At 40.1% G+C, this 126969-nt stretch overlaps 23 protein-coding genes across 23 annotated transcripts in view; 12 read left to right on the top strand and 11 right to left on the bottom strand.

Annotated features, from left to right (window-relative positions):
• K441DRAFT_697749 (uncharacterized protein) overlaps window positions 1–2455 on the bottom strand; it is a gene marked incomplete at its 5' end in the record, with an annotated part of 3561 nt that extends 1106 nt beyond the window's left edge. Inside the window, 3 exons of the mRNA XM_067653006.1 lie at window positions 1–644; window positions 1418–1560; window positions 2044–2455. The exon at window positions 1–644 is cut by the window's left edge and continues 1106 nt beyond it. Of these exons, the coding sequence (XP_067502211.1) occupies window positions 1–644; window positions 1418–1560; window positions 2044–2455 (1199 nt within the window). The remainder of the gene's footprint in view (window positions 645–1417; window positions 1561–2043) is intronic.
• A 465-nt stretch (window positions 2456–2920) lies between these two features.
• On the bottom strand, window positions 2921–5269 carry K441DRAFT_678858 (uncharacterized protein; the record flags this gene model as incomplete). Its single annotated transcript, XM_067651197.1, has 3 exons — window positions 2921–3570; window positions 3653–4754; window positions 4805–5269. 3 exons carry the CDS (start codon window positions 5267–5269, stop codon window positions 2921–2923), a joined length of 2217 nt encoding a protein of 738 aa, XP_067502212.1.
• Window positions 5270–26018: 20749 nt separating this feature from the next.
• Window positions 26019–27171, top strand: K441DRAFT_726547 (uncharacterized protein; the record flags this gene model as incomplete). The annotated part of the gene is made up of 5 exons (XM_067654145.1): window positions 26019–26079; window positions 26331–26635; window positions 26705–26747; window positions 26795–27043; window positions 27083–27171. 5 exons carry the CDS (start codon window positions 26019–26021, stop codon window positions 27169–27171), a joined length of 747 nt encoding a protein of 248 aa, XP_067502213.1.
• Window positions 27172–28137: 966 nt separating this feature from the next.
• Window positions 28138–29117, top strand: K441DRAFT_178347 (uncharacterized protein). Its single transcript, XM_067640356.1, has 4 exons — window positions 28138–28482; window positions 28640–28764; window positions 28822–28887; window positions 28940–29117. The coding sequence occupies exons 1-4, from the start codon at window positions 28341–28343 to the stop codon at window positions 28973–28975; spliced, it is 369 nt and encodes a 122-aa protein (XP_067502214.1). The 5' UTR covers window positions 28138–28340; the 3' UTR covers window positions 28976–29117.
• Window positions 29118–29746: 629 nt separating this feature from the next.
• Window positions 29747–31612, top strand: K441DRAFT_726555 (uncharacterized protein; the record flags this gene model as incomplete). Its single annotated transcript, XM_067654146.1, has 6 exons — window positions 29747–29963; window positions 30046–30419; window positions 30491–30817; window positions 30887–30979; window positions 31028–31108; window positions 31168–31612. Coding segments are annotated over 6 exons (1404 nt in total), but the record flags the coding sequence as incomplete, so codon positions are not given.
• A 532-nt stretch (window positions 31613–32144) lies between these two features.
• Window positions 32145–33851, top strand: K441DRAFT_569925 (kinase-like protein; the record flags this gene model as incomplete). The annotated part of the gene is made up of 2 exons (XM_067643886.1): window positions 32145–32789; window positions 32850–33851. Coding segments are annotated over 2 exons (1647 nt in total), but the record flags the coding sequence as incomplete, so codon positions are not given.
• Window positions 33852–35346: 1495 nt separating this feature from the next.
• K441DRAFT_662882 (uncharacterized protein) lies at window positions 35347–36907 on the bottom strand. The gene is made up of 2 exons (XM_067649109.1): window positions 36428–36907; window positions 35347–36378 (listed from the first exon to the last, which is right to left on the bottom strand). Exons 1-2 carry the CDS (start codon window positions 36502–36504, stop codon window positions 35565–35567), a joined length of 891 nt encoding a protein of 296 aa, XP_067502217.1. The 5' UTR covers window positions 36505–36907; the 3' UTR covers window positions 35347–35564.
• A 1257-nt stretch (window positions 36908–38164) lies between these two features.
• On the top strand, window positions 38165–40868 carry K441DRAFT_662884 (putative MFS transporter). Its single transcript, XM_067649110.1, has 5 exons — window positions 38165–38557; window positions 38743–39108; window positions 39159–39212; window positions 39264–39703; window positions 39765–40868. Exons 1-5 carry the CDS (start codon window positions 38488–38490, stop codon window positions 40461–40463), a joined length of 1629 nt encoding a protein of 542 aa, XP_067502218.1. The 5' UTR covers window positions 38165–38487; the 3' UTR covers window positions 40464–40868.
• An 879-nt stretch (window positions 40869–41747) lies between these two features.
• K441DRAFT_697754 (uncharacterized protein) lies at window positions 41748–43846 on the bottom strand. The gene is made up of 2 exons (XM_067653007.1): window positions 43091–43846; window positions 41748–43033 (listed from the first exon to the last, which is right to left on the bottom strand). The coding sequence occupies exons 1-2, from the start codon at window positions 43532–43534 to the stop codon at window positions 41963–41965; spliced, it is 1515 nt and encodes a 504-aa protein (XP_067502219.1). The 5' UTR covers window positions 43535–43846; the 3' UTR covers window positions 41748–41962.
• A 546-nt stretch (window positions 43847–44392) lies between these two features.
• On the top strand, window positions 44393–45453 carry K441DRAFT_569301 (GTP-binding protein yptV5; the record flags this gene model as incomplete). The annotated part of the gene is made up of 2 exons (XM_067643856.1): window positions 44393–44633; window positions 44747–45453. 2 exons carry the CDS (start codon window positions 44393–44395, stop codon window positions 45451–45453), a joined length of 948 nt encoding a protein of 315 aa, XP_067502220.1.
• Window positions 45454–45963: 510 nt separating this feature from the next.
• K441DRAFT_688287 (uncharacterized protein) lies at window positions 45964–46805 on the bottom strand (the record flags this gene model as incomplete). The annotated part of the gene is made up of 3 exons (XM_067652171.1): window positions 45964–46030; window positions 46116–46667; window positions 46768–46805. 3 exons carry the CDS (start codon window positions 46803–46805, stop codon window positions 45964–45966), a joined length of 657 nt encoding a protein of 218 aa, XP_067502221.1.
• Window positions 46806–46848: 43 nt separating this feature from the next.
• On the top strand, window positions 46849–49248 carry K441DRAFT_662888 (Pentulose kinase). The gene is made up of 3 exons (XM_067649111.1): window positions 46849–47357; window positions 47427–47999; window positions 48056–49248. The coding sequence occupies exons 1-3, from the start codon at window positions 47136–47138 to the stop codon at window positions 49112–49114; spliced, it is 1854 nt and encodes a 617-aa protein (XP_067502222.1). The 5' UTR covers window positions 46849–47135; the 3' UTR covers window positions 49115–49248.
• Window positions 49249–49376: 128 nt separating this feature from the next.
• On the top strand, window positions 49377–51464 carry K441DRAFT_639803 (uncharacterized protein). The gene is made up of 3 exons (XM_067646590.1): window positions 49377–49818; window positions 49871–50434; window positions 50485–51464. Exons 1-3 carry the CDS (start codon window positions 49502–49504, stop codon window positions 51239–51241), a joined length of 1638 nt encoding a protein of 545 aa, XP_067502223.1. The 5' UTR covers window positions 49377–49501; the 3' UTR covers window positions 51242–51464.
• Window positions 51465–53861: 2397 nt separating this feature from the next.
• K441DRAFT_614468 (uncharacterized protein) lies at window positions 53862–55581 on the top strand (the record flags this gene model as incomplete). Its single annotated transcript, XM_067645681.1, has 2 exons — window positions 53862–54432; window positions 54512–55581. 2 exons carry the CDS (start codon window positions 53862–53864, stop codon window positions 55579–55581), a joined length of 1641 nt encoding a protein of 546 aa, XP_067502224.1.
• Window positions 55582–55768: 187 nt separating this feature from the next.
• Window positions 55769–57739, bottom strand: K441DRAFT_662890 (AAR2 domain-containing protein). The gene has a single exon (XM_067649112.1). It carries the CDS (start codon window positions 57460–57462, stop codon window positions 56158–56160), a length of 1305 nt encoding a protein of 434 aa, XP_067502225.1. The 5' UTR covers window positions 57463–57739; the 3' UTR covers window positions 55769–56157.
• A 67-nt stretch (window positions 57740–57806) lies between these two features.
• Window positions 57807–58716, bottom strand: K441DRAFT_614474 (40S ribosomal protein uS11). The gene is made up of 4 exons (XM_067645682.1): window positions 58598–58716; window positions 58469–58541; window positions 58245–58405; window positions 57807–58188 (listed from the first exon to the last, which is right to left on the bottom strand). The coding sequence occupies exons 1-4, from the start codon at window positions 58665–58667 to the stop codon at window positions 58037–58039; spliced, it is 456 nt and encodes a 151-aa protein (XP_067502226.1). The 5' UTR covers window positions 58668–58716; the 3' UTR covers window positions 57807–58036.
• Window positions 58717–59445: 729 nt separating this feature from the next.
• Window positions 59446–60829, top strand: K441DRAFT_678871 (prephenate dehydrogenase; the record flags this gene model as incomplete). The annotated part of the gene is made up of 6 exons (XM_067651198.1): window positions 59446–59542; window positions 59595–59743; window positions 59800–59951; window positions 60002–60443; window positions 60497–60628; window positions 60677–60829. 6 exons carry the CDS (start codon window positions 59446–59448, stop codon window positions 60827–60829), a joined length of 1125 nt encoding a protein of 374 aa, XP_067502227.1.
• A 595-nt stretch (window positions 60830–61424) lies between these two features.
• K441DRAFT_678872 (Metallo-hydrolase/oxidoreductase) lies at window positions 61425–62799 on the top strand (the record flags this gene model as incomplete). Its single annotated transcript, XM_067651199.1, has 3 exons — window positions 61425–61609; window positions 61662–62327; window positions 62415–62799. 3 exons carry the CDS (start codon window positions 61425–61427, stop codon window positions 62797–62799), a joined length of 1236 nt encoding a protein of 411 aa, XP_067502228.1.
• A 202-nt stretch (window positions 62800–63001) lies between these two features.
• On the bottom strand, window positions 63002–64447 carry K441DRAFT_178532 (uncharacterized protein). Its single transcript, XM_067640357.1, has 3 exons — window positions 63983–64447; window positions 63755–63890; window positions 63002–63662 (listed from the first exon to the last, which is right to left on the bottom strand). Exons 1-3 carry the CDS (start codon window positions 64109–64111, stop codon window positions 63232–63234), a joined length of 696 nt encoding a protein of 231 aa, XP_067502229.1. The 5' UTR covers window positions 64112–64447; the 3' UTR covers window positions 63002–63231.
• Window positions 64448–64783: 336 nt separating this feature from the next.
• Window positions 64784–65791, bottom strand: K441DRAFT_678874 (Metallo-dependent phosphatase; the record flags this gene model as incomplete). Its single annotated transcript, XM_067651200.1, has 1 exon — window positions 64784–65791. The coding sequence occupies one exon, from the start codon at window positions 65789–65791 to the stop codon at window positions 64784–64786; it is 1008 nt and encodes a 335-aa protein (XP_067502230.1).
• Window positions 65792–97946: 32155 nt separating this feature from the next.
• K441DRAFT_528099 (uncharacterized protein) lies at window positions 97947–98684 on the bottom strand (the record flags this gene model as incomplete). Its single annotated transcript, XM_067642165.1, has 1 exon — window positions 97947–98684. A coding segment is annotated over one exon (738 nt), but the record flags the coding sequence as incomplete, so codon positions are not given.
• Window positions 98685–98760: 76 nt separating this feature from the next.
• On the bottom strand, window positions 98761–99939 carry K441DRAFT_569550 (uncharacterized protein; the record flags this gene model as incomplete). Its single annotated transcript, XM_067643870.1, has 2 exons — window positions 98761–98985; window positions 99091–99939. The coding sequence occupies 2 exons, from the start codon at window positions 99937–99939 to the stop codon at window positions 98761–98763; spliced, it is 1074 nt and encodes a 357-aa protein (XP_067502232.1).
• A 2374-nt stretch (window positions 99940–102313) lies between these two features.
• Window positions 102314–103285, top strand: K441DRAFT_420869 (ankyrin; the record flags this gene model as incomplete). The annotated part of the gene is made up of 2 exons (XM_067641540.1): window positions 102314–102521; window positions 103170–103285. Coding segments are annotated over 2 exons (324 nt in total), but the record flags the coding sequence as incomplete, so codon positions are not given.
• Between the last annotated feature and the right edge of the window lie 23684 nt (window positions 103286–126969).

The raw sequence follows: 126969 nt of genomic DNA on the forward strand, positions 1-126969 counted from the left end.
TCTGAGTCCAGGTTATCGGGTAATATGTCTAGATCAAGTTTGCTTCGAGGAGCCGTTCGTGCTTCATTTAATTCCTCGACGTTAGTTCCTTGCAGTGTGTTCTGCTCCTTAAGATTATTAACACTTTGCTTGCCACGAGTCCCCCCAGTGTGTGCACCAGCTGAGCCACCACGTCCCGTACTCCGCAGACCGTCTCTTCCACGCTTTGCTTGTGTATTCCCTACCGCGCCATTGCCTTTTTCATCATTCTTACGTTTCGGCGGCATCGTTGATGAGTTTGCGGCTCGAACAATCTCCCACAAGGCTGCTGTTCGATCTGGATCTGTCGCAAGGAGTGGTCTGAATACGGACGTTGGAGGGGCAGCTTGAGGCAGGCTTGAACCACGTGTGAGTGGTTGTTTATTTGTCTCGTGCTCTAATGCCGAGAAGGGTTCTTTCGCGAAGAAAGCACCGGACGACGGTCCGGGTGCAATTGAATGGTTGATTGTCGATCTTGCTGGTCGACTGCGGTTGTATCTCCGATTCCAACTGGTCGCATGCGATTTTATCCCAGCATCGTCTTGAGGGAACTTGTTATGCTGTTTTCGCAATCTTGATGAGCCTTGGACGCGTTTATTGAGGCCTGTCCGGTCACCCTGATGGGTCTTTAAGGTTGTCATATGCGTGCTAAGAGTGACGGAGCAAAGACATTTGCGTGTTGTGCAAACGGTGAAGGAGGAAGGTGCGCAAGCGGTTGGAATAACATATCACACCAGTAAGCTGCGCACCCCATCCCCCACCAAAAATCACGAAAACCATAGTATAATATCTTAACAACCACTTAATAAAAACTTCTAAAATTTTATATTTAAGCTTATATATATACTTTACTTGTTTTATTTTAATTTTAAATAAATTTATAAACTGGGTATAAAGATATATAGGTTTGGCCCCTAATTGTATTTTAATCTCTATATTTTTATAATTACTTTATAAATTACTTTAAAATTAAAAAAGAAGAAATGGAGTATATATATAAGCTAAATATAAAATTTTAGAAGTTTTAATTAAGTGGTTGCTAAGATATTATACTATGGTTTTCGTGATTTTTGGTGGGGGATATGTTGGCGGTTGGGTGGTTTTATATAAGCAACGCGTCGTGAACAGGACCGCGCCGGACGCACGGTCCCACCTGACGCACGAAAATCGCAAAATCACCAAAATTTCAACATTGGTTAAGGGATAGGAGTCACAGCAAGAAACGTGGCTAAGACTGGCGGGAATGTAATCTATTCCAGCTATGGAGATTATAGAGGTAGCCTATAGACTAGGAAGAAAGGACATAATGTCCGAGCACCAGCAAGAGGACACAGCAAGCTTAAGACCTAGGAAGACAAGGAAGAAACTCAATCGGCAGCCCCAGCTTAACCTCATCCACCATATCTTCATCGCCATCATCATCAGCCGCCTTCTCTGATGGAAAGACACACTCGCTTGGGATCCATATTCCATCATCGGCGTAGTTCTCTTGGTTGACATCCAGGAGACCCTCCAGGTCGAACTTGGCCAACAGCCAAGTATCTTCTTTGTTGGTATCTAACTACCGAGCCCGCACCATACGAAACCAGAGAAAGAAGACAAGAATTAGAAAATGGAAGGAAAGATGGACATGAGGCCGCCTAAGAGTTATCATCACTATCGCCTCCAAGGGGCTTAGCTTTCGGCAGCTCGCGCTCCAGTGGAATCCAACAACCCTGTTCGCCGATGTCCTCTGTGGTGATATTAAGAGAGCCAGATTTGTCCAGTTCGTCCAAGAGCGACTTAAGTGCTGCAAAGATCCTGGGGTTGTTGTTGCGCTGGGCGGTGCGTTCATGTTTGGCGCAGTTAGAAGCCATAGACAATGTCTGAAACATGAATAATAGAAGTTGGGCCCACCTCCATGCGGGCTTGACAGCTTGCTTATTACCAAGTCTGCGTTGATCACAGGGCACCGAACTTTGGAAATAACGCTTTTGTTAAAGCTAGCGTTGTTCGTGAATAGAAAGTAGAACCTATCCTTCCTACCAGCTCTTCCCGCCAGTTCTGTAAGCTTAAAGCTAGCCCCAAAAGATAAGCTAGCACTTTGAAAGAACTCCCTGCTGCCAGCACCCTCCAGGAAGACTTCCCCGTCGATTTTGGCGTTTAAGAACTTCTCTGCATCGTCAGGTTTGAGCGGTGTAGACAACGTCTGCTGAATCCACTCGAGCAGTTCGATCTCATCCCTACTTCTGATCTTTTGGATGGTGGGTTCATTTATGATGGGCGCTGCCTTGCTGACTTGAGAACTTCTAGGGGTTCCTCCTGGGCGCTGGTCCTCGTTTCCTAGGAGCGGTCCTTTCCTGGGGCAATTGGCCGTCCTAGGCAAATAACAAAAGCGATACTCCCAAAGCTTAGTTGTCCTGAGGTCGACGCAATCACGAGAAACGCCAAATACCATATTATAGGGGTCACGGCTGCTAGTGAGTGAAGTTCGTCGCGTTTCACGCACTCGTACTAACTGCTTTCTGCCATGGATTTCAGAAGAGTTTATATGCTGCAACGAAACGGCTGCGAACGAGCGAACCGATGCGTATAGTCAATATGAGCTGGGGCTGAATTTCAACGCCATGAGCATGCTTGCGCTCAACGCCATCACGACGTCGCTAGGACGCTTCGTTGTCACATGCTTTGAATATTGTGTAGATACATGTATAGTACACGTAAGCGACAAGAATCATTGAACTCAGCTTCTCAGCTTTCTTTGGCGCTATGACGATACCATCATTGATATCGAATAGCTGTCGTTTTGACTGCTTTGACATCCTTGCCGCCTTTCTTGACGCCTCCACCGCTTTGTCTGCCTTTCGTTTCTTCCACTGAGGATCATCAGCACGCAGCTGTTGGAAACAACGCGCCAGTCCAATCAGACCTCCTTCGCCGCCTTCGCTTCATTGATCCACTCTATCTCACGACTGCCCTTTTCATCCTCGAGATAATCATCGATCTCCTTCATGCACCTCAAGAACAGACCCTCTTTCGCTGGATCAACATCTTCCGTCTCTTCGCGGTTGTTTTGGTCAAGCTGTTTATCCCAGTATGCGTCTATGCCTAAATCGTCTCGCGGGTATAGGATTTGGCGTAGCATATCTAAGCATCTGAGAAACCTTCTGTCTCCGAGATAGGGCGGTTCAAAGTAATCTGTTATCTCCTCCACGAAGTCCTCTACGTTATTAAACCAAGATTTCTTAGCATTAGCAATGTCTTCGGAAGATTTCTCCCCGTTGAGCAAAGCTTTAGCCAAAGGCTTGGCTTGAAAGATGGCTTCACGTTCATAATCGAGTGATGCTATCCAAATTATGACAGCGAAGTATGATTCCATATCATGAGCTAAGGTCCTCCGACCAATTGGCTGGTGTTTAAGGAGGGCTGGCGCCATAAAGGCAGGAGTACCACTTCTGAAATTTCTGTTAGATGCTGTTCCGTCAGCGGTAAAGCATAGATTCCAGTCAACTAGTGTGCCGCGCCGATCTTCATACGTAAGGCCTCCGGTAAGCTTGCTACCTGCTACAGGAACTAATATATTCTCAATGGAGATGTCTGAAGAAAAAAAAATTTCATCAGCGCCCAGCATATAAAACACCCATAAAGAACTTACCGCCATGGATGAAACCAGATTCTGGGAGTTTGTACGCCTCATAATAAACGATCATAGAGTCCCGTATAGTTTGCATGAGTGATTCTGGGCCCGCATCGCGCATGGCGTCCTTTAGCGGTTTGCAATAGGACATTATAATGCGGACAAGCCGCCGGTGGACCTCAATGGGGTTTTTGAAAAATTTTCTCTCAACTTCTTCCTCAAATCTGAGTCGGCGAAGGGGGGGATCTCCCGCGAGGCCTTCAGCCGCACCGGGGGCTAAGAATTTGGAAGTGTGTCCTGAAACATAGCCTGACTGCATCTTCGACATGCGGTCCGCAGTTGATGCCGGGAGAGCGACCTTACAACTTTTAGAGAAGCTGCGGGTCTCCACCTCTAACTCGTCATTGTCTCTTACTATCGCACTCTCCAAGCCATAGATCTGTGGAAGGCCTCGGACCCCCGCATTGAGAAGAATATTGAGAATTTCCGCCTCAGGCGGCGGTGATGGTTTTTGGGGGGGCTTCTCTTCCCAGGTACTCTTCATAACCACCCTCCTCTCTGGAAACTTGGAACCTTCTTGTTCGACCCGTGTGACCCTTATGTTTCTCCCAACAAGAGAAGGACGGTAGCAGAGCAGACCGTTGGGCAATTCAAGCCATCTTTCTCCCGCATGCCGAATGTATACTAGGCTGTCTTCTTTTTCGACTGTCGGATCCTTTCCGCGGTGCTCTGGTTCCGCTATGAAACCCGAGAGAAATTCTATTAGAAATCGAGTATGCTTAGTATCCTTCACGAAATCGAGAGGCTCGGAGTATGCGGCGCAGCCGTGATCAGTATAGCAGATGTAGGCATGAGGATTTATAAACAGGATCCCATAGAGGTGGCGGCGGAAGGGTTGATGATGGAACACACTCCAAGCACCACGCAACCACTGCAAGAATTTCTGAGTGACCACTTCTTTAAAGCGCGTATGCTCAATCAGAAGCTCCACATTTGCCCATGTAGGAGACTCTCCGTCGACGTGGAAAGAGAAATCTGGTTTGGAAGGCATCTCCTTGCCCTTATCAGTATCGGATAATGTCTTGGTGCCAGAGTAGGATAATTTTAGGTCACGAAGAACCTGTTCGGTAAGTCAGTAGAGGGCTAAGATACACAACCTGGACAACAGACCTCGTCGGAGAGTACCTGGCACAATCGATCCCCGAACAGTGTCTCTTCCCAGTTACCCTTACCAATTTTCTTCACAGGTTTGACGTCGAGCTTCGGTCGAGCTCCTGTATTTTTGAAGTCGCAAAGATATATGGAACGGAAAGTGTTCAATGGGATGTTCTTCCGCATTACTCCGCGAGCTTCGGCCGCAATCTGTGTTTCCGTGTCCGTGGCGTAAATTATATGCTCTCGCTCAATCATGCCGGAATGAGAGTGCATGCGCTTAGTGGCGGGTGTCTTGTTGAGTAGTGCGCTAACATCTTCGGCTCCCTCATTCGATGGTGGGGGTGTGTTATAAGAGGCGAGTTTAGGGGTTTTCGGTGCGCGGCCGGACTGTCCATGAGTTGATACGCCCCGCCTTTTGGCGCTCGGTGGGGTGGTGCTACCAGGGTCAGGTTTACGGGCTTTCGCTTTCTTTTTTGCCATCGAAAGAGCGGACTTCTTCTAAGGCGGATAAGCATTAGAGTTGCTCGAAATTTCAACAACAAGAGACGTATCTGCAATGAAGATGCTTACGGGTTTGAGGGACTGAGGCCGCTATTATGGCGATCAAAGAGTCCTTTATCCGCAGTTGCGAGATAAGAAAACTCGTGTTGAAGGAATATACTATGCAAATCTACGAGTATTCCTGTGGTAAAGTTGCGTTTGGAAGTCCAGCAGCTATTGTTGGCGGAAGAAAGCTTGCTTGGAATGCTACTGGTGCGTTAGAAGAAAAGGACGGGAGCTATGACTCATCCGCACGGTGGCTATGCGGTCTTGGCGTGATGAGTGCAGGGGTAAAGCCTGGCGTCCCGCTTAAAGTTTAAGCTCAGTCAAACGTCCCGGAATCTAGAATTGACCATTGACATGAGTGCAAGATTAATAGAGGGCGGCCTTCACTCGGAAAGGGAGGAAGAGCGGAAAGTAAAATGAGGCTAGGCTGAGCCCGAGCCTGAACTTGTTAAGGAATTGTAGTTAGGGAAGAGAAAGTGGTTGGAAAAAAAAATGATGGAGGTGATGAGGCTGCAGAAGTTATCCTGCCGTCAGAATTTTTAGGCGGTCAGTGGGCGGTGCGCCAAACTTCCTAATTAGGAAGGTGCAAGAACTTTTGAACCTCCGTACTCTAAACCTTATTTTTCTTAGTCCCACTTACCAAAAAAGGTTTACCCGAGTATTACCCGTTGTTTTATACTGTCACATCGTCGCCAGAGTCTTGGCAGATAAGAAGAGTTTTTACTACTAGATTTGCCCACCGATAATATTAATTCTATTACCACCATGGCTTCTAACGCGTTAGATGATGGCCAAACGAATACCTTAATACTCTCTATAACTCGTTTTAATCCTACCGTCTCTACCGACCTCCAGTACGCCTCTGATTACAGCTTAGATGGTAATACCGACGCGTCTACCACCGATCACTCCTAATTGCGCAAGACTACTGTTGGCCACTGAGGTAGCCCTACTACAGAGGTGCGACGGGTGCTGTTCGACGTCAGTTTTCAACGTGTATCATCACTCTCTAGGGACCCCTGTAAGGGGTCAATTCTCTTATGTATATTAGGGCTCTTGGAGCCACCTTGAATAAAACAGATCACTCGTACAATTCTGTGTCTCTACCTACCAGCTAGCTTATGTCATTCGTGATACCTGCCTAGCTGAAAACTACAATCTGATATAATTAGAGCTTTAATGGCGGTAGGATTGTGGGACAAGGAAGGCGTAATTAAGATAGTAGATGGGTAGTTAAGGCGGCCGTGGAAGGAAGGAACAGAAAATACACCGTAGAATGGTAACTCAACACCATGCCAAGACTCGCGATAGGCCTATATTGACGGCAGGAGCGACAGAAACGACGTTAGAAAGTGATCTGGGCGTCACCAGGTAGGTCCCCTGCATCAACGCCATGCCAAGACTCGTGATAATTACTGACTACTATGTAGTTACAATTAGTTGCAATTGTTTCAATATTGAATCAATCAATTCAATCAACTGAGCCTTCTGCTTACAAAGTTTTCAATTCAATCGATTCAAGGCCTCAATTGAATTGAATTGATTGATTAACAACCCTGACGGTGAAGATGCGCGCTTGATATACGACCCGCAAGATCAAGGAGGCGAAGCTTGTTCATTACGTTTCGACCTCACAGTTCCCTTTGTGCGTTGGCTTGCAATGAACAATGTCGCCCAAGTGAAGCGCTACCAGATTGCCCGTGTTTATCGGAGAGACCAGCCAGCTAGCGCGTGGCCGTCTACGCGAATCCCATCTAATGTGAGTCTGAAAGCAAGGCTGGACTTTGTTAAGGACCGGAACTCCAGAACCGATGTCAAGCCCTTGCAAGCCATACCTTCTCCTATACTAAAGTAAATGCTGTCTGCTAACTTGGGTAGTGATTTCGATATTGCTGGCATTTACGACCCTATGATTAGGGATGCACATAATACTTTGATTAGTTACATAAGTTATAATTACTATATAATCTAATTAATTATAATCAAAATTAATCTTTTGATTATGATTACATGTTTATAATCAATATAATCACCCGTGGTAAGAACAGGTAGGAATAGAATGTAGTAATAAAACTTTAGTGTTAAGAAAGTTGTTTATTAATTTTCCTACTATGTGGTCGGCATTAACTAAAAAGCGCTAAGTCTGCTGTTTTATATACAAAAAACGCCTGTGCGGGCTTTTAAGAAAAGTTATTGTATATGCGTCGACGCGTATTTTATCTAGAGCTCCTTTTTAATTACCACCTACTAACTATGTCTTCCTTACAATGTATACCTGCGCAAGCCTCCACCCAAAAGCGACTACGAGAAGAAGAAACCGACACTATTTCCCTCCTTAGCGATCACGATTCGCGTAAGTTTAATGATGTAACACTTACCTGTGAGGATCCTTACCACTAAATTAACACACCTGAAACTAAAAGGAAGAAGTTATAAGAGGATAAGGAGCTTTAGTCTTACGCCTTATTAAAGCCTTTACCTAGTAAACCTAACCGGGGTAATTCTAATTAAGAGATCTTCTACTGTAAGCGGTGCTTAAAGGATAATACTAGCGCTACTACTTTCTGGCGTTACCTAAAAACTAAGTATAGAATCTTCTATGTAGCAAGGAAGGCCAAAGCTAATGTTAATACTGAAGCTATATTAGCTGCCTTATTCGTAAAATAACAGGAACTAGATAATACTAGAAGGGATCTAAAGGTAATAAAAATCCTTAAGGAAGCTATGAGCGAGAAGGACTTCCTAGATTCTCTCTGCTACCTTATTATTACTTATAACCTTCCTTATTTAATCGTTAAATAGCCTAAGTTCCGGACCTTTTTATATGTCTATAATTATACACTAGTTAGTAAAGGCGGCTTGCTTATAAAGTTATAAAACTCTATACCTCTACTACTTAGTAAAACGTTTGTTGTAACGGAACCTTATAGTAGGTACTACAGTGGGTTCGTTATTAGGCTAGGTATATAGGTGAAGCAAATTAAGTTAACAACGTAATAATAACTGGTGGAGTAGTTGCCTAACAGATTAACTCTAATTGTATTTTAAGAATTACTACGAGGAAGGAACTATCTAGGTAGGGACTAAGGGTCCTTAAATATATAACCGTACTCTTAAGAAAGTCGTTGCTCTATCTGCTCTGTCTGCTCTGTTTACTCTATTATAGATCTCGCAGATTATATAGATTATATAGATTACATTACGTGACCTTACTTATTATTCCTTATTATATAGTTTTATAGGTTCTATCCTAGACCGTGCCTATATTAACTAACTAGCTTCTTCTAACTCTTCTCTAAGTAGTTGTAATATTGTACTTAAAGCGTCCGTAATACTATCTCCCTCCTCTCTATCTTCGTCCTTAAAGATACCTAGCATCTCCAAGTCGTTTACTAGAGGTGTAATATCCGTCTAATTAATTTGGTTAATATTATTACTTATAATGCCTAAAGCAATTTCTTCTTCTTTAACTCTCCGTTATGCGCATATAGTTTCGTCTATATTATTACTTAGTAAGATAATACTGTCTCTATATTCTCGTTATGCGAAAGAGGGGTTAGTTTATGTTACGTTAGTAAGTCCTTTGTCTTAGCAACCGTTCTCTTATTTAGAGTGCACTAAAGTAAACGTTTAATTGCTCTGCGACGTTTGTTTTATTTCTGACGCTAAATATACGCATCCTATTACTCTTAATAGTTGTTAAGTTCCCTAAGTAATTTGTTATAAGGTCTTATATTTAATCTGCTGCTGCGAAGCTTAATAATAAACTATCTATTGCTTTAGCGGAACTTCGTTATTCTCGTAACGCTAAAAAGGAGGCTGCTAATACTTAATAACGTGCCCTTAATTCTCGTCTTGCTGCGTCCGCTTGGTTAATTTGTCTTAAAAAGGTGCGTAAGAAGGTTTGTTTTAAGGAGTGGAAGCTTATAAAATAAGGTCTTTAGGAACTTAGTAATAAGAGAACTAACTCTCTTCCTATAGTAAAGGAAACAACTCCAAGTAGTTTAGCAGTCGCTCTTCCTAGGTCCCCTTAGGTGGCTCGTTTTTTAGTAATCCTTTTTTATTAATATTACCTAACCTATTTTCTTCTGATATTCCTATACCTTTCCCATAGCATTCTTTAGGTTCTCTAGTAGCTCCTAGGTAGTCTTATTATAGCCTATCCACTTAACTTTATACTATATCTTATTGTTAATGTCCTTATAACTAACGATTTTTAAAACTTACTATTTATCTTCTTCCTATCCTCTATACGTGTCTGCTTTGTAAACTAGTAGCTTAATATTCCTATATACTAGCTCTAGTATTGCAATATACTATATAGGGTAGATCTTTATTTTGGCTAGTAGGTTTAACTTAAATATAACTAATAAAATTCTCTGCGTAATTTCGAAAGGTCCTAGTCTGACGTAGTTTAACTTTTTGCTTAGTTGTTAACTTTTAAAATTTTTATATAGTAGCTATACTTTATCTCCCTCCTTAAGATCTGGTCCCTTAGATCTCTTAGCATTATAGTACCTTTTTATTCTTTGCTATACCACCTTAGCTGTTTCCGTGAGGTCTATATAAATATTTATTAAATTCTCCATTCTCTACTTAGCTATACTACTCGTTTTCTTTACTTAACGTGGCAATAATAAGGTCCTTAGCTTATATCCATAATTCGCTTTAAATAGTAACGTACCTATTCTTTTTTATGGTATTGTATTATATGCAAACTGTGTAACTAGTAATAGCAATACCTAATTATTTTATGCGTGATTAATATAGTGTCTTAGATACTGCTCTAGTGTCTAATTTAATCTTTCTGTTTAACCGTCTGTCTGTGGATAATATGCGGTAAAAGTTGCTGCTTAAACTCCTTACTCTGCTAAGAATACTTTCTAGAATGCTACTATAAATCTTAGATCTCTATCCGATATAATTTTGCTTAATACTCTATATCTTATAAACACTTCTTTAATATAGATTCTAGTAATATCTTCCGCTAATATTTCTTCTGTGCATACTATAAAGTATCCCTACTTTATAAGCTTATCCACTATTACTAAGATTACGTCGTAATCTTATCCGGTAATAGGATCTCTTAATTTTAGTAACTTAATAATAAAGTCCTATAATATAACCTCCTATAGTCTCTCTAGTATTTTAATAGGTTGTAGCCCTCTATATGGCTTATGCCTTGTTAGTTTATTTCTCTAGTAATTTAGATATTCCTTTGTGACTTATCTTACTAGTTTTTAGATTCCGTTAATAATATACTCCTCTTAAAGTCTTAATACTAAGCCTGTAGCTCCGTTGTGTTTTTAAGTTGGTCCTTTATAAAACGATTTAATAAACTTCTTTGCGATAGATCTTAGCATATACGTTACTTCTTAATTTTTATACTGCTCTGCGTCTAGATCCTTTGCCTATATATTTTAGATCTTCTATATCTAATTACTCTCTAGTAATTTGTAGATCTTTTCCTCTTATATTGCTGTAATTTTCGGATAATTGTACCTAATTAATCCGTCTATATCCTTTTGCAATAAAGCCCCTAATAGCTTTTCGTTATTTTATAGTTTAGCCTTTCTGCTTAAAGCATCTACTCGTGTATTCTCCGTACCCTTAGTATACTAAATCTCGAAATAGTATTCTGCAAGCATCTCTACCTATTTAACCTATCTTTAGTTAAGTTCCTTCGTTATTAGGAATCTTATTAGGTTCTTATAGTCCGTTCTAACTATAAATGGTTTCTTTATACCTTATAAGAATGCTCTCTATTTCTTTAGTGCTGTAACTATACCTAATAACTCCTTATTGTAGATGTTATAGTTTAGTTCTAGTGGTGTTATCTTCCAACTATAGTATGCCACTAGATGCTATCTATCTGGATACTTTTATATAAAGTATGCTCCTAGTGTAAAGTCTAATACGTCTGTTTCTACAACCGTTTTTAGTCCTGGTTAATAGATCTTAAGAACTAGCTTTTGGGTAAATAACCTTTTAACTTCCTTAAACAGTTCTTATTGTTCCTTTTCCTATACTTATAGTTTTTCTTTCTTTGTTAATTGCGTAAATAGCTTAATATCTTTTAACTATTATGCTATAAACCTTTTATAATAATTACAAAACCCTAGAAACAATCTTAACTGCATAACGTTCTCTAGTTCCTACCAATTTACTATAGCCTTAATCTTTTTTAGATCTATACTAAGTTAGCCTAGTTTAATAATAAATCTAATAAAATCGGTCTTTCTAGTGAAGAACTCGCATTTCTTAATTGCTACTAGCATCTGTTTTTCTTATAGTCTCTCTAAAACCTATTTGACGTGTTTTCCATATTCTTCCTTAGTTATTAAATAGATGATAATATCGTCGAGATATACCATAATAAATTTATTTAAGTGTTCCCTTAATATATTATTAATTTACTTTTAAAATATTACTAGTACGTTTATAAGCCTAAATTGCATAACTAATGGTTTATATAGTCCTTCCTTTGACCTAAAGGCTGCCTTTTATTTATCGCCTTCCTTAATCCTAATCTAATAGTACGCCTATCTTAGATCTATCTTTATAAAGATTTACGCATTACCTATCCTGTCTTAGATTTCGCTAATTAAAGGTAAAGGATACCTATCCTTTCTGGTAATGCTATTTAACTATCTATAGTTAATATACAGCCTTAGTTTGCCATTTTTCTTTAATATAAACAGTACTGGATAACCCGCTAATAACTGCGATAGTCTAATATATCCCTTTTATAAGTTCTTCTAGATAAACTCTTTAAGTGCTCTGCCTTTCTCTTTAGTAAGCTTATAGATTAGAAAGAACCTTAGACTTGTTCCTAGTTCCAATTCTATCTTATAGTCCCATACTATATACTTTAATAGCTTTTTACTTTTTAGTAACCATAGTTTTTTACCGTACTTATAGTATCTCTTTAGTATATAACTTAATCCCTAATTAGTCTCTTTATATATCGCTCCAACTTAGTACCATACTAACTTGGTTTGTTGTTATATCTTATGGCATTAAGTATCTCTAATATCGACCTAACCTATAATCTAATTGATTTTTAGATTGTATTTCTATAACTAAGGCATTCCTAATACTGCCTTATTATTTCCTAATAGTAATATATTAAAAGACATCTTAACTAGTCTTTCTTTAATGGTTAGCTGAATAGGTCCTATTTTAAGATTAATAATACCTCCTCTATAGGCTATTAGATCTCCTAAAATCGTCACTAATAGGTAAGGGTGTTCCTTCTGTCTGTGTGGTAACCCTATTCTTTTGACTGCTATTAGCGAGATATGGTTCCTTATTGCTCTACTATTTATTAATGCCTCAAACTGTTAATCTTGCCACTTAACTCGTAAATTTAGGTGTTGTCCTTAAATTTCTTTAAGGGTCTAAGGCTCTACTACTAGCTCCCTCTGGTTCCGTGGGCCTCTACTTTTCCTAACTATTGGCTGCTTAATCTTATTTATACTTAGTCCAACTTAGGCTAATACTTAGTTCGCTTTTTGTCTTTAATATACTATAGATAAGTATTTTCTAGATATTCCCACTACTATCGTCTATTTAGGCATTCTTCCGTAAGGAATCTTCCTAGTTAAAGTATTAAGTCCCCTTATTCTTAAACTTCTACTAGGTGCCAACTATGCATATACTTAGCGTTTTAATATTTTGCCTTATCCGTCATCTAATACATCCTTATTAGATACTTCCGATTTTTATTTTTTAGTGCTCTATATATATTGCATATATTATCCACGCATGCTATCCACAATAGTATATAATGTGCTTAATGTCTTAGGTTAACTCTTGGCTTGTCTTTATCCTTAAGTTTAAACCTTTCTTATATTAATCTAAGCGTCGTGACTTTGTTTACTGGTACTAAGATTCGCCTTTTACTTCTTTAGTCCTCTAATTACTTCTCTAAATCCTTTAATGTTATAATTAAGGCTCCCTTAATATAAGTTATAGCCTTCTCTGTAATTAGGTGGTTTTAGATAACCTTTTCGTCTAACTATATATAGAAATCTTCCTACTCGTTATTGTGCCTTTGCCTATACCACTTTTAGTATAGCTGCTTAAGTATATACGGTCTGTCCGTAAAGAAGTATCTCTTTATTACTGCGTTATAATAACCTTTAGTATATTATTTCTTAAACCTAGTTAAAATCCCTAAATCCTCTTCTTATTTTAGTTTAGTAAGCCACTTAGCTCTTAGTGTGCCTACTTTCGGCCTATTAGTAATCCTTTATACTAGCGCTCTATCCCTTATACGTCCTAATATACTAGATCTCTTTTTTAGTTTCTATTCTTACTATAAGGTAATTCTTGCTCTAAATTCCTTTATAATTTCTTTTCTTTCGTATTTTGTAAGTGGATTCTTAAAGTCTTTATGCTTTTTAATCTCGGTATTAAACTTTTAATCTTTAGGCTAAATACTACGTTCCCCTAGTAAGTCCTCTAGGTCTATATATCGGTCTCTTAATTTAACTGCTATTTATATCGTAGATTCTCTAATCTATAAAGAAGCCTCTTACCTCTTGCCTATGGGTATCCTTATTTATACTCTAAATTCTTAGTCCCTTAGATTCTTTAATCCTAAGCTTATTTCTAGCTTAAGCTTAGCTCCCACCTTAGTTTAACTAGGCGTCTATAGTGTTCTTATCTTATTTTAAGAATCTTAAATCTTACTTATCTTATCTTAAGAATCTTATGCTGTAGGAAACTCTTGTCCCGAGCTTATTTATATATTCTTGAACTGAGCTACTACCCTACTCCATCGGTTTTTATCCGTTGTGGGTCCTTAGGTATGCCTTATCTCGTCTTAAGAATCTTAATTATCTCTTATCTCGTTTTAAGAATCTTAAGCCTATAGCCTTTTGCCTTTATTAAGTGGTAAGCTAGTACTAGCAGTTGTCTGCTTACTTAATCGTTTTTAGATATTACTTCTTCCGTCTTATAAAGCGATGGATGCCGTATCTAATGGTGTTATAATACCCGTTACTAAACCTTGCTCTATAGCGGTCTCAGTCTCTACTTCTATTGCGTTATTAAGGTTTAGATACCCCTAGTTAGTTCCTTTACTGTCCTTATCGCTATTAATTAATAAGTATTCTAACTTTATTATTATTGTTACTAATCTCTATCTATACGTTGCTGTAATATCTTAATCTAGCTTATAGAGTTAATCTTATTCTTTATCTAACTCTTAAGTCCCTTTAAGTCCTCTTAACTCTAGTTCTTATAGCTAATAGCTTGCGCTATACTTAGCGTCTTTATAAATTTAGTATGCGTTGTTATAATAAAACGCGAAACTTTTAATTAAACACTCTTTTGTTCCTTGTAGTATACTATTATCCCTCTATACATATATGTCTTCTGCTATTAGTCTAGTTCCCTTTATTATATAGTAACTCTAACTATCTTTATAATCCTTTGTAAAATAACCTTATTTCCTACAATTTATATAAGCTCTATCTTTAAACTATTAACTCTGTTATAGAGTCCGCCTAAATATCTTCTACTAATAAGATTCCTGGTTTAGCCTATGCTCCTTAGTCCTATAATTACTAGATCCTTAACCTCTAGGTTTTTATAGTTTCTTACTCTATCTCTTATAGGCTTCTTTAGTACCGCTTAGGTTTATTAGCTTTGCGCCATACTATAGTTTCTAACTTAGCTTTTATTGTTACGTACTCTGCGCCTTATATAACTATAGAACTCTATCCTAACCTCTCTTAGTCTATTCCCTTTAAAAGATCCTATTATTAATCTTAATCGCTTAATCTATTAATTCCCTTAGGGTATCCGCATCTTCTATTAGAATAATTACGTCCTAGACTTTAGCCTTAAGTCTTTATTTATACTGTGCTATAAGCGCCTTATTATTCTACTTAACTTATATCGCTAACGTTTGGAACTACGTTGTGTATTTAATAGCTAAGGTTTATTACGTAATATCTTAGAGTTTTCTTTCTGCCGTAGTTATTGCCTTTAGGTCTCTAAATATCTGTATAAGTTGCTCCACGAATTTATTCTAGCTTAAGAATATAAACTATACTTCCTAGTTCGTTGTTATTATTCTATTTGCTTATATCTCTATAAGGTAAGGCTTAAACTATTTAAGTGCTCTTCCTAATAAGAATAATCCTGCATACGCTATTTAATCCATAGGTGTTGCTAGCTTTGCTCCCTCTTGCGTAACCTTAAAATGCATTTATATAAGGAATCCTTTAAGCTTTAACCTCTCTCCTAAGAATCTCTTAATTAATAGTAACTTAACCTTTACTGCTCTTATCCCGTTAATCCTTTGTTGTAACGGAATTCCCCAGAAGGTACATATTAGATAAGACAGAAGGAGGTCTCATCTATGTTCCAGAAGGAGGTCTTATCTATGTTCCAGAAGGAGGTCTCACCTATATTCCATCTACGTCCCAGAAGACACGGTCAGACAGATAAGGGGTAAAGGGTTTTACTGGCGTCTTAGAAAGATCATATAGGGAGCTGGTTCTCCTCTAGAGAAGAACTAGCGATTAGTCTCTAAATAGAAGTGGTTAGAAGCATTTGTCCTTTAATACGTAAAACTCATTCTACCTTTAACTTACCTTCTATTTACCTTTGACTTACCTTCTACTTACTAGTGATACTGTTGATTAGATAATTATACGTTCCGGTTAGGCTGGCCTCTTATAATTCTAATTGCTCACAATCCGTTAGGAACGTACGGCTATTAATTAATAATAACGAACTATACTCCTATACCCTACAAAGCAACGCCCTCACCGCAAGAGGCTTAAAGAGTCTCCCTAAAGGAGCGCATTCCCTCTTCCTATGAAGAAGCTATGGCTGGTCCGTCTAACCTTATAAGACCCTTAGGAACGATTACTGCTGGGGAGTTATTAGAGTGGTCGCTATATAAGACCCTATAAAAAATAAAGGAGTTGGAGATACGATTAAGATAAGTATATTAAGACTACTAAGAACAATTGTAAGGATAATTAGGGGAAGCATAGATACCCTAGACACGAAGCGGACTTAAAGGGGTAACGCTATACTATACTGTGATATTAGAAAAACCTAAATTCCGTATAAAGGAACCTAATAAGTACTATAGTAATAGTCTTTAGAACTGCAATTATTTTATCCAACAATGTGAAACTAAGTTTCGGCTGGATCCGAAACGTTACTCTAACAAGTATAATTAGACACTAATTACTTCTACCTTCCTACGTAGCACCGTTAAGAGTTTATAGACACGCTATAAGAAGAAACTTACTATACCCCTTAAATTTAGCAAACTTAGGACCTAGTTGGTTAATTAGGTCTAAAACCCTACTAATTAAGGGATAGACTATAACTAGCAATACCACAACGCTAAATAGCGGGATAGTTAGACTGTGGTCTAGTTTGTAAACTACTTAGAAGAACTAAAAGATAATATACCCTACTCAGATCTATAGGATGACGCTATATAACTTCACTAGTTACTTACTAAGCTATAACCTAAGATTCAATAGGCTATATAAGAGAAGGGCGAAATTCCTACCTCTTAAGAAAAGCTTATCTCTAAAGCTACTTGGATTAAGAGTGCTAAAAGAGACTATCTAGGTAAGCAAAAGGAATAAGACGCTAATAATAAAGAGTGTAGGACTAGACCTAGCTTTAATAATAGGGGTAGATTCCAACCTAACCGCTCTACGGAAGGATAACGCGAGTAGGCCTTGTAGCCCTAGAGCAACGCTAGTTAACCCTAAAATAATAATAGGCAGAGATCTAATTCGTAGAAGGGGAACCGGGAGACACGTACCTATTATAACTGCGGTAAGAAGGGCTATATAAGCCGCTTCTGCTAGTAGAAGAAGTAAGAGTCGGCCTAATTAGGAAAAGAGACAGCCTAGTAGATCTTTACTCCCTTATACTAGGCTAGCAAGAGAAGAAGGGAGTAAACTACCGCATAGTTATTCCTGTCTCTATTTAAGTCAATAATAAATAGGTAACGTGAGACTGCCTTATAAATAGCGGCGCGAGTATAGGGTTCATTTCTTAATTACTAGTAAAAGAATTAGATTTGGACCTTAGCGGCTTATAGGTGCGCACCGTTTGAAGTATCGGAGGCCACCGGATTCTATACTACGGGGAATAGGCTTTTTCCGTGGCTAGCTAGGACTGTGATAGTCTATAGGACACGCAGGAGATGCGCTTCTATGCCGCAGAAATCAAGGGGTATAACCTTATTTTAGGATACCCATAACTTCGCTAAGTTAATCCGGATATTAATTAGCCTTTAGCCTTATATTAACATCGGAAGTCTTAACCACGCATTATAGTTAAAGATTAAGAGACTTTCTTAAACCATGTGCAAGAAGAAGGGTAGGTATATACTATATATGCTACTCTTAATACTAAGAACGGGGATACGGGATATTTATTTTCGGATGTCCGGCTATATATAATTGAGGAACCAGAGATTCTATAGGAATATACGGACTTAGAGGATATTTCTAGTAAAGAGGCTATACAAACCTTACCCGACCCTATATTAGTTAAGTATAAGATAGATATAGGGGATAAACAACCTCCTTTTAGACTGCTATATAACCTATCAGAAAATAAGCTGGCGGTACTATATTAATATATAGTGGATAATCTTTAGAGAGAATAGATTCGGCCCTCTACAAGCCCGGCAGGGGCGCCGATTATATTTATACCTAAAAAGGACGGGACCCTTCGCCTCTATATTAACTATCGGGCGCTAAATAAGATTACTATAAAAAATCGCTACCTATTACCCTTAATAGGGGAGCTTATTAACAGGCTATTAGGCGTAAAGATATTTACAAAATTGGATCTAAAAGATATATACCATCGAATTTGGATTAAAGCCGGCGATGAGTGGAAAACGGCGTTCTAAATATGGTACGGCCACTTCAAGTACCTAGTAATGCCATTTAGACTCACTAACGTACTAGCGACATTTCAGGCCTATATTAATAAGGCATTATTAGGCTTGTTGGACACGATATATATAGTCTACCTTAATGACATTATAGTCTACTCTAATAACTATGAAGCACATACGCACTACGTGTAAATGGTACTAGAAAGACTACGGGAATACGAGCTCTATATAAACCTAAAAAAGTGCACATTCTATACTACTAGCATTAATTTTTTAGGCTTTATTATTAGCGTTAACGGAGTATTAATAGAGAAAAGTCAGGTAGACGCTATTAGGGAATGGCCCTACCCCACGATATTTAGAGAAGTACAGGTTTTCTTAGGCACGGCGAACTTCTACTAAACGTTCATTATTTACTACTTATAAGTAATACTCCCAATTACCGATCTACTAAAAGGATTTAAGAATGGCAGGAAGTTAGAACCCTTTATATTTAGGGAAGCTGCTAAGCAGGCTATAGACCGGTTAAAGGATTTATTTATATCGGCGCCTATCCTAATACACTTCTACTAGGAGCTACGTATACACCTCAAAACGGATACATCCGGCTTTACCCTAGGGGCAATTATATCTTAATTAAAAGATGGAAAATGGCATCCTATGGCGTTTTAGTTAAGGAAAATAACCCCTATAGAGCAGCGTTATATAACGCACGACCAGGAGCTGCTTATAATAATTGCAGTAATAAAGCACTGGTGATATTATTATATAGGAAGCAATTATCCTATTAAAATCCTTACAGACTATAATAACCTGGAATACTTTATAACTATAAAGGTGTTAAGCGGTTAACAAGCTAGGTAGGCAGAGGCACTATTATAATATAATTTTAAGATTACGTACTGCCTAGGAAAGATAAATCCTGCTAATGGGTTATTAAGACGTCTAGATTATAAGATAGGGAGGATCTAAGACAGTACAGGGGAAATAATCCCTATATTACAAAATTTGCTTAGGAAGAAAGAAGACTCTTTCCCTAGAACTACAGAATTTTATAGTAGGGTAGAGGTCCCGGCGATGCAGCTACAAAGTAATATAATTATAGAGCCGTAGGATATAGTCACAAACCAGGTTATAGACCAAGTAGACATTATAAAGTTGGTATACCCTAGAATTAGCAAGAATTCTATAGGATATGCTAGAGGTATCGCGGCACCTTTAACTTAACGGCGTATTAGCTGCAAGTTCTTAAATCTAAGGGGGATAGGCGAGATGCCTATCCGCAGCGTAGTATACTGTATAACGGCAGGAGAATCTACTAGTACTAATGGTTTAAAACGTCTCGTGCTACGCCTTAAGTCCGTAATAGCGGCAGGTAAAACGGAAGCAAGTGATCTATACGAAACCTTTCCGGATTTTCTTTTTTAAGCTTAACAAAGGAACGCCTTCGCCTCTAGGGAGAGGTAGAAAGATATAGTAGAGACCAACTTGGCCGGAGTCACTAAGAAGCTATAGTAGTAAGACTAAAAGGGTCTATTGCGCTTTAAGGGTGCTACATATATCCCAAAGGACCAAGCGATTTAAGACGAAATTCTAAAGGTCTTTTATAATAACCCTCTTAGGGGTCACTATGGTGCCAACAGAACCCTTAAGGCTGTTTAAAGGAAATACTTTTAAGACGGAATGTCTGAAGAGGTTAAGGACTATATATTAAGGTATAATATATGCTAAAGGATACAGATATCCAGGCATCGCCTATATAGCGAGTTATTAGTGCTTCCTATTCCGCAGGGACCCATATTAGAATTAATAATAGATTTTATTATAGGCTTACCCCCTACCAAGACAAAAACTAGAGAGGTTGCTAACACTATCCTAGTAATCATTAATAGGTATATAAAGTTTTCAGGATACTTTGCTATTATAACAACAATTATAGTAGCAGAACTAGCAGACCTGTTTTTAAAACGGTGGCTCTTATTTAGTATACTAAGGGGAATTATATCTAATAGAGGCACCGTATTTAATAGTGCATTTTGGTCTTTATTCTATCTTTTATTAAAAATACAGCAAAGGATAAGCACTGCCTTCTACCTATAAACAGACGGGCAAATAGAGCGTCTAAATGCGTTGTTAGAACACTACCTCCGCTGCTATATTAATTATTAATAGGATAATTGGACATTATAGTTAGCTCTAACGCAGTACGTGTATAACATAAGTATCTATAGTAGCACAAAAATAACCCCTTATAAAGTATTATTTGGGGTAAAAGCAAATAACCCCTAGAACGTTAAGGATATTATTCCTAAAAGAGAGGCACCAGCAGCGTCCGAAAGAATTAAGCAAATAAGAATTCGTAGAGAGGAACTTAAAAAGCACTTACTAGACGCCCAGGCTGTGCAAAAAAGGTACTATAATAAAAAACATATACTAAAAGAATTCGAGATAGGAGACGAAGTCTTACTATTTATAAAAAATATCCAAACAAAACGTATTAAGAAGAAGCTAGATTACCAGTAGCTTAGACCCTTTAAAATAGTTAAGAAAACTAAAGGAAACTAAGCCTACAAATTGGAATTACTGAAATCTTATCTAATACATCCCACATTTCATGTTTCCTTACTAGAGCTATACTAGAGAAGAGATAGTACGGAACCGCCCCTACTTAGCAAAATTAATAGGGAACTGAAATGGAATATAGAAGACATTCTAGACTAAAGATAGCGCTAGAAGAAGCGCGAATTTTTAGTTCATTAGGAAGGATACTCCTAGGCGTATAATAGTTAGGAACCTAAGGAGTACCTTTGGCCGGGATATAATACCACAATTAAAACCTTCCTAAGAACTAAAGGTAAAGACTTAGAAATGGTTCCGGATATACTATAGGTAAAGCAATAGGGAAGACCCCGCAAATTAAAACTATAGGATTAAGTATAGGCATTAAGAACGGAAACGTTTCGCCATTATAATAGGGATCCTAGAATCCTATAAAAGGAAGCCTATAGGGATCTACAGAAGAACCACTAGGGATACTGTTTAAAGAAGACGCTATACAAGAAGGAGTAGTAGCACTATAAGAAGTGGCCTTAGGGATTTAGCAAGATCCCCTAGGGATAAAAGGAGAGTATCCGGCCTAGCACCGGAGATACGCAGTAGAGTTAATAGTATAAAGAGGAGCAAAAGGACAGCCTATGAAGAATTAGAAATTTTAAGGAATTATAAGGCACCTATAGGAACACCACCCGTTTATTATATATGGGGATTATAGTAGTGCACTGCGTTTATATAGATTATTACTAAAGCTTAGAATAAAGGCATCCCCAAAGTATAAAGTTAATTCCTAATAATAGGGCATCCTAGAGGCACCTAAGAGGCACTATATAAAGCTATTTTATAAGAAGGAAAGAGCTAGGTAACAACTTAAACACCAGTAGTAGTAATAGGAGCCTCCTCTTCCATCTTAACGTCATTATTAACGGTATTATTAGCTCCTCCATCCCTAGAAGCATTAGCACTTCCACTAACATTCTTCTTAGAACGATAGGTACTAAAAGGACTAGCACAGGCGGGAGATTAGCAAGGAGAATGTTTATCTTAACCTTCGTTGCTATCCTTAGTATCCCCAGGTTCCAAATCGGCGTCTAAGTAGGGATTAGAGAGATATTGGCTAAAGGAGTTAGCATAGTTCCTAAGCAAGTCACTAGAGAAACTTACCTAGCTAGAGTAGCCCGCGTAAGAGTACGAATGTTATTATTAATAAGGACGAGCTATTCGCATATACGCTCCTAAACACTATATATCCGAGAACGTTGCGTCTCTATAGCAGTAGAAACCCTTATGGAATTAAAGAGTCTATAAGTAAGGGAAGATACCTTCTGTCCCCGCCTATTACTATTAGGATATTAGCGGAAATCTTAGATAGCGCGTTAGAGCCTATAAGTCTCATACGCATAGACAGCGGGGATCTAGCATAATTAGCGAAATCTAGAATAGGACGGAATAGGAAATATCGGGACGTAGGTCTTTCTCCTACTACAATAATAGGAGTACTTAGATTTATTTTTGCTAAAGCAAGGCATCTTATAAATATAGGAAGGATCCTGCGTAAAAGCATAAACGCAGCAACAACAGTATTTTAGGGAAACTACTATAGGAGCAACAGACGCTATCTAAGGCGTCACTAGGAGATTAATAATACTGCCGCCGGTCTAGGGACCATAAGCCATTGTAAGAGAATACTCTAAGAAGTCAGCATTATTATAAGAAGATGAGGTAGGGATCCTATTACTTATAGACGTGTTACGAGAAGAGAATAAAGCAGCTATAAAAGAACAGCTAAAAATATAGAAGCTAAAAGCGGAGATATAGAGGAAACAGTCTGCTAAAAGATAAGACAAATAGTGTTATTAATAAAAAGACGCGTAAAAGGCAACAGCTTATAAACTAGAAGAAAATTAAAATAAAGACGTTATTATTAGAATCTATTTTAGGTAAATGGGGATAGTGGCTTATAGACGCGTTGCATAGGACAACCTCTAGATTAACTTATAACAAACTCTTATAATAAGAAAGGTAAATCCCATCTAATTTTTATTATTATTATTTTAGTTCTATTATAAAGGCATTATAGGGAACTATAGTAGGAAAAGAGCAGAGGAACTAAGGACAAAGTAAGGTTCTACGCTAGTAAAGAACTAGCTATAAGCCGCATTATAAAGTATCTTTCCACTAAGAATTTCCCTAGTAGTTTTAGCCGGAACTTTATAAAAGCTTAGTAGAGGCGAAGTCTTAGAGGACCAAGACCCTTAAAGGGGAGGCAATTATAACGGAATTCCCCAAAAGGTATATATTAGATAAGACAGAAGAAGGTCTTATCTATGTTCTAGAAGGAGGTCTTATCTATATTTTAGAAGGAGGTCTTACCTATATTCCATCTACGTCCTAGAAGATATGGTTAGATAGATAAGGGGTAAAGGGTTTTACTAGCGTCTTAGAAAGATTATATAGGGAGCTAGTTCTCCTCTAGAGAAGAACTAGCGATTAGTCTCTAAATAGAAGTAGTTAGAAGCATTTGTCCTTTAATACATAAAACTTATTCTACCTTTAACTTACCTTCTATTTACCTTCGACTTACCTTCTACTTACCGGTGATACTGTTAATTAGATAATCATACGTTCCGGTCAGGCTGGCCTCTTACATTTGTTTAAGTGCCGCATTATTTTCCATTAGTTAGTTAACTATTTCTTATAATTGCCCTACTGTTATAGGCTGTTATAAGTTAGTGTCTGCTATACTAGTGTTGTTACCTAATCTTGAAGTAGTTGCCGCCGTCGATGGCGTTATGGTGGCTGCTTTTAGTGGTATGTTATTTAACTTCTATATTTGTTATTATAACTAGGTAGTAATTGTGTAACGGAACCTTATAGTAGGTACTACGGTAGGTTTATTATTGGGCTAGGTATATAGGTAAAGTAAATTAAGTTAATAACGTAATAATAACTAGTGAAGTGGTTGCCTAATAGATTAACTCTAATTATATTCTAAGAATTACTACGAGGAAGAAACTATTTAGGTAGGGACTAAGGGTCCTTAAATATATAACCGTACTCCTAAGAAAGTCGTTGCTCTATCTGCTCTGTCTGCTCTATTCGCTCTATTATAGATCTTGCAGATTATATAGATTACACAGATCACATTATGTGACCTTACTTACTATTTTTCGTCACATGGTTCTACGGGTTCTATTCTGGACCGTGCCTATATTAACCAACTAGCTTCTTCCGACTCTTCTCCAAGTAGTCGTAACATCGTACTTAAAGCGTCCGTAACATTTGTAGTTTACAAAGATCTTATTAGGAAGAAGCTCTCTATAGCTCTCTTAAAGCTTTACTTTATAATTAACTATTAGATAGCGCTAAATAAAACAGCTTTTTAAGTAGTAATAGTTTACTTTATTAACGAAGCTGGGCAACTCTTAAAGGTAATACTTACTCTGCGAGAGTATAAGGAAAGCCACAGTAGTAAGCAATAGGCAGAGGTACTTATTAAGGTGCTTAAGGAGTATAAGATTAACGTAAAGCAGATTAGCTATATTACTAGTAGATTTCTATTCTCTATCTCTACTACTATTAAGCTCTCTACTAACTATACTAAATATAGGTGATAACCACGGCAGCAATAATAAGCTCTGTCGAATTCTATAAAAGCGCTTCCCTTCCTGGATTACCGTTTACCACCGAATTCGCTGCATTAGCTATATTATCAATCTCGCAGTATAAGCCTTCCTTTTTACCAAAGATAAAGAGGCTGTGGAGCTCGCAGTATAAGCCATAGAGGAACTCTAGGCTAAAGAGCAGAGGCTTTATATTAAGTCGGAATATAAATATAATTAAGATAAAGCCACGTAGGCTAAGTGGCAAAAAATGGGAGCTTTGGGCAAGATCTATAATATAGCCGTTTAGCTTAGAGCTTCGCCGGAATAATATTAAGCCTTCCTAAAGCTCGCCTATAAGATAATATCGCGCGACAATAATATAAGGTGGAACTCGTGGCTTACCATGCTAGAGTTAGCAATGGAGCTTAAGAGCTCAATTCAAGTCTTTATTAATAAGAACTTCAGTAATCTATATAAGAATGAGCTCAGTCGCGATAAGTGGGACACTATCCACAAGACGATCGCAATCTTAAAGCCTTTTAAAGACGCCATAAAGTCTATGGAAGGCGATTAAACTACATTTAATAAGGTTCTACAGAGCATGGATTTCCTTATAGATTACATCAAAAGTAAGCAGGAAGAGCACGCCTTTAATCAGAATCTCTTAGCGTCTCTTCTTACTATATGGCTTGCTTTTAATAAGTACTATAGCTTAACAGATTAGACTCCTGCGTACGCCGCTGCCTTACTCCTTAACCCAACGCTTCGAAAATAGTATCTAAATAATTACTAGAGGCTACTAGAACTTTGCAATAAAGGTACAATTAACTAAGTAATTAAAGCCGCATAAAAGCTTTGGCAGAAGGAATATAAGTATAGGCTAATTGATGGCAATAAGTGTTAGCTAATTAATCCTAATCTTATTACAAACACCTACCTCCGATAGAAGTATTTAGATTAACTTAAACGAACCTCTAAAGAAGATAAATTTAAACGGTTTATTGTTGTGAGTACACCTTCTCTTTATAATGTTATCTATTCTAACTCTATAGTAGGCAAAGCCTCTATAAACGATTACCACATCCTCCCTTAGCTAGTGGCTTAAATTAACTTAACGCGCAGAGTACCCACGCCTCTTATAAATGGCTATTAATATCCTCTCTATACCGGCTATATCAGCTAAAGCAGAACGCGTCTTCTTAGGCGCTCGGCGAATAATATTATGGGAGCGATTAAGGCTTAGAGCAACGGTGGTAGAGCAATCTAAGTGTTTAAAAAGCTGGCTTCAACAGATCGTTAAGTCGGGAGGCTTCGCGACAGTAGATGTAGCCGTCAAAGCTATCAACCTCAAGGAATCTATTGATAAAACGACGAGCGGCAATGCGGGAAGAAACGCGGTAAGCAATAAGTAAGCAAATAAGGCAGTAGGTGGATGAGAGAATTAAGTAGTAAGTACAACTCGTAGAGCCTCTCTCAAGCCAGGATCAATCTAATCCTAATTAGGAAATTAGTATGTAATCAATATAATCAATATAATCAATTAGAATCAGGTGCGGTGATTTTATAAGAATTAAAATCTATAGCCTGATTATGATTACGGTGATTATGTGCATCCCTGCCTATGATACCCGACTCCAAAGTCCTCCGCATCACTACAGAAGTCTTTAAGGCCCCTAAGCTGGGTATCACAATTAAGCTGAATCAAGCGAATTCTTGACGGAATATTTATTGTAGCCGGTGTGCCGCAGGACAAAATCCTGTCGATTGGAGGTCCGTGCGCAGGTCAAGAATGAGAAGTCTGTCTATTGAATGTGGCTCTAGGGCCTCTATATATATACATGGGAAGGGTAGCTGAGTCGGTGACCGAGTCAAGGTGGCAAGGTAGTGGCAAGGATATCCGTTTCAGATCGACAAATCCGTACCATCAGCTGAGCTGTCGACAAGCTCGACAAACTGTCTTGGCTTGACATTAAGAAAGAAATGACCGAGGAAAAGGCTCTACCTAACGAGGTGGCTGATCAAATCGGCGAATACGTTAAACACAACGGTGCTGTTCGCGACATATTGGATTTTCTAAAGTCTAATCCATCACTCGTTGCAGACCAGGACGTCAAGGCAGGCATCGAGGACATTGAGCTGTTGCTGTCTTACTTAGAGGCCTTTGGCATTTCAAATAGCATCTCCTTTGATCTTTCGTTGGCTCAAGGACTTGACTATTATACCTCGTTGATCTTTGAAGTTCTCCACACACCTAGGGAGACACAAGCTCCTGGAAAGCAAGCCAGCGGCAATGGTCAGGCTACCCAGGTGGGAAGCATCGGTGCAGGCGGACGTTATGACAATTTGGTGGGTATTTTTGGCAAACGCCCATTCCATGTGTCGGTATTTCGTTTGGAGCGGATCGCATCTTTACAATTCTGAAGGCACAACGCGAGCGAGAAGCGACCCTGCCAATACAGGAGATTGACGTGTATGTGATGGCTTTTGGAGCAGGCAAAGACTTCGATGGTCTTCCTCCCGATCGACTTCATATATGCGGTCAGTTGTGGGACGCTGGCATACGGGCTGGCTTTTCTGCTAAAGCAAGGCCAAAGCTTGCCCAACAGTTCAAGTCGGCTGAGGATGTGCCGCTTGCTGTTATTCTGGGTTAAGATGAGTTGGCGGCCGGTAAACTCAAGATCAAAGTCTTTGGGCTCCCTGACGGTCACCCGGAGAAGGAAGGTGTTTTGATTGAGAAGGCTGATCTGGTGGCAGAGGTACAAAAACGGCTCTAGCGGTAGGACAGCCGTGGTCCGTTTCGGTTTTCTTAGAAGACCTAGATATGTAGGCTATCACTGTACCTCATTTCCTTGGTTTCTCCGGCACAATCGTATGCTAGAAAAGCATATGAGAGCAGAGCCGGAGCAGCCAGAAAACCCAATTGATCGATGTAATACAAAAGCCTACAGTCTGTTTACAACCCGAGGATCAATCCAAACAATTCGCGGAGCTCCAGCCTGCCGAGAAGCGTGGCTCTTATTCTTTCGTCCAGATTGTCAAGCAAAAGTGATAGCCACGAATACGAGAGATTAGGCGCCAAAGGCGCTCTGGCTGGCCATCGGAGCTTTACAGCCAATTGATCAGAGTAATACAATTCTCTGGATTTAGAAAGTTCTATCAAACTTCAAGGCAAAAGAAGGCAAGAATGAGTAAGAACGCAAAAGAGAGAAAATGGAAAATTGGACAACACATTTCTGCATCCAACAAAAGGGACGTCCACTCACGAGGCAGTGATAAATTCAACTTCTCTAGACCCTGGCGTGCTTTTCATACAGTCATTTAATTCACAAATGCGGCTCTTCGAGGTCTATATAATGTGTAGTAATAAATCAGTCGCCTTGCCGCCCAAGGCAACTACCCGGAATAATTGTTAAATCTTTCAAGCTCAGACTTGTAAAATGGCTAAAGAATATGTCGACCCCCGATACATTGACAAAGCGAAGCTCTATGCACTTCTCGCGCGCTTATTCGCTGGACAGCCCTGGCAAGCTGAGGTGAGTCCGATATAATGGATTGAGACATCTAATTTTCGCCGTGTAAGGCATCAAGGCTCTAAGGCAGATTTTGTCCTAGGTTCGAAGGGGGAAGTGGGTGATCGAGACGCCCACCGCTTTATCAAAGGTAGGAGGTTATCATACACCATTGTCTTTCACCAACCATACCACTCACCCCAGATGTTGCAGGAAGAACTGGATTCCGTCGCTCCGTAACAAAACGGATGCAGAGCGACGTGTATACACAGCCTGCTCAACCTCCCTTTGCTCGATTGCCTTCTTCTTCCTTTCCGCCTTCATTCACAGCCTTGCAGGCGCCCCCGTAGCCTACTCCAGTCAGCGGTGAGGACGGCCTGCTCAGGCATATTTTGAGCCCATAAGGTGCTCGTGTCGGCTTACTGTCATATTTAATGGGTCGGAAAGTCCGATGTTGGTTCTGCTGCGGCGTTTTCAATTGGAGGTTTTTCGCTATGGCTCTTGATACGGATTCGGGTTTCGGTGTAGCATCTCAGGTGCAAGGCTCATGCCTTTCTGTTATAAGTAGGTCTAATGGTATCTTCCATCAAAGTAGCATTCAATCTCAGCGATCAATCTCTTCCTTACATTACTTCGAACGATTACCTTCATTAAAACCCCGTACTTTCTTGATACAGATCTTCATCGCCTCTGTGACAACAGCCACGTAAACTGATACAACCGCCCATGTCAGCTGGATATAGCCCAACCCCTTCCCAAGTTATCGATGGGCATTTCCTTGATCAGGGGCGTCTCCTGAAGGTCTTGCGAGATATTTTCGGGGCTTCAGACGCCGGGGAGAGCAAATTTCGAGTCGAGGTAAGGCAGTTGGCAGGAACTCCTCTTTGCGACATGCTAATCAGCAAGTTGCAATAGCTGAGACTCAATCGGTACAAGATATATCCATCTACAACATACACACAACCCCCAGAGCTCACTCAGGTAACGCAACACTCAACAACATGTTTATCTTATCGACGTTAACTATTGATAGGAGCAAATACTTGGTTGTCGGACTATATTTTGCTAGAGGCAATGGCCGACTGTATTGTAGTGGCGTGTTATGTTTCTATCCATTTAGTTTCAGTGTCGGGATTCCAGAGTCTTTGGATGAGAAAGAGCGTTGCCTGCCTGCCTGCCCATACCATCAGCCGATCGTGGATGTTGATGCCTTGGTGCCTCGCTCTGCCTCATTTAGGTTCACCGGTCTCGGGTGATGCGAGCCGGAAACAGCCTTACCCCACTTACTTGAACCAATTATTTCAGCCAGCTACTTAGATCCGAAACATCTTCCGTATAAATGAATAGTTTAATTATCCTTTATCTAAGCCATCCATTCGATGCCTGAAGACCGAGGCAGCCCACTTGTGCATAGCTCGCTTATGTAATACATATCGGCTCATTAAACGACCATGGAGCGAGGCAGCCCACTTGTGCATAGCTCGCTTATGTAATACATATCGGCTCATTAAACGACCATGCTTTCGTATCTTAACATTCACGACTCCGAAGCTTTGCAGCGGCGAACCGATAGGAGAAGTCCCGATCTTTTTAAAGTTTATCCGCAGAGACCTCAGCTACAAGTCAATTATCTCTCCGCGTTGAGACTACCCGAGCGCAATGATACTCTCATTTATAAGCAAAACCAAACGATACACGATGTGGAGCAGATTGAGGCTTTCAGCAATGTACGGTTCGGAATATAGCCCTTTTATATTCAAATTCAAATCCATTCATTCCAGTGTCCCTTTTGCAAATGAAAGACTGATGTCTAAGTGCTTCGCTCTCGTAGAAAACCAACGACATACTACAAGTGTTCACCATCCGACAACAACGCTCTTGGACGACACTAGATATTTCCCAAGGCCTTTTCAAAGGATTTTTAGAAAAATATGGCGTATTTCACGAGTTTTGGAACTGTGCATTTGCATTTGGACGAAAATGCGAGGAAAACGAATTCGAATTTCCATGTTTTAGGATGCGACGGACTCCTACGGCCAATGGCAGTAATATTTTTGGTTCGCTAACTTAAATTCATTTCTTCCATTGCAGTACTCGGTCCTGTACCAGAGGTGAATTAAGTGACTAACTAAAAGCTAGAGTCGAGCTGCGTTCTGCGGCGTACCGAACTCAACAATCGCAAATTGACAGAAGGGCAATCACCATGGTCCATTCGGCAGACCGCTGTGTATCACCGGCGTATTCCCATTATTCGTTCCGAGCATGATTCTGGCTCAATGCTTGATGCGCCGCAGTATAGATCTGTCTTCCTCCTTATTTCTCCATCGGAATCTTTTGAAAGGCAGTTGACACTCTGTGCTGATACCCTGGCGACAGAAGAGCATGCAATGTCATGGCAAAATATTGTAAGGTTGCTTATTTTAGATGCCATGAAGGGGTGGCAAGAATATATGGCTTGGATGGAAGTGGAAATAAAGGAGCAGGTGCATGGTACCCTTAAGCTCTTCCTGGTCGTGTTGCCGAGTGCATATCGTTGTGAACTCTATATTCGCATTACAATTATTCACTAATCTCTGATATTTAGTCCAACCGCCTGGTGTTTGCGAAGGTCGAATCCGAGAGGGCTAGTTTTGATCCTCTTACGGACTTCCAAATTAGTTTCATAGATCGACAGACGCTAAAGCAACTTGAGGATAAGATAACCGAGCTAGGAATAATTCTCTCGACAATGCAACACACTGCCCTAAGGATGTGCGACTACACACGCAAAATCAGCCCCGACGAGTACTCCGCCGGTGGAAGCATTATTAATGCGATTATTGAAGAGCTCGAGGAGCATGCCAAGGAAATAGAGGTGAACTGGAGGCGAGGAGAAGCTCTTAAAATGAGGGTAAAGTCTGTAACAAAGCTTGTACGTGCATATTGTTTTACTCTAAGTCAAGATGATTACCGGATAGAGTAAATGCTGATCCGAGTCCAGCTTTCTGATCTCCTGAGTTACGAAGATGCAGTGGCATTGAAAGGCATTGGGCGTGAAGCGCAGGTTGAAAACCAATCAATGCATGAGCTTACGGTATGATAAAACTGAAAACGCTTAGCTCATAAGTTAATAAGCTTGCAGGAAAAAAGTACCAAAGATGCGGCAGCAGTTAAAGTTTTGACCGTGATTAGCCTTGTGTATCTTCCTACCACAATCGTTACGGTAAGGTAGCCTTCTTACTAGCAGCTGGGCTAAAAGTGTTAAGGCTGAATTCGTACCAGAATTTTTTCTCTACTCAATTCGTGCACACCACGGATAGTGGGAACATGCAAGTCTCCACAAGTGCCTGGCTACTGGCGGCAATCGCCATACCTCTGACGGTTCTAACGATCGCCAGTTGGTGGTCCTGGGTTGTGTTCGGTGACAGGCTCCAGTCTCTGAGCTTGCGGCTGCAGAAAAGAAGATCACATGATTTAGAAAGCGGGCCCAATATGCACTCCTTAGGAGGCTGTGCTCCATCTCCGTCATCACCATCATGCCAACTGCACGCCAGAAGCTGGTCGGCAGAGGCTGAGTCGACGAAGGTTGGCTAAGGGAGAAGGTTCGTTGCCTGTGGCGGCAGACCGGACCGAATACTTCATGTACGTAGAGAACAGATGTCTCGGCGCGCACCAGAGAAGGTAGCCGGGGATACGAACGTTTTCTCCACTTTTGGACGCTGTCTACACCCGCAAGGCATGGCTGAGCCCCGTGAGCGAATAATGTGATTTCGGTCTGTGGCTGGTGCTATTCCTCAGGCATATTTCTTAGGAACGATGTATATCTTCACTTCCCCCTCTCTAATTCCTGTAAGGATTTCCCTTCCTGCTTCATTTGTTCTTGCTCTTCTGGACAGCCTAGTCACTCACCGCTCGGTTATCAGTGCCGTGCGCCATGCATCTCTGGCGGCTCGTTTGCTGGCCAATCAGGGCTACCTCCCGCAACAACGGAAAATCGATGCAGGAGGTAAAAAGAAACGAAAGCCGCATTACGGGGCCGCTGCTAACCTTTCTGCTTGCAGGATGTCACTGCCCGTCCTATTCCGTCACATCACGCTACGTCCCCAATCCAGAATCCAGCTCCAGAGCTGCCGTCGATTCGAACTCCTCAAGAGAATGTTGCTTCGTCCCGTACCCGGGTTTCTCTGCATCCTGCATCGTCACTCTCGGTTCAGAATGGCGACAGCCTTTCCGTCTCAACGCATAGCCTCGAACCTCCCGACGACATATCATGTCTGAGTACCAGCCCTAGTACACCTCAGGACGGTTCAGCATCAGACTCGTTGCATAATAGCCTACGTCAAGCGCGCATACGGTGTGCTAAGAAGAACAATCACAAGTTTTTTGTTCCGAACTGCGAGCTCAAAAAACAGATCACAATCGAAGCGGTAACAGCTATACTTCAGGCCGTTCTTCCAAGCACGCCTGACGCTTGCGTCAAGGCTTTGGCTAAAACGATATGCGAATCCGCTCCACGTCTGTTCGCTACCCTCGGATATATCAAGAAGGTACATGAAATCGCCCCGTTGCTAGACGAACAAATCTCCGACAAAGACTTTCCTTTCGAACTACGACATCCACAACCGCCTGGGAACCGCTACGCTCTACAAGGAAAAGGTGGTAAAGAGATTAAATCTATCACACAATGGACAGACGAAGACTCTGAGGAGTTTCATAAGTGCCAATGGTGGATGAATGCTCCCGTATTCAAGGAAGGGGCCCATTACAACCTTGATGACAACGCTATGCTGCCTTTCACCAACCGTACCCCTGTAATCTCGAGAGGAGGATCTAGCAAAGTCTACTTAGCTGAAATCCATCCCTCACATCACAATTTCTCGGGTGTGAAGCGGTCCGACGGAGAAGTAAGTTAGCCAGTATGTTCCTTAGTCATGTAATATAATATTGAGGTAGTGCAAATCTAGGGATGTTATGTCGCCATTAAGGAACTCGACACGAATAACCCAGAAGAGGACTTCAAGAAGGAAAACGAATTTTTCAAGACTCTCGCATCAAAACAACACCGACCTCATCGTCATCTAATCAATCTTCTGGCCACCTACCGATGGAAAGGGAAATACCACCTGGTCCTCCCTCGCGCCGGTGTGAACCTGGAAACCTACTGGCTGAAAACGGAGCCAGACTTTAATGAAGAGACCGTGCGCTGGTCTCTCAATCAAATGGCTGGTCTAGTCAATGGCCTTTTAGACATTCATGAATGCATGATTCGTACTGCGGCCGGCACCATCCAGGATAGAAAGGGGTCCGGCTCTAGCATTAGACTCAAACAAGGTGAAGAGAAGTATGGTCGTCATGGCGATATAAAGCCGGAAAACATTCTATGGTTTCCCCCCTCCGCATCGGACGATCTAAACGGAATCCTGAAGATTGCAGACTTTGGGTTAGGCAGATTTCATGGAAGAGACACCCGTTCGAACGTGGATTGGAGCAAGATCAAGTCTTCGCCCACGTACGAGCCACCAGAGTTGAAACTTCACAAACCTGTTTCACGCGCCTACGATATGTGGAGTCTTGCTTGCATCCTTCTGGAATTTGCTACTTGGATGTTGGAAGGTCCGAGAGGCCATGAAAACTTCTCCAACTATCGAGGATGCCCCGACAGCAACCCGGACTTTCGGGAACTCAGTAATGATGAATTCTTCACTATGGTCGACAGATCCCATACAAAGGCTGTAGTCCGTGAAAGTGTGGTCGAATGGGTAGTCCAGCTCCATCGACACAAGAGCTGTTCTGCTTTTATTCATGACCTGCTGGATTTGATAATGGGGCATCTACTTGTCATAAACCCGGCGGATCGCTACGGTGCTGTCCGATTAGATCAAGAATTCCAATCCTTTCAGGAAAAGGCGAAGGACTCGGAGTACCTCGTTAAGCCAGTACCATCACCAGCACCAGCACTACACTAGACAACGGCGTCAAGGTCCAAGGAATGTCTTCGGACAATCGAGAAACAAGACCTATTGCCCATCCTACAGCTAACATCTCAAGTCCAAGAGCACGACTTGGAACAGGAAAGAGCAACTTCGGATATCGACGTGCAGGTGTCGGAGAATACCATGTAAAGTCAAAGACGCAGCCAGATCCACAAGCTCCACAAGAAATTTCAGTGTAGGAGTAATGCTGGACTCGCTGCGGTTGGTCTCAAGTGATGGAATTCATGTCATGAAAGTACGGACGGGGCCCAGCTCCGCTTAGGGTGTTGGATCTTCAATGTGGATAATAGGGATAGGGTAACTGTATTTAGCGAAGGCGTTGGAGGACTGCTGTATACCCCATTGTATTTTGGAAAGGGGAGTTTTACTGGAGCATGAGCGCAAGGGGAAGATGAAGTGTCCTTTTCGAGCTGTAGACTAGAGGGTATCTCCTCCTTGCTCTATAATCTACTCCAGGAATGCATTGTCTCAATCAATACCTATATTGCCCGTAAGGGAAGCTGATCCATAACTGCTGTAGCGGCAACAACCAAAACCAGCTCCTTTGCCATTTTAAGTCTTACATATTTAATCAACTAAGTCTTACGAATGTGCTTCAATACCAAGGTACTCCAGTATTTTGGCTAGACCTTGCAAGTCTTATACTGTTCCAGCTATCTCTGTTCTCCATCCAGAATTCTGTACATCCTCCTCCAAAATCAACAATCCACGCATCTTCATTAACGTCAATTAGAACGTTTTCTGCTCATCTATGCATTCTTTGATCGCTTGAGATAGTTTGCTGAGACGTGTAAGTGAGATTTTGTGTTGGCAGCAAGTCTATGATTCTGCTTGTGAATATTATACTAACATGCTGCCGGAAATTTGAACTTTGATGACTCAGTTAACGCTAGTCGCTCTCGAATTGGCGGGCGGCATCGCTAGAGAGCGGAAAGTACAGGCTCTGTTCAGGCGACGTCGGTGTGGCTCATCACGAGGAGGCAGACTGAGGGGAGCGGGGCATCGCGGGTGGTTGATGGCCTTCCACCGCATTTAAGTGGCTACTTCTTATCGATAAGCTTAGGACCAATTTCAACATGCTAAGGGATATCTCACCTCACATGAATAGTAGTAGCCTTTAATTATATGGTAGTTGTATAACTATAATCTATTTTATACTTTATTAGGGAGCGGCCTAGGTACCTCCTAAATATTAACAGCTTAAAGAAAGTCCCGTTAGTGGAAATGCCCTAGAGGAAGAGGCAGTTGAGACCTGAGGACTTAAGCGATCCGAGGCGTAGTAACGGGAAGTTCTAAAGGAGAGATCCCGGAAGCTTTAAAGATCATAGGATTTGTAGCGGGGGAGATAAATACTAACAAAGAAGCAGTGGGATTGGTAAAATGATGTCACATCGCAATAGAGCAGTCCCCTTCAAAGCGTGTGTCGCTTGAGTTAATATTCTTCTAGTCTTAAGAAAAGATATTGGAATTATCAAAGCGACAGCACAGCCAACAGTCGAATGCCTTAAGTTCGTTGTAGGCTACAGAAATAACTAGAGTATCCACCTACACCATCCCATCGTTATTGCTAAGAGACCCTTAGACTATCCTACCTAAACTGAACCCCCCACTCCTAACGTATTAGCTCAAAGCCCCCTAAACATACAACTAGCGAGTAACCGAAATAGGTTCACCCGCTCAACCCGTTTAAACAGAAGTCGAAGCTGCAGTCTTTTCGCCAGGGACCTCATCTGCGTTCCTCGCGCAGCTGCTGCACGCACATTTTCCTGGCGGGCACGGACACTTCTCAGCCACCGCGCCGCAGTTACATGTGGTCCTGTCAGTGCCAGGCAATTGCTCGACACCTGCCTCCTCAACGCTCGGCATCTTTTCTCCCGATGCAGGGCCAGCTGCCGTGCCGGTTGCTGTTGGTGACTTGCCACCCTTCAAATTCGCCAGGTGCCTTGCCTCATTATGCACATCAATTACCTGTTTATTCCCGGTCTGGTAGAACTGTCTGACCTTCTGGCCAGTGGGTGTACCAAGAGCCTTCTCAAAGTACGAATTCATGCCACGCCATCCAGCGACCGCTTTATTAGACACGCCAAACTTTGTGTCAACAGCCTGGGCTTTTTGGGTGGCGTTGAAACGGTCATCAAAGCTCTTTAGCGCATTAGTGAACTTAGTACTAATGCCGTGCTGTTGGTCAAGCGCTATGGCTCGCTCGATTGCTTTGTCTGAGATGACGTAGCCATGTGCAAGGTACTCTGCGACGATACGGCTGCGCGGTTTGTCTTCTTGCTCGACATCATGGCCGGAGGCGTCTTTAGTATCGTCGGTGGTGTGGCCAGCGGCGAGCTCGTCGATGGACTTGGTGGGGGAGACATGCACCTGAGCAGAGCCAAGTTGCGTGTTGTCGAGTAGGAGTGCCGTTTTGGCGGCGGTCTCTTTCTCAAAGGTTACGGTTGCAGATTGCGAGTTATTGCCCGTTGGGGTAACGGACAGTGACGAAATTTTGCCGCTAAAGAGGTTAGAATAGCACTTTGAGAATTGAGATGTCAGGGAGCTACCAGAAACTGAAGAACTCTTGTATATCTGTCTTACTCGTCTGAATGGAGATGTTCTCAACGTGCACTGTGTTTGCCATGATTGAGGGGTAGTATGGAATAGGCGATGATATTTTCGTATGTGAACGTAAGTAGGATAGGAAACTTGGCGTTATGAACAGGTTGAGAAGCAAGGTGTTTTAATGCGACTAGGTTAAGCAAAATTTGTAAGATTGAAGGTATTGTTTATAGAGGACGTCGATAATATAGAGAATGTCAAAGCCCCAAGAGTACGACGACAAGTCTTGGTGATGACGTTGAGACGCTCGGGCCAACATCAAGTTCCCGCCACAGACGCATGTGATAGCAACAGAAAGCCGGTATACAGGTGTTTACGTAGACCAGTTGGAATGTCAACGTCGACTACAGCCCAATTCGTGACGTATTGCGTATACTATGTTTCGAGCATAGGAATTTTCCTGTCAGTGTAAGAAGGCAAACAACAACTCTTCTAAATTTTCAAAACAGTCAATGACCCCCTGACGTACGCAAAAACATGCGGCTCGACGGTTAGCATCGGTGATACGCAGGCGACTCCACCTGTTCATCTCCACCAAAAATGCGGATCTTCATATTACACCTCATAGTGGAGTGCAGGTGGTACGATTGAGGACGCAGGTCAGTCAGATCACGTTAAAAGGTCAGTCCATTCTGGTTATTAGGTCCGTAACATAGTAGGCGGAGGTTTCGCCTATTAGGCCCGACCTTTCAGCATAGTCTAGCTGACCTGCAGGCACGGTGTGATACCTAATTCTACTATGCGCCTGCTCGCCGCATGGTAATTATAAAGACCTATGTATCCCTTCCAACGGTGGAATCCTTTAAGATTTGGACCGTGCGCAAACACCAGAATCGCGTATGATCACGGGGCTTTGATCCTATTGATTCTATTGGCTGGCTCTTACCGATAACCGTAGGACCGTTGGAAGGGGTAGATGAAAAATTTTAGGACTATAGTGGAATTTGTTGCGAGGGAGTATTTATTATTGGACAAGTCTACAGTGTGGAGCAAGACTATCAAGCAGATGTCGGACTTGCAGCGAGCATCACAATCTGCAGACTGGCCACATCGATTTCCATTGAAAACGGCGATCGTCGCGAGCACGGACTGTATCACCGCCCTGCGGATGTGCTTCAGGCTGGACAGAGGGGAAGGCACAATGCGCCTTTCCGACAAGTCCTTATTCTCAGCCTCACTCTTCATGCTCCTAGAAAATCAATTAATTGAGCAATTGATTAGCTAGTTGGTCTAGCTGCAGACATCTAGATTCGCCACAATAAAACAGAGCGGGGTTGGAGCATGGACCTGGCGTGCACATTGCTTCCGACATCGGTGCGAGCCTATGAGCAGGGCGGCGCATCTGCAGAACAGTAGTAGTTCGAGAGCCTAGCGGGACGGTGCATACTTCTAACCCTTTTGAAAGACTTGGTCAGCCACTCAGCGTTGCTGATGCTAATGGAAATCGGCGTGCTAGGTAAGCGATCACTGCTCACTTAGAGTGAAATGAAGATAGTCCTGGGCTGCCTGACTGATTTACGTCGTTTCCGGGTATCCCTTCCGCTGGTGAGAGGTGGACCTAGTGCGAACATGTATGATCACGGAGCCTTGATCCTATTGACACTATTGGCCGGCTCTTATCGATAGCACCAGCGGAAGGCGGTTGCAGCAGGCCGACAGGCCACCGCAAGCGTACCATAATGGAAGGAATGAATGAAGTGGGGATGTTAACCGACCACTTTCGAAAAGCTTCGACAATATGGTCTGTGCAAGCCCTCTTCAAGACCTTGGCGGCGAGGTATCGGAATTGGGCTGCCGTCCTTGATAAAACTTCCTCCTCCCACCTCTCACTTCCAATTTGTTTTGGTTCATTGAGTTCCTACCACTCTTTCTCCCGCTTTCATAATTATTCTCATACCTGGGCCTTCTTTCAGGCCAAACGCAGACATAAGCTCAATCGTCCATAGAGACGACCTGCTTATTGCGTGTTGGCATATCCGTAAGATCAATACCAGGCTGAAGGATCATGTTTCTCACACAAGCAAGAACTCCTCGAGATACAACAAAATTTCCAACTGCTCAGCTCTTCGTCCTTGGTATGTTTCTCATCGGAAGCAACCCTCTTCTCCCCTTCTGCTGTAGAGCTCAGGCCATTGCCGGACTTGATCTCAAAACCACCCTTTCACCTGCCAGTTGGCCTCGACAGCTGTGCCCTAGCAAGAAACTCACTTGCTCTGGAACAGCAATATCCGAACACCTGCTAACGTTCACCTACCGACAGCCCTAGTTAGGGTCGCAGAACCTATAGCTCTAACTTCCCTTTTTCCATACGCCTGGAAACTCGTTCTACATTACAATGTCACCAATGAGGCTAACGCCGCCTTCTACGCGGGTATCCTCATCTCTGCATTTGCTCTCGCCGAAGCATGCACGAGTATGTACTGGGGTGGTCTCTCAGACCGAATTGGAAGAAAGCCAGTGCTTCTACTTGGCTGCGCCGGCACTCTCCTCTCCCTCCTTGTAGTCGGATTCGCCCCCAACTTTTGGATTGCTCTTCTCGGCCGAGCTCTTGGAGGTGTTCTAAATGGCAACATTGGCGTTATTCAGACTATGGTCGGAGAACTGGTTACCAAACCCGAACATGAGCGTGAGCGAATTGACATGGTACACCTTTGGTAGTTTTACTAACCGTTTTAGCTCGAGCGTATGCAGTGATGCCATTTGCGTGGTCCGTAGGGACTATAGTCGGACGTAAGCATGACAAAAATTCTTATTGTTGTCCACCGTGCTAAGGTGCTCTAGCTTCTATCGGCGGCTACTTTGCGGATCCATCTAAGAATTTTCCTTCTCTCTTTCCTCCATCTGGCATTTTTTCGGTATTTCCATACCTTTTACCAAATCTTATCTGCGCACTCATGCTCTTTGGTTCCATTATTGCCGGCTATCTCTTTCTCGAGGAAACCCACCCGGATATGCAACCATGGAGTACTCCAGCGGATCTTGATCACACCACGGCCGAAACACCTTTACTGCCAACTGCCGGGGCAACAGCTCATGCCGCAGCAAACTTAGCCACCGAGTCCTATGGGACCTTCGATGCTATCGACGTTCAGAAAGAAGAGACTTGGCATATCAAATCTGATGGGCGTTCTTTATCCGTTTCTTCTGACCCAAATAAGATAATCTTTACCAAATCAGTAGTTATGTTAGTCACTGCGCTTGGTATTTTTACTTACCACTCTGTAAGTTCCAACTTCAATGAATTTACCCAGATTATACCTCAGCTGCTGACATGGTTATAAGATGACTTATGACCACCTCCTTCCGATTTTCTTCCAGGACACACGGGTGGATTATATGTCTGCCTTTCGAACATTTCCGTGTTCTTTAGCTGGGGGCCTTGGATTAACCACCCAGCAGGTTGGCATTATCATGAGCTTCAATGGCATCATTGCTCTTTTCATCCAGGCCGTTGTGTTTCCCATCATGGCAGCTTGGCTAGGCGTCTGGAGACTTTTCATCCTTGTTATCGTTGGTCATCCGGTCGTTTACTTCGTCGTCCCGTACCTTGCCATGTTGCCGCAGAGTTTGCTTTATTCTGGCATTTATACATGTCTCACCATTCGTAACTTCTTCTCCATCCTTGCGTATCCTCTTTTCCTCATTCTCATAAAGGAAGCTTCTCCATCTCCGGCCCAACTAGGGAAGATTAATGGCCTTGCTGCGAGTACTGGTGCCGCTTGCCGTACGATTGCTAGCCCTATTGCCGGTCTACTTTATGGAATTGGAGTCCAGATGAACCTCACCGCTCTCGCGTGGTGGGCTAGCACTCTCGTCGCCATCATTGGGGCTCTTCAAATAGCCTTCCTCAAGCGGCAAAACAAGAATACCACCCTGGTTCGGACCCCAGCTACTTGTCGCCTTATACCAACTGAAGAGCCTTCCAGGTCAGTGGTTGTTCGTATCTCGATCAAAGAAGCCGATGACCATCTGGACGTTTAGATGCGAAGACGCTAACAACAGCATTCTTTTATTTTCGTTCCCAGAGAAAAATGAACAGAGTCTATGTTTAGACGTAGGGCCGTGGGAAAAAAATTTGGCGTCAACGTATATTATATTGCAATGAGTTCTTGACGTCCGCAAACGTGAGTATTCTGTGTTTCAGCGTGGTGTTCCAGGCGTTCCCCTGTTTCTATTCTGGTTTTGGTTATTGACATTTCCGCTGTTTCCGTTCAGCGTTCAAGCATATTGTTTTCATTTCCATAGGTTTGCTTATTGCCGTTTTGATTGCGTTTCAGCATTATCCCGTTCAATTGCTGACGTCAAAAAAAGAGGGTTTTTAGAAATGAAAGCATGTAGCATTCTAATAAATATCTCTTGGCTAATTTTATCTTTATGAGTGTGTCTAGTTTGCTTCGTTGCCATATTGTGAAGCAAATCCCTATTCATAAGCCAGGCTGGCTTGCTAGAGCATAAAAAAGTTGGCTTATTGCGTTATCCGCTGCAAGCACCTACTCTCGCGGCCAGCAATTTTTCGTGTCTCACTACAACGGCATCACTAAATAGCCCATCGTATATTCAGCCGCTGGAAGCACGACTAGTAGTGTTCCAAGTGGATGGAGTTACTTTCGACCGAGTGGCGATCACGAGCTTCGTCGTCAGCCTTTCGCCACCTACCTCGTGTATATATAGAGGTTCTATGTAGATCTTATTAACTAGTAACTCACACAAAAGGTGTTAAATGACGTCTTTTTGACGTTTTTTTGACCATAGTATGAATGTTAATGCTTGGCAATACGTACGGCAAATATTAAAGCTATGGTAATTGGATTATGCTTTCCTCACTTTAATCTCACTAGGTCCAGACTCTGGAGCTCTAGAGCCTCTATAGAACTATATGCGGAGACTCCACGTGGAGTTGATATATGGAGGCTCCATTATCTCCATCCACTTAGAGCACTAAGCACGACATTGTAGATTATTCCTAACACGGCTCTCGAAAGAGTTGGTCAAAAATTCCTTTGATCTTAGGTTTGAGAAGTTATTATACGTACCTTTGGTTCTATTATTTCGCTTATTAAGCATGCCTTTGCACGATGAATATGTATTTTGTAAGTCGGTGATGACAGGTACTTGGCCCTTAAGCCTTGTTTAGCACAATACATTAGAATACCAACGTCTCTAAAAAGTATAAAGTGATATTAATGTTTCGGATTTCCTCTTTTGAATATTTTTAGAGAAACTCCTAGTAGAACACAGCCATTTAAAGTCAAATCGTAGTGAGCTATCTAGATAGGCTTCGCAATATTCAGAACATTGTACGTCTCTTCAACCTCGAAACTCGGCGCATGACTCGGTAAGCCAAAATACATATAATCGTTACGTGGCAAAACAACCCAGTGCAAATATTACTAAAAACAGATCTTAATCAACATATTCGCACCTTATACAAATAATGGCGGAGTGCCTGCAAGACTGAAATCTACTAATTTAATTACTCTTTATAGTTTCGCTTTTTCTCTTGGTCCGACTAATGGGTCGTAGACCCCTAAACCTAAAGTATCTACTGGCACGGTTGTGTTATGTATGCTCAACCCCCTCGTATCCACCAAAGTTGGATTGAGCTCCTCCACGCTCGAACACCCGATCAACCGCATATCCATCTCCATCTCTTGTTGCAATAGACTCATTGCTCTATCAACGCCTGGCAAGCCGTACGCTGACATTGCGTATAAGAACGGTCGTCCAATACCGACTCCTTTAGCACCAAGACACAAAGCCTTAATAATGTCAGTGGCACGCCTTACTCCTCCATCGACATATATCTCGATTTTCTTTTCCCAGCCGCGTTCACGGAGTGCGGGCATCACTTCAGCTAGAACTTCGATGCCTGAGCGAGCGAAGTCGAGTTGGCGACCACCGTGATTGGATAAGACAACGCCATGAACACCAACTTCAATTGCACGGATGACATCTTCAACTCTTTGTACGCCCTTGAGAATGATGGGCATCTTGGTAATGCTAAGAAACCATGGAATGTCCTTCCAGCTGAGAGAAGGGTCGATGAACGACGAGATTGCGCGAGCGGCGCCTTGACTCCTGTCAACATCTTCACCGGACGTTGATTGCACGTTGGAGCCAACGTCTGAAAATTTGGAACGCATGTCCTTTTCCCGGCGACCGAGCTGAGGTGCGTCAACCGTGATGAAGAGACCTCTGCAGCCGCGGCGCTCGGCGTGCTGCACAATGCTTTTGGTAATATCACGGTTCTTGTTGACGTAGAGTTGCAGCCATTGAACCTGCCCTGGTTCTGCAGCATCTATTATCTCATCAAAAGAACAGGAGGCGAGCGTCGGAATCATCTGGATTACGTTATGCTTTCTTGCACCGCGTGTGAGAATTACTTCGCCCTCTGGGTTCCCCAGCTTTCCGAGAGCGGTGGCTGTAACGTAAAAGGGAATATCAACTTTTGTACCAAGCATGGTAGTAGAGAGATCGATGTGTTCGACGTCTTGGAGGATCCGTGGCCGAAACCAGATTTTGTGGAACGCGGAGTGGTTTTCTCGCATTGTCTATAGCATACATCAGTATAAACATCTGCAGAATCCTCGGGTAAATGAAAAGCTTACTATCTCATCATCCGCACCACTCGAATAGTAAGCCCACGCAGTCTTCTTCATGACTTTCTTGGCAACCGCCTCGAAATCCATCAAGTTATAGCATTGTTCCAAGATTGGCATTCTCTTTATTCTTTCCTGCCGCTCCTCTTCATCTGGGTCTTCCTTCTTTACCTCTTTTTTAACCGTTTTCATGTCCACTTCTCCTAGATGCTTCGACTTGTCGAGGTACTTGTCTAGCGTGTCCGGGGGGTGGATTGGCTCATATTCGTCAGTGGCATCTTTGCCAGCGTATTTGAGAATGATCCTAGGCCCACCAGGATGCTCAGGTAGGAACTCGGTTACATTGTAGGCACGCCCATGGATGATGACCCAACATGATTCGCGTGAGTTGTGCTTTGCGACTTCGGCCCCCGTGAGCTTACGTGGTTGCGTGTTGTTGCTGTCGTGATTCATGGTGGCAAGCTGACGGTAGATGTGAAGGCGGAGAGCCTCAAGAGCGACAGCTGGCCGTGTAGAAAGACTGATTAAAAGTGATCGTAGTGTCAACTGATGCTGGAGAGAGGCAGGAAAGTGTCGCGGAATGGTTGTGGTTTTTTTTATTTCATCCGGGCAATGATCCTTATTCCCAGGAGAGGATGTGTGATGACGGCAGGCCTATGCATGCAAAAGTTCCCCACTGGGCAATTGTTCCCCACATTGAATCATGCAAGGCGCGGGGAGGAAGACCAACCAGCAGCGAAGAGGCTAAGGACTAGAAGAACCAGCTACATAATTTTTACGACGCTCTGAACAGCATTTGGCTTGGATATACCAATTAATATACTAACACACTAACACACTGACTAGCACGCACCAGGCTACGCTACTTCTCTGTGTCGGCTTGGGGATAGGATCCAAGAAGTCGTCACATGGTCATTCATCGGCCGGGGCGGCTAGGATCACGGCCGTCACTCCCGTTAACCCAGAATATCACCAACCCGAATGCACGGACTTCGGGCCTGTTGACAGAGGCTCGCACCCTTCACTACGTCCCGCGGAAACACTACCCCACCAAGTCTGGCTACACAGACAACATCCCACCTACTACAAGCCATGCAAGTGGTAACTTATGTGCCCAGCATCGCACCTTCGTTTCTCCCCTCTTGCGAAACGGACCTGTCGGCCCCATCGTGGCGCTGCCGCTCTGCGCTCAGCCTCTCTTAGGGCCACCAATTCCTAGTGTGGACGTACACACCCCTTAGATTCAGGTATACAAAAGCCGCCCGACACTGCAAACCCTACAGAATAATTAACTCTGAAGTCACAGCCACTATGTCTAACAGCCTCGAAGCTAAAATCGTCGTCTTGGGTTCGCAGGGCGTAGGGAAAACATCCCTAGTGCATCGCTATGTGAAGAATGCATTTACGCCTCCTACAACTACTTCAACGATAGGCGCATCATTTCTTACTAAAAGAGTGGTGGACATCGACACGTCTACGGTAGTACGGCTGCAAATATGGGATACCGCGGGGCAGGAGAGATTCAGATCGATATCAAAGCTATATTATAGAGGTACGCTTCAAGTTCAACTCATGCGGCCAGTGTTGTTCACGGATGGACGGAAAACATATTTGTGCAAAACTTTCCATAAAAGCCCCCGAAGCTCATACTTTTCTTATACACAGGCGCAAATGCGGGCGTACTCTGCTACGACATCACGGACCCCTATTCCTTCGAGGAAATGGGCCGCTGGCTATGCGAGCTCAAGCAAAACCTCGGCGATGACATAATACTCCATGTTGTCGGCACAAAATCTGACATAGTCGCCGAAGATCCTTCCAAGCGCAAAGTGCCTTTTGAGCGCTGCATTGCCTACGTGGCAGAAAACCTCTACCCGTCACAGAATCAGTCGCAAGCCACACCCCCTATATCCTCGTCGGTTTGGGGCAGCGCAGGAACTGGAAGCGGGAATGGAGGACAGAATGGTGGCGTAGCATCCCCACAGAGTAATCGATCGAGTGGGTTTTGGGGCCAAGATATTGGATGGGACTGTTGCCACGAGATCAGCGCCAAGGACGGTGAGGGCGTTGAGGAAGTCTTTAGAGTTATCACGCGAAAACTAGTCGAACAGCGGAACAAACGTTTGGAACAGGAACAGAAGTTTTTAGCTCAAGTTGGCACAACTCTAGGTATGAGCGGTGCTAATGGCTACTATGATTACCCCAGCGCAGATGGCAATGGAAGTTTTAAGGTTGGCACGGGAGATAAGAGGAGAAGCTGGCTAGGATTTCCAACTGCGCCGACCGTCGGCAGCGCAGGTATGGGGAGAGAAGAAGACTGGGATACTGAAGTCGACAGGATGCACAAAGGTAAGGGAGGGAAGTGCTGTTGACAGTCTTTGAGTTCGGGATATGCTTATCGTTCTCTTTGCATTTCAATTTACGTCTTACGTCACGATTCCCTACATAGGCAGAAACGGGGAACTTTTTATTATGTATTCTACATTAGGGCCATGGAGCATGCTCTCATTTCCTCATCGTTGTCTTTGTACTATTTCCTTATGTGGCATTGCGCATCTGGCTGGGATTGGGAGCATTTCACACAGCTGGGCCTTGTGGGAGTTTAGGTGATTTCTTCACTGCATTATTTTGGCTATTTTGAGATATCCCTGAGGCGCGCAAGCGCATGATTGGTCGAGTGTGTAGTGTATATTTCAAGTTCTCAATCAACTATCAAATCCCGATTAACTCATGCTACTGAGTTCACAGCTTCAACTGGTATTGGATACTTTGTGATCTTGACAAGCTTGCCGATGCTTACCAGTTGTTAGAATGTTGGTGTGTGGTTTGCTGACGTCTGACTGAAAATCCCAAGAACAAATTTGAATTTATCCCTTCCCCGCTTACTTGCTGTCTCCACCAGCACTGACAAATTGCACAAGCAGAAACAATCCTAGAACCCACCAGTACCTAAAGCAACATTACTATTAGCTCCCATCCTGATCAAAGCCAGAAGATCATATCTAGTCTCGTAGAGCAAAGACCCATAACTCACTTCTGTAGAAATGTCTTCTCAGGCTCCTTCCCCTCCAGCCTACCCTCCGCATCCAACACAACCGGCTTATTTAGCGTAGGCTGTGGTGCCTGCGTTCGCCGCATAACCTCGATATCAACTTCCTCTACCTTGCCCTCCGCTCCCTTTCCCTTGCTGTTGCTGTCACCATTGGTGTTCGTCTTACCCCACCCACTTGTTGCAAGCCCAACGTGATAGACGTCACCCCTCTCATCCACATGTAGGATTAACTTCTTCCGGTACTCATTCGTGAAGCTCGCAGCGGAAGTTACTACGCCTTTCCATTCTGAAGTGGCCGGGTCATAGAGCCCGATACGAAGGAAATGGGAAGGAGTGTAGGCACCCGTTGGAGGGGTATATGATTTCAGCGACGCGACTGAGGTGCTGGCATCGAAAGCAATTTGCGCTAGAGGGGTAGGGGTTGGGAGGGCTGATAGGGAGGAGCGGTCGGGTTGAGTGGAATGGATAGGATGGACGTATATTGTTATAGTTGAGGAATATGCTGTAAGCGCAAGGGGTAAGAAAAGAAGACTACTGAGCCACATTGTCAGAATAGATGGGTTGAAGCGACACAAGTATCAAATGTTGTGTAAAGTGACTGGTAGGGCTGACGGAATCTGGGAAAACCTTTTACCGGTTATTCTTGTCTCGGATTTCCTGTTTGGGGGCCATGGAGATTTGCAGGGCGGGTTGCCCGGAGCGTTCTTTCGCCAACCAATTATGACTGCTGCCACACCTGGACAGTCCTGATGCAAGTGCTTTTAAGTACGATCAGTTTTCTACCTTCATAGCTATGCTAAACTCGGTACTCATAACTCCACCCCACCTCCGATAGATCGGCATATGATCTCATCCCGCAGCTCGATTCGCTTTTACTCTCAACACTTTTGTGAGAGAATAAGATCAGGGAGCTTTAACTATCGTTTCCTTCTTCGCGCTTCCTCTTTCCTGTATTTCTCTAGGTTCATTCGAGGCTCAGAGAACTAGATATAACTGAACAAAATGGCCACCCATAATCAAATGCCTTTTCGCCAGCCAAACCAGCAGCCGTCACGGCAGCTTTCAACAGACCCGCGTAATGAGCTCCATCCGCATGTGGAGCACTATATTGGTGTTGATGTCGGCACTGGCAGTGCAAGAGCTTGCATCATGAATGATCAGGGCGATATTGTTGGTCTGGCTTCTGAAAATATTGGCTTGTGGCAACCTCAGACGGGTTACTATGTATGCATGCCGTAACTTTGAAGCCAGGCAGTTGGCAGACAATGACAGCAATGATAATGCTTCGAGCAGGAGCAATCCACTACCGACATTTGGCGATGCATTTGTTCCTCTATCCGCAGAGCAATGGACCAGCACAATATTGACAATAGCACGATTCGAGGTATTGGATTCGATGCTACCTGCTCTCTCGCCGTTTTCTCTCACGATAACGATGAACCTGTCTGCATCACTGGCCCAAACTTCGACAACAAAGATGGGAATGACCGTAATGTTATTCTCTGGCTGGACCACCGTCCCGTTGACGAGACCAATAAGATCAACGCCACAAACCACAATTTGCTCCGTTACGTGGGGGGTAAAATTTCAATTGAGATGGAAATCCCGAAAGTATTGTGGCTGAAAAACAACATGCCTAGGGAGTTATTCAACCGGTGCAAGTTCTACGACTTGACGGATGCTCTTACGCATATGGCTACTGGGAGTGAAACGAGGAGTTTTTGCAGTGTAGTCTGCAAGCAAGGCTTCGTGCCTGTTGGCGTTGATGGTAGTGTCAAGGGGTGGCAGGAAGACTTTCTCACCGAAATTGGTTTGAAGGATCTATGTGAGGACAACTTCAAGAGGATGGGCGGTGTGGATACAGTGGTGATACTCCGTAATTCTTTCGGTCAAGAATTATGTCGCTAATACTTGGCTTACAGAACGGTCGATACTTAACTGCTGGCGAGCTGGTTGGTACCCTTAGCGAGAAAGCTGCCCAAGAAATGGGGCTACCACCAGGCATTGCCGTTGGCAGTGGGGTAATCGACGCCTATGCTGGGTGGATTGGGACCGTGGGTGCGAAGGTGAAGTTGGACGGAGATACCTTGAACTCGGATGTTGCCAAAAACGACGTTGCTCAAGCATTTACACGGCTAGCCGCTGTTGCTGGAACTTCCACATGCCATCTTGCCATGTCTGAGAAGCCGGTGTTCGTAAATGGTGTCTGGGGACCGTATCGTGACGTCTTGATACCCGATTTTTGGATGGCTGAAGGCGGACAGAGCGCCACTGGAGAACTGCTTAAGCATATTATTGAAACTCACCCGGCGTTTCATGAGGCTCAGTCTGTCGCTGAGACTTTCAACACAAATATCTACGACTACCTTAACGAACATCTCCGTGGGATGGCCGAGAAAGAAAAGGCACCCAGTATTAGTTGGTTGGGGCGTCATTTCTTCTTCTACGGTGACCTCTTTGGCAACCGATCGCCTATTGCCGACCCTAACATGAAAGGCGCTGTCATTGGGCTAAGCTCTGACAAGAGTTTGGACGGTCTTGTCCTCTATTACTACGCCACTATGGAGTTTATTGCACTTCAGACACACCAGATTGTGGACGTCATGAATAAATCGGGCCACATCATCTCCTCAATCTTTATGTCCGGCTCTCAATGCCAAAATGATGTTCTCATGCAGTTAGTCGCTGCAGCCTGCGACATGCCAGTGCTCATCCCAAGATATGTCCACGCAGCCGTCGTGCATGGTGCTGCTATGTTGGGTGCAAAGGCTGCGAGCACGGATAAGGAAGGAAGGAGTGAGCCGCTATGGGATATCATGGATAGGTTCAGCAAGGCGGGCAAGATGGTGAAGCCAACAACTGACGATGGCTTAAAGAAGCTTCTTCGAACTAAGTATAATGTATTTTTGGAGCAGTGCGAGAGCCAGCAAAGGTATAGGAAAGAGGTTGACGAAGCAGTTGCTGGATGGATGAAGAAGTAATACAGGAAATCATTTTTACCAGTGGCCGGATCCTGTTTTGTCAAGCAAATATCCAAGATCGATGGGAACAGGTATAGAAGAGAACCCGAGAAAAAAACGTGTAGACAAAATTCCACCCACGGTAAATTCTAGCCATTATTTTGAATAGTAATTGGGCACCATTTATGGTTGCGACTTCGGTGACTTTTGCATGTGGCTACCAGGTCAAACTGCCGAGGTTGATAACACGTCTTATTGAAAGGAGGAATATACATCGGCTCCTGGACTCCTGGGCATCTTGGGCGCGACAGTATACTCGGAGGATGCTGAGCCCTTCCTCGCCCTTACAAATCCAGCTAGGATTTTCTTCTGGGTTATCGACGTCCTTCATACAAAGGCAATGCCATCATGTCGTCCACCACCCCCTCGTCGTCGTCATCCCCTAGTAAACCCGAAAACATTGACCCCATCCTCCGCAATGCGCTTAGGTACACGGTGAGCGCAAAGGAATACAGACTTCTGCATCAGTATTTGATCTCGCGCGCACCTGCCGTGCGGAAGAGAACGCCTCCTCCACCGCGGTATGACGCCATAATTAAAACCACCGATGATTATAATGCTGCAGCCATCCGTGTATCACTGCGGCTTGGTTTATCGACCTTTGCAAGCCTCAAAGCTTGGGAACTGCTCACGACAAAGATTCTGGCTCGTGGAAAGCCTCTACCGTAAGCCCTGTACACAATGGAGTCTGCGACTATGCTAACTGCCCCTGTCCAGTCCAAGAGCGAGAGCTCTTTGGAAATCACCAAACGTGCGTTTGCCATGCGCTTTATCCTTGATTCTCCTCTTTCACCGACTCCTCCACCGCTTCTTCACGCGTCTCCGCGAGAGCCTTCTCACGGATGAAGCGAGGCCCTTCCGCCGGCGCAATCCACGCGTCTCAAAGTCTTTGACCTCGAGACTTGCGCCTCCTATTGGTGCAAGTTTAGCAGGCTTCTTTCTCGCAATATACCCGGCCGATCAACTGCGCATTACTATTACCATATATATGCTTACTAGGGCGCTAGAGTTTCTGTACAATGGCTTGGAGGACGACGGATGGTTTCAAAACCGTCCATGGTGGTTTGGTTCATGGCTGTTAATGCCAGCGGCATGTGGACAGCTCCTGCACGCTTTCGTGTTTGATAGGGACTGCTTCCCGGAAAGTTATGGCAATTTCATCCTGGGAAACTCTCCTGAGTACATCCAGAAGAGACCGAAGAGCTACCCAAAGCATCTAAAGTGGCCAAACACATTCGAAATTGTGGATAGCTTGGCGGAGATATCCCGATTACGTTGGCCGTAAGTTCCCCAGAATAACGCCTTTTGCATCACATTATTAACTTTTGCAGGGTTTTCACTTCCCCAATTCTCTTCCCCGCCTCTGAGACACTCCCAAAGACCGTTACCTCTATCTCTCCCATAACCGCGCCTGCTCATCCAGCCATTAAGTCTCTCTCCTGTGCCCTCCTGCATCCAAAAGACCCTTCATGCCTCCGTACGTACATATCTTACTATGTTCGTGCATTCCCCGTTGTCGCCCGCTTCGTCACCATAATTTTCACCGCCTTGAGCTTCACCCAATACAAGTCCTTCCTAGCGTCCCCGGTTTCAAAGCTCAATCAGCTTGTGAAGAGTACTCTTCGCATGAGTCTATTTATTACGGGCGCTATTGGGACAAGCTGGGCCTCCATCTGCCTCTTCCAGCACACCCTCCCACGCACCTTTCTACCAACGCAACGCTGGTTTCTTGGCGGCTTCTTGGGTGGTATGTGGGCTTTCCTTGAGCGCAAGTCCGGTCGAAGTAACTTCATGGATTCAGCTCGCCTGAGCATAGACTCTCTATGGAAGGTCGGCGTCAAGCATGAGTGGTGGCGGGGCGTCAAAAACGGAGACGTCTTAGTTCTTGTGATGAGTCTAGCTCTAGTGAATACAATTTACGAACTCAATCCGAAGGCGGTTAGTGAAGGCATCATGAGGAAAGGATTGGGCATGTTAAGGGGGGAAGGTTGGGTTGATAGAGCTGTAAGTGCAGGAGGGACCAGGGACAAGAGACTAATTGAGAGAGACCAGAAACCAGAGGGTGCGCAGATCGAGGGGAAAGAATGATAATGGTGCATTTATACTTCAATCATTTCAACCAAGCAGCATTATTTAAGTAGCGTACGCAGTAATAGCTTTCCCCTAGTGTCTTCCTTGCCAGGATCTTTTCTCGGCTGAGGCTTCTGCTTTATGTAACTTATCATATTTGGTATGCCTAGAGGAACAAATATTAGCGCACCATCTTGGCGATCAAACGGTACAATTTTATATCTTTAAAGTAATAAGCACGACCATTTTGACGTATTTTAACGTATTTTTGGGTATAAATCCGCGCGATTTGATCTGCGCGATCAACACGCGCTTTCAACGGATGTGCCAAGGTGGTGTGGGATATGCATGAAGATAAAAATAGAATTTGTGCCTGGGCAAAGCTGTACTAACTTCCAATCAGTACCAATCATGACGATTCTCGCACCGCCAAGCCGACACAGTGTATCATTTAAGAACCCACGTCTTCAACGGCCTGCTCCGTCTCTCTCACAGCGCTCTAGAATAGAGGGGAAACTTAGTCTTCTGTCATAGCATTATTCAATCTCTCTAAGTAGTTTCCTTCGAGAAAGGCCAGACTCTGCTTAAGTAGGCAAAGTCATCTGACGATACGAGCTTTCCAAAGGCAGCCGAACCAAAGACTGGGCAGGCGGGCAGCCTCTTGGCTCGGTGACGTGCACGGGCCAGTCACGGGCCACCTTGTAGATATCTTCTCGAGCGATCGAGCCCCATAGATTCTTCCTTCCTTATAGAGCCTCTCCTATATATTCCGCGCCACGCGTAGTCAGTGATCCGGTACTTTTGATACGACGAAAAGCTCGTTTTCCCCTGTGGTTAAAGGGGGCAAGCTCAAATCTACCTGAACCAAGCCCAGGAGCTGGGGCTGAAGCGGCTTGGTTACAGCTTGCACGAGCTCAAGTGTCCCCTCCCCTCGTGTGTGCGCACAACACACACAGCAATTCCGCTTTGTATGCACTAGAGAATTTCAAGTTTAACTCTTATAATTAAGCTTAAAAAGTTAAAGGTTTGCCTTTCTTACGGGTGCACAGCTCTTTTGGCAAGCGCATAGTGTATATGTAGGACGGTGCACTTGACTAGTAGCATTCACTATTTTGATTCGATAATTTCGCACATGTGCATTGATTCGTTCTCTGGTTGGCGTTGAGAAATTCCCCGGCCCCGCATGTCTTTTAGGTTTTGATTTGCGTGTAAACCCATTTAATTCACTTCTTGGCTCATTTAACTTTCATATATTTGTGGTACGTCAGGTAAAAATTGCCGCCCAGTCCTACCAAGATTTCCGACCCTCCGTTTCTAGCATTGGGGAATTTCCTGTCTAGTTTGAGATGTCGATTGATATTACTGCTCCAAACGTGTTTCCCTTTCTTCCCGCCTTGATCGAAGATTTCCACTTGAATAAAAATGATCAGAAACATAATCTGAGGCGCGGCTAGTCTAGTCGTTGAATATACATACAAGCCTTTACAGCTTTCGCTAAATAAAAAAAAGGTTTTTCTAAACATTCCGCTAAGAGGCTTGAGGTCTAGTTAAAGGGTATAATTACGAAATGTTAGAAAGCACATTAGTAGATGTTAAACTCCACGCCTAGATCGCTTATAAATTTTGTTCCTACAGGCATTCGTATAAGCGTTTGTGCAGGTATTTGTAGAGACCTTTTAGCATATTAGTGCTGCGTATTAGTAGAGCTTCAGGGTTCCGTAGAGAGCTTTGTATAGAGCTCATAGAGCTTTCGTCAGCAAACTGTTCATGCCCCCTGGCAGTTGGCAGGCTCCTAATAGCTCCTATTAGGGCTGCTAGGAACTCCAGAAGACATTTACTGTCAGGTGTGAGACATTAAGACAGAATGCAGAAGTATATAGACACGAAGCCCTGCCTATCACGTGCTTCGCTTAAGGCTATGAATCCTCCTTTTCCCTCAAGGATTCGTCTGTATATAGAATCAAGCCCCTTTTGCCTTATATTTGAGCTCCCTACCGTTTACCATCACATTCTGTTGGTTAGGGGGGTTAGGGCATCCACAGGAGCTTCCTGAGATCACGTGATCATCGCTTGTATATATTCTCATCCTTTGTGACTACTCCACCTTATGGAGTCCTCACACACCATACACCTGTGTCCCCGCGTGACGCATTCGAATTCTTTCTAATTCCGCCAGGGAGGTAGCCAGCTTAAAATTAGCCCCTATTATTAACGCCCCCAACTGATGCAAATGATGGCGCCTAGGGCCTGCAAGGGGTTGGGTAGGTGTGGGTAACACCACCTTACTCCCTACCCAATCACGGAGTGGGTATATGAAAAATCGTGCACCTAAAATAATTTATAAGACACATGCCTTTAGGGTAGCGGCTTCAGTATGTAATTTTTCAGTATAAAGCATCCCATCCGTAGAACCTGTTAGTGCTCCGGAACTGGAGGATGACAACTGGGGGATCAGTCTGTTTCGAACGAATCAGACCCAGAGGCCAAGACTTGTTTGATGCGGGGTTCACAGACATGAGGTCTTAAATCGTCACCGGAAGCCTCCAAGGTGTTGAAACACTCGATTTAGAAATATCATTGTCATCCGAGCAACCAGCGTTGACTTACTATCTCTGGACTCTCTTGGGCACCTCCCATTATGCCTAAACGCAGAAAGAATCCTAAGAATTTAGTGAAAGCCAAAAGCGTATCCGCCAATACCAGTTCTGCGTCTCTTAAAAAGCCTCGCCTGGACCCGCGCGAGCGTCAACTAAGCCGCTTCTACGAGCCTCTCGTCTTACTGTACACGCTGGGAAGTACGAGAGGGGAGCATACAGCTACTACGCTTCCCCCCGACGAGAATATCTGCGAGCTGCCTCTTGAGGAACTCAGGCGCAGATTTCTCAGCGAGCTAGCGTATGTATGCGATTATGATAAAGGTGGCGATACTGTCACAGCCATCGGATTGGAGTCAACACCACAAAGATATGTCTTTTGGGTTGGCGCGAACACAAGCCCCCAGAAGAGAATTGTTCCATTTCTGGAAGCTCTTCTGGCCAAGCTGAGAGGTATTTCTAGTGCCGCAACTTCGAAAGTACAGGAGGAAGCGGACAATATCGCTATAGAATGCATAAAATTTGGAACCCCGAGGATTAAGAAGTACAGACAACTTCTAAACCCGTTGCTTAAAAGGTGTCAGGGGAATCTCGCGAAAAGTCAGTCAGAGGAGAGTAGGTTTAAGGGACCCATCTTACAGCTCCGCACCATCCCGAATATCATTAAGATTGCTGATATCTGTCTATTCTTCAGTGACCGGCCTGGCCGAGTGGCTGAAAAAACTGGAGGATCTCCAGCGGAAGCCGACCTCCCTATGCCGCTTTGCATATGACAGCCGGAAATCCGAGTTCATGCGTCTGCTTACAACGCTGAGTGTAGAACCCCCTTACAAATCTAGCAGAGACGCTATACACATCACCTTTGGGTTGGTGAGACACTATATCGGAAGACTTGGGCACCATATTCGAGCAGTCAAGGCCCTGGCTTCCTGCGCTTCAAGACTCGCCGACATCCTCTACAGCTTCAAAGTCTGCAGTATTTCCACCCCTGCGAAATCCACGTCACCTCCACCAGTGGACGGAAAGACGAGATTGGACAGCATCATTGTCCGCATGCTACCCGCGGGTTCTCTAGACCTTGAACGCTATCAGCAAGCGCTGGCGGAGATGGACGTAAAGTATCAACTGTCCCGCCGCTTCCTCGACAATTACACAAACCCCAACTTCTTGCCACGCGTCCATGCCGAGATCCAGGTGCTTGAGCACTTCCACAGGAACAAACTGCATTTCGCGGACGATGACCGGTACATCGCCTGCAGCAAATCGGCCTGCTTTTGCTGCCTGCTCTACTTCCGTCACCACCCTGAACAGTTCGTAGAGCCAGCCTCACATCGCAAAATATATCTGAACTGGCGGCCGCCTGATCTTGATGCCGTGTGCGATACCATCAGCCAGAATTTCCAAAGGGATATTCTCAACTCGATGACTCGGGATATTCGGAGGGAGGCGCTTCATCAGATAGGGCAGAAAATGGCGCCACCTGCCTGGCATCCGGATTCGGTCACTGGTATCACTGAGTCTGTGCGGCAGGAAAAAAAGATAGAATTGGGTGCAGACGTTGGGGAGGCATCGGCCTTAACAGGGGGCTCTGATATCTTTGATTACGGATCAGTAAGTGATGATTCGGGTGTGGACCACTTGCGTGTCGGAGATGACGGCGACTCTCCTCGCTGTAGCGGTCAGGTTAACTTGCAACTCGAGCCAGCATTCGTTTGGGCTGATTGCGAGAGTGACTCTGATCAGGAGGGTGGCGCGCCTTTGTGAGCAGGTGGTAGCGTGGTAAAGCTGTTATCTAACGGAGTGTTGAAACGGGTGGCATAGCTAGCCATCTCGGGCTGTTCGATATGTATACTTGAACTAATTTGAAATTAAGATGAACTTCTCAACAAGCGGGCTAGGTCTCGGTCCCCACTCCATAACACCTCACCAAATGTCGTACGCTAGTTAGGGTAGGTAAACGTAGGCAGGCTAGCTGCCAAGTAGTATTCCTGGGGTATAACCCATTACGGTAAACGCTATTAAAAAATAGTTAAACTAGAGTAAAAAGTCAAGTTTAGAAAAGGAGTAGTTTTAGCTCGAGCCAATAGAGTAAATTATACATTAGGAAAGCTAGGATTTTAATTTACTAAGAAGGGGTTTGCAAAAACCGTTCGTCTTAGTAAGAAACACCTGTTGGCTGAAATAGTCAAGCGAGACGTTACCTCGAGTGACAAGTTCTTGATCTGTTGCTACGCTTTAGCGCCACTGTGTCTTCCACCGTTGATCCGCATCCTGTTCGAGAGAGTCTGATGTAATTTGACCTTCTCACTTGAGGGGACTCATTGGCAGGGTTGTCTCGTCCTAATATCGCACATCCATCTCGTCCAGCTCAAAATCATCCTCGTTCACTGCGCTCTGTATCCTGTGATTTGACTCGTTTCCTTCCATGGAGTCAATCTGTGACGCCGTCAGCTCGACGATGATTGGAGCATATTCACCACTTTCATTCTCCTCTTCGAACCCGCCAACGTCCATCTCAACCCGTTCCCCATCCTCCAACTGCAGCATACCTTGCTTTACAAATGAGTCATCCAATTCCCATCCATGTTCCATTTTCAAATATTCCTCCAGGTCAATGAGCTCATCTATAATATCCACACTAGCCTTCATATCGTCCTCTTCTAACCCTCTCCTGAATCTTCTAAGTAAGCTTTTCAATATCCCGCCGCCGTCATCGCTCATGTCAAACAACCCACCTTCTGCATCTTGACAATGACTCAATTGTACCCTGAGGCTGCGGAGTACCTCCACAAACAACATTGGTCTCTCTTTGACGCCTTCGCGGCAAGTTAAGAGGAGTCCGAGTAGCCTCTTCCATTGTTCAAGACATGAGTGGTTGTTGAGCGTTAGAACCATCAAGAACGTGAACTGGAGCTCGCCTAGGACTTGAAATTCCCGTTCCTGTAATCCATTTCCAGTGCAGTGCTTGTCAATCAATTCCCCTAGAGCCCAAGATCGGTCTTGGGCTGCCTGCGTACGTTCCCGTCCCGTTGCCCCTTCCCGCCATGTTCGTTTTAAGTCGATTGGAAGGAAATACAGCTCCTTTTCATGTTGGAAGCCTGTTTCCGCTTTTGAAAGACCGGGAATCTCATCAAAATCCTGGACTGCGGAGGATGCGGATGTGAGATTCCAATGATCAGGGGTTGCGCCCGTGATTCTTGACAGCAGCTCAGGGGTGATTCGCGCAGTCAATTTCTTCCAGTCTTCAGACTCTTCTACAGTGTCCGAACTAGACGAAGAAAACTTACTCGGCCCGATATGTTGTCTGTACGGCGTTAGCCTCTCGCGCCATACGGAACCTAAATTGGCGCGCCAGCGCCGGTATTCGGCCTCAGAGCTCTCGGCCACAAAATCTTCTGCTGTAGGGTCCCATTTCTTGATGAAAATCTGCGGCGGCGCGTTGGTGTCGGAAACATAGAACCAGGCGCCGTGACGTACAGATAAAGACGCGCTGCTGGATGTGAAAGTGAAATGCCACCCAGGAGGTAAATTTTTGATGCCGCAGAAGCGAGGGGTCGTCGTAAACGACAGCAAATCAATGCCACCCAGGGAGGAGGGCGGGAGGTTAAGCATGAGAACACATGCAGTGTGGGTAAGCGGATCCATCACAGCATTGATAGTGAGAGACAAGAGTCGGTAAGCGTTTCTATAACTTTAAAGCCGCTGTAATAGATGGTGTGTGCGATAATTATAGAGACAGCACTCCAGTTTAGAGCGCTCAAGGTGATCTAGCCAAATAATCAAGGTTTGATGACTTGCCAACGTGTAGTGCTTTTCAAAGAAATTTTCAGTGCCCTAAAGCCACGAAGGATCAGAGCGCAATTCAAGTACGTCACTGTTACAGCGTTACCGTGTCGGAATTTCTGGTAGAGTCAAGTTTTCCGAGCACCTTGGATTGATAAGATATTGTAGTTTAAGATTGAGATCCGCAGAACAAGGCAACATTACCGCTCCGTATTGTTTCTCACGTGATCGGGAGTTAAGTGCACGTTTGCTATTATGGGCCATACAAATCAAGAAGCTGGCACAGTCACAGCATCTATGCTAATTGCTTAATTGGTTTGGCGTTTAATCCAGCTATGTGACAAGCATCGAATATGGAGACCAGGCCAAGGCCGTTCCCCGCGTATTTGTCATCAAACTCATGGTCCATGAACGAATTGACTCCACCAAGCAGCACTTATAGACGGCGACCACGGCGACCACCCTTCCTACGTGTAGAATCGGATGGAGTAGGTGTGACATCCTCAATTCGGCCGATTTTCATTCCTGCACGGGCCAAAGCACGGAGAGCAGACTGAGCTCCTGGACCGGGGGTCTTTGTGCCGTTGCCTGTAGACAGAATTGGTTACGATGGTATGGCTAGGACAGTGAGATAATTAGCATACCTCCAGTGGCACGGATCTTGACGTGCAGGGCAGTTATGCCCAGTTCTTTGCATCGCGCAGCGACGTCCTGCGCAGCAAGCATAGCTGCGTACGGTGAGGACTCATCACGATCAGCTTTAACTTTCATGCCTCCGGTGACACGGCTGATGGTTTCGCGGCCACTGGAATCACCCAGAATGTTAGCCTAACCTGCCATGTCGTTTCCTCCCCACAGAAGAATATACCTGAGATCGGTGACATGGACAAAGGTGTCATTGAACGATGCGAAAATTCTGGCGACGCCAAAAACGACCTCACCTATCGAAATGGTTAGCCGACGATGAGAAATTTGAGTGCATGCGAACGCAACTAACCCTCGCGAACCTGAGGACCGAGCTGAATATTCTCCTGCGCACCGCGCTCAACCTTCTTCTTTGGTGGCATGTTTGCTTGTAGGTGATTGTCGAGATGAGGTTGATGAGTATGGCTGGTTGAGTTTGGCGCGTTAATATTCGGTGTGCGTTTTCGCCAAGTTTTTTGGGACTCGCTTGCTCGTGGCACCTGGTCCATGCTGAGACGGGTATTTCAGCGCAACCTCCTTCACTTTTGCACCACCTCTCCTTCGACCTCACCACAGATTGGAAGGATTTCTCAGCTCCCTTACAAGCATGGTGGAGGGGAAGTCTGTCGGGATTATTGGTATGGGGGATATGGGGAAGATGTATGCAAGAAGGATCAGCGATGCTGGCTGGAGGTAGGTTTCTGAGTTGACGATTCTTAGAAGCAGTTCCTCATCCTCAGGTAAGTCAATACTTTCTCTTCCATATAGCGCACTTTTATGATGACTTGAGTGCATTTGGCTCGAGTATGGCCCATTCCTTGTCTTCACTGCCATTCTGGTTTTGAAGCCTAGGGATGAGTCGTCACTGATGTAAATTCTCAGCTACCTTAAATTTTTACTTTGTCTGAAAACTTTCTGTATACATATGCTTTATCCTGCCCGGTTGATGGATGAGGATCGTATGCTAATCATCTGATACAATAGAACGGCCGGTGGCCTTTCCTTTTCATACCGAACTGACGGTCCCTAGGGTCAATGCTTGTGATACACCGGATAAATATCTTCAGTTGGTGGAGGAGTTTGGTGGAAGAGTAGGATTGGAGTTGTATATATTTGATAGGATATTTCAGGCTGAGAATTTATTAGACGAGTGTTTACATTATGCCGAATGGTCATCTCGTCTCCCGATCTAGCGACTACATCATCTACAGTGTAGAAGCCAAAAATATTGACGAAGTCGTGGAAACTTTTGGACCTTGTATGAGGTCCCTGCCAGTCTTCCCGTTCTATTGCTGAAATACTCTTTCCAGCTACGAAACTCGGTGCTATTGTGGGCGGCCAAACTTCTTGCAAGGCTCCAGAAATTGCAGCCTTTGAGAAACATCTTCCAGGTGATGTTCACATTGTGTCGTGCCATTCTCTACATGGGCCTGGCGTCGATCCAAAAGGCCAGCCATTAGTACGCAGCCTGCCATTAACCAATTGCAGGCCTTACAGGCGCTGAATTCTCAGTAGGTTCTTATTAAGCATAGAGCATCTGACGAAAGTTTCACTCTGGTCGAAAAGATTCTCTCGTGTTTCGGCTCTAAGCACGTCTATCTTACCGCCGCCCAGCATGACCGTATTACCGCGGATACACAAGCCGTTACGCACGCGGCTTTCCTAAGGTGCGCCCTATCCTTCTAGTGTGGGTAGAAGCTGACTTATTTGCTCTCAGCATGGGAGCGGCATGGATGGCGAATCGCCAGTTCCCTTGGGAGATACCTCGCTATCTAGGTGGGATTGAGAACGTCAAGATCAACGTGACACTACGTATCTATGCTAACAAATGGCACGTATATGCTGGCTTGGCAATACTGAATCCATCCGCTCAGAAGCAGATCAAACAGTATGCCGAGTCTGTCACGGAACTTTTCAAACTGATGCTCGCAGGGCATCGTAAAGAGCTTTCGGATCGCATCCACGCTGCCGGAGTAGCCGTCTTCAAAGGGGATAATAAGGAGGACCTTTTACTGAAGGATGAAGTGTTGGACAGATTTTCATTGGGCGAAATACCGGAGCAGCGAGTGAAGAACAATCATCTCAGCCTTTTGGCGATGGTGGACTGTTGGTGGAAGTTGGGAATTGTGCCCTATGACCACATGATCTGCTCTACTCCGGTTAGTCTATCTATCTTGCCCCCATTGTACCTTGGCCCTTACTGCGACACTAGCTCTTTCGACTTTGGCTTGGCATTACAGAGTATTTATTCCGCAAGCCAGACCTCCTGGAAGAGGTCATTGATACGGCGATCGAAGATAATACCTTCAGAGCCGATGACCTCGAATTCACCTTTGCAGCGAGAGTGAGTACTGGGATTCTTCTCTAGCAATGCTAAGCTGACCTATTTTAGGACTGGAGTGAGCGTGTGAGTCTGGGCCACATGGACGGCTACCGAGAGAAATTTGAGCAGATTCAGAAGTATTTTGCGCCAAGGTTCCCAGAAGCTACGAGACTGGGCAACGAGATGATTAGGACAATTCTCGAAAAGACTCGAGATGATTGAATGGGGCGGTTTGCTAGTCATTAGGGTGCAGCATTTCATCTTTCCTTCTTTCGTATTCGTGGAAGTTCCCTGGAGGATTAATGACGTCGGGGGATAAAGTAGTTGTAGCCAGAACCTTTGGGGCACCTGAGAAGCGCGGGGTCTTGTTATCATTCCGTAAACTAGATGTGCATGATCCTGTGAGGCTATCGCATGTATCTTCTCTTTTAGACGGTCTGCCGCGCGGTACTAAGATTGCCTCAGCTTTTCTTTTTGGTCGCTTTTCAAGGCTGACGATATCGGCTTTATTACTTTCAAAGTCCTGCACGCCGGACGAAAAGTGGAAGCTCGGATTTAAGCAGCGGATCGGAGCACCTAACAGCGCCAACCGAGATCGTTGAAGGCGTAAGATTCGTCGACCAGAGCTCGTGTTGTCAAGGCATTGGAGGGTATCTCACCTGGCTGATTGGCTTAAATAATCATATATAGCTATTGATTGAAGCCCTAGTCATCCCACATGCATTGGGTGCTGCGATCTTTGTTGCCTAATCCTCTACGCCTGTACAAGAACCATCAGAGCATCTCCAAGTCTAATCCTTTCCACAACCCAGCCAAAATGGTCTCTGCATCCACCTCTGCGACACTTTATGCAGCCGTCACTTCCCCCGCACAGATTACTGGAGCAGAACCCGAAGATGCAAAGGAATTAAAGCACCATCTCAAGCACGGGAAAGGCTTCCAAAACCCTTGGGACTCATACAGGAACACAGTTGGGCCCAGAAATATTCTGACCATAGCATGGTATAGGCGGTTCTCGTTTAATATTAGCAGGCCAAGGCTTATTCTTTCACAGGCGATACTTCACTGGGCAAGGCCGATGGCCAGACACAACACCACCCACAGTTCCTGTTCACAAACCGACATTCCTCCCAACCCGTGAATCTTCTACGTTACGGGCGACCTGGCTAGGCCATGCCTGCTATTACGTCGAATTTCCAGGCGGCCTCCGTGTGCTATTTGACCCTGTTTTTACTCCGCGATGTTCACCCTTCACCTTCATGGGTCCTAAGAGATATACGGATATACCTTGTGAAATATTCGATATCCCCTCTATCGATGCGGTCATCATATCCCACAACCACTACGACCACCTATCTCACCCCACAATTATGAAAATTAAGGAGAAGCATCCAAATGTGCATTTCTTTGTTCCACTAGGGAATAAAAAATGGTTTCTTAAATGTGGGATCCACAACGTGACGGAGCTAGACTGGTGGGAGTCGCGGGATATCAAGCTGACAATCATGAAACCCGCTTCCAAGTCCATGGTCAGTGAGATCTCAGTTATGGAAGGTGGGGAAGCGAAGGCGAATGGAGCCGGGGGGCCGGGAACTATAACAGCAACGATTGGTTGTCTACCTTGCCAACACACAAGCGCGCGAGGGCCTTTTGACAGAAACCACACGTTGTGGGCATCGTGGAGTGTAGAAAGCTGTGGAAAGAAAGTCTGGTTTGCAGGGTAAGCGCTATGTGTTCTATGCGTTTAATCATCACTACCTCGGCGACGTCCCCCTTAGCTAAACCTATGATTCTAATTATTCTGTAGTGATACAGGCTACCGAACTGTCCCTAGGCTCCCGGCTGGCTCGGATGACTACGATCCAAAATTGCAATACCCACATTGTCCTGCCTTTGCACAAATCGGTGCTCTGAGGGGACCATTCGACCTAGGCCTCATCCCTATTGGAGCCTATGAGCCACGTTTCATCATGTCTTCAATGCATGCAAATCCCGTTGATAGCGTCAATATTTTTACTGACACGAAATGCCGTCGCGCGCTTGGCATGCATTGGGGCACATGGGCATTGACTGAAGAAGCTGTTCTTGAGCCACCTCGCATACTAAAAGCAGCATTAAAAGCAAAGAGCATCCCTGAAACTGGCGTGTTCGACATTTGTGATATTGGAGAGAGCAGAGAATTTGATGCGTAGGATCTGTTTTCAACATCATTAGTTTCGCGAGGCGCTAGACGGACCTAGTCGATGAAGGGTTCCCCCTGTAAATTAGATGTAGCATTTCTTGGTAATGGTAATCACGCAATGGGGTTACTATAGTACTAAAGAGATATGTGTGTAGTTTACGACGTCATGATACGTCCCACTAATGCGTCCTTAGACACTAAGTCTTTTCCCATTTAGTAATTTGCGTGATAACTACCTGCCTCAACTGAAGGCTTTTGTGAATGAATGTTTATGAGCCATTTTCTAGCCCAGACTTGATGTTTAACTAGAAATGATATTAAACATTACATTTATACCCCTCTACCCGAAATTCATCTTAGGGGGAAAACACCAAGAGCACCAAGTAAAATCTAGTCATTTAATCCGGTGATTCCTCTATGATTGGGTCAACCAACAAGCCAATCATAATTCAGCAAAGATAAATCCCATAGCCGCCATACCAGTAATAACAAAGCCTAACCTCACAGCGCCGAACGGAGGTGTATGAGTTACAGCAGCGCCGGTGAATATTGCCGAAGGGCTGGCAGTCGTGACCGTCGCGACTTCGCCATTTGGGTTTGTTGAAATGGTCACGATATTTGTATTAGTGGGGCTAGGGAGGGTAACCGTGCTGCTGTTGGCGAACGGAGGCGTGGTGAAGTTGGTAGAAGTAATGGTCGTTGCATTCAATGAGGGTGGGATAGTGGTAGTTAAATTCAGAGTGCTAGTAATGCTGATTTGAGTGGGGGCCACGGTGATGGAAGCGGAGGAACTGCTAGAGGTGTTTGTGGTAACAGTGGGGCGCACTACGGCCGCAATGTTGGGACAGAGGTTAGTGATAAAGGTGCTAGCTTCTATATAGCGCGGAAAAAGTTAGCGAATACTTGCAGGACAGGGTATGGGTAAGGGAGGGGGGGAACGTAGGACGTAACAAGGGGAAGCCTACGGATTTGGTCTGTGCTGGTGCAGCTTTGAACGATGATAGATGCAATGTTGGATTGCAAGACCGTATTTCTGCAGAGGCAATATCGATCAGCAGGGTTGCAGTTGCTATTCGCGATAGTATTTATGACACCTGTTTGCTGTTCCGTAGGTCAGTAAGGGTATATGGTTATGCCTCCTTCTAATACACAGTCGTCGCTGTAATTTAGAATGTTTAGACGAAACCACTTACTGCACATGACGGAAGGCCGCTTATTGCATCAGTAATCAGTGTTGATGGGTCATAGCTCGGACCAGCTGGGACAGATGTACAAGAGATTGTGGTGGTAATAATAGCAAAGACTCCGCTTGGATAATACATTTTGACCACACCTAGAGGGACGAAGATACACCTTTGACCTTTGATCTTTCTTTAAAAACAAGATGTAAGCTTTAGAAATCAGGAGTATCCTTAATACGAGCCCATATTATATGTTTTTTTAGCGCCTTTGCCTGTTTGGCCGTTTGCAACGCCAAACGGCAAGATAGATGAAAGCCGACCATAACAGCGTAGTCCTGAAACCATGATCTAGCCGCAGCCGGGTTTCGGCCTTGTTGTCAGAAATAAGTTGATCTTACTTCCGCATAGAGTTCGAGGAATGTAAAAGGACTGGAGGACCGATGTAGTGGAACTGTGCTTCATACCTTAGTCTCATTCCGGTACAATTACTTGGAGACTCGTTGGGCCAAATAAAACCCAGTGCCTTGGGTTGATGCGAAGTTAACTCGTAGGATTGATGAAGCTGAAAACAGCAGCTGTACTACTGCGGATGACCCGTAGTACAAACGCATAGCGGCTGAGCGTTCTGTATGGCCTTCGGAGCTAATGTTATTACGTCCTGGGCCGGTCTAGGAGTAGATCGCCTGCAAGTGATGAATCCAGACGTATTTCATACTGGCCGCTCTCTTGCTCAGTATATTTTAGCAACCTCTCCTGCTTCCTTTCATTCTAGGTTATTAATTCCTTTTATCAAATGACAGGCAGATAATTTCTCTATATCTCCACGATTTGAACTGGATTGCCTAGTTTCCCTGAATTTCCCACCATTTGAGCGGCGTTCACCAATCTTGTGTTTCGCCCTTGCCCACCCCACACTTTATCCCACACCAAACCCTTAAGGCCGTACACAACTACTCTCACAACCTCACGCCATAACCGCCAATCTAGGAATCCCCTACTCCAGCCCGGTTTCCTTTGCATCCCTCTCTCATATGCTTCTTGGCAGCCATCCCACCAACATATGTGCTGTCCGGCGCCCCAGTGGATATGTCCAAATACATGGAGGGCCGGTTTTACACGTTTGACTTCAGCTAGGAGGTGTTCACAGCCCATGCCCGACGGAAGGGGTAGATCAAGGTGGTATTTTGGTGGGGTGTGCGTGACGAGGATAGAAGTATCCTCAGGAACCGTCTCGGACCAAGCATCTAGGCCCCGAGGGTACTGAAAGGCGGATGTGGAACTCGGACCACAAGCGGGGATTTGGGGCGCGCCATAGATGCGTACATGACGGGTTCTAGAAGGGCTGGGAGGCTGAGAGGATGGAGAAGGCGGTGGCGGTAGGGAGATTGATAGGGTGATGGTGCTATGCTGTAAGTATCGAACATCTTTCCAATCTAGGTAGCCCGTTCTATCGGACTCCAGGAGGGATGGCCGTGTGCGAGGGTCAAGGAAGGTATCATGATTGCCAGCAATGGCAATCTTATGTGTGTGTGGCAATGAAGACAGCCAATTGAGTTGCTCCTGAATAGAGGCGATGCTGCCATTATTCGTAAGATCTCCAGCATGAATTAGAACATCACCGGGGGGTACATCGGAAGTTAATGAATGCGTGTCTGATATACAGACTATGCGGATTGACGGATCAAGTGGCGCGGGAGCTGTCCGGAGATAAGTGAGGAGGCGGTATGCGCGCTGGAGCAGCAGCTTGATAGGACAGGTTATAGTGAGATAAAGGAACGAGGGTGGCTCGAAGGGATCGGGTGACTGCAGAAGTAATAGCATGTTGGGGTGATAGCTGTAGGGAGTGAGCAAAAGTCGAGGTCTCTTGAACCGCCAACCCCCCAAATTCGATCAAAGCTTTACTTGAACCACGATTTAAAGCTTTAATTTAAAGATTTAATATATATTAGGCACAAATTTAGTTATATAATTACGATTATAAAAGGCTTAATAATCTCGGACCCCTAGAACTCGGCCACAAATTAAAATCAAACCACGAGGCGACAGTTGTCTCGTTCCCAGACCTTCTTGCCAAGGCTTACCTTGCCAAGCCGCTAGCCGCTTTTGGCAAGACCTTCGTTAGAAGGTCTGGTACACGGTTCGGATTTTTGTTAGTCCCGCGCGGGGTATTTAGGCCTATATACACCTACTTTGAGCCAAATTGTCTTAACTTCCATAGCTCCCTAAGCTATTCCTAATGGCTAGAATTACTAAATCAAACCTGGCGAAGAAGACTACGTTGCCCGATTTGCCCGATTCCAATTCATTATCTCGTCGTCGCGCCCGACGCCCCCGAGTCGTAGCAGCCGCACCTCTCCCATAACCACCGCCGCCCTCTTCCTAACGCAGCCAGAGTACCCAAATCGACGAGCCAGCTTTAAATAATAACTAAGGACTACTAGTAGGTATAGATTTGCTTTATAGAAGGGGGTAAGCTTTAGGTAGAGCCTCGCGCAGAGCTTTAATAAAGCCTTATGTAGAGCTTTAGTAGAGGCTTACGCAGAGCCCTACGCAGAGCTCCGCGTAGAGCTTCGTGCAGAGATTCTGCAGAGCTTCGTGCAGAGCTTCGTGCAGAGCTTCGTGCAGAGCCTCCGTACGCAGAGCTTCGTGCAGAGCTTCATGCAGAGCCTCCGTACGCAGAGCTTCGTGCAGAGCTTCATGCAGAGCCTCCGTACGCCTCCGTACGCAGAGCTTCGTGCAGAGCTTCATGCAGAGCCTCCGTACGCAGAGCTTCGTGCAGAGCTTTATGCAGAGCCTCCGTACGCAGAGCTTCGTGCAGAGCTTCGTGCAGAGCTTCGTGCAGAGCTTCGTGCAGAGCTTCGTGCAGAGCTTCGTGCAGAGCTTCGTGTAGAGCCTCGTATAGAGCTTCTACAGAGCTTCGTGTAGAGCTTTATATAAGCCTTAAGTAGAGCCTTATATAGAGCCTTAAGTAGAGCCTTATATAGAGCCTTATATAGAGCTTTATATAGATATATAGGTATATAGACATATATATTTATACTAGAAATTAATTATAGAGTTTATAAAGACAATTATATAGGAAATTATATAAATATTTATTTATTTATATAGGTATTTATATAGATATTTATATAAATAACTAACTAATTAATTATAATAGCTTATAGGCCAAGGAGTCCTCTAGCAATTCTAGATAGTATATAAGATTTAATAGGAGGATACTTATAGATACACCCCCTTTTAACCCCTTAGGGACTAGATACCCCCGCCTAGCTAAAGGCGGCTTATAAGCAAATTACTAAACCCTCCTACTACTACCCCCCTTCCCCCTCTAGATCTTTTAAAGATACCTTAAAAGTATAGTATATAAGATAGACTTATTATAAATATATATACGCTAGGCAAAGGCGGAGCGTATAAGACTAGCTAAAAGGATATACTTAGATTTTCCCCCTATTAGGGGTTTTTTCCTATATATAGAAGCTAGAAGCCTATATAGACCTAAAAGAGAGACTAAATTAGGCAATAAATAGAATTAATAATACTATACCTTAGGGGTATATAGGCTTAGTATATTAAACCTCTAATAGCTATAGTATAGTGTTTAAAAAGGTTGCCTTATACTTTAGTTATATTAGTATAGGTTATAAACCCTAGTTATAAGGACCCTAGTTATAGAAGATAGACCTAATATATTAACTAGTAAAGGCTATCCCTAAGTTAACTAAGTAAAATTAAGGATTAAATCTATAGGGCCTTAGGTATCTTACTAGTTACTATTATAAAATAATAAGCTTTGCACTATAGCTATAGATAAAACTTTAAAAGGTAAGTAAGTAACTAATAAGATACTAGGTATAGCTATATAGAATAATATATATAAGTAAGGTAACTCTATTACTTAATAGGTATATATAGCTATAGTGTAGTATACTTATTAGGTAATAGAGTTACCTTACTTATATATATTATTTTAAACAACTATACCTAGTATCTTATTAGTTACTTACATACCTTTTAAAGTTTTATCTATAGCTATAGTATAGAGCTAATTATTTTATAATACTATTAGTATAAATATTTAACTTCTACTTTATATAAATATAATGCAATTTCCTATTAATAACCCCTTTAGAATTAGCTAAATAGAGCTTCTATAAACTTTAAAGGACTATAAGAACCCTTTCTATTAATACTATACACCCTAATTTAGCGTTAGTAGCGGTATATATAGTATTTTCTAGTATACAGCTTTTAAAGCCGGATTATAATAATTAATAAGCCCTTAACCCTAACAACTCTAATTAGATAGCGCGCCCTTTAGAAACGCGGTTTATAGGCTATATAAGCCGTAGAATAAACCTAGTAAGTACTATAGAAATAATCTTTTAATATAGATAAGAAGTATACTACTATAATTACAACCCTTTAAATAGCCTGTACTATATTAGTGGAGCTTATTTAGACCTAAGGAACTTAGGAATAATACGCCTAGGATATAAAGGTAATTTAAATAGATATTAGCGCCTTCTAAAGGGCTATAATAATAGCTATATATATATATCGCCACTACTATACCTTTAATGCCCTAAGCTATAAGATAAGCTGCTAGTAAGCCTATAAAAGTAAATAAAATTATAATCTATATAAGTAATACTGCTAACTATAAAGTGGCCTTAAAGTAGAATAGCTAAGCCCTAGTATATAAGCTCTAGGCTATAAAACCTCTAAATACCTATAAAATATAGGCTGTAAAGAAGTTATAGAGTAGTAATATTAAGGCGTATATTATAGATATAGGTATAAAAGATAGGCTATTATAAGAAATAGGGTGGATAAAGGTCCTAGATTGCTCCGCTATATTAGCTATTCTACTAGTACTAGTAGAGATCTATATAGTACCTATAAGCCTCACCATCTAGGGTATAAAGGCTAAGTAGATAGTAGGGGATATAATAAAGCAGAATTATACTATAGTGGGGCTTATAGTATAGAGGCTAGCGTAGAAAGGGCTAGAAAGAGTCTAGATAGAAGAAAAGGTTAAATTATTACTTATTATAGGCATATAGTTAAAAGAGGTAGCAAATATACTATTTAATTAGGGCCTCTTCCTAGAAGGAGACTACTACCTAGTTATAAGGTATAAGACGACATTTCTAATAACGCAGTGCTTTAAATACTAGGGCTTTAACTATATAGCTAAGAGTTATAGGAGAGAGGCTAGATATAGATTCTATGCCAGATAGTATAATATTAGTAATTATATAGGAGATATGAGGTAAGGATGTGGATAGGGAGTCCAATAATAGAATAATAGGTGTATTGTATAGACAGAGACGAATCCTTAAGGGAAAAGGAGGAGTCTATGTGCGAGGTAGGAAGGGTTTTCCCTAGGCACGTATAGAGCACGTACCTTATAGGCGAGTCACCCCTAGGTTGCCCTAGGGTCGCCCATACCTTGCGGCTATATAACTATCTACTTAGGTTTTACCTAATAATGCCCCCCCTTTTAAAAAGGGTCGTCCCCAATCCTTTATATACTTAAGCCTTAATAAAACCCCATAAAAAACCTTAGTAAGGAAAAAATTTGAAGGGGAAAGAGCGTTTTAATTTTGTATATAGAGAGATAGGTATATATACACGGCGCGAAGATATTAAGGAACTTTAACCGGCGGTTAAAGTTATCTAATTAGTTAGATTTGCCTTGCTAAAACTCCCCTATATTTAACTAAGCTAGTAGTAATTTTATATACCCAGTATAGAAAATCCTAATTAGTCTATTTAATAGGTAGAGCTAGTAAAGCTTAATACTGTTACCTAAATTTGGTAAACTAGAAATATTCTAAAGCTCGCTTATGTAGGTAGGTTGCTAGTATCTCGCGGGTAGGTCGTAGGTTATTTATATATAGCTAGATTCGTAAATAGTAAGGCTATATACCTATTAAATCCGCCGCTAACCCTGCTTTGGCCTTACGCTATACCGGTATAACGCCGTATATACTTTACGGATAGGTTATAGGTTATTTATATATAGCCAGATTAGGACGGTAAAGCGATATACCTATTAGACCCGCCACTAACCTATATTTTAGCCTTATGCGTTATCTACGTAGTATATACGTAGAATAGTATATAAGTTATCGGTATAGGTTACTACTAATAGGTTACTAGTAGGTTGTGGACCCCAGTTAAATAGACCCTAGTTATAGATGGGCCTATTCTCTAATATATAAAAAATCTGCTTAGCTAGCATAGAGTAGCGAACTAGGTCTAGAAAGGGTGCTTTCTAAATTAAGGCTATAGTTCTTACAGCAATTATTGCTTATTCTTTAATCCCTTAGAACATCCTCTGCTCCGATTTAATATAGGTTATATTTTAATAGCGGCGCTTGCTTTTCGCCTATGCTTTAGCTATAAGGCTAGGGTGTCCTACTTACGGTACTTATCTAGCAATTATTAAAAAATTTTAAGTTCTATCTTATATTTCTATTTATTATACTTATTTAACTATCCTAGCTATTTAATAAGGTACTATGGTTATCTAGCACGATTCTAGTAGGCGACGATTACTTCTACTTCCTAGCTGCCTTTCTTAAGCTCTTTTACTACTAGGGGTTAAAACCTAGGGCGTAACCTATAAGGCTCTAGTAGGGAGATATAGAAGACTAGGTAGAGCTATACTATAGTAGGTAAAAGCTCTAGCTTATATACTTGCTGCCCTATACGCTTTAGGATCTAAAACGGTTTTATAAACTTATAGTTAAGCTTTTTATAGGGACGTTTTGTGCGGATATTCTTAGAGGAGAGCAGGACTTATTTACCGACGGCGAAGTGCTTGGCCAGGTAGTAACAATTATAATATTTTGCCTAAAGCTTTTAGGCGTATATTATTAACGCCGCTGCTACCTTATATATAAGGCGCAGGCGTTATAAATACGTCTTTGCGAGTTAGATATTTATTAACTTAGACCCCTCCCTACCTTACTAGGCGTCTTAAACGCTGTCCAGGACTCCGTCCGGGATATTTAGTAGCTAGCTATAGGCGAGCTTAATAGGGGAATGCTTTATTATAGTATAGACCTTAGAGTTATAGGTAAAGGCTACTTCTTTAAGTAGGGAGGCCTAATTAGACTATTCCCAGTTTATAAATATACGTAGGTATATCTTAAGCTCCTAGTTCTAACGCTCCATCTAACTATCTATCTATAGGTAGAATATAGTACTAAGTTTACGTTAAACGCGGAGATAGTAGTATATAGTACTCTAGTACTTACTTGTAAATACACTACCCCTATTAGAGATAATATTATTTAAAGGCCCTATTTACGCAAAAACTCTAAATAAGAGTTTTACGAGTTATGTAGTATTAATTGTCTTATATACTAGATAGTAGCGTACTAGCTTTATAAAATAGTCTATAAAAACAAGAATAGAGTTATACTCTATACTATTAGGAGTCTTAAACTCTAGGAGATCCGTAATAAAGTTAAGTAAATAATGCTATTAGGCTTAGGTAGGGACCTAAAAAGGCTGCAGCTTACTATAGGGTTTATAGCGGCGTGATTTAGAGCATTAGTAGGTATTGTAATTATCTAGGTATTTGTGGAGGTCCTAGGTAAGGCCATTCTAAGCGTACTTTCGCGCGATTACCTTAAAGGTATAGTTAAAACCATAATAGCCGCCTATAGGATTGTTATAATTCCGCTTAAGGATCTCCTGTTATAGTAGTATATAATTCGGCACCTAAACCTTATTATTTTGCCTTAAGAGTCCTTAATTATTAAGGGTATAGTTCTTATTATTAGTAGGAACTTATTTTTAGGTTAACTAATTATATATAGAGCGTATAAAGGCGTCCCTTTTTTATACTCCACAAATAAAATTAACTAGTGACTTAGGGGGGTGTTTTATAAACGCCGTTTTGGCTAAAGTAGCTACTACTACCTCTTACTATAGCACGAGACTCTACGTAAAGTTAGTGCTAGTAAAGTAATATATAATGCGTAGATAACTTACTAGGTTATTATAGGGGACCATAGCCTAGTGTTACGAACGCTTTAAGTACAATGTTATAACTACTTGGAGAAAAGACAAAAGAAGCTAGTTAGTTAATTTAGGCACGGTCCAGGATGGAGCCGGTAGAGCCATGTAACGAGGAATAGTAACTAAGGTTATATAACGTAATCTATATAATCTGTAGGATCTATATAATCTGTAATAAAGTAAACAGAGCATACGTACCTTACGTACTAAGGGGATTTCTTAGGAGTATGGTTGTGTATTTAAAGGACCACAGTCCCTACCTAGATAGTTCTCTCCTTTATAGTGAATCTTAGAATACAATTAGAGTTAATCTATTAGGCAACCACTCCACTAGTTATTATTACGTTGTTAACTTCTTATTTACCTATATACCTAGCCTATTAATAAGTTTACCGTAGTTCCTGCTATAAGGCTTTATTATATATTTACTACTAAGGTTATAGTATTAATAAAGTTAAACAACATGCCACTAAAAGCAGCCACTACGACGCTATTAATGGCGGCAACTACTTTAAGATTAGGTAACGACACTAGTATAGCAGATACTAACTTACAGCAACCTGTAACGGTTAGATAACTATAAGAGATAGTTAACTAGTTAACAGAAAATAATGCGATATTAGAAAATAGGATTAACGGGATAGGCGTAGTAAAGGTTAAGTTACTATCAATTAAAAGATACTTAGGAAAGAGATTAAAGCTTAAAGGATTCCTTACGCAAATGCACTTTAAGGTAGTATAGGAGGGAGCAAAGCTAGCAATACCTATGGATTAAATAGTATACGCAGGACTGTTCTTAATAGGAAGAGCACTTAAATAGTTTAAGCTTTACCTTATAGAGATATAAGTAAATAGCATAACAACTACTAACCAGGAGGTACGGTTTATATTCTTAAGCTGGAATAGATTTATAGAACAACTTATACAAATATTCGGAGACCCGGAGGTAATAACTATAGCAGAAAGAAAACTCCAAGATATTACGCAACGAACCTTAGTAATTAAGTATATAACGCAGTTCCAAACATTAGTAATATAAGTAGAGTAGAATAATAGGGCGCTTATAGCATAGTATAAGTAAGGACTTAAGGCTAAAGTCTAGGACGTAATTATCCTAATAGAAGATGCGAACACCCTAAGGGAACTAATAAATTAAGCGATTAAGATTAATAATTGGATCTACTAAAGGGAATAGGCTAAGAGAGGCTAGGATAGAGTTCTATAGTTATATAAGGCGTAAAGCACGCAATAACTAAAGCTAAGTTAAAAACTATAGTATAGCGTAGAGCTAATAGACCTAAGTGGTACTAAAGAAACTAGAAAATAGAATAAGAAATTATAGAAACCTAAAGGACAAGGATTGAGTGATTAAAGGTCTAAGGAGTAGAGGCTAAACTAGGGATCTTAGTAGCAGAAGACGTTTAGGCGGACTCTATAGTAAGAAAAATGGTTTAAAAAAGGAGCTTATATAAATTACGGAAAACAGGGTTATTATATTAGAGACTATAGAAGTAGGTAGAGTTACTATATAGTAAAGGGCACGAGACTAGCAGACGATATATACGTATAGAGGGATAATAATATACTATAAGGAACAAAAGAATATTTAATTAAAAGTTTTACGTTTTATTACAATAACGCATACCGAATTCATAAGGACGCTAAGTATAGCGCAAGCTATTAGCTATAAGAGCTATAACCTATAGAATATAGAGGAACTAATAAACTAGTTCGTAGATCGGATATTAAGGATAATAAATTTAATATAGGCGAAATATTCCGTAACAATAAGGCGATAAAGGCCGCTTACTAGGAGCGAGTAGACCTTAGAGATGTTATACTAGAGGCAAAGGATAATTCTATTATAGAATAGGGAATATTAGTAGGGATTAAGACCCCACTAAACACGATGTCTATCGCTTTATAAAACGCAAGAGAAAAAGGATAGCAAACTACTTTAGCATTTAATAAAGGCAAAAGGCCACAGGCTTAAAATTCTTAAGACGAGATATAAGACAACCAAAATTCTTAAGATAAGATGAGGTAAGCTTAAAAACCCATAACGGACGATAACCGATAGAGTAGAGTAATAGCTTAGTTTAGTAATATACGAATAAGCTTAGGACGAAGTTTCCTAAAGGCATAAGACTCTTAAGATAAGATAAGTAAGATTTAAGACTTTTAAGACGAGATAAGAATACTAAGTAAGCCTAGTTAGACTAAGGCTAAAGTAAGACTTAAGATAAAAGCAAGGTCAGGATTAAGAATCTAAAGGGGTTAAGAATTTAGGGAACGGATAAGGACACCCACGGATAAGAGGTAAGAGGCTTCTTTATAGATTAGAGAATTTATAGTATAAATAGTAATTAGACTAGGAGACAGATATATAGACCTAGAAGACTTACTAGGGGAATATAGTGTTCGGCTTAAAGATCGAAATGTTAATACCAAGATTAAGAAGTATAAAGACTTTAAGGATTTAAGCGCAAGATGCAAACCAAAAGAAACTATAGAAGAATTTAGATAAAGAATTATCGCATAGCAAGAATAGAAACTAGATAAAAGATCTAGTATATTAGGACGTATAAGGGATAGAGCGCTAGTATAGAGAATTATTAATAGGCCTAGGGCAGGCACACTAAGAGCTAAGTAGCTTACTAAACTAGAAAATAAAGAGGATCTAGGGATCCCTACTAGGTTTAAAGAACGACATATAAAGGGCTATTATAACGCAGTAATAAAAAGATACTTCTTTACGGATAAGCTATATATACTCTAGCAGCTATACCAAAAGTGGTATAGGCAGCGACACAACGATAAGTGGGAAGATTTCTATATATGGTTAGATAAAAGAGTTATCTAAGACCACCTAATTATAGAAAAGGCCATAACTCATATTAAAGGAGCCTTAATTATAACGTTAAAGGATCTAAAGGAACAATTAGAGGACTAGAGAAGCGAGAGACGTATCTTAGTACCTATAAATAAAGTTATAACATTCAGATTAGTATAATAAAGGTTTAAACTTAAAGATAAAGACAAGTTAAGAGTTAACCTAAAGTACCTAGCACACTATACGCTATTATGGATTGCATGCGTGGACGATATATATAAAATGCATAAAAATCCAAAGGAAAAGAATTAGAAATACTTTATAAGGATATACTAGATAACGGATAAGCAATAGTATAGGAATGCTAAGTATATATATAGATAGCATCTAGCAGAAGTTTAAAAAGAAGGAAATTTAATACTTTAGCCAGAAAGATTCCTTATAGAAGAATGCTTAGACGGATAATAGTAGTAGGAATGCCTAAAGAATATGTGTCCATAGTATATTAAAAATAAGAAGTAAACTAGGTATTAGCTAAAGAGCGAGCTAAGTGCAATAGGATTAAGCAGCTAATAGTTAGGAAAAGTAGAGGCCTATAGGACTAAAGGGAGCTAGTAGTAGAGCCTTAAACCCTTAAAGGAATTTAAGGATAACACCTAAATTTAAGAGTTAATTAGTAAGATTAGTAGTTTAAAGCGTTAATAGATAGTAAAGCAACGCGAAACTATATCTTACTAATAGTAGTTAAGAGAATGGGATTACCTTATAGATAAAAGGAACAACCTTACTTATTAGTTACAATTTTAGGAGATCTAATAGCCTATAGAGGAGGGATTATTAATCTTAAAATAGAACCTATTTAGATAACTATTAAAGGAAGACGAATTAAGATGTCTTTTAATATCCTACTATTAGGACGGGATGAGGCAGTATTAGGTATGCCTTAGTTACAGAAATATAATCTAAAGATTAATTGGATTACAGGTTAGGTTAATATTAGAGATACTTAATGCCGTAAGATGTAACAGTAAACTAAGTTAGTATAGTACTAAGTTAGAGTAATATATAAAGAGACTAAGCGAGGCTTAAGTTATATACTAAAGAGATACCATAAGTATAGTAAGAAACTATAGTTACCAAAGAGTAAAAAGCTAGCAGATTATATAGTATAGGACTATAAGATAGAATTAGAACTAGGAATAAGTCTAAGGTTCTTTCCAACCTATAAGCTTACTTAAGAGGAGTTAAGCGCACTTAAAGAGTTTGTCTAGGAGAACTTATAAAAGGGATATATTAAACCATCGCAGTTATTAGCGGGATATCCAGTACTATTCGTACCAAAGAAAAATGGAAAACTTAGGCTATGAATTAACTATAGACAGTTAAACAGCATTACTAGAAAGGATAGGTATTCTTTACCTTTAATTAGTAAAATCTAAGATAGGATTGGTAACGCATAAATCTTTACGAAGATAGATCTAAGATAGGCGTACCACCAGATTAGAATTAAAGAAGGCGATAAATAGAAGGCAGCCTTTAGATTAAAGGAAAAACTATATAAACCACTAGTTATGCAATTTAGGCTTATAAACGCACTAGCAACGTTTTAGAAGCGTATTAATAGTGTGTTAGGAGAATACCTTAATGAGTTTATTATGGTATACCTTAACGATATTATTATCTACTTAATAACTAAGGAAGAACACGGGGAACACGTTAAATGGGTTTTAAAAAGACTATAAGAAGAATAGATGCTAGTAGCAATTAAGAAATGCGAGTTCTTTACTAGGAAGACCGATTTTGTTAGATTTATTATTAAACTAGGTCATATTAGTATGGACCTAAAGAAAATTAAAGCTATAGTAAGTTGGCAAAAACTAGAGAATGTGATATAGTTAAGGTTATTTTTAGGGGTTTGTAACTACTATAGAAGGTTTATAGCATAATGGTTAAAGAATATTAAACTATTTACTAGGCTTATAAAGAAAGAGAAACTATAAGTATAGGGAGACGAATAAAAGAAGTTATTTAAAGAACTTAAGGAATTGTTTACCTAGGAGCTAATTTTTAAGATCTACTAACTAGGACTAGATACGGTTGTAGAAACGGATGCATTAGACTACATATTAGGAGTATACTTGCTATAGAAGTATAAGGACGTATAGCACCCAGTAGCATACTATAGTAGAAAAATAACACCACTAGAGTTAAACTATGACGTCTATAATAAGGAGTTATTAGGTATAGTTATAGCACTTAAGAAATAAAGAGCATTCTTATAAGGCGCAGAGAAACTATTTATAGTTAAGACGGATTATAAGAACCTAACGGGGTTCCTAATAATAAAAGAACTTAATTAAAGATAGGTTAGATAGGCAGAGATGCTTACAGAATACTATTTTAAGATTTAATATACTAAAGGAACTAAGAATATAAGAGCAGACGTACTTAGCAGAAAGGCTAAACTACAGAATAATAAGAAACTATTAGGAGCAATGCTACGCAGAGATAAGGATGGATTAATTAGATATAATCACCCTAAACTAGTAGTAACTTAAGAAGATAACGAACTAGGAAGAGTCTATAAGACACTAGAGAGCTTTTAGGTATAGAGAATTCTAAAAGCACAGCTAGAAGATCTATAGACGGATATGTACGAAAACTGAGAAGCGAAGTATATCCTAAAAAGCATAGCAGAGCATTTCATAGAAGATTTCTATAAGGGAATGACTTAGGGATACAACAGAGCAATAGGCTTAGTGTTAAGACTTTAAGAGGAGTATATTATTAACGGAATCTAAAATATCGCAAGAAAAGTAATAAAGGAGTATTTAGATTACTAAAGAAATAAACTAATAAGGTATAAGCTATATAGAGGGCTATAACCTATTAAAATACTAGAGAGACCATAGGAGGTTATATCATAGGACTTTATTATTAAGTTACTAAAGTTAAGAGATCCTATTACCGGATAAGATTATAATGCGATTTTAGTAATAGTAGATAAGCTTATAAAGTGGGGATACTTTATAGCATGTATAAAAGAAATATTAGCAGAAGATATTGCTAAAATCTATATTAAAGAAGTGTTTATAAGACATAGAGTACTAAGCAAGATTATATCGGATAGAGATTTAAGATTTATAGCAGCATTCTAGGAAGTGTTTTTAGCAGAGTAAGGAGTTTAAGCAGCAACTTCTACCGTATACTATTTACAGACAGACGGTTAAATAGAAAGATTAAATTAGACACTAGAACAGTATCTAAAACACTATATTAATTATACACAAAATAATTAGGTATTGCTATTACTAGTTATATAGTTTATATATAATATAACACCACAGGAAGGAATAGGCATATTACCATTTAAGGCGAATTATGGATATAAGCTAAGAACATTATTGTTACTACAGTAAGTAAAGAAAATAAGTAGTATAGATAAAGAAAGAATAAAGACGTTAATAAATCTTTATATAGACCTTATAGAATTAATAAAGAAAGTATAAAAGAGAATAAAAAAGTATTATAATACTAAGAGATCTAAGGGACTAGATCTTAAGGAGGGAGATAAAATATAGCTACTATATAAAAATTTTAAGAGTTAACGGCTAAGTAAGAAGTTAGATCACGTTAAACTAGGACCTTTTAAAATTACGTAAAGAATTTTACTAGTTACGTTTAAGTTAAACCTATTAGCTAAGATAAAGATCTACCCTATACAGTATATTATAATGCTAGAGCTAGTATACGGGAATGTTAAGCTACTAGTTTATAAAGCAGACACGTATAAAGGACAAGAGGAAGATAAATAGTAAGTTTTAAAGATTGTTAGTTATAAGGATATTAACGATAAAACATAGTATAAGGTTAAGTAGATAGGCTATAATAAGACTACCTAGGAATTACTAGAGAATTTAAAGAACGCTATAAGAAAGGTATAGAAGTATCGGAAGAAATTAGGTTAGGCAGTATTAATAAAGAAGGATTACTAAAGAATAAGTTACCTAAGGGGAACCTAAAAAGAGTAGTTACTAAACTACTTAGATCTATTTCCTTCTCTATTAGAAGAGAATCCGTTCTTTTATTACTAAGTTCCTATAAACCTTATTTTATAAGTTTCTACTCCTTAAAATAAACCTTCTTATAAACCTTCTTAAGACGGATTAGCTAAATGGACGCAGCAAAATAAGAATTAAGAGCCCTTTGCTAAGCTTTAGCAGCCTCTTATTTAGTATTATAAGAACAACGAAGTTTTAATAATATAACGGACAGTTTATTATCTAGCCGCGTAGCAGCAGATTAAATATAAAACCCTAAGATAAATTAATTAAGGAACTAGACGACTATTAAGAGTAATAGGTTATATATATTTAGCATTAGAGATAAAGCGAACGTTATAGGACGAATAAATATTCGCTTTAGTGCACTCTAAGTAAGAGGACGGTTATTGCAAAGATAGACTTACTAACGCAATATAAACTAACCCCTCTTTTAAATAGCGAGAATATAGAGATGGCATGATCTTACTAAGAGACAATATTATAGTAATAGTATAAGACTAATAAGCTATAGACAAAGAAGAAGGAGCCTTAGGTATAATAAGTTAAGATATTAACTAAATTAATTAGACGGATATTACACCTCTAGTAAACAACTTAGAGATATTTAGGATCTTTAAGGACGAAGATAAAAAGAAGGGAAATAGTGTTATAGACGCTTTAAGTATAATATTATAACTACTTAGAAAAGAGACGGAAAAAGCTAGTTAGTTAATTTAGGTACGGTCTAAGATAGAGCCGGTAGAGCTATATAACGAGAAATAGTAACTAAGGTTATATAACGTAATCTATATAATCTATATAATCTATATAATCTATAATAAAGTAAATAGAATATACGTACCTTATGTACTAAGGGGATTTCTTAGGAGTACGGTTGTGTATTTAAAGGACCATAGTCCCTACCTAGATAGTTCTCTCCTTTGTAGTAAATCTTAGAATATAATTAGAGTTAATTTGTTAGGCAACCACTCTACTAGTTATTATTACATTGTTGACTTCTTATTTACCTATATACCTAGCCTATTAATAAGTCCACCGTAGTTCCTGCTATAAGGCTTCGTTACACCTAGGCTAAGGGGTCTTCCTTAGGGTTAAGCGCTATTAGGTTAATTAAAGTAGTCTTAAAGAAAATAATAGGACGCTCTAGTTTACCAGCGCTAAGTTTACAAGGATTACTTATATACTATATATATACTACTTACTAGTTTAGTATAGTAGCACTAAGGCCACCTATAAGGCCTATAACCCGTAACTTTTACTATAATATAGGCAGTATAGCATTAAGGATTGTCCTTTTACTACTATTTTTAAAGCCTTTAATATAATCTAGGCGCCGGGATAGTATATTAGTAGGATTTATCTTACCTAGCTTATATTTAATCTTAAAATTAAACTTAGTTAGTTCCTTAGCGTACTAGGCCTAGCGAGTAGATAAGCTCTTAATGGTTATAAAGTACCTAAGATTATTATAATTATAGAGCACGCGCGTTATATACGCGGCGTATTTAAGGTAATAGCGCTACGTCTTAAAGCATTGCACTATAGCGAGTAGTTCTTTATTATACGTATTATACCATACTTCTAGGCTAGTAAGTTTTTAACTATAATAGGCAATTGGGTACTAGTAGAGTTAATCTCTCTACCCTAAAGGCTGCAGAAGTATACCGCTATAGGTATAGTTAGAAGCGTTAGTAATTACTATTAGGGGTAAATTAGGGTTAAAGTAGTAAAGTAAAGGAGCTTATATAAATATAGCGCGTAGCTTATAAAACGCCTACTATGCGTTATTAGGCCAGGACTAAGGTTGATGCCATTTAGTAGGCCCTTTTAACTTACGCTTTTTCTTCTTCTCCCTATCTAATGTTAGGTTATAATATGTCTATATAAGATATGCGTATAGGGGGTATGCGGTATCTAAGTAGTTCTAAATAAATTGCCTATAGAAGTTAGCAAAGCTAAGGAAGACCTAGATATCCCTATAGGACTTAGGCTTAGGCCATTCCTTAATAGCTTTTACGCGGTTAGGGTCTATTACGATACCCCTAGGGGTGATAATAAAGCCTAGGAACTTAATATTCTTAGTATAAAAAATATATTTTAATAGTTTGGTGTATAGGCCCTAAGCGCGGAGCTGTTATAGTACCTGCTTAACGTACTTAACGTACTTATTCTTATTATTTAAGTAAATAAGAATATTATCTAGGTAAACTACGTAGATAGTATCTACTAGGGTTCCTAGAGCTTTATAAATATAGCTTTAAAAAGTTATAGGGGCGTTAGTAAGACTAAAGGGTATTACTAAATACTTAAAGTAACTATAGCGTGTCTTAAATACGGTCTTTTATTTATCTTCCTTTTTAATATAAATCCTATAGTACGTATTATAAAGATCTAGCTTTATAAATATCTTTACATAGCTAAGCCTATTAAAGAGTTCGCCAACTAGCGGTAAAGGGTACCGATTTTTAATCGTAATCTTATTTAGGCGTTTATAGTTAACATATAGTATTACGGACGCTTTAAGTACAATATTATAACTACTTAGAGAAAAGTCGGAAGAAGCTAGTTAGTTAATTTAGGCACGGTCTAGGATAGAGCCGATAGAGCTATATAACGAGGAATGGTAGCTAAGGTTATATAACGTAATCTATATAATTTATAGGATCTATATAATCTGTAATAGAGTAGATAAAATACACATACCTTATATACTAAGGGGATTTCTTAGGAGTATAGTTGTGTATTTAAAGGACCACAATCCCTACCTAAATAGTTCTCTCCTTTGTAGTAAATCTTAGAATATAATTAGAGTTAATCTATTAGGCAACTACTCTACTAGTTATTACTACGTTATTAACTTCTTATTTATCTACATACCTAGCCTATTAATAAGTCTACCGTAGTTCCTACTATAAGGCTTTATTATATATTTACTACTAAGGTTATAGTATTAATAAAGTTAAACAACATACCACTAAAAGCACCAGCTATAACGCTATTGACGGCGGCAACTACTTTAAGATTAGGTAACGACACCAATATAGCAGATACTAACTTATAGCAACTAGTAACAGTTGGATAACTATAAGAGATAGTTAACTAGTTAACAGAAAATAACGTAATATTAGAAAATAGGAGCAGCAAAGATTAAGCTACTATTAATTAAAAGGTACTTAGGGGGAAAATTAAAACTTAAAGGATTCCTTATATAAATGCACTTTAAAGTTATATAAGAAGGGGTAAAGCTACTAATACCTATAAATTAAATAGTATATACGGGACTATTCCTATTAGGAAGGGCACTTAAATAGTTTAAGCCTTACCTTATAGAGATATAGGCGAATGGTATAACAACTACTAATTAAGAAGTATGGTTTATATTTATAAGCTAGAAAGGGTTTATAGAATAACTTATATAAATATTTAGAGATTTAAAGGCAATAACTATAGCGGAAAAAAAACTCTAAGACATTACGCAATAAACCTTAGCAATTAAGTATATAATATAGTTCCAGACGTTAGCAATATAAGTAGAGTAGAATAATAAGGCGCTTATAGCATAGTATAAGCAAGAACTTAAGGCCAAAGTCTAGGACGCGATTATTCTAATAGAAGATATAGAAACCCTACGGAAACTAATAGATTAAGCGATTAAGATTAATAATCGGATCTACTAAAGGAAATAGGCTAAGAGAGGCTAGGATAGAGTTCTATAGTTATATAAGGCGCAGAGTATATAACAATTAAAGCTAAGTTAAAAACTATAGTATAGCGCAGAGCTAATAGACCTAAGTGGTACCAAAAAATCTAAAAAAATAAAATAAAAAATTATAGAAACCTAAAGGATAAGGATTAAGTAATTAAAAGTCTAAGGAGTAGAGGCCGAACCAGGGATTTTAGCAGCAGAAGACGTTTAAGCGGACTCTATAGCAAGAAAAATGGTTTAAAGAAGGAGCTTATATAAATTGCGGAAAATAAGGTTATTACATTAAAGACTATAGAAGTGGTTAAAGTTATTACGTAGTAAAAGGGATAAGACTAGCAGACAACATATATATATAAAGGGACGACAATATGCTACGGGGAATAAAAGAATGTTTAATTAAAAGTTTTGCGTTTTATTATAATAACGCATACCAAATTTATAAGGACGCTAAGTATAGCGTAAGCTATTAGCTATAAAAGCTATACTTAGTAGAATATAGAAAAACTAATAAACCAGTTCGCAGATCGGATATTAAAGACAATAAATTTAATATAGGCAAAACATTTTATAATAACAAGGTAATAAGGGCAGCTTACTAGGAGTATATAGACCTAAGAGATATTATATAAGAGGTAGAGGATAATTCCACTATAGAATAGGGAACATTAGTAGGGATTAAGACCCTACTAGATACGATATTTATTGCTTCGCGAGACGTAAGAGAAGTAGGGTAGTGAACCACTTTAGCACTTAATAAAGGCAAAAGGCCACAAGCTTAAGACTCTTACGATAAGATATAAAACGACTAAGATTCTTAAGATAAGATGAGGTAAGCTTAAGGACCTATAATAGACAATAACCAATGAAGCAGAGCAATGGCTTAGTTTAGTAATATATAAATAAGCTTAGGACGAAGTTTTCTAAAAGTATAAAACTCTTAAGACAAGATAAGAACACTAATAAGCTTAGGATTAAGAATCTTATAGAACTAAGATTTTAGTAATAGAATAAGGACTATTAAATAAATTATGGGTAAGACCCAGTAACGGGATCAAAATGTTAATACTAAGATTAAGAAGTAAGAGGACTTTAAGAATCTATTTACAAGACATAAACTAAAAGAAACTATAGAAGAATTTAGGCAAAAAATCATCGCATAGTAAGAATAGAAACTAGATAAGAGATCTAGCATATTAGGATGTATAAGGGACAGAGCACTAGTATAAAAAATTACTAATAGGCTTAGGGCAGGCATACTAAGAGCTAAGTAGCTTACTAAACTAGAAAATAAAGAGGATTTAGGGATCCCTATTAGGTTTAAAGAACGATATATAAAAGGCTGTTATAATATAGTAATAAGAAAATACTTCCTTACGGATAAGCCGTATATACTCTAGTAGCTATACTAAAAGTGGTATAGGCAACGACATAATAATAAGTGGGAAGATTTTTATATATAGTTGGATAAAAGAGTTATCTAAGACCACCTGATTATAGAGAAGGCTATAACTTATATTAAAGGAGCCTTAATTATAACATTAAAAGATCTAGAGAAATGATTAGAGGACTAAGAAAGTAAGAGACGTATCTTAATACCCGCGAATAAAGTTATAACGTTTAGATTAGTATAATAAAGGTTTAAACTTAAAGATAAAAACGAGTTAAGAGTTAACCTAAAGCACCTAGTATACTATACGCTATTATAGATTGTATATATAGATAATATATATAAGATATATAAAAATCTAAAGGAAAAGAATTAGAAATACCCTATAAGGATATATTAGGCGCTAGATAAGCAATAGTATAAAAATACTAAGTATATATATAGATGGTATCTAGCAGAAGTATAAGAGTTAGGAGACTTAATACTTTAGCTAGAAAGATTTTTTACGGAAAAATGCTTAGACGGATAATAGTAGTAGAAATACTTAGAAAACGCGTGTCTATGGTATATTAAAGATAAAAAGCGAACTAGGTATTAGCTAAAGAGTAAGCTAAGTATATAAGGATTAAATAGCTAATAGTTAGAAAAAGTGGAGGCCTACGGAACCAGAGGGAGCTAGTAGTAGAGCCTTAGACCCTTAAAGGAATTTAAGGATAATACCTAAATTTACGAGTAAAATAGTAAGATTAGTAGTTTAAAGCACTAATAGATAGTGGGGCAACACAAAACTATATCTTACTAGTAGTAGTTAAGAGAATAGGATTACCTTATAGATAGAAGAAACAACCTTACCTATTAGTTACAATTTTAGGAGATCTAATAGCCTATAAAGGAGGGATTATTAATCTTAAAACAGGACCTATTTAGTTAACCATTAAAGGAAGATAAATTAAGATGTCTTTTAATATCCTACCATTAGGATAGGATAAGGCAGTATTAGGTATACCTTAGTTACAAGAATATAATCTAAAAATTAATTAGATTATAGGCCAGGTTAATATTAGAGATACTTAATACTATAAGATATAACAGCAAACTAAGTTAGTATAGTATTAGGTTAGAGTAATATATAAAGAGACTAAGCGAGGCTTAAGTTATATACTAAAGAGATACTATAAGTATAGTAAGAAACTATGGAGCCTAGAAAGTAAAAAGCTAGTAAATTATGCAGTATAGAACTATAAGATAAAGTTAGAACTAAGAATAAGTCTAAGGTTCTTTTTAACCTATAAGCTTACTTAAGAGGAGGCAAGCGCACTTAAAGAGTTTATCTAAGAAAACTTATAAAAGGGATATATTAGACCATTATAGTTATTAGTAGGTTATCTAGTACTATTTATGCCAAAGAAAAATAGAAAGCTTAGGTTATGTATTAACTATAGATAGTTAAATAGCATCACTTAAAAGGATAGGTATCCTTTACCCTTAATTAGCGAAATCTAAGATTAGATAGGTAATATACAAATCTTTATAAAGATAGATCTAAGATAGGCGTACCATTAGATTAAAATTAAGGAAGGCGATAAATAGAAGGCAGCCTTTAGGTTAAGAGAAGGACTATATAAACTATTAGTTATACAATTTAGGTTAATAAATATACTAGTAACATTTTAGAAATAAATTAATAGTATATTAGAAGAACACCTTAATAAGTTTATTATAGCATACCTTAACGATATTATTATTTACTTAATAATTAAGGAAGAATACAGGGAATATGTTAAATAGGTTTTAAAGAGACTATAAGAAGAACAGATACTAGTAGTAATTAAGAAATATAAGTTCTTTACCAGGAAGGCTAATTTCGTCGGATTTATTATTAAACTAGGTTGCGCGTGCTTTATTTAGTCCTAATAGTATTCTATATAGAAATAATTACTACTTCTGGGTTTTTAAAGAAGCTGCCGATAGTAAGCAAATAGAAAGCTCCTGTATACTTATACTTGTGTATTAATATTAAGGTCTTAGAGAAATATTCTATAGTCCCATCTTTTGCCTACTAGCGCTTCCCCTATAATAAACTACCTTAGTTATAGAGTTCCTGCGAGCCTCTAAAGCTTTCTCTTAATAGGTAATTACCTTATTAAAGCAGTTTAGTAGAAGCTATACTAACCTAGGGTATCTCCTGCCGTATAATAAACTATATTAAGGGTACGGAATATATATACTTAGTGCCGTGGAGCAAAGAGCGCTAGTTTTAGGATAATAGTATATTTTAATATATAAATTAGCAGCGCCTAGGGTCTACGCCTGTTAACAACGCTTAGAATATTATTCTCCTTTAGTCTCATATTTATATAATCTTTAACTAAAAGCGTTTTACGATTATTCCTAAGTCTTCTATTCTCCTTATTTATATTCTAGCCCTAGGTTTATCTCTTTAGCTTATAAGTCTCTACCATAACGTATTGCTATAGCCACTTATTAGTGTTACTATTTAGTATATTCTGGCACGATTTGTATAGACAATCTTTACTTAATCCGTTAATTTTATGCAGTAGGGCCTTAAGCGGAGGCTCTGCATTTATATAAGTAATGGGGAGATAAGTATTATAGACTTCTTGGAAGACTAATGCAGGCAGCTACTTATGTTAGGCCAAATCTTAGAGCTAGAGTCCGTGAAAACGATAATAGGATACTTATATAGCTCCGGTAGGAGATAAGGAAGATAATAGAGAAGAGTAATATTTCTAGGGTTGTAGGAGACAGCGTAGTTTCAGCGCCTTATTATAAGATTCTTCCTTTAATAAAAAGCTATGGACTACCTCTTAAGAGACTATACTAGATACAGATAATAATAATAATAATAATAAGCTAGATAACTGTGATAATACAGAAAGGTATTTAGCGGGTTTTTATAATTATAATAATCCTAGTTAGAAGTCTATCTTAAATCCCTATTCTAGATAATTATTAATATTACTTTTAAGTTTAATTTATAAATTTACTACTTTATATGCCCTTCTTTTGTATCTACTATATCTTAATAACGTTCTTTTATATTTATAATATATCATATAAAATCTAATAGTTCTAATACCGCCCACTTTTCCTTTATATATTGCCTTAACTCTATAAGGCTATGTGGAAATCTTTTAGCCACTTTTTATTTTAATAGACGCTAAATATTTTCTATTGGATTTAAGTTAGAAGAATTAGTAAGCCAATATACCTTATCTATACTATTTAAATTATAGAGCTGTTGCGTAAACTTAGTAGTATATTAAAGAGCACCGTATTTTATTAGAATAATATACCTTTAAGGTTTTTCTAGGTATTATGCCATCTAGTTTATAAATTGGTATACCTAGGGAAGCATTCTTTCTCTATATGCTTTACCCGTTATACTACTCTATTCCTTTTTAATAACTACCATATCTCCTTTACTAAGCGCTAAAATGCCCCTATAGATAGTCTAAGAAGAGTAATATCTAAACTTAGGAGAATAATAAGAATTATTATACTTTTCTTTTAGTTATTAGGTAATATATACCTTTCTAAAGCCTTTAGTTAAGAGGGAGTACTTATTAGTTTAGATAATATAAGCCTACTGCTCTAGCGTCTAGCTTAAATACTTAATTGCCTATGCTAAACATGCTTACTTTTATGCTTCGGTAAGGAGAGGTTTTAAGGTAGCCACGCGGTAACTGTAAGACTCTATCTTAAATACTGCTATAAGGGCTTTCTAATAAGCCTATATACCCTTTAGCCGAGTAATTTACTTATATGTTATTTGATAATAAGTAGCGTTAAAGGTTATATAAGTAATAAGGCGTTCCTAAACCTTGCCCGTAATAGCGGGCTTTCTATTTATTTACTTCTTTAAGGCTTCCGCTTAGAATCTTTATTACAAATTAAATGGTTATCTAAGGAAGTTTTATAGTTGTAGTAATTACTTCTAATGTCTAATATAAAAGATTAGAGAGTGTAAAGATACAATAGCGCTCTTTATAAGATAGTTTAGTTTCTAGTTATTGGGTCTAGACGACACTAATAAGGTCTTTAAATAATGTTAGACATATTTATTCTACTAATATGCTCTAATACACTTTATAGCAAGGATATACGCTTTTATAGTTAAAGCAGTTATTCTAGTACGTTTAATGGCACTACTTAAGATAATAACTTTTTTGCTAATACTTTCTAAAGCGTTAGAGTAATAATTAGGACTAGATTTTAGTATAAGTATATATAATATTTAGCCTCTTCTAAAAGGATTAATCTATTAATTTCCTTACATTACCGCTATTTGTATTATTCTATCTGCTATAATAGATAAGCAAATACATCTACTTACTTATCCCGCTTTATAAAATTTCCTTAAAAATAAGTAAGAAGCGAGTTCTCTAATAAATACTCGCTTAGTACCGTAGGGTTAGCACTACTATATACTACAACTAAATTTAAAAACGATCTACGGTAGCTATATACATACTTTAGGTTGTCCTAAAATCTTACTAAACTTCTAAGAACAATGACGGGGTCTGCGACGTAGATATAGCTATATATTATGCCATAAGTTAGGCTATATCGCGAAGTTAAACGGTAATCGTTGCTAGTCCGAGGTTAGAAGTTTACGCTTTAGTTAACTTAGTAATCGCGCCACGCTAATCTAATATAAACTCTTTATTATAGCCAAGCAGTAGGGTATTAGAGAGTTCTATAGCTAGTAGTATAAACGCGGCGGTACTTAACCGCTATAACGCTAAGCCTAAAAGAGTTGTTGGTTTTAATATACTAGCCTATAGCAGAACCGCTTCTTACTAGCTTTCTATCTTTATTCTAAAAAAGTAGCGCCTTAAAAATAAGGGTGTGGCTAGTGCAGGTTAGCCGCCCTTTCTACTAGTAGTGGTGATATATAGTATAGGCTTTGCTCCTCCCCAAATACTTTAGCCCTCGCCTCTTATACCTATATAAGTAGCTTTTTAGCTTTATTATACCTTCTATTACTTAATAAGTATAGTTATAATCTCTCATCTATATTATTAAGCTAGAAGTTAAAACTATATAATTAACGGCACTAAGAGTCACGCACAATATATACTTACTATAGCTTTTAATTCTTTCTTTAAGGCCGCCTATATATAAGGCTATACTCTATCTTATTACCCCTTTATTAAACTTTATAGTATTACTAGATTAATATATATTGCGTTTACTAGGCTAAAGATGTAATTTATATAATTTACAAGATATCTATTTAGGGAAATAGCTTTCTTCTTAACTAAGGATATAGTAATACTAGGGGCTACCCTTTATTATATCAATAATAGCGCCTTCGCGTGTTTACAGTATATCCTTATTAAGGTAATTATTAAGAAGCCTACCTTTTCTAAAAACCTTAACCTATTTTCTTAAAGGTATATTATTTTTAGTATAAAATATTCTACGTTAACTATTACCCACTACTATACTATAGACTAACTCTCCTACTGCCCAACACTTAATCCACTTTAGTTTTTACTAATTACCTATAAAGCGGCCTTTAACGCAGCTAGTAAGAGCTATAAATTCTTTTCCCTCCTTAATATATAAGTTGCTATTAGAGATTAGTAATATACTAAACGCCAACCCCTACCTTTTTACGTGCTTAAGTAAATATATAGGGCCTACCTAATAGGATCTTTAGTATAGTCCGAGCGAACCTATAAAAGGGCATTATATAATACCTCTATAACGGCCTAATTAAGATCCTTAGTATTATTATATCTTATAAAGTACTAGTAAAAGAGTCTTACTACTTAAACGTATACTTTATTATTAGCTAGCTATAGGGACCCTATAATATATCTAAATCCAGCTACTTAGAAAGCGCTATTAGGGGTATTAATTAGAGGGTCCTTTAGCCCCTTTCCCTCTTAAAGTAGTTAATAATTTACGGCTAGCTAACCTTTTAAAAGCCCTCCTCTACCTATATAGGGCTCTTCTATATAGTTATCTCCTTTAGCTTCCTTTTCTTAGCTTATTATAAGGCCTCTTTAATAATAATCTTATACTATAATTATAATTACTATTTGCTTATAGGCGCCTCATAGGCGCTAGCGTAGTATATTAGCGTAAAGGCTCTAATTATTATAGCCTTTTCCTACTATACCCGCTTAATACTATACGCCCTAGTCTATACCTTATAGCCTACCTTATAGTTAATACACTTCTTAGGTAGATCTCCTGTTAGGTAAAACCTAAGTAGATAGTTATATAGCCGTAAGGTACGGGCGACCCTAGGGCAACCCAGGGGTGACTCGCCCGTAAGGTACGTGCTCTATACATACCTAGGGAAAACCCTTCCTACCTCGCACACAGACTCCTCCTTTTCCCTTAAGGATTTGTCTCTGTCTATACAATATACCTATTATTCTATTATTAGACTCCCTATCTATATCCTTACCTTATATTTAAATCCTTACTAATCCCCTTAGGAGGATAGCCGGTTTAATTTTTCTATAATGCCTCTGAAAAGAAAACCAACGCCTATACCCGACAGTAATACACTGGCGATATAACTGCAAAACGCCTTAGGATCTAATGTAGACGAAACCGCTAAAAGCATACTAGTAGTATCTAAGCCATTTTCTAAATCCTAAAATAATTAAATATCTATAAGCGCTAGAGACTAGTTTAACTTATATACCTAGGCTTAACAGGAGCTTAATAAGGTTACTAGTGTTCTACCTAATACCGCTAATATAAAGGAGCTAGATAAGCTGGCTAAGAAAATAGCCAACTTATAGAGCATTATTAATTTAATAAAGCTCTTTTATCGCCTTTTTAGTAAAGAGCACAAGTTATATAGCGAACGTATACGCTAATTAAATCTCAACGCCCTAGTTAAGAAGTTACTAGCTAATATTAGCGGTACTACTTAATAGCATTTTAACTGGTGGATTACCGCAGTTAAAAACTAATTCGAGGTTAATAACGCTAATTATAACTATAAGTAATATACGCGCTAGGCCATTAAAGGTCTTATAAAAGAAAAGACAATTACCTAACTAGTTTATTGCCGGTTAGGTACTAAGGATAAGGGTCCTTTACTATAGGATAAGTTTAAGACTATAGTCTAAGACTAGATTAGGAACCCTATAGTAAGACGCTTTAATAACGCTATAATATACTATACGGCTATTATAAAGGAGAACTNNAGGTTTAACGTNTTNCTAGCCNNTATANNTAGCTTAGAGGACCTCTTCTTTTATACCCCTTTTATTAATCCTAAATAATAGGTAGACTTTTAGTTCTTATATCTCCTAGCCTATTTATAAGCAGAGCTTTTCCGCCAGAACTTTGCCTAACGGGTAAAAACTACTAAAAACCTCTTTAACGAAATCCGCTGTGTAGAGTAATTACTTAATACCACAAAGCTTACGGAAGATCGCGTAAATAGTAGCGGTAAATTATTGCGTATAAAGCGTGGTTGCAGTATAGGCTTTATAGACTTAGGCTTAGGGAACAGAACCTAAAAAGGGCAACGCTTTTTTAAGTAAACTCTTAAGAAGACTACCTAAAAGCCAGATAGCTTAGGGGACCCCCTAGATACTAGTACTATATACGCAAGTTAAAGGACCATAGGTGGCTGTCATGCGATGCGCTACCCATACCTGCGGTATGGGCTGGAGAGCTTATAAGGCATTCCAACCGGCAGCCCGTCCAGTCGCGAGACACTGCTGCTACCTTTTTGGTAGTTTGTATGGTTAAGTGGGTTGGGCTTGGGCATAATAGTGGCCACTGCAAGGAATACTAAAAGTAGGCTAATAGAGAGAAGTTAGCTCGGCCTTTAGAAAACCCAAAGCCCTAATAGCGCATCTCTTTTAACTGTAACTAGGGCCTAATATAGAGGGAAAGAAGAAACGTATTGTGGTATATATTGTAATAGATACGCCCTAGGGCGAAGTCCGCCTATATGCTTTATATAATAATAGGTACTAAATTAACCTTATTAATTAAGACGTCGTCTGTAGGTTTAACCTACCTATATACTACGCGCTATATTTATATAAACCTTTTATACGTTTCCTTAATAGTAACCAGATAACAATCTAGAATGCTTATAATTTAATAGTTACTACTAGCGACTCCTAGGGTACCTCTTGCACTATTAGCCCGCAGACCTTTTAGGGCGGCTTATTTAATAGTTATAATATAGTTCTTAGATAGGATTGGCTCGCGGAAGTAGATCTATTAATTAGCTTCCGTTCTAGATAGTTTATTTAGGGTACTTTAGACCCTAAACGCCTCTAAATAGTTACCTTTAACGCTCTCTTAGTAGATATTAAGGCTAGTAAAATAGTTTATTCGCTATAGCTAGAAGACTTCTTTTTTACGCCGGTTGTAAATATAATAGAGGACCTGTTGTTACTAGTAGCGAGTACCCGTACAGACCCTTTAGATATAGAGATACCGGTTATAAATATAGTAGAGGACCTGCCGTTATTAGTAGTAAGTACCTATAAAGACCCTCCGGTACTAGCGCAGATTACCTATATATAAGGGGGAGGTAATTAAAACCCTAAAACTATTAAGTATACTATAGTAGAGCTATATACACTCTTAGTGCGAGTATACCTATAAAACGCATATCGGCTATACCCTTCTTTTTACTAGCTTCTAGAAGTACACTACTATATAATAATTGCTTTAACCTTTATAGCCCCTAGCCTGCTAAATATATATAAAAAGGAAATTAATATTTTCTTTAATAAGCTAGCAAGCATACTACCGCAGAACTCTAAGTATAACCATATAATTAACTTAAAAGAAGGCAAGACGCCACTATAAATGCCCCTCTATAACCTCTTATAAAAAGAGTTATAGATCTTATAAGAGTATCTAAATAGTGCTCTTTAAAAGGGCTGGATTAGGCCTAATAAGTCGCCTACTAGAGCGCCTATTCTTTTCGTGCTAAAAGTAAACAGTATGATGCGGCTATATATAACGAAGCCTTATAGTAAGAACTACGGTGGACTTAATAATGGGCTAGGTATATAGGTAAACAAGAAGTTAACAACGTAGTAATAACTGGTAGAGTGGTTGCCTAATAGATTAACTCTAATTATATTCTAAGATTCACTATAAAGGAGAGAACTATCTAGGTAGGGACTATGGTCCTTTAAATACACAACTATACTTCTAAGAAATCCCCTTAGTATGTAAGGTATATATACTCTATCTACTCTATTATAGATTATATAGATCCTATAGATTATATAGATCACGTTATATAACCTTAGCTACTATTCCTTATTATATAGCTCTATTGGCTCTATTCTAGACCGTGCCTAAATTAACTAACTAGCTTCTTTTAACTCTTCTCTAAGTAGTCGTAATATTATACTTAAAGCGTCCATAACACTATCTCCCTTCTTTTTATTTTCGTTCTTAAAGATTCCTAATATCTCTAAGTTATTTACTAGAGGTGTAATATCCGTCTAATTAATTTAGTTAATATTATTACTTATTATACCTAAAGCTCTTTCTACTTCTTTAACCGTCTGTTATACTTACACTATTACTACAGTATTATCTTTTAGTAAGATTATGTTATCTCCGTATTCTTGCTATTTAAAAGAGGGGTTAGTCTATATTACGTTAGCGAGTCCATCTTTATAATAACCGTCCTCTTACTTAGAGTATACTAAAGCGAATATTTATTTATCCTATAACGTTTGCTTTATCTTTAATACTAAATATACGTAACCTATTACTCTTAATAGTCGTCTAGTTCCTTAATTAATTTATCTTAGGGTTTTATATTTAATCTACTGCTACACAGCTAGATAATAAACTATCCGTTACTCTAGCTAAGTTATATTATTCTTATAATACTAAATAAGAGGCTGCCGATGCTTAATAATAGGCCCTTAACTCTTGTCTTGCTGCATCTACTTAGTTAATCCATCTTAAGAAGGTTTGTGAGAAGGTTTATTTTAAAAAGTAGAAATTTATAGAATAAGGTTTATAGGAACTTAGTAATAAAAAAACGGGTTTTCTTCTAACTAAAAAGAAAATAGATCTAAGTAGCTCAGCAACTACTCTTCTTAGGTCCCCCTTAAGTAACTTATTCTTTAGTAATCCTTTTTTATTAATACTACCTAACCTAATCTCTTCTAATACTCCTATACCTTTCCTATAGCATTCTTTAAATTCTCTAGTAGCTCTTAGGTAGTCTTATTATAGCCTATCTACTTAACTTTATACTATATTTTATTATTAATGTCCTTATAACTAATAATCTTTAAAACTTACTATTTGTTTTCNTCTTATNCTTTATATNTNTCTNCTTTATANACTAGTAGCTTAANANTNCTATATACTNGCTNTAGNATTATAATNTACTATATAGNGTAGATCTTTATCCTAGCTAGTAGGTTTAACTTAAACATAACTAGTAAAATCCTCTAAATAATTTTAAAAGGTCCTAGCCTAACATAGTCTAACTTCTTACTTAGTTATTAACTCTTAAAATTTTTATATAGTAGCTATACTTTATCTCTCTCCTTAAGATCTGGTCCCTTAGATCTCTTAGCATTATAGTACTTTTTTATTCTCTCTTATACTTTCTTTACTAATTCTATAAGGTCTGCATAAAGATTTATTAGCGTCTTTATTCTTTCTTTAGCTATACTACTNNTTTTCTTNNCTTACNNTAGTAATAATAATATTCTTAGCTTATATCCATAATTTGCCTTAAATAGTAATATGCCTATTTCTTCCTATAGTATTATATTATATATAAACTATATAACTAGTAATAGCAATACCTAATTATTCTATACATAATTAATATAATACCTTAGATACTGCTCTAGCGTCTAATTTAATCTTTCTATTTAACTATCTGTCTATAGATAATATATGGTAAAAGTTACTACTTAAACTCCTTACTCCGCTAAGAATACCTCCTAAAATACTGCTATAAATTTTAGATCCCTGTCCAATATAATTTTACTTAGTGCTTTATATCTTATAAACACTTCTTTAATATAAATTTTAGCGACATCTTCCGCTAAGATTTCTTCCGTATATACTATAAAGTATCCCTACTTTATAAGCTTATCCACTATTACTAAGATTGCGTTATAATTTTGTCCGGTAATAGGATCTCTTAACTTTAGTAACTTAATAATAAAGTCCTATAATATAACCTCCTATAGTCTCTCTAGTATTTTAATAGGTTGTAGCCCTTTATATAGCTTATACCTTATTAGTTTATTCCTTTATTACTTTTCTTGCGATATTCTAGATTCCGTTAATAATATATTCCTCTTAAAGTCTTAACACTAAGCCTATTACTCTATTATGCCCTTAAGTTATTCCCTTATAGAAATCCTTTATAAAATACTCTGCTATACTTTTTAGGATATACTTTACTTCCCTATATTTATATAGTATTTCTTTTTCTAGATATTCTAACTGTTCCTCTAGCTATGCTTTAAAGATTCTTTATGCCTAAAAGCTTTCTAGTGTTTTATAGACTCTTCCTAGTTTATTATCCTCTTAAGTTGCTACTAGTTTAGGGTAATTATATCTAATTAATCCGTCCTTATCTCTGCGTAGTATTACTCCTAATAGTTTTTTATTATTCTATAGTTTAGCTTTTCTACTAAGTGCGTCTACTCTTATATTTTTAGTTCCTTTAGTATACTAAATCTTAAAATGGTATTTTATAAGTATCTCTGCCTATTTAACCTATCTTTAATTAAGTTCTTTTATTATTAGGAACCCTATTAAGTTTTTATAATCTATCTTAACTATAAATAGTTTCTCTACGCCTTATAAGAATGCTCTCTATTCCTTAAGTACTATAACTATCCCTAATAACTCCTTATTATAAACGTTATAGTTTAACTCTAGTAGTGTTATCTTTCTACTATAGTATGCCACTAGATGCTATACGTCCTTATACTTTTATAGCAAATATGCTCTTAGTACGTAGTCTAATATATCTATTTCTATAACCGTATCTAGTTCTAGTTAATAGATTTTAAGGATTAGCTTTTAGGTAAACAACTCCTTAAGTTCTTTAAATAACTTTTTTTATTTATCTCCCTATACCTATAGTTCCTTTTTCTTTATAAGCCTAGTAAACGGTTTAATATTCTTTAACTATTATACTATAAACCTTCTGTAGTAGTTGCAAAACCCTAAAAATAACCTTAATTACGTTATATTCTCTAGTTCTTACCAACTTACTATAGCTTTAATCTTCTTTAGGTCCATACTAATATATCAGCCTTGATGAGGTGAAAGACGGAATACAACACTCTCTACAACATAGGACCAGCCTAGCAGCTGTGTGCGTTCACCATTATGCCGCAGAGTCCGTCGTATATGGGATGACGGAGAAGGCATGCAAAGAAGTACAGATATTGGAGTACAAAGGCTATTGAGAAGTGCAAGCAGAGTGTGTCAGATGAGGATCTCATGCGCGCTGTACGTGATGCGGAATAGAAGAATCAGTAACAATGGAATAGCACTCCAGTCGGACTTGGCAGCACACAGTGCCGAAGCTATACAGCCAGCGCGATACGTTGCATCGCGTCTCTTTTATGTACTCAACTTAACTCAATCCAATTCGTTCATCGACTCTATCAAGCACACGTTCGCAACCCGTCTCCTCACCACCCCTTGCTCAATATCAGTTGCTGCTACCCTCTATAAATCCTTCATCAAAATCTCGTCTTGGGCACTGCGGCCGCGGCCGAGAATGGCTGCGCTCGCATCTTCCATGTTCCCTTTGCTTTCTTCCACCTGAACTCTACACCACGATTCTCGGCTATGGTCCGCTATTTGAGTCCTCGCTCTTCATATTTATGCCCGTATCGCTTAGTCTCATTGGAAGACTTTGTTAGGGCAGCTGAGTTTTGGAAAGTGTGAAGATGCTTGGGAGGGATGACTCAGAATGGAGGCATGAGATGGATAGGGGAATTTACAGAGGGTAGTATACATTTGCTCGCCGTCCTATCTAGTATCTATCACAAAAGAAAAGATGATCTCAACAACCAGAAGCACAAATGTACAACTCCATTACAAACACATCACCGTAACCTAATACACTCAATGTCACGCATTTCCCTCAAAGCGCCCCCTCCGCCCCTTCCTGAACCTCAAAAGACTTACACTTAACCGGACACAAAGTATCCGGCGGCGGCAACTCTCCCGTTTCCATAAACTTCGTCGAATGGTTTGTTGTGCACTCCGACACTGCGACCTGCAGCCCGTGGCCAACAGCGTCCTGGGCCAGGACGACCGAGTCTTGGGAGAAAGCGGACATTTTGTGGGCGCTGGAGGCGACGGGATCGATGCGGTTGGTTGTGAAGAGGAGGGGGTTGCTGGTTTGGGTTTTGTTGAAGCCTGGTTGGGGAGTTAGTTTGGGCAGACAGACGGGCTGGGTGGGTAGAGAAGAAGGGGATTGGAAATGGGAGAGACGGAACGAGCTGGGACTCACCAGGGAAGATCTGAGTCCACGTACGAGCTCAAACCATTCACCTCGTCGATGCACTGCCGGAACCGCTCTGGACTGGAGATATTGTAGTTTCCATGCTGATCGTTGCACGCGATGATTAGCTTGGGCTGGATAATGCTACTCCTCGCTATGCCAGTCCGAAATCGAAGGGAATTAGTAGCCCCGGTAGAATTGAAAAGGGAGAGAAGATGCATTGCGCGAAGCCTCGATCTTGGACATGAGCGTTGCAAATTCGGGGAAGAGGACGATGGAAGAGTACAGAGTGATCAAGAGCTTGCTGCGGAGGTCTATACCCCGGACGGTAGCGGGTAACTACACCCAGTTCGGATCAGTGACCGAGATGGGTTGTCGTCCAGATCGGCGAGCAGGGCGTCAAAGCGCTTCCCGATTTCTTCGGGCGAGGAGTCGTTCTAGAAGAAGGGGCAGTTGGTCCGGCTTCGAGGCAGAATTTGTTGAATGCTGCGACCGCTTCGTCGGCTTGCAGAATGGTTTGTGTCCAGCCTCCACCATAGTGATCCTCAACATCAACGATGCCGTCGATAATCATATGCCCCACGCGCTCCGGCCAGAGCGCCGCAAACGTCGTTGCAAGCGTAGATCCATAACTCACGCCGAAGAAATCGAGCTTGGACTTCCCGCGCGGCTTGCCTTGACTCTCAGCCAGAAGCTCGGTGTGGTACAGCATATCATGCGCCGTCGCCGGCGTGTTAGCGTATTTTGCGTCTTGCGACAAGGTCCGACCGCACCATTCGCCGAAGCCTCCCGCATCGGTCCAGTGCTCTTTGACGGAAATGGGGCGCCGCGGGTTGTACTTGGAATAGTACTGGCCGTCATAGTAGTCGCGCAATGACGGGTCTTCTTCAAAGCAATCGATGTTGGGGCCGCTATTGTTGACACCGCGCGGGTCAGTACCGATGAGATTGTACGATGTGCCCATTATGCTTGTGAGCGTTGCGTGCGGGCTCAGAACATAGTTGACGCCCGAGCCACCAGGGCTGGCGGGATTGGTGATGGCGTCGCCCAGAGCGGGTTGTTTGGCGGCTGGAAACTTGATGAATGCGACGCTTGTGGCACCTGCAGACGTGTTCTCGTAGTCCAATGGAACCTCCAAATTGACGCAGGTGAAGTTTTGGTAGCAGCCTTGCGTGAAAGTGACATTTAAAATCTTCTATGATTTCATATGTATCCGGGTTTCCAAATTTGTCACTGATCTCCTCCATCTCCTCCAACACTGCCTAGCAGTCTCGAAGATATAAATCTGCAGATTTAAGCAAATCCATTGGCAGAATATGCTCCAGCTCTCGACCGGGATTCTTGAAGTATGCGATACACCTAGTCGATCCTCTAACTGCGGCCAAAAGAACGTAGGGTAGAAGAGGAGCCCATTCAGCGCGAAATTGTGCCTCTTGGCTGGCAGGAATGAGTGGCGGGCCGTTGAAGTGATCAATTATGTTCGCTCGCTCAGTTGACGACAAGCTTCGGCTTCGCATGGTGAAATCGAAGAAGTGCTCCACTCCGCTTTCGGTCTCATGCTCATGCACGTACTCTAGAGCCCTGATTGCGACGTCGATGTCCCGTTTTGCTGTCGGGTCGGCTGCGAAAGCTTTTGCCCAGATATCGACGAGCATGTGGCGGACACGATCCATTGACCGCCAGAAAACCCGACCACGTCTACCTTTGTACTCTACACAGTCGGAATATACGGGAAGAAACATCTCTTTCTTTTCGTAAGGCCACACTAGGCCTATTGCAACAATCCACCCACCTCGTTTCTCGTCACCCTTCTTGACAACGCTGTCGTTCCCGGGATCTTTCAGCAATGGCGGATATCCGTCAAGAAGACGATGCACGTAGTCTTTTGTGTACGTCCTCTCTAGCTGGCCTTCAAGGTGGAGGAGAACAAGGTCTGGGCCCATCTTCTGAATGTTGATTTTGGCGCTGCCGATATCTAAAGTTGATCTGGCAATCCGATTCCCCTCTGGTTGCCAACGGCCGTGTTTGGCGGTCATGAAGATAAACCCCAAAATGACTTTTAAGTCCACATGCAAGAACTGTCTTGCCACAGGAAGTGTTTGGGACTTAACTTCCAGCCGAGTGAGAGCCTGTGGATCCCAGTGGTTGATCACCCCTTCGAGGGTTACTTCCCAGCATCGCGAGCCTGGCACATGAGGTTTCCCATGACAACCGGGTTGCCACGGGTTCCCGCACTGGTGAAGGGGGCCATCAAGGGCATCTGACCAGAATCTCGTCCCGCAAGTTCCGTCCCCCGGTTGAATCGCCACCCGTGCGCGGCGTCCCGTAGAGCTGAGCAGCCTCCCACCTCGGTCAGTGAGGGCCAGGGCTCCGAATGCGATGGAGGAAGCAATGACTCCTGAATAGGCGGATAGAGACGACAAAAAGTTTTCAGATGGCATGGTCCTCGCACTGTCCGGTTAATTTTATTGGCCGTCTCAATAAGTCTCGGTGAAGATGCGCAAAGTAGTGGACGGCAAGATAGCCAGGCTACAGCATGTATATATCTATGCTACGTTGTACAAGGCTGAAAGGACACTGCTCGCTAGATTTGGGGCTGTATGGGCTGTTTTGGATAGCGCCGTGGCTGTGGCTGTGCAATCACAGCCAACTCTGATGTCGCGATAAGCCTTTTCAGCCTGACCTCTTCTACCTACTTCCTCACCTTCCACCTCAATTTACGTACCCACAATCTTTTTCCCGATCATGCCACTACACCTTGAAGAAGAGTTATTACAAGCAATAAGAGAAAATGACACCGCGGCCGTTGAGATGTTGTTTCGGGCTAGCGCAGATCCCAACGCGGGGCTGTTTGGAGACGACACTGCGATTTCGCTCGCCATCAAGAGTGGAAATGAAGATATCCTAGACCTCATCCTCCAAAGGCATCCGATATGTTGCATGGTAGAGGAATATGCCAGCAAGCAACCACGTCGTCCAACCGCCCGATCGAAATACCTCCAGATCTCGAAAGACTTCGCTGTACAACTGGCCGTTGTCCTCATCTGTGTCTACGCTCTCAGGTCACTTGCCGTCGTGCTACCGGAGGGGGTTTGGCAGACTTTGTTCATGTACGCAAGCCACTACCTTTGGTTCGTCTATCGATGTTGGCATTTCAATTCCCAATCCGTCGTCCGCCTGATGGACTGTTATCGGGATCCATGGTATCACTTTACCACTTTCTTCTGGATAAGCGTCTCGTTTAGACTTTACGCCTGGATTTGCTATAGTATACTGCCTTCTGTATCAATCCCCTGGGTACGGCCGAACTATCTTCGTGACCTTGCTTTTGCGTTCCCCATCCGCGCCGCTGTCGATTTGATCGCCACTGCAATTCCCAAGATAGCCACTCTGGTTGGACTGCATAGGCCACAGAATCATCGTTGGAGTGGCCCGCTTCCCCAGCACTTCGACCCAAGGAGATGGAGATCGCCAGCAGAGAAAGCTTTCGAATCGTTGTACCAGTCAGACTCTGTCACTGAATCAGTGGTTTTGAAGCTCTTACAGGCGGATATGCTAGCCTCCCATCCATACAGAAACTCCAAAATAGCCAGTCGGCTCTTCGAGCTCGCCGTAGATCGATGTTGGCCGGAGCTGACGAGATATCTTCTGTTCAATGGTGTTCCAGTTGAGGAAGAGATACTGTCAGCATCAGAAACACTCAGATGGCCGTCTGTCATCGACGCAATCACATATACTTCGCCATCCGAGCCACTGCATTATCTATCCAAGCAATATTGGCATAGTAAGGAAGTCCACCCTTACATGGAAAGCCGCCTCTATAGATCCACACCATACAGCTTGTTTTTGAATCTGGCGCAATCAAGTACGTTTCAATCCCTTGCAACATCTGAGGACGCAGGCGACAGGGAAGCTTGCAAGAAGATGATGGCCATTTTGCTCGCTGCTGGAGCAAACCCGCTTTTAACTGACTCCCGCCAACAAGATTCCCTGTCACTCTTGGCTGGTACAGCGTGCTCACCAGACATCCTTCAATGCATGGCTTCGCTATGGAACGAAGTAAGAGCGCGTCTTGAATCATACAGCGGTACCACCGACATTCGCTCTCTCGCACTCCATCGGGCCCTCAATGCTATACATCCGAATTTGGAGTTTATAGAAATAATTCTGAACATTGGCATATCTTCAGACTGGGAGAACGATCAGGGGAGAACCCCCCTTTTCAAAGCAGCGTACATGAATGGATCCACCGACGCCATGAAGCTTCTACTGGACGCTGGCGCAGATCCCGACAACGGAGGTAGCCGCGGATATCCTCCCATTTTGCGAACATTGGACGATGCTAGTTTCGAGAAATTTGCATTTTTCTTGGAAAATGGAGCGAACCCTAACGCGACTGATCCACACGGCAAGACCGTTTTGGAGTCCGTCATGGATGACGCTTCATCATTGACCGTTCTCAAGTACCAGGCGACAGAGCTGCTTCTAGATAGCGGTGCCATTGTGTTCGATACGGTGACAGAATCCGCACCAGCGTTCCTTGCCGCTGCACAGCAGCTCAATAGTGCTGGCTGGAGCGAGGCAGTCCTTGACCTTCTACTCGCTGAAATTCCCCAAGAGAACAAGCAAGATCAACTCAACATTGCTCTAAACATGGCAATTAACAACAATAAACGGGGACCAGACCATTTCACCGTGTTCTATCTCCTTCGACACGGTGCAGACCCTGCATCCGTAGATAGCGGAATCGACTCGCTACTTCAATTCGTTTGTTCTATCCAGTCTTGGGATCACGAATACCGAGAGGAGATGCGGGAGCTTCTGAATTTTCCGAAACTTGATGTCAATGCAGTGTTTCACAATGGAAAAACCCCTCTCCATCAAGCTATTGAGGGCGGCAGTCGAGACTTTGTGCTGCTCCTACTCCAGCAAGGGGCTGATCCCAACGCGCAAGACGCGGATGGATTGACACCACTGCAACTACTTTGCTCGAAGAAGCCGCGTAATTACAACATCTCCATGAGTTCAGAAGAAGTAGAAAGCGGCGGTGCTGACGAACAGTATGCCGGCGTTCGCGGACAAGCAGCCTGGGGTCATATTTCCCGAACCATATTGCGAACGATCAAGTGCAACCTTTCAGATGAAGAAATATTCCAAGCCCTCGCGGACCACGGCGCAGACATAAACGGCAAGGACGAGTTCGGTCAAACGACCTTGATGTTGGGGCGCGAGAATGGCAATTCGGTCATTGCTGCAAACATCCTGTACCGCTTAGGAGAGGATAAGGCGCAAGAAGCCATAGTAACAACCTGCAGTGGGGTAAAGGACGAAGTTTCAGCGATGCACTTGGCCGCAAAGAATGGAGACGTTACTACGCTCAAAGTCCTCCTCAACCCTCAAAACATCTTCCACTCATACTCAAACACATGGAGGCAAAAGGCAGCTCAAGATGAAGAACTGCTTAGAGAACAAAAGCTTACCGAGAGCGAAGCATCTGCGGCGGTGCGGAAAATGAAGCAGCAGGCAACACACTACGGTCACACCGTCGCTGCGGTTCCGTCATTTCTTCGGCACGCCTCCATAGGTTTTTACCAGCACGACGAAATCACGTTCACGGTTGGCGACGCAAAGCGTTGCATGGATGAAAGGATATGCCTTCCCAACGTTTCAGTATCCACTTGGACACTTGAAAAGACATCCTTAATGCCTCAAGATGCAAAGTCCAAAACTCCGCTGCATTATGCTGCAGAGGCTGGCCATGTGGATGCAGTCGAGTTATTGTTGGAGTACACACACGTAGAAGTCGGATTGAAAGACGACGAAGGGAAAACCGCCGCAGACCTAGCTTTGGAAAACAACTTTTACGATGTGTATTCCGTACTGCAGAGGGGACAGAGCTGAATTCACGCCTCTTCGACACCGAATCATCCTTCGCCTGACACACCGGTCAGCCTTCAGCCACGAAGGTTGGGTTCTACATACCGGAGCCTGTTTACCACCAATTCAAGGGCGCGTTCGGTTGCAATCTGGAGGCCTCAGATTCAGTTCAGAATGGAGTTGATCTGGAGCTCCAATCTGATTCTGAGGCGACTGTTCGGTTGAATTCCAGTTCAACTTGACTTCAGCCACAAATTTTTAATGTTCCTCTGACCGCCCAAAAAACACGCTAAAAGTTACTAAAAAGTTGGCAACTTTACAGTATACGGCTTCTGCACTGAAGGTCTTGGCGTCAGTTCAATATGGAGGTCTGAGTTCCAGTTTCAATCTGAAGCCTCCAGATTGCACACGCCTGTGCTTTAACAAAGCCACAAACGCGTACCAAATTAGGAAGGAGCGCGTCCTTTTCTGCCGAACTTTCAGTTCAGATCTGATCTGAAGTTTTGCAACCGAACACAGCCCAAGATACATCGTGTAACCGACTACCGGACCTTTCATATTACAGTAAAATCTCTTTAGTACGATACGGTTTGCTCGGCCGAGCGTATCGTAATACCAAGGGTATCGTTGTATTACATACTTGTATGTAAAATGCACCCAAAATCAAAATTAGGTAATGATATTATGTATCTACGCGCGTGAAGTCGTAACTGAGCGATCGGCTATACTAAAATACATCGCGATCGATTGCTGCTTGGTGTTTTAAGGTCATCAGCCTTAAATTCGACGCTCGTGCCTTAATAGAGTCGTAATTACGTCTCTATCAGAATCGCTTTGCTGCTCCTTATAAAGACGAAGCTTTTATAAGGCCACAAGCGCCTTATTAAGCTTAATTTGAGGTTACTTAATAACCTCCTTATTTATTTCCGTATCGCGATTGGGCCCTACGTAGAGCTCTGCTATGTGCTTAATAAGATCCTCTAATAAATCCTCTACTTCCTTACCCGGTAGCTTAATAAAATTCTAAATATTTATTACGGCGCGAATTCTTCCTGCTATAAGCAGTTGTTCTACCATTTACTGCATTTTATTAACTATAGGAGGATTTAGATAATCTTAAGGGTAAGGCCGTAGGCCTATACAAGAGCTAAATAACGTAGATTTAATAAAGTAATTCTTAATTGTTTATAGTGTAACTTCCTTTTAAGCTTTAATTAACTATTAAATTACCTATAAGACGTGTATCTACTTAATTAAATCCTTATCTTAAAGTAAGAGCTCTACTATAAATTGCAGCTAGTATCGCCCGTAGAGCAGCTTAAAGTTTGCAATTATCCCTTAATTAAGAGGTTAATATAATAAGGTATAATTAATAAAAAGGAACTCTATGCGCGTATTTTTAAGAGAGCTATTCTTAATAAGCGTTTAAACAGCTGCTTTATAGGCGCTAAAGCTATTAATTAAGAGCAGTATCTTCCTACTATATATCCTTTTATTAAACTAGGTAAGCCACTTAAGTATAATTACCGTTATTATCTAGGCCTTCTTATTATGCCTCTATATAATATTTATGGAGGCAATATTAATCTAATTACTTATAAAGTAATATAGCTTTAGTAATAAGCTAATTATAAGGAAAGGAAGCTTATCTAAGCTATCTATATTAGAGTAATTACCTAAAAAGATTTATACTTTTTACTTTTTTATTCCTAGTAGAGCCTTAGTAGCTAATATAGTATCTAGTATAGCCTTTTAAAATAGCCCTGTCTTATCTATATTATAGATATCCTTTAGTAAATAAGGCGCGATAATTACTTAAAGCTCTACTATATAATCTTTTACTTCCTCCATATTAGCTAAGGCAGCTTTACCGTACTACTTTCTCTTATAAATACCGTTATAAGATTTAAAGCCTTCTAACTAGCTAAGCAACTACTTTAGCTTAATTATTATTGCTAGTATAGGTATTTATTACTATAATTAAGTGGCGGCAGTATATATAAGGTCGCCAGTAATAGGAATACGAGAGTTTTATAAGCGCTAGTACCACTTAAAGAGAGCCTCCTCTAGAAGAGGATATTTAGTAGCTCTCTTTCGCTCTTATATACTTTACCTACGTTATAATTTAGCTTAATTAAGCTATTAGAATTTATTACTTAGTATTTCTAATATTAAGGATTAATTAATATTATAATGGAGGAAGTTGCTTACCTAGTAAGTAACTATAAGGGGATCTTATAGACAGGGGGCTATAAGGACACAATTGTGGAATAGGATGGATTGGTAAGAGAGACGAATCCTTAAGGAGGTAAGGCCTCTGGGATTGTAGAGACTATATACTACGGGTATATACCTCCAGCACGTAACCGGTGACTATTTAAGGGGCGTCTAGGGGTTATCCTAAGGGTAACCTAAGGTGTCCGCAATAATATCCCTTACATTACCCCCCCCCTTCTTGCGGTCGGCCCCCGATCGCCATTACCTTGCGGTAGGGAGATTATAAGGGCTCGTCCCAGAAGAGGTTTAGAGAGATATTAGTATACCACTATATATTATCTATCTATCTAACCCCTGCTTTAAACTCCTAAAAAACCTTAATAAGGAAAAAATATAACTAGAGAAAAGATATAAGGATTGCTAAAAGACCTATTAGAAGCCTATTAAAAGCATGCTAATAACTACCTAGGCTAATATAGGGATTTTTATACAACTCTGCTTCTAAGCCTTTATGCCGGTCTATAATTAATTATAAGTATTATAGGCAATTTGGTATTCTAGTATAGTTCCGTAAAACCTTTTAGTATAGGATTTAACGTATAGAGCCTTAACTTGCCGTTATTTTTAACTGCTAAGATATGGTTTATAATTCTTTCTTATAATCCTTTACGTCACTAACGTATTGCTTCCGCATTTACCCTTAGGCTATTAAATGCGGTTAAGGTATTAATTAGTTAGTTAAAGAGACTTATCTTTTAAGATTTAGTATATATGCTTTTTAATCTAGTGGTTCTGTGCTATATATTTGGCGTAGCTCTACTGCCTAGTAAATAGGGATATTTCGCAATAGTAATTGTAGCTATTATGCGATTGTCAAGAACGTCTATAACGTTATTCTTTAATACTATAGTATTGTTTTAGGTCTAATTNAACCTATATACGTCTTTAATTTAACGTCTTAATTACCTTCCCCTAGCCGCGTAGTTAGTTTTTATAAAGAAGTAATAGTTAAATAACTTATACGCGTGTTTCCTTTTTTTAAATAACGCTATTATAACGGAGTTATATTGGTAAGGTTGCGGCTATTTACTAAAAGGGTATTAGATGGTGAAGTATAAAGATACTTTACTTATTAAGTTTAATCCTTTTCCTTAACACCTTACTTCCTATTATTAACCTTCGTCTAATTTAGACGTATCTTTAATATATTATTAAGATTTTTTTTAATTTTTTTTATTAATTTAATATGCCTCTTCGTTCTCCTGCTAACTACTCTTTTAAGTAAATTCTATAGCGTATCCTAGCCTTACCTTTACATATAGAACCTTAACCCCCACTAACCCGTAACTAGTGCTGGTCCTACCTAAATGATTTTACCTATATGTCTTTAAAAGACTAGAAATCTAATAATAGTATTCTAGAGGCTTATAATAAGACGCACTATATTAGATCTAATACCTTTAGTCCTTATAATTAATGCATGCGTACTAAAAGCGGTAGTTATATTAAGGTAAGCTTTTCTATCCTTAATAGATTTCTATTACTAACTTTAATAGCCTAGGCCTAAGTGGCGACGTTTCTTTAATATCCTTAACTACTATATCGCCCAGGCTCTCTCCTATTTAAGCGCTAATACTAAATATCTGGGTTAAATTTAAGACTATACTATAGCTATTTACACCGCCTATAATTCCTAGTAGTGGCCGTCGAAATCGGACTCTGCACCTGTACGTGGTGACGGCTACGAACCTGGTCTTCGAAGTTCAGATCCAGAGCCAACGCAGAGACGTCGCACAGCGTGCGGACAGGACCTGGTGGTGGTTGTGGGCGTCGAGGGCGGTGGTGAAAATTTTTCGGATGGTGAGATCTTGAAAACCACTACTGTTGGCCCTCTACAATATAACGACTACTACACTGTTCTATCCAGGGCACCTGTACGATCCAACATGGATAAGCGGTTTTCGATAACATCCCCAAAAAACCCCAATAGAAAGCATTGACGACCTCACATTAATAAATAGATAAGCGTAAACGAACAAATAAGCAAATATACGGCCCCTCCTAACCCCCAGGGCGATCGCCCGCGGAGCATGCGGTCACTTACCGTACTACCATAATACTACTAAAAGGCAGCTGGATAACCCCGTACGGTTTTCCTTGTCTCCTCTTAACGGAGTAGTGCCCTTAGAGAGGGCCTAGTGACTGGGGCCTAGGCATAAAAGATACCTAGATATACACACACACATCCCGCTTTCGTCTTTTAGTATTAGGATGGTAGAACGGATGAATCCCCCTTACGCCTTCGATAGGCCTTAGGGGGGGAGAGGCAAGGCGTATTGGTAATGGTTAATAAGAGATAGCATATAGGGGGTGGTTAAGATACGGGACACAACTATAAGCGTACAGCAATCGATTAGCAAGGCCTAGCTAGGACGTAGTGAACCCTAGCTTTGGATAAGCTAGAGAAGGAAGCAGTGGTTCCTAAGGAGTTCAAAACATCTAAGGAGGAGGACGTAGCTATAGGCCTGCAGGGCCGCACTACGTGCAAATATGGCAATTCGGGGTTTTTCATCCGACTAAGGTGGCTCATAGGGTTTTTCCTTCCCCTAACTGCAGGGTTTTCTTTATGTAAACTATAAGTTTTCCCCCTGTGACGGAGTAGTCTGCGTGGGCCTAGATAGGATCCGTATTAGACATTAATTAAAGAGTTACTACTAATTCCTAGTAAGCTAGCTAGTAACGCCTAATATAAGAGTAAGGTTAGTATACTAAGAATAGGGTAAGGAATGGGGGTAATAAGAAGAAGGTCGCTGTCTACTATAGGAAGGAGTTCGTATATACGCGTTAAGTTTTAAAAGAGCATAATATAATGCGGTATTAGGTAGGTTACCCTTTGGGTACCTAGCGGATAGATAACTAATAGTTGCTATAGTAAGGTCTTAGTGGTTCTAGATTATACCAGCTAGCTAATATCTCTATTTATTCTAGGCTTAAACGTATCTTTATTAACTATAAGCTTATACTATAAGAGCTTCGTTAGTATTAGTTTAGACCTAATATTAGTGTTAAGCGTTTAAGAGTCTTTGCTCTAGCTACACCTTATCATCCTACCCCTGTTTTTATACCTACTTATACGCCTACTAAGGGTTCTAGATCTTATTCTTGTTAGCTATCCCTTAAAGAGCTAATAGATACTAATCCTACTTCTAAGGATAAGGTATAGTAGCTTTTTAGATTAGGTATTTGGGATTTATTCTTATATATAGTAGCAGTTAAAGACCTTAATTAGGTGCTTAGGAAGGCCTTAGAAGGCTTTTAAGAAGGACTTAGGAGCCCTAAAAATAATATTCTTGGTATAGATTAATAAATGGGAATGCAATTCTAGTAAAATGCCCTATTAACTCTATGCTATATATGTAAAAAGGCTAAAGACCCGTCTTGCCTTAGGCTATCGCCCTAATCCTTATAGTTTTTGGAGCTTGTCCGTTCTATATCTAATTTAACCTATTTACTCTTTTCGCGAGCTTTCTTTATAGGTCGTAATAACACCGTAGTATTAGAGCGCTTTTTATAATTTATAGATTGTGGACCTTGGTCCTAATATTCTTTTAAAATATCTTTATAATAATTAAGGTAATCCTCTAGTTCCTATATAGAGTTCTTAGCGGGCTAGCCTAGCTATTTAACTTTAAATTAAAGCTTATTTTTAACAGACTTATAGTATAGTATAGCTTTAACCTTATACCGCTCGCCTACTACCTTAAGGTATTTAATTGGGCCTAGATAGAAGTTCTTTTCTAGCGGTGGTCTATACTATAGCTCTAGTAGGTTTATGTAAAACACTAGATATATATATATATAATTATAGCACCTATTGTACCAACCGCGTGCTTACGCGTTCGGTACACCAACTACGCGTTTACGCGTTCGGTGCACTAACCACCCACTTACGCGTCTAGTGCACTCCTAAAGCACTAACTAATTAGGGGGAGGTCGCATTAGTATATAGACTACGTAGTCTGCTTTAATACAATCGACAGTCACTACTATCCCAAAGAGCATACAATACTATATATATTTCGTGCCCCGGGATATAACTTAATTGTATTATTAAGTTAATATAAACACTAATTAGTAAGCGCGCACAGATTAGCAATTACTCAACACCTCCCCCTAAGCGATACTTAACAGTAACCACCCGTTTAGACTCCTAGTACAACCTACTAAAAGGTTAGAAGTCGGGGATTATAGACTTATCTCCAACTCTATATACTTATTTAAGTCTTAGTATAGTTTACTAGAAGTTATAAATATAAATATAGACCTATACGGAACCCCCTACCCTCCTCTAATACCCCTAACCTCTCTTAGACCCTTTATGGAGACCTTTTACCCTTCTATAAACTACTATAGACCTATTAATTACCTCTACGGACCGTTATAAGACCTTATAGAAACCCCCTACCCTCCTATAAACTATTACAGACCCGTTAATCGATTTTACGGACCGTTATAAAACCTTATAGAAACCCCCTACCCTCCTATAAACTATTACAGACCCGTTAATTGATTTTACGGACCGTTATAAGACCTCCCCCACCCGTTATAAGCTGCTACCACCCACTACGCACCACACTATACTATATAGTATGGCAGACATTAGCAAGCAAGTCAGCGAAGGTTAAAAAAAGTAGAGATAAGGAGTCGACGTTACGTCTATAAACGACGTCAACAACTACATTAGTTTTAAAATCCTTAAATATAAATACTTTAAGCTTATAAATAACGACCTATAGGAGTAATACTAGGAAGACTTTACGGACTTTACGGAAGCTATTTTTAAGGCCTATAACCCTATTACTATCCGTAAACTATAAACCCTTTTACGTAACTAAGGTGTATAGGTTAAAAGAGACAAATAAGTTACTATTATATAGTCTTTATATAATATAATATATAAGAAAAACTAAACAGAATAGACTAAAGAGGAAATCCTAGACTAGGTTAAAACTATTAAAGAACTCTTTACTTCTTCTAAACTTAATAGGATCGCCGGCCTTATACCTAACCCACTTAACTAAATTTATCCCACAAACCTAAGCGGCTTTAGAGCTAACCTTACTAGCTAAAATATACCCTACTCTTAAGTTACGGACCACGCTATAGACTATAATACCCCTATAACCCAAAATACGGACTATAATACCCTTATAAACCAAAATACGGACTAAATTACCCCTATTATTTAAGTTATAAATCCGTAAGCTATATATCCGCAAACTATATATCTATAAGCCATATATCCATAAGCTATAAATCCGTAAGTTATAGATCCGCAACCTACCTAAGTAAAGACTTATAGTAAGGAGCTAGCTAACCTAGCTAAGCTTTACACTAACGAATCTAAGTATAGTAGTAAAAACGATAACTTTGACTTTAAACTAACTATTTTTATGGACCTTTGCCAGAAGGCTAACATTCCTAAATAAGAGTTTAGCCAAGCCTACTCTACTATACTGCGCGGCCTAGCACTCGACTACTACTACACTAACCTTAAGAGCAACCCTCTTGGTGTTCCCTTTAATAAGCTATATAAAGTTACCCGTAACTACTTTAAAGAACCAGAATATAAGCGTAATATCCTTACCTAATGGAATACAACTAAGCTACGAACCGTAATTAATAAGAACACTAAAAAATCGACTATAGAGTGCCTATAAATTCTTATTAAAAACCTCCGGCACCTATAGCACGGCCTTAACGCTAAGCTTCAAATAGACGACTTCCTGTATAATAAACTTATTACGGCCTATTAGGAAGTAGAGCCCTACAAGTACGCCTACTATAAGCCTATAGATACCTTAGCTGGCCTTATTAATAATCTACGCTCCTCTATTATAACGTACAAAGTCTTAAACCCACTAGGCAGCACTTAAGCCTTTATTATAGATATTTAATATCCATAAATAGACTTAGACGTTTACTTTATGGACCGCCGCTACCACTAGCAGCACCCATACCGACCAAGTCCTACCTATAACCCCCGCAGTAACCCCCGTATAAAAATATACCCCTATAGATAAACTAGCCAGAAGTGCTTTATATGCGGTAAGGAAGGATATTAGTTTATAAGGTATACCTAGGAAGAACGTAATAAGTCTAGAAAGAGACTTAATAGCCGTATTAACCAGTTTATTTTGGAATATAAAGAAGAGGAAGTAGAAGAGCCCCCTAATAAGTTAATAGAAGCCCTTATAATTGACTTTAACTTAAATACTTAGGAATAAAAGACCTTAGAGACATTCCTAACTACTTTTAGACCTTTTACAGACAGCTAAGCCTTTAATATTACAACCGTATTAGCCGACCGTTCCTTCCTATACTTAGTTGCGCCCGAAAACTATTCCGTAAGTACCCCTATTACGGACATTATAGATTATAAGCAGGACCTATTTATATATATTACCACAGAACGCTATACCCCCAAGGAATTCTACGGTGTTATAATCGACATAGGTGCCTCTAAGAAGTCTACTATAGGCTACGGATAATACCTTATATATAGGACCACTATAAATAACAATACGGACATTAATATTACGTAAACTGGGGCCGTAAACGTCTAATTCGGCATCGGCTTAACCGCATTAATTGGATTAGTTAAAGTTAAGACTCTAATTAGCCTAGTTAACTTCCATATAGTAAAAGCGGACACCCCTTTCCTACTTTACCTTGCGGACATAGATAGGCTATAGGTCTACTATAACAATATTACGGACACCCTAATTAGCCCTATAACTGCCCTAGGAAGCAAGTATATTACCCTACTAATTACACAACGATTTAGACACCCGTTCCTTATATAGGGAGAAACTTTATAGACCTATATTTAGGAATCTTTTAACTATAACCCGTGCTACCTTACCAGTACTAAAATCCACCGCCTATACCGCTGTTTCGGCTACCCGTTAGCCGAAAAGCTATATAGAGTCCTTAAACGCTCTGGACACGACGACGTTAATAGGAAGGTAATCAACCACCTAACTAAATACTGCTCCTTTTGCTAGAAATACGGACGTTCCCTAGGCCGATTTAAGTTCACCCTTTATAAGGACCTTAACTTCAACCACTTAGTATACGTAGACATTATATATATTAACAGCAGCCTAGTATTACACATAATTAATAAGGCAACCCGCTATTAAGCCGCCCGTTGGTTGTAAAATATATCCATAAAATACACTTAGGACATTTTATAGACCTACTAGATTGACATATATATTAGACCCCCTAAGTATATTACCCACAACGCTAGTAGGAACTTTATCAGCAAAGAATTCCAATAGTACGCTATGGCCATAGCTATTTCAACAAAAGCCGTTCCAGTTAAGGCGCACTAGTCCGTTAGGCTTATTAAGTAAGCTTACCTAGCTCTACGGAGAGCTTATTAGATTATTACGGACAAGTATAAGAACATCTAAAAGAAACTAGCTTTATAGATAGCTGTAAAAGCCGTTAATAACACCGCTGGCCCTAACGGACTAATACCCACCCTCTTAGTTTACGGAACTTACCCAAGGATAAGCAACTTAGGCCCTCCTACCCCGTCTATTACGGAACAAGCAGCTATAATATAGAAGGCAATAGCCGAAATAGTTAAATTACGGGCCAAACAAGCTGTTAATAGCGCCCTATATTACCGCAACGGACCTAACACAACCTTAGTTTATGACCTCCCGCTTAATTCTAAAGTCCTCGTATAGCGTAAGAGCGGCAACTAGACCGGACCTTATCGTTTACTAGCTGTAGAAGACGAGATATGCTGTGTATAACTCCCTAGCGGCCCGACTAGCTTTAGGAGCACATCCGTAAAACCCTACTTTTAATCCAAAAACACCTATAACGTTAAACCAGACGAACTAGAAGTACCCCCACCTACCTTAGAAGTCCCCTAGGAACTTACTAAACCCGCTAAACCTACTATAAAGCGTGGCCGAGGACGCCCCTAAAAGCATCCCATAACTAAGAACCCTGTAATAAAGAATTACCTAACCTTTACAGGCATATCCGCAAGACAATCTCCGCCTGCGGATATATTAGTTCTAGTATAGGAAACCCCTTTTACGGACTTACGGCGTAAAGAGATTAACGGACTACTTAAAAAGGGCGTCTTTACGGTTATAATAGAAAAAGATATTCCGCAAGGCGTCCGTATATTCAAATTACGCTTTATTAACAAGATTAAGCACCTTAGTACTAATAAAGCTTTTAAGAAATTAAGGCTTATTATACAAGCTTATAACGACCAAGGAAAGGACCTAGTCCTTACGCAATCGCCTACAATTTAACAAGTCAGTCAACGGATTATACTTGCACTTATGCCTAGACTACAGCAAACCAAACCCGTAGCCCTCTACTTACGGGATATCTCATAAGCCTACGTATAGTTAAATACCTACCTAAGTAGGGACATCTTTATATAACTACCCCGTGAGCTTAACCTATAACTAAAAACAATTTTATGGGTTATAAAACCTCTTTATGGGGTACTAGAAGCTGAAAACCATTAGTTTAAAATATACCACTAGCACTACGTTAGTAAACTTAAAATGGAACAGTCAACCTATAACCCCTGCCTCCTATACAGCCCACCAAACGGCCTTAGTATTGTTGGACTCTAAATAAACGATACTCTATTCCTAGCAGACTAGACCTTTACGGATACTAAAGAAACTAAACTATAAAAAGCCAAGTTCTTAGCAAAGCTATAAAAGTAGTTAACTAAGCAGAATCCGATTAAGTTTAATGGAGGCCTAATTACATAAAAGGGCAACCTAATTAAGCTAACTTAGGAACGCCAAGCTTAAAACCTAAAGCCCGTTATAGTAAAGCCTATAGACCTTACTAGCTCCTGCGGAGAGACCCGCAAGACCGTAAATATAAAGGACTAATACGTTGCACAGCGTGCAAGAGGCGCCTATATTGCCACAGTCTGTCAACCTAAATCTACCTACGATTTATCCTTTGCGGCCCAGGTAGTAGATCCGCAAGAAGAAAATATTAAGCAGCTTAATAAGCGCATTTAGTGGCAAATTAACAATATAGAAAGGGGACTTACTTTTGTACCACTAGACCTAAGTTCCCTTAGCTTACTAGTATTTACGGACGCCTCTTTTGCCAATAATAGGGACCTATTATTACAAATCGGCTTCGTAATTATACTTACGGACCGTAATTAAGACGTAAATATACTGCATTAGTCTTTAATTAAGTGTAAATAAGTAACCCGCAGTGTACTAGCTTCTAAACTATATGCACTAGCTTATAGCTTTAATATAGCAACCGCAATCAAATTAATAGTCTAGAAGATTCTATAACTAGAGCAGTTACCCCTGGTTTTATACACTAATTTAAAGTCCCTTTACAACTACCTAGTTAAACTAGGTATAACATAAGAAAAGAGGCTTATAGTCGACCTAATATGCTTATATTAGGCCTATAAACAACGTGAGATTACGGAGGTCAAATAGATTAGCAGTGGAGATAACCTAGCAGACGCTATGACTAAGGCAAAGCCGTATTAAGCTCTAAAAACCCTAATTAACATAAATAAGCTTAATCTAAAGGTTATAAAATGGGTGGAACGTGACTAATAGAGCACTTATAGTTTATTTACGGCCCGTTAAAAGGCCGCATAGTTTACTTTACGGACCGTAAGCAGGACTTACGGCTAGCTCAAAGCACCGTTAGGAAGGCAGCCTAGAAGGCACCTTAGGAGGGATTTCCTATATATCTCTTTTATATTTTACGGTTCTATTAAAACAATTACGGAGGCTGTATATAGGTAGTTTCATTTTTCAAGTACCGCTAGTATATAATTATAGCACCTGTTGTACCAACCGCGTGCTTACGCGTTCGGTACACCAACTACGCATTTACGCGTTCAGTGTACTAACCACCCGCTTACGCGTCTGGTGCACTCCTAAAGCACTAACTAATTAGGGGGAGGTCGCATTAGTATATAGACTACGTAGTCTGCTTTAATACAATCGACAGTTACCACCATCCTAAAGAGCATACGATACTATACGTATTTTGTGCCCCGGGATATAACTCAATTATATTATTAAGTTAATACAAACAATATAAGTTATAGATGGGGGTAGCTAGAGATAATAGGCTAGCTTACTAATTTATTCCTTAACTTAAAAGGGACCTAGGTATCTTATATTAAGCTTTTTTAATAGTTAACGGGTCTTAATATTTGTTAAACGTAATAGAACCTTATCGCCTACTCCGAAATGCTTATTCTGGTGCTTGTGGTTATACTAAAGTCTCTACTACTCTTAGGCATCTTATAGGCTCTGCTTCGCATGCTTTTATTACTTTTCCTATTCCTAGAAGTATTCTTATACTCTTTAGTGGATGTTCTTAGACTTCCCGGTAGGATCCTATAACTAATTATACGGCCTTAGCTAGTAATCATTAGGTATATTATTAAACCTAAATAGTTAAACGCTATAGGTAATCCGGATTAGTGTATACTTATATAATGCGTGTTCCTTTAAATTGTAAGCATACTCTATATACGGAAGTAGCTTATATTAATTATCTTACTAGTAGTTTAAATATATTTATAGGTAAGACTCTAGTTCCTAGTTCTAGCGTTTTATTTACCTATCCGTTTATAAATAGAAAGCTATATTATAATAGTAGTCTATCTTTAAATGGAAGTATAGGTCCGACTAGTACTGGCTTATAAAGACGCTGCCCCTATTAATAATAATAAAGTGCGGCTAATCTACTTTAAGAAAGTATTTCTCCTTAATTAGGTTGGCTAGCACTTATGCGTTAATTATTTTATTAACGGGAAGGTATTAGACGTACTTTAAAAACCTATTAATAAGTACAAGGACTAAATTATATATTTATTCTTAGCTATCTTTAGATAGCAGGAGATCCGTAATAAAGTCTATAGCGTAATGTTATTATAGCTTACTAGCGGGAGGAACTAATTTAAGTAAACCCTATAGCTTATGCCTACGGATCTTATATACTTAACACTTCTTATAATAGCTAATGTACTCCTTTACTTCCTAATTAAGCCTTAGCCAATAGTATTTACGCTAAAGTAATTTTACTGTCTTTGCTTAACTATAGTGGCCGCCTAAAGGATTATCGTAATTCTTTATAAGAATCTTCTATCGTAGATTTGCTTTTTATAGTACCTAAACCTTACTACCTTTACGTAGTAGGCCTATTAGGTCTAGTTTCTAATAGTGGCGCCTAGCAGCTTTTTTTTTCTATTACGTTTCCGGTTTATTTCCGTATTAAGGATAGTATAGAAAGCGTCCCTCTATTGCACCTTATAGATAAGATCTATTAACCTTTTAAATAGTTCCTAAGTAAAAGCTATTTTATTTTATACTGCTCTAAGTATAAGACTAAATAGTACTATAAATCTTATAACTCTTTAATGCGCGTATATTAGGAAGGCCGCTATAAGATTAAAGTCCTTTAGTTATTATAGGGCTCCGAGTTCTAATTACTCTATAGCTTTGCTATTAGCTTAAAGGGATAGCTTAGTAATTAGGGATAGTGTATTACTAGGTTCTAAGAATGTATTAGGGACTATTACGGCACTAACCTAACATATACTGTTTCATACTGTCTTATACTGTTCCCTATTGTTAGCTAGCCCACTACTAGCGACTTAGCGGCCGGCCCTACTATTTATATACAATACCCCCTTTCTACCTTCTTCCCCTCTTTATACCACAACGTAGTTATTTAGTCTACTTTATTATAGCACTGTAATAGTTTATGGTATCTTTAATTTACGCCCTATCGCAATTACTAATTCCTTATACCCTAGCTAATTGACCTCTACCCTAGAGCAATCGCGACCTATACGCGCCTTTACTAAAACTAATACGTCCCTAGCACAGTCCTAGAACAATCCTTAGTTTTTACCTAGCGCCTAAATAGGAAACACCAACGACGCTAAAATGGCCAAAACCTAAAACCCCCGCGACGTTTTTGTAGACCTCTTTATAGAGATATACCCTAATATCGCATAGACAATCCGCCGCTCCTTACTATACCCTAAGACCTTTAAGCCTAGCGAAGCTTACCTTACCCTTATTAACTATACTAGTAAGTTCCTTAATAACATTAAAGCAGGACTACAGTGTATATATAATATAAATACCACCAATAAGAAAGCTAATAAAAACCTTAGTGCCCTTATTACTTTCTAAATAGGAACTATTAACTCCTAGGTAGAGACTATTACCGTTCTAAAATAATTAACCCCTATAATAACGGTAGTAACCTAGCAGAAAAAACGGAGATCTAAAAACCCGCTAATATTTAGCGAAAAAGGCACCCTACTAGAATAATAAGCTAATTTTAAGACCTAGCATATTAAAATTAAGGGAGTCTTTAACCGGGACTAGGACTACTTTAATATAGTTTAGTCCTAGATCCTTTATATCTCGGATATACTAGAGGATAAGGCCTATAAGTTTATTAAGTAGGGCTTAGAGCTTATATATAAGAACCTAAACAATATATCTGTATGGAAATGGCCTACTAAGGAAGATATGCTTAAAGACCTTACTGCCTACTATAAGGTCCTTAATATGACCTAGGTCGCAAAGAATAAGCTTAATTATTTTCCCTAGGGCGAGCGTAATTACTGGTCTTAGAAGGGAGAGCTTAATAAGCTAATAGTCCGCGCTAAGAAGACAGATAAATAGAAGGTAGACCTATTTTAAAAGTTTATCTCTCTAAAGATAGAAGAGCTAGTACTTAGACTTACCTATAAAATTAATAACAGCAACTATATAGGTTAGAGTAAACAGATAGATATATTTACTAAAAACCTTGCAAACTATACACACTAAGCCAATCTTAAGAAAAACGCTAACTACCACCTACCTACCTAAGCCCCTGCCCCTATATTGACCCTAACCCTAGTAGTAATTAAAGAACCTATAGACCTTAATAGAATCTTAGATACGGAGCGTAAGCACTACGTTAATAATAGACTATACCTTGCCTATAGCCTACCCGGCCACTAAAAGGATACCTATAACTTCGCTAAGATAGTAAACCTAGTTCTAATGCTACTCTATTAAATAAAGCAAACTAATAACCGCGGACGTGGTAACTATAAAGTCTATTATAGACGCGGCGACCGCGGAGCCTATTATAGCCGCGGTAGATAACCTCCCCCCTTTAACCCTACGGCTTAGTTACTCTAAACTATACCCTATATAGGAGCCTAACCCGTTAATAACACCTAGTATTAGTAACTTCGCGCTAGCAAATATAAACACAGCCACGTCGTTAGTAAGGTATTATCTTTCTATACCCTAACCAAAACTAAAACTAATACCACTAGCTAGATGGACACTAGACTACCCTACTAAGACAGCTCTATACCCCAGTCGTTAAAAGGTAAACCCTTAAACTAAATTGCGTTTAAGGGTCTAAACTATATAAGGAGGAAGACAAGAAAATTAGGTCCCTATTACTAGATTAATTAGTTCTTTCTATTAGTAAACTGCTACTTAATCTTAGATTAGTAAATAGTAACAAGAAATTAATCCTTATTTAAACCTAACTCTCCTTATTATATACCCTATACCCCTAAGTTTATATTAATATAGTAAGCCTAATAAACTCCGGTAGTACTATAATAGCATTTACCGATGTAGAGTCTATTATAAGAAAGTATAACGTTATAATTAAGAAGCTGCTAGCACCTAGGCCACTACGCCTCATAGATAGCATTCTAACTTCGCTTATTACGGACTACTTTACCGCCTAAATATTAATCGGCCTCTATACTAAAGCTATACTCTTTTTTATTACTAAACTCTTACTTACTACCCTAATTATCCTAGGTATACCCTAGCTTTAGAAGTATAAGCCCCGTCCCAGCTTTAGGAAACTTAAGATCCGCTTTAACTTGGACTACTACTCTAGGCACTACCTCCTATAGGGGATAACCGACATTAGTAGGGATGCCCTATATAGATATTTAGCACTACTAAGCCTAGTGCCTAGAACTATATATAAAGCCTTAATAGTAGAAGACGTTCCTAATAAAGGGGAGCCTATATAGCTGTAAAGAAACGAGATAGTAGAAGACTAGACTACCCTAATACTTAAGACTAAAACAATGGGCTAGTTAGCCCTGCCGAGACCAAGAAAGAAGGTCCGCTTTACGCCGCTACTACTAAGAATCTAACCCTAACCTAGGCACTATTTAAACCCTAGCCGCCTAGCCTAATACCTAGAACTAAGCTATATACTATATACGTACACTACAGCTTACGTTATAGTAAGGACTGGCTATAGAACTACTAAGACCTAAATAATAGAAACCGCGCCACCGTAACGCCTAACCTTATACTTATCTCCCGCGCGTACCGTATAGGGCCGCCGCCTCATTTCTGCCCCCCTAGGCCAACTAAGCTATACTAGCCTAGCCGTAGCATTAGAGAACTAGATACGCCCTAACCTAAATAATATTAAATATACTTGTGCTATTAATTTTACCTAGTTCTATAAACAAAAAGACGTAAAGGTAATAAGGATCTATATAGTGAAGTTAGTAGAACTAGTTAAATAAGATAAGCACTAATAGCTACTTAAAGAGCTGCCTATAGGCCTAATAGAAGTACTAAACCTATTAAAAAGGTCTTTCCGCTAGCTAGTAGAAGGCGACTATATAATAAAGGAAGCCTATAAAGTGCTCCCCCCCTATTTCTACGACTTCCTTAAGATAAATCTAAAAACTAAACCCGAGCTTTTACGTTAGAAGATAGTTAACACTAATATTAAAAAATTCCTAAAAGGCAAACCAGAATTAACCCGCGAAAATATTCTATAACGCCTACTAAAGGAGTTTAGTAAATATATTAAGCACTTCTTCCCTAAAAACGTAGATAAGCTACCCCCTTACTAACTATAGGACTATAAAATTAAGATCACCCCTAGAAACTAGGCCCCGTATTATAAAAATAGACTACTCTTACCTGCTAAACTTAGGTATATAAAGAAGTGGATTAATAAGATACTGGATAAGGGTTTTATCTACAAATTAACCTTACCAGCTACTATACTACTCCTCCTTGCTGCTAGGCCTAGTAGTAGTATATAAATCTACTATAACTACTAAGGCCTAAACACAGTTACTATTAAGAATTAATACCTACTGCTACTAATCTATAAGACATTTAACGCACTCTATAGTGCTAAATACTTTACTAAACTTAATATAATTATTGCGTTTAACCGGATCCGGATTATAGAGGGCTATAAATAACTTATAGCATTTATTACCCGGTTTAGACTCTATAAAATACTAGTTATACTATTTAGCCTCTATAACGCACCCGCTACATTCTAAAACTATATTAACTATATTTTATATAACGCCCTTAATAACTACTACACTACCTACCTTAATAACGTCCTTATCTTTTCTAAAATACGCGCTAAGCACACTAAGTATGTAAATAAAGTTATTTAAAGACTTAGCAATGCTAGACTTTAGATTAATATTAATAAGTCTAAGTTCTACTCTACTAAAATAAAATACCTTAGCTTAATTATCTTAACTAATAGCATAACTATAGACCCTAAGAAGGTATAGGCCTTATAGGAATAGAAGGACCTAATATTAATTAAAGAACTATAACAATTTCTCGGCTTTGCGAACTTCTACTAATAATTTATCTAAGGCTACTCTACCATTACTACACCTATAATAAAACTCTTAAAGAAGGATATTAAATGGCTATAGGGATTAAAACAAGCTAAATCGTTTAAGGCCCTTAAGGGAGCCTTTACTTTAGCACTAGTACTAGTATACTATAACTATATAAAGAAAACAGTGGTAAAGACAAACGCATTAAATTAGGCTTCTGGCGGAGTCCTTTTATAATATAATAATAACGGAAAATTAAGACTAGTCGTATTCTTCTCTATAAAGTACTTTACGCTAGAGTATAACTACAAGATCTATAACAAAGAACTCTTAACTATTATTAAGGCTTTAAAGGAATAGTGTCCTAAGCTATAAGGGACTAAGGAGCTGTTTAAAATTATCACCGACTATAAAAACCTATAGATGTTTATAACTACTAAGCAGCTAAACTAATGCTAAGTCTAATAGGCAGAGTTCCTTTTATAGTTTAACTTTATAATTATATACAGACCTAGCAGTAAAGCTACGCTCCCTAATACCCTAAGCCGGCTACTAGGAATAAGGCCTAAGGACACTAATAATAAACGCCTCCGCTACTAAGCCTAAGTTATTATACCGCCCTAAAAAGTTAACCCTATAATCTTAGAAGAATTACTATATAAGTCCCGTAACTCTAATAACGCAGAGTTTATAGCCGCTCTAGACCCTAAAATAGCTAAAAAGTTACTAAATAAGTTAATTTAGCTAGAATACTAGGAAAACGAACTTATAAGAGATATAGTAGCAGCCCTACGTAATTAAAAAGCTCGCCGTTAGCCAAAGAAGATTAGGAAATTACTTTATTATAATAAGTTAGAATATAGTATTATTAATAAACAGATTTACTTCCGCCAACATCTCTTTATCCCTAACGCCCTAGACTTCTACCTAAAAGTTACTTATTACTCTTATAGCAGTGGCCCCGCTAGTTATCCTAGCTAGGTTAAAACTTTTAACCTCTTAAACTAAACATACTGGTGGCTAGGAATCTCCTAGTTTATGGCTACCTTTGTTAAAGACTATACCCTATACTTTCGCACTAAGACCCCCTATTTTGCCCCGCCTAGTTTCCTAAAGCTACTAGAATTACCTACCTACCCGTAAACTAATATCTTAATTAACTATATTATAACGCTACCGGTATACTAACGCCATGGTAAGGTATATAAATATATCTTTATTATTATAGACCGCCTAACTAAAATATAATACCTTGTTCTAGTAATAGGACTCTTAATAAAGGAGCTAGTTAATGGCTTTATTAATAACGTATATAAGCTCCATAGTATACTAAGCATAATTATCTCTAATCACGGTATATAATTTGTTAGCAACTTCTAGTAATAACTAAGTAAACGCCTTAAGACAACCTTATAACTAAGCTTAGCCTAGCACCTAAAAATAGACGGCTAAACTAAAATTATTAATACTACCGTAAATAAATACCTCTATGCTTTTATTAGCTTTATATAGGATAACTAGGTTAACTACCTACCGCTTACTAAGTTTACTATAAATAACTAAGTTAACAAAAGTATAGGCATCTCCCTATTTTTTATAAACTATAGCTTTAACCCTCGCCTCGGAATCGAGCCTGCTGGCCCCTATTTACTAACACTATCAGTATAAGTAAAGAAGAAGTTCTTCTATGCAGACTCTATGGCCAACCGCTTTAAGCAGATATTAATATAGCTTAAGGCCCTAGCCTGGATTTTATAGTAACGCTATAAAGATAATACTAATACCCGTAGGGACGAGAGTATATTATTCTATAAAGGCAATATAGTTATAGTTAGCTTAGAAAATATAAAGATAAATAAACCTAAGAAGAAATAGGACAACAAATAGGACGGCCCGTACCCTATACTCGCAGTATACTAAGGGGCAGTTATAGTAGACCTCCTAGACTATATCTAAGTAAATAAATCCTTTTATATATCTAAGGTCCGCCTCTAGGCTATTAAAGAGATCCCTAGCTAAGTAAATATTAATACTGTAGAGCGTTATAATATATAAGGACGAGTAGTAGAGAGAGATAATGACGGCAATATAGAAGATAAATAGGAGTTTAAGAAAATCCTTAATGTATATAACGAAGACCCCTAGGGCCTAACTTATAAGATTAAATGGAAATATTATAAGGATATAACCTAGCAGCTAGAGGAAGACCTAAAGGGTTACGAATAAGCTATACAGCGCTTTTATAAGCAATACCCTAAGAAGCTAGGACCCCCAGACTAGGTATAAGATAAGGAAAAGTTACGCTAAGGTTACGGTCGACTACCGTATTAAAATTTGTGGTGGTTAAGATGTTATAAAACTTTAACTAGCGGTTAAAGTTATCTAATTAGCTAAATTCTCGCTAAAAAAACGCCACGCGGATTGATTTGGGTGGTAGTATAGAGTTCTACTAACCTTACTTACTAAACTAACCAATTAGGATTTTCTATACCTGGTATAGAAAATCACTATTAGCTTGGTTAAGGGCGGTAAGTAAAACTAATATCTTTATGGTAAAAAATAGGCAACCCTATACACTACCTATTTTTAAGTTATCTATTTAGTTTAGGGACCAAACCATCTAGGGGAAAGGAGTACTATTACGGCACTAACCTAACATATACTGTTTTATACTATCTTATACTATTCCCTACTATTAGCTAGCCCACCACTAGCGACTTAGCGGCTGGCCCTACTATTTATATATAATACCCCCTTTCCACCTTCTTCCCCTCTTTATACCATAACGTAGTTATTTAGTTTACTTTATTGCAGCACTATAATAGGGACGTCCTATTTAGGTATATTTAGACCCTTATTAGCAATAAACTAGGTACTAGCTAGAACGTTAGTAAAAACTAATAGGGCTTATACCGCCTAAGACTTAATATATAGAGCTATAGGTACTTAAGCATTCTATACCTAGAGCTTATTCTATAATATAGGGAGTAAGATATCTATTATCTATTTTCCTTCTCCTGTTTTAAAGCCTTTAGTATAGTCTGGCCGTCGTGACGGTTTATTAGTAAAGTTGTTTTCCCCTAGCTTATATTTAATCTTAAAATTAAATTGTATAAGCTCCTCTATCTATTTAGCTTATTAAGGTATAAGCTCCTTTATAGTTATAAAGTAGCATAGATTATAGTAATCTAAGAGTATATAAGTAGTATAGCTCGCATGCTTAAGGTAGTGTCGCCATTATTTAAAGCAGTTAACTATAGCTAGTAGTTCCTTATTATGGGTATAATACCTAATTTTAAGTCCCTAAAATTTTCTACTATAAAATACTACTAGTTTTTAATAGAGCTGGGTAGCGTCTAGATGCCTATTAGGTTATAGTAGAATACTAATAAGGGCAAATTTTAATATATTAGTGATTATTATTAATAGCTAATCTAGGTTGAAATGCTGTAGTAATAAAGCTTTTATAAACTTTACGTAAAGTTTTTAAAAGGCCTTTTAAACCTTTCTGGGCTATAACTATGGCTTATACTATTTAGTTAGTCCCTTTTTAATTTTCTTCCTTACTGCCTTTAAGCTTTTTGCTCCTTAGGTTGGGTTTTAAGAAGCTTCCGTAATATAGTTGGATAGGTATTAAGTAATATTTAAGTAGTTATAGATAAAGCGCCTATAGAAATTAGTAAAGCCTAGAAATACTTAAACATTCTAATAGCTCTTTAGCTCTAGCCACTCCTAGATTATCTACACTTATACTAGGTCTATAACTATACCTATAGGTGTTATAATATAACCTAGGAACTTAACCTACTTAGTATTAAAGATATACTTTAATGCCTTGGCGTAAAGGCCCTAATTATCTAAACATTCTAGCACTTTACGGATATGTTGCTTGTGTTAATCCTCGTCTTCTAAGTAGATTAAGATATTATCTAAATAAATGACGTATATACGGTCAACTAGTCCCCCTAAGGCTCTGTAAATATATAATTAGAATGTTGTAGGCGTATTAGCTAGCCCGAAAGGCATTACTAGATACTTAAAGTGGCTGTATTAGGTCTTAAAAGCGGTCTTTTACTTATCCCCTTCTTTAATATAGAGCCTATAATAGATCTAGCTTCGTAAAGATCTTCGCCCTAAATAGTTAATCTAGCATTTTACTAACTAGTGGTAGTAGGTAACGGTTCTTAATTATAATCTTATTAAGACCGTAATAGTCTATATATAGCCTTATAGTTCTATCTAGTTTTAGAACAAAGAGGATTAGTATATCTAACGGCAACTTATTAGGCTAGATCTACCCCTTTTCTAGTAACCTATTAAGGTACTCCCGTAGGATCTTAAGCTCTTTATATTAGAGGTTATAAATAGGAAGGTTTAGTAGTTGTTTGCCTTTTTTTAGATTAATTATATAATCGTACTCTAAGTTCTATGGTAGGACTTTAGCTCTCCTACCTAAAAATACCCTTAGTAAGTCCCTTAGGTCTATTAGAATATTTAATAAATTAGGGTCGCGTTTGTTCTCCGCGTTATTATTAGGTAGATTTTAGAGCTCCCTTAGAATACTCGCGGGTAGTGTTATATGCTATAGTGGTTGCTTATATATAGTTGCTACTATACGTTAAACCGTTTTATACGGTAGCTAGTAGAGGGTAGAGAACTCCTTAATATAGCGTTTAAGGTGTTATAGTATACTCTTTATATATTACTTAAGCCAGAGTAACCTATAGCGGTTAAAGTATCTTATAAGATCCTTAAGATCGCCGCCTCTCTATAATATCTCCGTAACCTATCCAGTAGTTCCCTATAGGGTCTTTATTATAAAGGGGTTATTATCTATATTAGGCTTTATACCTATCTTACTATTAAATAGGGGTTAGATCCGATACTCCTTTAGGTATAAGGCGTATACTATTTCGCCTAGGGCTATATTCTCTAGGATGTCCTTTAGGCTTATTAGTAATATATACCCTTCCAAATCTTTATCGTTCTACTATTTAAAGGCTCCTATCTTAAAGCGTATCTTAAGATCTACTTTTATAAGCTAAGGGTATCTAAGGATAAAGTTATAGCCTACGAAGTTAGCTGCCTAGAAGGGTTGCGGGCCAACTACCTTAGTGCGGTTATGTATGTCGGCTACTAATACTATAAGCTTATAGGCACTATATAGCTTAATCTAATACTTATCTAGGAAGCCTATAATAGGTTTCCGCCACCTTTATAATGGGATAAGTTTATGCTCTTTTACTAAATTATATTATATAAGATTAATTTCAGCGCCGCTGTTATATAGTGCTTAGAACTAATATACCTTACCTATAGGGAGTGTTATTTCTAGCTTAACAGCGATATAGAGAGTCTCTCCTTTTATATCTTGCCCTAGTTGCAGCTAGGAAAGGTCCGTAACTAGGGCTTTTTTTTTAGATTATTAGTGCGATTATCGCCCTACTTGTTTTTCTAATAGGATCTGCCTCTAGAGTTTTCTCTTAACTTCTTAGAGTGTTCCTATAAAGGTGCTAAATAGGTATTAGATTGGCCGCGGGAGTCTTTCCTATTATTTAAGGTTTCTAACTTTAACCCTTCTAAAGTTCTCTTTAAGAACGGCTTTTTTAAAGGTTGGGTCTACCCTACGTTACTACTAAAGTACCTACGCTTT

This window comes from Cenococcum geophilum (genome assembly GCF_001692895.1).
Source record: "Cenococcum geophilum 1.58 unplaced genomic scaffold K441scaffold_31, whole genome shotgun sequence".
NCBI lineage: Eukaryota > Fungi > Ascomycota > Dothideomycetes > Gloniales > Gloniaceae > Cenococcum > Cenococcum geophilum.

Bases quoted from the DNA above. Each gene is read 5' to 3' on its own strand.
- K441DRAFT_178347 (XM_067640356.1), top strand. From the start codon at position 28,341: ATGGGTCGGAAAGTCCGATGTTGGTTCTGCTGCGGCGTTTTCAATTGG. The intron at 28,765-28,821 runs GTAAGGCAGTTG...AAGTTGCAATAG, and splicing joins AGAGCAAATTTCGAGTCGAG to CTGAGACTCAATCGGTACAA. The intron at 28,888-28,939 runs GTAACGCAACAC...AACTATTGATAG, and splicing joins AACCCCCAGAGCTCACTCAG to GAGCAAATACTTGGTTGTCG.
- K441DRAFT_662882 (XM_067649109.1), bottom strand. From the start codon at position 36,504: ATGGCAAACACAGTGCACGTTGAGAACATCTCCATTCAGACGAGTAAG. The intron at 36,379-36,427 runs GTAGCTCCCTGA...TAACCTCTTTAG, and splicing joins CAAGAGTTCTTCAGTTTCTG to CGGCAAAATTTCGTCACTGT.
- K441DRAFT_662884 (XM_067649110.1), top strand. From the start codon at position 38,488: ATGTTTCTCACACAAGCAAGAACTCCTCGAGATACAACAAAATTTCCA. The intron at 38,558-38,742 runs GTATGTTTCTCA...ACCTACCGACAG, and splicing joins TGCTCAGCTCTTCGTCCTTG to CCCTAGTTAGGGTCGCAGAA. The intron at 39,704-39,764 runs GTAAGTTCCAAC...CATGGTTATAAG, and splicing joins GTATTTTTACTTACCACTCT to ATGACTTATGACCACCTCCT.
- K441DRAFT_697754 (XM_067653007.1), bottom strand. From the start codon at position 43,534: ATGAATCACGACAGCAACAACACGCAACCACGTAAGCTCACGGGGGCC. The intron at 43,034-43,090 runs GTAAGCTTTTCA...TGTATGCTATAG, and splicing joins GTGGTGCGGATGATGAGATA to ACAATGCGAGAAAACCACTC.
- K441DRAFT_662888 (XM_067649111.1), top strand. From the start codon at position 47,136: ATGGCCACCCATAATCAAATGCCTTTTCGCCAGCCAAACCAGCAGCCG. The intron at 47,358-47,426 runs GTATGCATGCCG...TGCTTCGAGCAG, and splicing joins AACCTCAGACGGGTTACTAT to GAGCAATCCACTACCGACAT. The intron at 48,000-48,055 runs GTGATACTCCGT...CTTGGCTTACAG, and splicing joins TGGGCGGTGTGGATACAGTG to AACGGTCGATACTTAACTGC.
- K441DRAFT_639803 (XM_067646590.1), top strand. From the start codon at position 49,502: ATGTCGTCCACCACCCCCTCGTCGTCGTCATCCCCTAGTAAACCCGAA. The intron at 49,819-49,870 runs GTAAGCCCTGTA...GCCCCTGTCCAG, and splicing joins GCTCGTGGAAAGCCTCTACC to TCCAAGAGCGAGAGCTCTTT. The intron at 50,435-50,484 runs GTAAGTTCCCCA...TAACTTTTGCAG, and splicing joins ATATCCCGATTACGTTGGCC to GGTTTTCACTTCCCCAATTC.
- K441DRAFT_662890 (XM_067649112.1), bottom strand. From the start codon at position 57,462: ATGGATCCGCTTACCCACACTGCATGTGTTCTCATGCTTAACCTCCCG.
- K441DRAFT_614474 (XM_067645682.1), bottom strand. From the start codon at position 58,667: ATGCCACCAAAGAAGAAGGTTGAGCGCGGTGCGCAGGAGAATATTCAG. The intron at 58,406-58,468 runs GTATATTCTTCT...GGGTGATTCCAG, and splicing joins GTCCATGTCACCGATCTCAG to TGGCCGCGAAACCATCAGCC. The intron at 58,189-58,244 runs GTATGCTAATTA...TTCTGTCTACAG, and splicing joins CAAGATCCGTGCCACTGGAG to GCAACGGCACAAAGACCCCC.
- K441DRAFT_178532 (XM_067640357.1), bottom strand. From the start codon at position 64,111: ATGTATTATCCAAGCGGAGTCTTTGCTATTATTACCACCACAATCTCT. The intron at 63,891-63,982 runs GTAAGTGGTTTC...CCTACGGAACAG, and splicing joins GCGGCCTTCCGTCATGTGCA to CAAACAGGTGTCATAAATAC. The intron at 63,663-63,754 runs GTAGGCTTCCCC...CGCGCTATATAG, and splicing joins CACCAGCACAGACCAAATCC to AAGCTAGCACCTTTATCACT.